Genomic DNA, 113783 nt, shown 5'->3' with positions numbered 1-113783 from the left:
AATTTAAAATGGGTACTTGGTAAAGGTTGGCAGGGTCGAACACTAGGCAGGACCAAATAGAACAAATATCTATGTATTTATGTATGCATGTACATAATACATGAACAAAGAGGTTTTCTTTATTAATAATTTTCTTATCGCGAGATGAATCAAATGATGAAAGCCTTTTTCATTGTATTTTTATGCGAATGAAAAATTCTACACTGCATTTTTATTACATTTGTAAAAGTGGAATATGATGGCGAAATCTTGTAAATATACCTACATTATTTTTCTCGTATCTGCTTTTACAGTTTCACTTATCTAATATTATTGACGGTGCAGTCAATTTATACGATTATATAAATTATTAATTTTTGTCCAATTTCAACAATACGATAACTACATATGAGACTGAAATAATTACATACATAAGCAGTTGTATCGTACATATTTGTAAATACATCCATCCATATGTATAAGCATATGAATAAGGTGTGATATTTAAAAAAAAAAGTAAAATTATTAACGGTATAAATATTCGACGTATCGCAAAGTCAAAATCTTTCACAATTTGAAATTAACAGATGTGAAATCAAATGGAAGGCTGACTGAACCTTTATCGTTCATATATGTATGCTCAGTAGGTGGGGGTAGTCGTAGACGGGGTGTTGTGGAATATATAATACACACATGTCTACCTATATATGGTGTTTTAAGGGTAGTGGGTGTTTCAGGTGATTCGTATGCAGAGTGATTGCTCCTCCGCCTACGAAGTTCGATATCTTTCAGGGTTCGTCACATTTGGCATAGGTACCGAGGTTCATCATCGCTTATTTTCTCGTCTTATAAATAATCAAATAAAATTATTCGTTTGTGATTAATATTTTTAAATAAATTCATGTTTATATTCTTCATTCGATGGATTATCTATTACTGATTGAAAAAAATTTCGTACTACCTAAATATTTTGAAATAGATTATGAAATGAATCAATTTGTAATATGGATGCGAATGCTTTTTTTATGAAGAAAATTAATAAATATTCTCCAAATAGATTCCTTTAAGCTACCGAGCTGAGTATTTAAAGTTCAAAGGGTACTTCGGTATCCCAGGAGAGACTTGTGCCCGTTAATGCCAAGGAAGGATTAGATACCCTTTCGAATCCATTCAATTATCAAAAATGGATATACCTTCACAGTGCGCAAACTATATAGCTTTTTCAGTTCGGAAAAATAATTTAAAAGATATTTCATTGAATTAAAATTTAAATACACTTAAAATATAAAGTAATATGAAAATGATAAACATTACTATACAATACTGGAAAATATTTTCTAGGCATTTATTTTCAATAAAACACTTTTTTGCATTTAAAAATGAATTATTTAAATCTACCCAAGATGCCGTGATATTCTTACAAAAAAAAGGAATCTTGCCAGCAAGGATGCTGTATGCAAGAAAACATGAAATGAGTCTCTAATTGTCTTGTCGAAAGAAATTTAACATCCGATATGTAAATTGGTTCGTTTAAAGTCATCTACCATTTGTTTCTTATATTATTAGGCCAAAAAATTAAATCCGATCAAATTATACACGGAGGAATTAGGCATTACCAAGAACCCAACTATCGACTGGAAATCTGCGTCGAGAATTACAACAAGCGAACAAAACAGAGATAGGAGCCAAAAAATCAATCGACGAAAGCTTGTTTACAAAGAGAAATAACAGTACTGGGAGAGTACTTCCTCAACGAATTATAATTTCATTTAATATTGAATATTATATAATAAACTACTGAATTATGGTTACATTTACGTAGATTTATTTATGTAATTATCGGAACAATCAGTTTTTTTTCAATAAAACATATATATTTTGCTTAAAAGATAATGGGAAAGTTATTATTTACCATATTATTTCTTCAAGAAAATCTTCATCATTCCTTTTCATTTTGTATTGACTTCATTTTGGAAAAATAAGTTGTTAAATAGTGAAAGACTGATGAAATATTTCATATATTGCTATCATGTAGTATTTTTTTTCATAATTATATACATATGTGTATGCGTGTTCATTTGTATAATAAATTTTATATGAAAAATATTTTTTTATTATCCGTACTATTTTAATGCTTTATTGAATTTTATGATTGTGTTAAATGTATTTTTGTTTGTGTATATACATATATGTTTTGTTTGTGTCATCTCTAATTTCTATAGTTATTATTTTGTTTCTTTTCTATTAGATTTTTGACCATTGTGGTGAAAAGAAAATATTATATAGACTTAAAATAAAATAAATAAGAGAAAAGAGAGAATATAAAATATAAACTTAAAAAAGGAGGAATTACAAAAACCCATTTATTTTAAGGAAACTATCAAATTTATTTTAAAAAAGGTTCAAGTTACATACTATAAGCTACCATGAAAATGTAATAATTTTTGGCGCAACATCAATTTTACATTTTCAAATGGTAATTACTTATTTTTGTCAATTTTAAAAAGAAACCCATTTGTTTAAAGCTTTAATATCTATAAATATAAAACGCTTACTCTATTCACACGTTTGTACAGACGTTACACCGATGATGCGCATGTTTATATGTACATGTATGTATGTATATGTGTCATAACGACTGACATTTATTAAGTGCACGAATGCGTGCACTTGGTTACTATTTTTTTTCGTATATGCAATTATCGTAAGGGGCTTTTTTCAGTTTGCAATTATTCGCGGATTTTTCGTGTGGGTTTTTATATCATATTGATTGATATTGGAATCGATGGTTTCTACGGACATGTAGCAATGCAAAAGTGGCGTGACGGTATGTTTCATTTCGGTCAGATAAAGAGATTACATTTGACGGGGTAAGTGGGAAGCTGCGAGAGGTGGGGAGGTGGGGTTGGGGTATGGGGTATGGGGAGATCGTAGGACGAGGTGTATGTGTGTCGTTGGGAGGGCTGGGGTTGTTGGGGGTGGGATGGGGGTGCTGCAGTCGCGGCGACGTCACGGCGGCAGGCGCGGACTTGTTGGGGTTGTCTCCCTCGCACTTGTTGGGGTTGGTTAGTGGGCGATAGGGACAAACATAGGCCGGGTCACCCGACCTCGCCGTAAATTAAATCTATCGCTACAACCGTCAGGATCCGTCGCACACAGGGCGTGTTCCGAAATACTCCGTGCTGCACTATTTTATTTATTTACATTTGTAAATTAATTACGTACGTAAGTTGGAATGGGTATGGAAACTATTCGGAGAGCGTAGGAATATATTTAAATATTTATTTCGTTGGTCCAAGTGCAATGTTGGACTTTTTACGCAAGTATTCTCCAATTGGAATGTCTGTCTAATTAGAAGCAAATGGAATATAATGACATAGTACATAGTTTTCTCTTTGTTACATTTTCGACCATTGTGGCGCTTTAGGAATTCATGTAATGCCACAATTGTTCAAACTAAAAAAAAAAAACAGGTTATAATCTTCATCATTCACAATGCACAAGCGAGTTCTGTTCTTACTACTCGTTACATACGTCCTGTTTTGGCCGGGATAGTCCCGTTTTTTGTGTGCTTTGCGATTGTCCTGTCATTTTTCGTAACATTGTTTTTTTTTCCTATTTCGCCCGTCCACTGATGCATAGAAGAATTTTTAAAAATTAATACATCAACATTTGTTACGAAAAATTACTTTATCGGAAATATAGTTGACCTCTTCGTTTACTTGCCAAAGAGTAATGATAAGTCAATAAAGATAAATACATTTTTTTTGATTTTCGATATTCTTTTTATTTCCATATTTTCCTTGTTTTTCCAAATCAATTAGTTTCCCAAAGATACATATTATTTTAAAGTAATATTTAATTATTTTGTTACATAATTCATATTACATATTTCTGAAATAAAAGTACGCTCTGTGCTATTATTTTCATCATAATTATTTTTAAATAATTGTTATAATATTATACTATATTTAATTTTTTAATTTGTTTCATTTTCTTTTTAAAAGCACATTCTGGTAAAAATTGTCTTACTAAAAATATTTCAGTTGCACATAATATTTGCAATTAAAAGCAACCGAGGATGTCTTTTTGAAAATTTTGTAGTTATTTTATTTGTTAATTTTACACATTTCAGAAAAAAAACATCAGCCTGCGGCGCATGAACGTGGAATATTATATTATTTTTTTATCATACATTTACTTGTAAATGAGTAAATGACCAAAATATCATTTGACACGAAAAATATTAGATAATAGGAAACAGGCGAAAATACGTGTTAGCCCCAAGCTTCACCAAGAACCTTAAAGATTCCCAGATAAGACCCAGGACAGATGATCCTGGCAATGCCGTATTAGAATAGCCTATTCCAAGTTCATAAATAGAATAAATCGATTTTTTCGTCTGGCAATATTTTCTATCCAGGGGTAAAGTTTTATGCCGATGCATAGAACTTTAGAATGAATTGTTAATATTTTTCCGAAAAGTCTCCAGAATGATGATTGGTGTGCTAAAATGGCATATTTAGCAGAATTTTTTATTACTTAAATAACGTTAATACAAGCATTCAAGTAAAAAACGAATAATTTTTAACATCTACTGAAAAATTGACAGGATTTCGGAATAACTTTGGAAACATCGAATAATAGAGAAAAATAAAGTTATGTTTCCTCCACTTAACGAAAACATTGCTGAGAGAATTATTACTTCTGTAACAGAACATTGAACTTTATCGGAAGAAAATATTGCACATTGTTTTCCTTCCTTAAATACGACTGCATACGAAATCCATTTGCTACGATTAATACATTGAGTTTTGGATTTTCGTACCCAGAAGAAGAATAATTGGTCTCCTTGTCGACAGATCGTATTCTAAAAATTCAATTTTCCAAAATGACTATTGAGGAATTTTGGATTTCTGTCCAAGAGGAATATCCAGGTCTCTATACGAGGGCACTAAAAATTTTGTTTTCAGCATCATATTTATGTGGGCTCGGTTTATCAACAATAACCAATATAATAAAAACTAAAAAAATAGTTAGACTTACGAATTTAGACGAAGAATTGAGGGCAGCTATATCAAATATTTTTTAAATCTGCAAAATCCGACAAGCTTAGGTAGCACATTAACTAAATTCCATTTTTTTAAGGGTTATTTTATATACAGTTTTTGTATGTATATATGTATACCTTTATATATGTATATCTTTTCTTTAATTATTTTTTTCTTTAACTGTTGGGTAATTCGTTTAATTTGTAATAAATATTTTTTTTGACCGTTTAATTCTGGTGCACCGCCTTTTTTCTCATGATCTAAAGTGCACCGTGACTTCGAAAAGGTAAAGAACCACTGATCTATAACAATAGAATTGGAGAAAAAAAAAATGAATAGTTTAATACACATCGACTGTTTATTATATTACCTTGACGCAGTCAAATTCACAGATATTTCTAAATTACTATGTACATATATAAATATGATTCAAAAGAATATTCAATTGAATAGTAGGATATTTATAATTATGATCGATAAATGTGTTGTAAACTACACGTATGCAGGTTTACATTGCAGTTACATTCATATGTAATTTGATTTCGGCGAATTGAAATATATCGGGTGTGTATACATACATATGGTCATACACATAGATCCAATATATGTATGTGTGTTGTTATATCTACATACACTTCCATGTGTACATAGATATTATATTATGTGCATTTGCAAATATTGTAAATTCCATTACGTAAATCTGACTTTTACAAAGCGAATGTTTTTTTTTTTGACAAATGCATATTCACATCAGTCATGTATATATAAATACACATGAACAAATGTCCATATGCAATATATGAGTAGGATATGAATGCATTTTTAATTCCCAGTAGAGCTTTTCAGTTCGCGTCAAATTAAAATGCAGCCATGCGACCGCTGCACCTCGGTTACAATTTTGCGGCTTAGTCATTAATTAAAACGCATACAATTAAAATAGAATCAATCAAACTATCGAAATTTTCCACTAGGGTGTATAATCGCAATCGAGTGCAACTCGGGATGTAATCACAATCAGTCCGTATAATAAAATAAAATAGGGACGCATTGTAGGTGAATTTTTCATATGATTTATTAAAAGAAATTTTATTTTTTATGTTTTTCCACTTTACTCGTTTCACTTCGGGGTGTTATGTAAAAGCTTTGAATACGTTTCGTCCTCCGGAGTTATTGCTAACTCTTGATTTGCGCTCTTTGTTGCCCGCCCTTCTAAAGCTCCGCCCCTTAAAAGGAAAATCAAACGTTTTTATTACGTATGCGTGTAAGTATACACATATGTATGTATAAATGTAGCTTTTCATATACTTACGTTTATCGGGGAATATTCAACCTACATACATCCATACATGCCACACACATATAACAATAATATTTTTTTCAATTCATATTATATACATATATGTACGTAAATTTTAAATAATGTGTAAAAGGTTGAGATTATATGATATATACATATATAATACTTTAATACCTTAAGAAAATCAAATGTGTGGCATGATATGATGAATGATAACTAAGATTTTATTTTATGTTTGTTAATTCTGTTGTCATGCTAATTATGTAATTATACGTATACATACAAAACTTTGTTTGAAAATTGTAGCTCCCAGTTTTTTGAAATGTCTATAATGAACGCATTATTTTTTTAATTCTATAATAAGGTGGATATATAGACAGATCATAAATATGGTCACATTTGTTTTCAATCTGTAACAATTTTTTGTCTTAATTCTATTGATTTGTGAAAATCATTATCGTTTTTGCAACCTAAATGCCTAATACTTATAATAATAACACTTCTCAATGTATATAATTAAGTTTAGAAACGAGTCTCAATAGTAAAAATATTTAATACTAGTTGTTCTACCCGGCTTCGCTCAGTATTTGTAGTATAAACAGCTTAAACATGGCGAATCTAATAGTAAATATTCATTTGTTTTTTTATTGAATTTATTTGAATCGAAAAAAAATATACTCAACCAATCGAATCGTCATAAAAACTGACTTTTCGATTTCCAACCAACTATAGTTACAAACATACAAAGTCTCTTTCGAAATTATATATTAGATGTATTATATATTATTCCAGAATCCAGCGGCTCCCCCGGCGCTCTTCGCCCCTAGCACCCCCCAGGTCTTCGCCCCCGGTGCCACTCGGGCCTTCGCCTCAGGCACCCCCTGTCCCCCGTCCCCCGTTCCCATGTCGTCATGGAAATTTTGACTTGTTTTCGAAGTTCCAAACATTTTCCAACCAATAATATTTACTAACATACAAATTCTCTTTAGAAATTATATATTAGATTTGAAGTAATTTCAAATTAAAGTTGAGAAAAAGCCAATTTTATACGCATTTTAACGAAGAACAAAAGGCAGAATTTGGTTGCTGGATGGAGAACGATATTATTACCATATTTGAAAGGTTATTTTTTCAGATTTGGCAAACATAATCAAAAGTCCACGCATATGAATGAAAATGGAATCTAATCAACTAATTGTCTAATCGTTTTTTTCTAAATCGTAAAGTAGCTACACACGTGTCTGCACGCTTGACAAGCATGCATGATTAATTATTTTGTACAAACATGCTTGAGTATTAATTCTGGTACTAGGGATCCTCTGCATGCTTGTCAAGTATGTAGTTGTAAAGTTGTGTAACTACCCTAAAGGCACTGAAAGGAACGGAACGGCACGTCTTCGTGGCTTCCAGCCAAGTTCACTGTTAGTTAGCAAGACCTTATTATTATTATATTTTGACAAATTTCTCCTACATTTCTTCAAACATAGGAAAAGCCGTGATCGATCACTGTCAAACCTATGTCAATGCAAGGATAAAATATCACCGAAAACACTCCAAGGGATGATTTTTGGGACTGCGAATACTTGGGAATGGTTATGGCTGCTTGCGTTTTTTGGAATCGAATAGAAGTCAGTTTCTATGACGACAATTCAATTGGTTGAATATTTTATTTTTTTCGATTCAAATAAATTTAATAAAAAAACCAATGAATATTTACTATTATATTCGCCATGTTTAAACTGTTTGTCTGAATTGATTTATCTGAATATAGCACTAGAGAATAACCTAGCAATAAATTAACCGTATAGAATTTAAAATGAAATAAAAGAAGGGAAAACATACATGTTCTATGGAAGTGTTGTAACTTATAAATAACCTGCCAGATGAAATTAGAAATATAAATAATACTGATAAATTTCTGCCCTCGGCGCCCCCCGTCCGCCGTCCCCATGTCGTCATAGAAACTTTCCCAAAAACTCCCAACCAACATAACATATTTTCTTACATACTTACATACATACAAACAGTGGTGTAGTGGTAAATAAAAAAGTACCAGGGTGGTGTTCAATTTTTACGACCCCCCCGCCCCCCGGCTTTTTTCGTTATCCTAATATACTAGTAGTACAAATATTTATAAAAAAAATCAAATGCTAATTAACATGAAAAGTCAATCAAAATGGTCCGAGTAAGTTATTATTTTTTGCAATATAGTATTATACAGTTCTGATTATTCGATTTCGGCATCATTCAAAGTGTCTATAATTGTTCATTTTTGCCCAACCATCCGAAATTATATGCCAACCAGGCAGATGTCGGAGTATTTCATCAGGTAAAAGTCGATTTAATTCAGGGCACGGCAATACTAGAGTACTCGAAAAGAGCAACCAATGACAGGAAGGAGCGGGTCGACCGAGCCTAGAGCAGAGCATCGTAACCTGTGCACCGCGGTAATATGTGTTCCCCGAACAGCACTTCGGCCTAATGCGTGCGAGTGAGATCGCGTGTGAGGGAGGAAACCGACGTTAGTTAGTGTTTTGTCCCTATGCATATACGGCGACTGAAGTACGTATGTACATATGTACGTAGCTGACAAACTCTACGAGTCGTAAATAGGGATCCCAATTGAATATTCGAATTATTCGTCTGATTTTTGAGCCATTCGTTATTCGAATATTTCATCAACTATTCGAATAGTATTCGTGTATATATTTTGTTTTAAAATAAATACACAAAATCTATATGAAAAGAGTGATGACAAAGAAGCCGACGATTGTGAAGAAAATTAAATATGTAATGGGGATAATTGTGATGAAATGAAGATAATGAGGAAGATGAAATGTCTACATTTGAAGAAACGGATTTTTATTCATTAAATACAGAAATGTTTGAAGAAAATCACTTTTCGATCGATATAATAATATCTGCGAAATTTTAGAAAACATCAGAAAAATAATACGAATATTTAAGAAGTCACCGGCAAAATATAAATTTTTAGAAGAAATCATAATAATCATAAATTTTGATTAGCTCTCTTCCATTTGGGCCTTACAGGGATGTTTTGTATTTGTAGTTGTTTCTTACGTATTTATTGGAACTGGCTTTAGGTGCAAGGCATTCCTTATGCTATATTTTTTATTTGATATTTTTACTTTATCTGTTATTATTAAATGATATTCTTTATGTTTATGTATGGATGTATTTATGTTTATGTTCAAATGTATTTTTTTATGTATAATTGATTAGTATATTATTTTCGTTATGTATTAATTTATGTTTAATTGTTATTTTGTTTTTTTTTTACCATTGTGGCGCTTTAGGAATTCCTGTTATGCCACAATGGTCTGTTTAGAATAAATAAATAATGAAAAAAGAAAATTGAAATTATTATTGGATGTAAAAACGAGGTGGAATTCAATGGTAACTATGATATGTAAGACGATTTATTCAAGTTTACGAATGTGTAAACATAGCACTAAAATAATATAATTTCAATACTGTTTCTAAGAATGAAATTTATATTTTGAAAATTTTAATTGATGTTCTCACTCCCGTTGAAACCGCAATCAAAGAATTAAGCAAACATAGTGCACCTTTAATAACATCAGAAGGAATTTATAAATCTTACATTTTATGTGTATGTTTTTTTGAATTTTCTTAAAATTATGTTTTATTAATTGTAATATATTACATATATAAATAAAATGTAATTTATGCTTAGTACATATGTCATTACTTTTTTTTTAAATTTTCGAATATATTCGAATATTCGAATACCTCTTGATTTACTATTCGATATTCGAAAAAAAAAAGTTTAAAAAATAATAGTGGTAAAAAATGTGTGCCGCGAATATTCAAAGGTTTTCGATGCTCTGGCCTAGAGGGTCCGCCCGGTCGAGAATTCCGACTTTTACCCGGAATACAGTCCATCAGTAAATTGAAACCGATACGATATTAAATTCGAACACATGGATAGATTAGAGAGTGTGCGTAGATTTTGCGTAATATTCGGCGATGTGTGTTATAGCGCGCAAAAAATCATTACGACCCCCCTCACCGGGTGAAATCCCCTTTAATCCTGCCCATGTCGCGATTTTCGCTCAGCGCAAAGCCAGTCGCCAGAGATCGGACGGGGGGTGAGCGCGACATTCACCCTTAGCCGAGGGGCCCCACGGCTCGTTTTCCGCGGCCAGGGCGCAGCGCTAGGTAGGCGTGGCGACCCCCACCACGATGAGTGGGGGCGGAGCGCCGGCTCAGCCGTCAGACGTCAGCGAGACGCCGTCAGACGCTCGGCGACAATTTGGGGGTGAGCTGCCGCCACCGGAAGTACACAGCGCATGACAACGACACCACACAACCGTGTGGGACCTGTAGATTCTCAAATGTAAGTACACACGTACTCTTCGATTTTTAACTTCATGACTATACATACCTTTCAAAATTGATTGTGATCATTTTTCAAAAATTGTTTTATTTTTTTTTAATTTTATATTTTTTTTATTATTATAAAAGATTTTCGGAATTATTTTAGGCACTGACACAAAATTTGTAACTTTTGAAGCCAAAATTATAAAAGTTTACATTTTTTTATTGATTGATTTTGATTTTTAAATGCTTTTTATTATTACGAAATTATGTTAACAATACGTCTTATATCTATTTTAATAACTGATAATTTTCTATTTTACAATTTTAATTTAATTTTGTTAGTATTATATTATTCTAATGTCAATGTACATAATTAATAATGTACATAATGTCTTATTTCTTTAGTTATTATTTTGTTTCTTTTCTTTTCTGTTATATTTTTGACGATTGTGGCATTAGGAATTCCTGTAATGCTACAATGGTCCAAACTTTAAATAAATAATATTGACCGAATGCGATGTGTCCTGATGGATTGATTTTGTAATAATTGGAATTGGTAGATATTGTAAATATTAATCGTGTATGCAGTACGTTTTAACATAATGCTTACATATGTTGGGATTATTATTTTAATTTCTAAATACAAAAAGAAAATTTACTTTTATTAATCTTGATTTTTGATTTTAAAATGCTTTTTATTGTTACGAAATCTTATATCTATTTTAATAGCTACTGATCTACTGGTCATTTTCTATTTTACAATTTTAATTTAATTTTGTTAGTATTATATTATTCTAATATCAATGTACATATTAATAATGTACACAATGTACATAATGTCTTATTTCTTTAGTTATTATTTTGTTTCTTTTCTTTTCTGTTATATTTTTGACGATTGTGGCATTAGGAATTCCTGTAATGCTACAATGGTCCAAACTTTAAATAAATAATATTGACCGAATGCGATGTGTACTGATGGATTGATTTTGTAAAAATTGGAATTGGTAGATATTGTAAATATTAATCGTGTATGCAGTACGTTTTAACATAATGCTTACATATGTTGTGATTATTATTTTAATTTCTAAATACAAAAAGAAAATTTACTTTTATTAATCTTGATTTTTGATTTTAAAATGCTTTTTATTGTTACGAAATCTTATATCTATTTTAATAGCTACTGATCTACTGATAATTTTCTATTTTACAATTTCAATTTAATTTTGTTAGTATTATATTATTCTAATATCAATGTACATATTAATAATGTACACAATGTACATAATGTCTAATTTCTTTAGTTATTATTTTGTTTATTTTCTTTTCTGTTATATTTTTGACGATTGTAGCGCATTGGGAATTCCTGTAATGCTACAATGGTCCAAACTTTAAATAAATAAATAAATAATATTGACCGAATGCGATGTGTCCTGATAGATTGATCGTGTAAAAATTGGAATTGGTAGATATTAATCGTGTATGCAGTACGTTTTAACATAACGCTTACTTATGTATGTTGGGATTATTACTTATGTTAGGGTTATTATTTTAATTTCTAAATACAAAAAGAAAATTTACTTTTATTAATCTTGATTTTTGATTTTTAAATGCTTTTTATTATTACGAAATTATGTTCACAATACATCTTATATCTATTTTATAGGTACTGATCTGCCGATCATTTTCTATTTTACAATTTTAATTTAATTTTGTTAGTAATCATAGTGTTATATTATTTTAATGTCAATGTATGTACAGCATAAAAGGAAAAAAAGCTCAAAAACCTATTTACAATTCTTATAAATGCTCATAATTAGAACCCGGATAACCAAGGTGCCGTATATTGTTCAAATGTTGTAAATGTATTGTTAAAAGTTTGCCGAATCTTTTTTACAAAGCATTTACAACAATTGAACACTAAGCGGCACCTTGGCTATCCGTACTCTACTCATAATACATCTAATACATAATATTAATTAAAGAATCTCTTAAGTCGCTGACCTAAAGCAGATTGTGTTTAGATGATCTGTGTTCATACCTGAAGGGTATCAATTTTAAATTAGAATTTTAATATAAATATTTTAACATTCTTTATATAACCTCATGGCCTGGCATGGGGGGGACAGCCATGTTTCTAGCCCAGGGTAGGGTTGTAAGTGTCAAGGACAGAAAAAGAGAACATTTAACAAAAAATGTTTACTTTTTACAAATTTCTTTATAATTGTGCTGGTTATTCTTAAAATGAAATAAGTCATCTAAGCTAGCAAAAATGCCATTATTTTACAAGGTAATCGTAAAATTCCAACAGTACAGGAAAGATTACATCTAAATATAAGCAGTGGTGTCACCCTAATGGTTTCCATGGGTTTCCGGAAACCCGTTGTTAAAAATCAAAAGTTTCCGGAAACCCGTTATTTCATCTAAAAATTCATTTTAATCTTTATCAAAAATTATACAAATCTTGAAAATTTAATGAACTTTAATGTAATCGTGACTTGGTCGAAATAAAATGTACATATTGTATATATGTATTTTCAAAATAAATTTTTTGAAAAAAAATTGTAAACCCGTTGTTCAAAATTAGGGTAATACCACTGCATATAAGGCTCAGAATCATAATGTATACATATATTTTTATGTAAGTAGTATCGAAATAATTTTTAAAACAAATTTACGCAAAAGTCCAACTATCTCAATCGAAATATTATACGACTTATTCCAATTTTATAATAACCGGAACATACATATGTACATAGTTAAGAATATGAAAAGTGCGTTTTAAAATTTATTGTTGAATTTAATCATCTTCATTCTTACTCCCAATTTCATCATCTTTGTTGCTACACTTATGATGTACACTCACGTTAAAATAATATAAGAAAATAAATAGTAACGTAGAAAATGATCAGTAGATCCTATTATAACAGACCTAAGGTGTATTGTAAACATATGTAATCTACGGTTCGGTGATTTTTCCGAAAAAAACGATCTCGCGCACGTCACTAAAGTCTCGATCACGGAACATTTGGCACCCAAAAACTCCACCAATCGAAATTTTGTACTAACGAGAACTCGAATGCTAGATATTCCGTATTCGCGATTTTTGTGGTTACGATCGTCGTCCGCGGGATAGCAATTTGCGCAATAATCCGTTTACCGTGTATGAGCCGTTATATTTGAATGTGGCATAAGTCCACTTTTCTTCACTTCAAATATTTTGAAAGCATTAATTATAATTTTTTGCGTTTAACAATATTTAAAAATACTGGTGGCCTGTAATACGTTTAATCTGCATTTGAGACAGTCTGGACATATTGATTTAAAAGTGACAACAATTTGTGAATTAAGTCAAACGGAAATTGTGTTTCTGGAACTAAAAATTGGACTTCCACCACTTAATATAACAAATATAACGGCTCAATTATAAACAATAAATAAAAAAAAATAGAGAAATGTTTGAGATGAGACAGATGATAGTTGCTCAAAGCAGAGATGAATGAAAGCGTATGAGAGAGTATTCATCCAGGTGAATGACTATGATATGATGATCCATTAATTTTATCGTGATTTTTTTTGCTTTATTTTTTTGTTACGGTTTGGAAAGTATTAGGTAGAGGTGAATTTATAATAATTTTTAAAAGATGTAAAAATATTGTTTTTAATCAAAAGCAGATTTACGAGGTTTAAAAGTTTGGTGGCGATATCATTCAGTCAATTTGATTTGAAATTTGAAATTTAAATTCTGCAATTTCCAATTTATTTAAAGGCCATAAAAGTTTATTAAATTACATAAGTTTTAATTTTTATTGGATTTTTGTGCCTTCGGATCATAATCTTTTGAAAAATTCTGCATAAATGTAATTTTTTATAAATATTTTGAAGTTTTTCCTATTGTCAAGACATAGTTTTTTTTTAATTTTTTAGTATGTACTATGCAACAATATTATTGATTGTATTCATACATTTAGTTTGAAATATTATTGAGGCTGTCTTCATTTTTTGTTTTCATTTTTTAAATTCTTTTATTGTTCACGAATTCCATACATATGTTAATCGTACATGTCAAGTCTATTCTAATATCTACTGATCCAATGATCATGGTTAATATTTATAGTATTGTCTTATTTTAATGTAAGTGTATACAGCATAATGGGAAAGAAAAAATAAAAATCTATTTAATCATTTATATGTAAATAGAACTATATTTATATTGTTATTGTTTTGAATTTTGCCTTTTGTTTTTCTTATTTTAAAGTATCGTTTGTTTACAGACCCTTTTCGGTGTCAGGTCTGCCATAGTGTGAATCTATTTTAAATTTGTTGTTTTGAAAGGTTTTTCTGAACAGATATTGAAAATGTTGTCGATAGTTGAAATAAAATATAGGTATGTTCAAATTTACAGTAAAAACGAGATTTATATTGATTGAAGTAATCAAAAGCCTTTCATTACTTTTACATACATATATTTTTCGATCTAGTATCATTTGTTTGAATTTCCGTTCTAGTTATTTTGAATGTATATTTTTTCGGTAAAATAATTTAATGTTTGAGACATCGTATTATCCAACATTGTTCGACAAAGATGATATACATGTGTATATATATTAGAATTTTTATTGAATATTATATGAAGCAAATGCTAAATTTTATTTGTTTATTTAAGTTTTCCTATGTACTCGATATGATTTTCATTGTGGATTTGTTTTATTGCAGTGAAAATCAACAAATAAAAAGCATCGAATAATTTTAATGAGATCATAAATCAAGCTATGATATTCAAAATACTCAGTTGATAAAATTATAAATCATTAAGTAGTAATGGAAGTCGCTCAAGCCCCAATGCAACTTACACAAGATAGTCAAGACCGCTGTCAAGGTATGTGAAATTAATTATATTGAACTATAGTTTTGATTTTAAAGTAAGAATATTGTTTATTTTTATCATAAATATGTTGTTGCGTTGTAATATTTGCTTGTATTTTTTATTTTATTAAAAATGCGTTATGTACTGGTGGAAATCCGTCGGGAAAATTTATCGCGCAACTATTACACTTTTCTCTTGAGCCTATCATTTTTCACACCAAAATTGACCCGCACGCTTGTCCATATGCCAACGTCTAAGTAAATATAATATAAAATATATAGAGCTGCCGCATTTGAAATGCACCCCGGAAAAGCAGTGTTGTTTTCGAGGAGATTTTCCGGTCCAGAAGTGCCCGGCGTGTGCACCAAATCGCCGGCCGACGCGTCCTGCATAGAAAAATGTGAAAAGCATTACGAATAAAGCCACTCTTATTCACTTTGTGAATTTTTCTTTTGTGAAAAATATGTTTTGCGCTCTTTGTTTTTTCGCTGTTGAAAAAAATTATATTTCATGCACGATTTTAATGCATTTTGTTTTTTTTTTATTTTTATCTCACTTGAGCAAACAAGTTATTCGAATGTTAAATTGTTTTAAGAGAATGGTGAAAATTTATATATGTACATACATACGTATGTATGTATGTACATCGAATGTAGCTAAACTTTGAAATCGAATACATATACATATACATTTATACACATATGTAAATGTATTATTTGTATGTATGTACATGCATATAAATATATTTATACATTTTCATTTTATTATGTACATATATATCTAAGTATGTATATATATATATATATATATATATATATATATATATATATATATATATATATATATATATATATATATATATATATATATATATGTACGTATGTATACATACATATATATCATCCATATAAAATAAATTGTAGGCTCGTACCTGAATCATAAAAAAATATCTCCGTTTCGTATTATTTTGAACAAGAGAAATACATTTACATTTGGCAACGGTCGATTAATTACTATGCAGAGTCCCGACTAATGCCGAACGAAAACGTCGTTGACTTTTTTATTTATATTCCCAAGGCAGCCCTGGGCGGCCTTTGGGGACAGGAAATTAATCAGGGATGGATTAAGGGCCTTTCCCGACGGAGAGTCAAAAGAAAAAGTATTAGAGATCCGTACAAGGGGTCACGGCATTTTTCTTACTATCGCATTTCAGCAGAACCAACGACCCGAATCCCGAAAAATATATATTTTCTGAACAGTATATTTTTTTAATCAAATATAATAATATATATAACATATCAAGTATCATTATTATTATTAATCGTGTGACTTAAATCATTTAGAATTTAAAGCTTAACTTTACGAATGAATGTTTTCGCCTATTTCATTTATTTACAACAATTTAAAATACTAACTTATTGATTTAGATTGTAAAGTTTTTGTTTAATATTCTTTCATACTTTGATTTACTACGCACATTAATAAAATAAAAAATCTTGGAGAATAAATTGATTAGAAACACAATTTATCGTAATAGATTCCAAGGCTTTTACATCTCCATTTACATACGAGCTGTTTATATTTGAAATTAGCGTTCAATAATTCATTTTTCTTCAATATCTCGCAAAACTTTAAATATAATATTTTGCGTTGTGAAATATTAAACAGTAGGTACTAGTGGCCTATAATAAATCCATTCTGCCTTTCCGAGATTTTGAACATGTCGAATTGATGATCGAATTGTTATCACTGCTTTATAACAATTTGGGAATTAAGTCAAATTGAAATATTGTTTTTGGAACTGAAAATTGGACTTCCGCCACTTTCAAATATAACGGCTCATATGTTTGTATATTTTATTATATTTTCACTATATGTAGACTAATATCAGGATTAGGAGAATATCGAAATATAATCAAATCCAACAATTACATGAGTGGCTTTTTGTTTGTTTTTCTCGGAATTGGTGAACACCAAAGGAGGATCGAACATTGTTACAATAATAATTAGTAAAGAGTTCATTATATCGATATCTTTGGAAAGTTGGAATATTTTATTTTGAAATTTCAAAAATCCAATGAATTTTCACTCTTGTTCGAAGATAAGAGATTCAAAATCGCATTAACCATTGATAGTTTCAACTTGATTTGATTATACCAAACTTTATTTTCGAGTGTTTGTGATTGGCTATCAACCCTGTACAAGATATTTTCCCGCATAGAATGAACAGGGGTTGCAGTAATAGCATTCTTATAACAAAGTAATGAAATCAATTCAACCGCTACAAGGGAGAGGGATGCGCTCGAGAAGCGACAAACCAAACCGCCAACAGACACATAATATTTACAAATCCATATTTGAGTATACCATATTTGAAATATAAAAATAAAATATAAACCCGAAATGAAACTCTTTTGTCGTCACTTCAGATGACCTGTGTCGAGATTATTTCGGCGACGCGCGGCTTTTCGACAACTGACGGGGAGGGTGGGGGAGGTTTTATCGATTTTGGCGCGTACGCGACTCACGGGTCGTTATATTCAAATCTGGGCTTGGATCGGCACATTACCAGTAAGATGTCATACCCCGAGAATGGGCTTTCAAAAGAGAGCTTTGGTAAGCTAAGCAGAGCTTTTGCCCCCCACCCCCCCACCCACCAATCCGCCGACCCCGAGAGTTCCTCGGCCGATTAGTATTCCGTCAGCGACGTTACTTTAGCCCGAGGGGGGTGCCCAACTCTGTATATAGCCCGAGCGAGACTCGAGCCTCACTATTGAATTATTCGGTCACATTTATTGCTCACATTGTAGAAATGATGCTTCAGCTGAAATTTCCCGCACGCCTGAAACAATTTGCCATCGGAAAGTGAGCGGTTTGACACGTGTACGCACGTCTTACATTGTAACGTGTGCACTCTCAAACACTAGTAGATACATATATGTATACATAAAAGTAACTATCGGAGTCATGTGTCACTTTAGTTCTATGAGAATTTTCGGTTGCATGTGTGATGAAATATTTACACAAACGTGGGTGAAAAATTGTCTGAATAATTACCAAAATACCAAGTGGGATGCATTGATATAGAACAACTATGCTATTCTACATATATCTATGGTTGGATTTCTAAATGGATCTTATCACATATTTATGCATTGTGTGGTTTGTCACATGCTAAGACCGACTTATAGTTTCGATATTAGAAGGGTCAAGCCATGGTATGTTTGTCGCATATGGCGACTTTCACCAGCTGAGGATTTCGGTGTGGTATACTTTAAGGATGCTGTAAGGATAGGTTTAAATCAATTCGTCGTGGTTACAGTCAGTCAAGTCTGTTGGGTCGTAAATTAACTGGTTCAATTAAAATATGGTAATTGAAGTTTGACAAAATCTGTATTTGGGTGTCTTCAAGCCCTTTCGAAAATCTTCGGTTATAATGTAATTTTTTTTTCATTTTATTAATGGATTTGAATGACCATAATATGTTCCCCATATATTCGTATGTTGACATTTTAATTTAGGCTTACTTTAATATCAGCCGAATTGATAAATTTAAAGTTATGAGTATGTTAAGTGTCATTTTTTTTAAATCGTCTGATGTGATAATGTAAAAATAGATAATCGGGATGAATATTTTACTGGGACCAAATTTTGCATGAATTTTTTCAACGAAAAATAAAATAAAATTGGGGAATTCTTATACTATATATTTATATGTAAATATTATGCCGAATGCTGTTGGAATATTTTAAAATGAGTCGATAAAAATCAGTATTTAAACCGACGATCTTTCAATCTTTGAGAAAACTTCACATTCTGAGGCTACATTGAGGTGATATTTTTATTTTATCTATCTTAAATAGATGAAATGTTGTGATTGAAAATTTGACCTTATTTTTATTGTTATAAGAATAGGCGTTAAAAGAGTGGATTTTTATTTAAATGAAAAGAAAATCTGGGTATAAAACGCGTGTGTGTACGTATTCCGCAATCAGATCGTAGAATTAGGGCGCAAAGTGCGAACCGGTAATCTGGTGATTCGATTTATTTAATTGTCACCTCACCCAACCCTGCACAATTCGATGCGACAACCCCACCCTTAACCTCCCACGCACACTACACACCCCGTACCCCCAGATTTATAGGTGGAATGAGGGTGTTGTGCGTGTGCGTGCACTTAATTTGCGATAAAATTGTAAATATGTACGTATGTATTATTCAAGCGAGCCACTTTGATCGTTAGCTAACGAGGCTTTTGACGGAGTCATATTGTGGTTGGGAGTCAAATAATTTCGGAGAAAATAAAATAATTTCAATAGATTTTATTTAGATGTTTTCTTGAATTTTAAATGCTTTTTATTATTACTAAGTTATGTTCACAATGCATATTATATCTATTTAAATAGCTACTGATTTAATTACATTTTCTATTTTACAATTTTATTTTATTTTTGTTAGTAATTTTAAGTATTATATTATTCTAATGTTATTATACAGCATAATAAGAAGAGCTCAAAAACCTATTTACAATATTTATACGTTTAGATATTGATACAATTTTCAAGTACATTTACGTCGTAAATTATTCAATTTTCTGTTCATTGAATTTGAATTACAACAATAAAAGCAATGTTTCTTCATATCGACCAAATTGGCTTGTCACTTTTTAGTAACATTAGTGTTTTAACCCGGCTTCGCTCGGTATTTGTAATATAAACCGCTTAAACATGACCAATCTAATAGTAAACATTTTATTTGAATATTCATTTGTTTTTTTTTTTTATTAAATTGAACGTCATGGAATCTACGACCCAAACAACCAAACATACATGCATACATATGTATATACAAAATCTCTTTCGATATTATATATTAGATTTTACGAAAACTTGATTTTTTACCTCATAATAATGAACATTTTACAGTCCATTAAGTGAATTGTCCTGAAATACGCTTCAGAGGTTTGTGTTACGTTTTTGAATAGGATGTACATAATGTAAAATTGAAAGAAATTGAAAATTGGAATTTCATACAAAATTATCTCGGTAACTTGTTTACCTGAATAAATTTAGCAAATAAAATTTTAAACGGAAATAGTCAATACTGGTACAGTCGGATACAGAAAATATATTTTTTAATGCTTTTAATTGTTCATTATGTTCACAATACATCTTAGATATATTTTTTATATATTTTAACAACTACTGATCCAGTGGTCATTATATATTTTACACATTATTTTTCTTGTTAGTATTTATAGTATGTATGTATTATGTCGGTCTCCGTGACGAGACAGAATGTTAAATGACAGAAAACGCAAACATCGGAAGGCAAAGATCGAAAATCGAAAGATCTTAAGTCGAAAGATCAAAAAAAAAAAAATGATGCATGGTAAACGGTACATACTCACTTAATTTGCGCGAGCAGGATACAACAGGAACAAGAGTAACATGTTTTTCCTCCCCTATTGTGCGCGCGCACATTAATACGGGAGGAAAAGCCTGTTCCTCTCGTTCCTGTTGTATCCTGATCGCGCAAATTTAGTGAGTATGTACCGTTTACCATGCATCATTTTTTTTTGATCATTCGACTTAAGATCTTTCGATTTTCGATCTTTGCCTTCCGATATTTGTGTTTTCTGCAATTTAACATTCAGTCTCGTCACGTAGTCTATTATTATGTACCTATATTATCATCTTATTTTAATGTAAGTGTAGGTATACAGCATAATATGTAAAAGCTCAAAAATCTATGAAAAGACTAAATGATTTGCCTCCCATCTCTTCGGACTGTTAAATTTAATAAATTATAATTTTTATTATTTATCAATACTTATTTATATATGTATGTACATAGTAATAGAGTGATATGTGTATGTTGTTAGATGGTCACAGTTCGCCACCGGAAGATTGCTACTCGGCGGGTGGGTCACCCCCGTCGATGGGGGCGTGCGGACTGGGAGGATTGGGGGCCATGGGCGGCATGGGGGCCGTGGGGGTCATGGGGGGCATGGGCGGGGTGGGTGGAATGCCCGGCATGGGGGGCCAACTCGTCAGGGCCGTGCGATCACCGCCCGCCCACTGGCGGGTCCATCACGAGACCTCAGTTAAAAAGACCAACGCTCTAGGTAAATATCACATCAAACCCCCCCGAAATCGATTTTCCAACAACGTATACAATTTTCCGATCAATTTCCCAGGTCTGGTGTGCGTCGTATGCGGTGATACAAGTTCCGGTAAACACTACGGCATATTAGCGTGCAACGGATGCAGCGGATTTTTCAAACGATCCGTCAGAAGAAAGTTGATATACAGGTATGTCTTATATTGAATTACATACATATGCTCGAATATCTGAACGACCAAACATCGCACTGCAAAGGGGGCTGAAGTTACATATGTACATGCATATAAAATTTTACGTCAATTAATTTACTTTTATACTCATATTAATAAAGTCATTTTCAAATTTCAAATATTTATTTAAATTTGTTAATGAATCGTACGGGCAACAGTTTGACTAAAATGAGTTTTTAGTCAAAAGTCGAAACCTATTTGAATTTCCCTTTTGAATCTGAAAAGAACATTTATCAAAATGAAATTCATACATAAAATAAACTTGTCTTAAATTGACAGATATTGCTTAAATTGACAAATATTGCATAAACAAATCGTTTAAAAGTATATATCATTCTCCCATTCCTCGCGGCCTCCGTTTCTTAAATTCACTGGATGGTGCCATTGACATTTGTCACGTTTCTCTTCATTCTCTGCACCACTTCCTAAGTTATGGAGGTCGTGACCATTTAGAAAGGTTGAGTTAGTGTTTTTAATTATGATTTCATGTTTTATTTAGTTATCTTTTCCTTATTTAATTTGTATATTTGTATATATAATTTGTTTATTTAACTTGAATTTTTTCCTTTTGTACTTCTCAATCTTTTTAGCACACTCGTCGCTTTGGAGCAATCTGTTAGACGAGTGTGCTTGATTAATTGATTTTGTAAAATAAAATAAAAATAAAATAAAATAAAATCATGTGTATTTATATGTATGTATATACATATGTAGGTATAATATAAATCCGACGACTCTGTAATATTATTATATTATGGGTTGGGGGGTACTGAAACGCGGCGTGTTCTATAATGCGGAAACAAAAGCTCAAGGATTGGAGTATTCGCGCTAAATCTGATGATAGAGTTAGAAGGTCTGATATATTGGTTTGCACGCAAGACTGGACTATATGCCAGCGAACACATAATCTGGTCTTTGTGGACTTAATCCTATTGGTTGCGTGGCGGCGGTCAGGCCCCAAAGTTCTGCAAAGCTCAACATCAACGAAAATTCGGAGTGGTGTACTGCTTAATTTATTTCGAAATAAATATATATTATAAATTATTATGTATTATCTAACGTTGTATGAAGTAATTGTTAATAATATTAGAATCCTAGATTATACTGTAAACAATATACAATGTACATATTACAATTTAACAAACAATTTGGTTGGCAACATGCCGTCAACATTTTTCTCTCTTTTTTGTCGTACGTTAAAATGTGTCGTAGGAAAGTCATTCGTTTGACCACTCATTTCAATGTAGGGCTCGAAATGGAAATTGTAACGAACCGGAAAGGTACAAAATACGAACTCTATTGCCATAAATTGTTTTACGTGTGTAACAAATGTGCCGTAGGTGAAATTTTGCGTACATGAAAATAATAATAGACACAGTGTAATTCACTGGTGTAAGACATTGTTTGACGGTAGAGAGGTCGTGGGTTCAAATCCCGGCCGGTACGCCGCTGGTGAGATCTGGATTGCTAATTACTAGAGGTAGGATAGTCACAGTGCTATCCATTGTTCCATTGTTGTAAATCCTTTGTAAAAAAGGTTCGGCAAACCTTTAACAATGCATTTACTACCTTTGAACAATACACGGCCCCCTCAGGCTCCGGTGACTACTAATTACACTGTTCGACAAATGACGACTTTTTTTGGTTCAGAGACGAGATATGACTTTTCTTATGTGAACACGAATCTGGTAATAAAAAAATGTTGATTGGCTCGAGATTCGGAGATATATGTGTTTTATAAATCGCGCGATTTTTCTATATCTTGGTGTTGTTCGGTTGATGTCTCAAAATCTGTCAATTTCCTGTTCAAAATGAATATTGGAATCTATAGTCGAGTATTTTATCTTCCATTTGCAGTACTTTTCAGCTTTCAAATCTCTCTAAGTAGTCATCCAGTTCAAATCAAAAGTCAAAAGTACGTATTTTCACTTGGGATTTTTTCCCACTGTTATTACTATTTTATATTGAGTATTTTCTATTGAAACATGTTTATTGAGATAGTGTTCTGATCACACTATTTTTTGTTTTCGTTTAAAAGGGTTAATTGGAAGTGTGCTAAACTTTAAATCGGTAAAATTGCGAGTTTAACTTACATTACAATGTTTGAACATAGATGTCGTGTAAAAATAAAAATGAGTGTATAGCTGTATAAATAAATAATCCTTTAAAATTTAAAAATATAAATCTTCAGCGTGTAGTTAATCTGAAACTGAAACTTTAGTTTTCAGTTTTTGAAACTACTAAATCTGAAACTTTAGTTTCGTGATTTTTGCTAGCGTGATCTTTGTTTTTACCCTCTTCAAATCAAGTCACTACAGATACCATTACAAATATTTATATTGTTTTGATAACATGTGCTGTATTAAGGTCTATTTATATTAGCACATCATGTAAGCAGTACGAGAAATATTCTTTGTTACATTTTATGGAGACACATCTTATGTGGCGTAGACGTAACAGTAGTAGCCGACAAAGTATATTCATACTATACAGCATTACAAGTTACCGTAACGTATCAAGCAAAACTATTTTCTTTGACCTCTATGAAAATATATGAATATTTTAGAAAACCTCAATATTGTGACAATATGACAGTGATTATCGCCGCGCTATGTATTGTATATGTGTATTTGTAAATCAATTTTGTCTTGCACTCGGTTAAACAAGTCTGAACGTGCCGAAACGAGCACTGCTATATAGTATAAATAGAAGCTGTTGGTTACGTGAGCAGCTGTGCTGTGGATTGCTGAATATGAATATACTAGTGAATAGCCCGATGAAATATCATCGCATGGGTATAAAATTATTATATACCCGTATAAAACTAAAAAAAAAAATCCGGAACCGGAACCGTTATTTTCGTGGACTCTCATAGATAGTTTTCAATTCTTTATTTGTAATAATTTTCATTTCTTAAAGTTAACGTTAACAAAATGTAATATTTTCCGATTATACACAAACGGTCATTGACCTCGTAACGTTGAATATTATTATTACACATAACAAATTACGTGCATATACATATGATGTGTATTTACAACACGTATTCTGGGCGAGGATATGGCATGCGACGCGAGCTCGTGAGGGCCATTGCGTTTGGATCGGAGGGTCCGAGGTTCGATTCCCGGCGCCCGCGGTGAATGAAATCAATTTTTTTCTCGAATATCGTCAAAATATAAATAATTTAAATTATAATTATAATTTAATTGAAAATAAATACATAAAAAAATGGTTCAAAACCTCGCTAAATGAAATTATTAAAATTACGTATTTTTATATGGCGAGAAGGAATATTTCAATTAATGTTTAAAAAAAAAAGCGAAATGAAAAATTGGATTTGGCGTGATGTCCGAGACCATTAGCTCAATTTAGACCCATATTCAGGCTATTTGGGGTGATCGGTTCGAGTCGCGACAAAGTCGTCTCGTCGAAAAATGAATTAATCGATTTTTATCGATTCGTTCATTATGTTCGGCGAGAGTTAGGACACACACACACACACACACACCCACACACACACAGATTACCGTCTTTATATATATGATGATGTACATACCTATAAGGGGCTAGTACATTTTCCTCTTTTACTCATATGAAAAATGAAAAACATCGTACGATAATGAATATATTCGAAAAATATAATAAACTAGCCCCGATGTTATATTAATTTGGGTATATAATTTGAAGGTCAATTTCAATACCGCGTATATTTCATACTCTTTATTTTTGTTAATAACAGTGCCTAGTGATCGTTACTAGGTTGAGAATGTGAATGGGTAGGCGAATAATTTTAAAGTGTACGTACTCGAAAATAATTTGTCTTTTATATGGATAATGCAATTTGGCGCCCTCGTAAAATGTAGGAGGATGAAGGTGGAGCAAATTGATTTAGTCCTTAATAGGGCAGGTCGCGCTTTGTTGCCATTCGCGCGTCCCTTCGTCGGAGCAGATGATCCCTTAACGATTGCACGCTGGAAATTGAAAGTGGTTGACCCGTCATACAAAGTAATAAAAAATCAGCAACAAGACAGTCATGTAATAGGTTGTTTTTAAAGTTAGTCACTTCTGATTAAAATCCGTAATATTGAATTTTCCTTATCTGAGTAACGACCGGTGTCATGCGATGTGGTTGACTTTAAGAGAAAAGTCGTTATATTCGTATAATATATGTACGTATGTATGTATGTATTACAGAATGGATGGCACTTGTTCAAACACAATCAAGAATGCACACTACCATGATGCGTCTCGTATATAGATTTCTTTCATTCGAGCGTTTTACATCATCCGTTTCGATGGTGAAATCATCATATGTTCAAACGTTTGTTCGATGTAATTATAGGTATTGTGAAGAGGTTGTGGAGCATGCGAACGACGTTTTCAGCTTCGAAAATATTGACAATGCCTAATATTGACCGAATGCGATGTGTACTGATAGATTGATCGTGTAAAAATTGGAATTGGTAGATAGTGTAAATATAATCGTGTATGAAGTACGTTTTAAGATAACGCTTACTTATGTTGGGATTATTATTTTAATTTCTAAATACAAAAAGAAAATTTACTTTTATTAATCTTGATTTTTGATTTTTAAATGCTTTTTATTATTACTAAATAATTTTCACAATACATATTTAGAGAGTCTATTTTAATAGCTACTGATCTACTGATCATTTTCTATTTTACAATTTTGTTAGTAATCATAGTATTATATTATTCTAATGTTAATATGTACAGTGTAATAGGAAAAAAAGCTCAAAAACCTATTCACAATTCTTATAAATACTCATAATACATCTAATACATAATATTAATTAAATGATTAATTGATGACCTAAAGCAGATAGTGTTTAGGTAATCTGTGTTTATACCTGAAGGGTATAGGCATTTTGTTGTAATGTTAGTATAGTTATTAGTGATTCTGGCATAGAATCTACTGGTTAGTTTGTTAGTAATGTCTCTATCACACGGAATATTATTTATGGCATGCCGTTTTTTCAAGTTAGTATATATGGGTGTATTACAAATTATTTTTAGGGATTTATTTTGTATTATTTGGAGCTTGGAAAGGTTAGTATTCGAGGCGTTATTTTATTAATATGCACCTATAATATGTCAAATCTACAGACCTCTTTCTAAATGGATTTTTGAACTTTGAATTGCACCTTAATAATTTTGACACTAATTTAATTTAAATGTTTATATTTTGCAATTAAAAATATTGCTTGCCTGTAATTCAGTTATTATTTCAGATACTGAAACACTTTGTGTTGATTCTGCTTATCATACATACATACATTATACGACCGTCCGTCTTTATGATCTTTATGTGTCAATAATTAAACGTATCAAACAGTCTATTTGTGGCAAATTTGCACACTTCTGTATATATGTATATGTAATATTAATCGTCTGCTTCGTCTGTTGACTTCGTCACATCTCACCGGTGGTGGTTACGGGTGTCTTTTGGGCTTTGCCATGTGGTATTGCGTTCTTCAAACATCTAAGCACAGAAAACACTACTGTTTTGGATAAATACATACGCCCACACACACACGCACACAAAATGACAAACGCGTATCTGTAACAATGAAACACTTGACCAAACACCAGGAGTACGTTTGACACCATCACCACCATAAGCACACACCTTCAAATACGAGGAAACACATGTATAATTTTTCAGATAAACGATTATAATTAATTGTCACATTCTCTGCGATGTAATCACCAAGTTTGATTAATTTATTTAAGGTAAATATGTCGGCTGCGCAATCCCCAGCCGGTTGATGATTTGTCGTTCGGATCGTCTCATCTTTGGTCCCGACGGCTCCACGTTCGCGAAACGTGTTTGTACAACGCAAGAGTTTGACTTGTGTTTCTAACGTTGATGAATTATGATCACTTATCACCTATACTTAATATATAAATATCTATGTATATATAATTCGTCAATATCAAGTGCTGATGTGTCACATTTCTCCACAGCGAAAAACGATGTGGCGTAATAATATCTATTTTTCAATTAAAAATGAAAAATAGATATTAAAAAAATGAACTCTGTGTATTGCATCGGGGCTTTGAACTCCATGTATTGTTACTGTCACTTGCGCCATCCAAATAATGGTAGTTTTACGCAAACTTGTGCATCTGTTTTTTTTCTATTCTCATATTGTATCATTGTAGATAGTTTATAAACATAAAATAGTCATTGAATCGTTTGAAATGTTTCTGTTATATTTTTTATTTATTATGATTGGAGAAAATTTACAACAGATTGTTGCATTTGTTGGATTAGGGTAAAAATAATTTCGCACATTTGTGATTAAGAGTCCTCAGCATCATGCAGGGAATTCGTCAAGAGTCCCTAAATGTGAGAGCACAATGAGTGCGGGATTTAAGCTCTCGTTCCCCGTCAAACGATCGACTGTATTATAATGAAATGTATATTAAATTATTTTTAAACCGAGGGTGTATCAATTGGATCTGCCGTGCCTAATGGTATTTAATTTTAAGTCGAGAATTGAAATTTTGTCGCTGAATAGATTAGCGATTTATCCAGATGACATTCGTCTTCTTACAGAAAGGCATTATATTTTGACTTGTAATAAACTATCAATACAACAAAAGATATTAGTCACGATTAGTGCTTATTAGAAGCTCAAAACTTTATCCGTTTTTGGGCATTTGATCAATCGTAAGGTGTAATCGATGTTGAAATATTATTTTTTATTAAAATACGAGAATAGATGAGATGAGATAGAGTGCACATGGGTACACCGTTTGACCGCGATTGCAGGCAGAGTGCACCCGGGGGCGCAAGTGTTTGCATTGATGCAGCAACTTGTCCTTCTGTCGGGGATATTGCTCTTGTATTGTTATGTTAAGTGGGGATTTCGAATGTTAAAGCCGTAGTGCGAGGGATCAAAAAATGCTCAGCAGATTGAAAACCATTTTGTTTGCTCACTGCGCCGTTTAATTATTCGAGAAAAGTTGTGCAATATATTTTCGACATACAAAATATTGCAAATGTTGTCTAATGTAATATGTAGTACATATGTATGTAGATACATAGATATCTATATCATCTTATTTAATTATTATCTTTAAATATCACACAAATATGCATATAATATATTATACATACATATATATGGACTTCTAATTAAAAAAATCAAATGTTTGCTGTTTGTGCTTATCAAACATAGTATGACTAGCTTTTTATCGCTTTTAAATATTGTAAATAGCTCAAAAATTCTATTCTTTACTGTAAAATGTGTAAATAGTAGACTTAGTTTTTGTGTTTAGTTTTTGTATATAGTTTGAAATTAAGGTTTGTATTTACCATTAAATGGAAATCGAACCGAATTTAAAAAAAAAAATACTAATAAATTTTTGATTAAATAGAATAAAACAGCTCTTCTGTACTTTTTGTGCAGTGTAATAATGCTTTGAGATCAAAATGTGATTTTTAAAAGTATTTCATTTTTATTTTTATTTTTATTTATTTAAATAGGCACACATACAGAATAAAATATAAAAATAAAGTTGTATAATGAGACAAAAAATAATAATAAACATAAATAAAAATATAATATTCCATTTACAGTGAGCACCACATGGTGATATAAAAAAGTAAAATTACAAAAACATCAAGATTTAAAAAAAAAAAGAAAAGAAACAGATAAAGTAAAAAAGAAAGACAATAAGGGTGAAGAAGCAAATCAACCACATATTATTTTCTTCACCTTTGTCCTAAAAATACTAAAAGAGTCACTAAAGAGGTCAGGAAAATCATCTAAGCTATCGTAAATACGGCATATACGAACGATTGCACTATTGAAAGAAGTGTTGCTTTGACAAATTGGTGGATAAAAAAGATTTGTGCATGTGGTGAATCGGGAATTAACGTTAAAATTAATCTCACTTAAAACAGATGTGTCAAGAATACCATTAGCAATCTTATATAAAATTAACAAATCAGAAACCCTTCTGCGCTGAGACAAACTTGCAATATGGAAAAAAGAAAGTCTGTCATTATAAGATGGTAACGGTTTTTTAAGACCAGTCTTAAAAAACTGTTACGATGGTATTTAATAACTGTTGATATTGTATTGGTACATAGATACATAATATGTAGTTTTAATTGTGGTATTTAATTTTTAAAGTCGTCAGATGTCTCTGCTTCACTCTGTATTATGATAATTTTATTCGTGTACATTGCGCAATGTAATCAATTGAAATAACATTTTATTATAGAAGTGGCCAAATGGTTTCCGTACTGTGCCTTTATATTGAAATAAACCCACTCCTATTGGGAAGCTTAGTGGGTCTTAGGCGTCTGTTTGATTGACGACTTTATAATCCTGGCAACCTGCTCTGCGAGCACAGGGATCATGGACAAATGTCATATTTATTTACATTTGATTGTAAGTGGAGTTTGGTTACACCGGGGGTCTCCGACAACAAACTCCCTCGCGAGCAAAACAAACTTGGGGTCGCCGACATTCCGCACAAACTAATTTCCATTTAATTATCAATACGCGTTCATTCGCTTCGAAGACTTTTAGTCACGATACTTGAATCACTCTCGCGATGTCTAATATAATTTGTTACGTAGAATTGGAGACACGCGCGTCTGTTTGTTTGTTTCCTTCTTTCTTTCTTTATAAATGAAAAGGGGGTTTTTGACTCAAGATTTGCATTGTTCGTCATCTTACATATGTGTGTACTTTATCGAATGTGGTTGTGTGTCACTAATAAAACGTGTGTGTATGTTTGCGCAGATGTCAAGCAGGAACCGGCAGGTGCGTGGTGGACAAAGCCCACAGAAATCAATGCCAGGCTTGCCGACTCAAAAAATGTCTGTCCATGGGAATGAACAAAGACGGTAAGTGAAACAAATTTGTCATTAATTTATTTCGGTGACCAAAAACTTCGCGCTGTTTTCCCAGGATGAAATAAAATAGCTCAAAAAAATACTGGAACTGGAACGCGAAGTTTTTGGTGGAAATAAAAACACCAGAATTTCCATATTACAAAGATTTATTAATTTCATCGTCGTCACCATTGTCTTGTATGTATATTGTTTTGTTAACATCATTGGAATTAGCAGTAGTTTCGTTTGTTCACCGGACTTCATATAAAATTTCATACATTTTTAGCATAACTTGAGCCAAATTCTGCTAACTAACTATAAATTATCAGGTTATCAATTATAATTTTTGTCTATTCAAGAGAGATAATCTCAAATTAATAACGATTTAAAAAATATTGGGCGATGTATCACAGCTACAACTACTATACAAATTATACCTTTACGAATTGACGTAATTATTAACTCATTGTGGACCACCCGAAGTTTACGCAAACTCGCAATGAGTGTCCGTGTATTTTTCGTAAAGTAACGGTAACAGTAATATGTAAATTAAATATAGCTCCTAAAACCTGTCCATCAATTAAATAAATAATTGGAGTACAACTTCATTACAGTAGTCTTCGACCGCATGAATTGTTAGACCAGTATTTCTGTCTTGGGGATTGCTGTATAAACTTAATATACATTTCAATATATTTTCACGTATGTATATGCGTTTGAATGAAAAATTCAATTTGAGAAATATGTTTGTATGCTTTGCGAGAAAAAAATCAATCAATTTAAATATTTAAGGATTTTAAATCATTTCTGAATTTTATTATTTTGGAATATTATCGATCAAGTCCTTGGAAAATGTCTAAATAATACTTTTTGTATTAAGTTTGGAGGCTATAAAAACACATGTTGTGTTGACGGCATTTGAATTAAGTTTTACTAAAAACACAGCGTATGTGCACAGCCGATAGTGAGTTAATATAGAATTGTCTTGATAGCTTTCATTTTTAAAATTTGACAACCGATAATGTTTTTACTTGTCTTTTTACCTTTTTATCATACTGAAAATGCACAAATTTGCAAACAGATTTCTGACATAAATTTCCGAAATGCCAAATTTGTAGCTTTTGTGCTATTTCTTGTATATATTGATGGGGAAAAAATAAAAATAAACCTTTCTTTTTGTTTCTACCGAGGTTTTGTTCACTTTTGAACCATTTTGCAGGATTCATAATCGTGCTCGTGCAATTCTTTGGTCACCTAATACAAGTGTGCATCGTCGATGCACAAAGATGCGTCGATCGGTTTAATTAATTATCGGTGACTACAAGCGGAGGCAAAACTAATACCCATTATACATCCGATTCCACTCCTCCATTCCTTTTCAAATCACGCGACTATGAATTAACAAACGCGATAATGACGGCGGTTTTGGTGTGGCTGCGGGGCGCCCGGGGCGATCGTCCCTGCGCGCGTTGCGACCGCACGCCTCTGCTCTGCTAATTGGACCGCGGCCGCAGGCGGAAGCCGCTCCAAAAGGAGACTTCCTAAATGGCCCTTCCGACAAAGGGATCCCTCAAAGACGATTGGGTAATTCGGAGTCACACCGTCTATCCTCGAAGCCGCAGTCTCTATCCCCGGCGAACATTTGCTTTGGCAAATTGTGCGAATCGTCGTTTATTTTCAATATTTCAATCTGACGTTTTTCCATCGGGAAAGCTGCGATCGTCGATCGAATTCTTTGTGAGTAGCCTTGCAGAGCTCGGCGGGCTGTTGACTGGTTTCAAAGCTGAATGACTTTAAATTATTCTGAATCATAATACTTATCGTTGATTATATATTTGCATATACTTTTTGTGAATTTCACTGTATGTACATACATAAGTAAAGGTTTGTTGAACTTTTCAAAATAATTCAAATTAAAAGATTGCATCTTGAAAAGTATCAAGAGCTTTTCTTATTACTAAAATTTACATACATAATTTTTAAGGAAGAATATCACCAATTTTTTTATCCGAATCAATAATTCATACATATGTACATAAATGCTTTGCCTTTAATTTGACATTATCAAATTTGGTATATTATCTCATGGCACTTTAACTTGATAAATGTTTTCGAATTACATATGTCTGTTATTTGCTAATAAATGTTGGTGCAGGTCTGATATGCACCTTCGAGAATTTTTCACTGAAATATTTACTCACATTCGACCCAAAACGAATCGTTTAGAAAGGCTAAATGAATCAAAACAGTGGGGCGTCGCGTAGGGTGTCCATACCACCGTGGTCCCGCAGGGACTACTCCGAGGGCCACGTGTCGACTCGACCAATTACCCCTCCGGTACCATGGGAAGCCCTCAAGAACACTATGCATGGGCGTGTCAACTTTTCCAATGCAAGTTTTAGCAGCAATTTTTCAGCTTTAAGCCGTTTAGCATAACATAATTGTGTCGACGCTTGCCGTCAAAGGGTTATTTTATAATACGGTCATTAACGCAACTCTCGACAATGGATTATCAATACCCATAGAAAACAGTATCATAGTTCAAGCTTACAAGACGTAATATTTTATACACATTTTTCATGAATTCGTAGGAATACTATGTACATACATATGTACCTACATATGTAAATACATATGTACATATTCCGAATGTAAATATGTAAATATGTACCTACATGTATGGACATTCGGAATTAGAATGAATTCAATTTATAGATTTTTTTTTAGATTTTCTTGAACGAACATTAACTTATTAATGATTTGATTGAGTTCATGCCATGTTGTTTAATTTTGAATATTGGTTTCGCAACGCGATATTGTATTTGTGGGTTTTTTTAAAAAAGAGACTCGAACCCCCCTTGCCGAGATTTACAGAGCGCGCGTGTATACTTTCATTAAATTATAAAAATGTATGCATATTAACTGTTGTAGGGTGCATTTATACCATAACCATTTAGCGACGGGTCGCATTATGCCATAAATGCTACATACAAGTCACCCTTTGGGGATTAGGACGACTCACCCCTCCGGTCGAAGCAATCACTTCAGCGCAAAAACCTACCCTAATCGCACTTATGCCAAATCGCCAATAGAAATATAATCTTTGCGACTATTCTTCTCTTAGCATTATATTTATCGTGTAAGTTGCTTGCAATGAAAGAACTTTAGTGGAGTATCTAAAGTTAGAAAACTCATACATATTTTAATCGTATAAAAACAGCATATGCGGATGAGGCCTTTTCCTTTTCCTAAACGGAAGCATTTGTTTAAGAAACTGAAAATTTGATTGAAAAAATGGGATGTTTCAAATATAAAATTTAAAAATATATTATTTTGCATGCTATTTTAAGTGTGTGCTTTTTTTGCAATAAGTTTTTTTGTAATAGTTTTTTCCTTTCCTTTTGGAGGAGATAGATTGAAATTGTAAAATGACAATTATTATATTTTGCAAGGTTGGTTACTGTTTGTGTGACTGGTTTGAACCATATAGTCATATAAAATAGTATTATTATGATAAAAGATGACGATTGTAGTATTATAATATTATAGAAATACCAGAAGCTTTAGAAATTGTCGAAATGAAGCGTCTTATTTAATACATAATACATTTAAACATTGAATTGCGCTACAGTTTTCATGGTATATGTATAGGTATATACATATAGGTATGTACATTGAACTGAAATCCGATGTATTTGTTTGTTATATATGAAAGCTTTTGAATGCTGAATAAAACTATAAATATGAATTTGCTCAATACGATTGATACTAAATAATTATGTATTTAAATTTCCAATGGTATTGAACAGATTTATATTGACATTATTATTATTAAAAATATATAAATTGATATTATATGCATGTATGTATGTATAAGTAATTAAAATTATTACGATGCAGCGTTGTTAAATTTGAAAGAGCAGATTTTCGCACACGTGAAAATTGGAAACTACATTTAACCCTTTGCACGCGGCCTCGCAGCGGGCACGGCGTATGCAAAGCGGCTCTTCCCCCCGAGCGACAAGATAATGGTTCCAATTAACCGGCGATGGCACGCGCGCCTCACTTTTTTTGTACATTTCCGCCACATCCCCTTTTCGCTTTTTGAAAACCACTGTCACGTTTCGCGCGGTTCGATTCCCGGCGGCGAGCCGTCATTATCCCAAAAGCGACGCCTAATTGGTTTAATATGCATAAACCGCTCGCGGTCGGCTAGGTGTTAACTAATGGCCGCCGGCTGCTAAATGCGTCTACAAGGGTAAAATTCGTCATATTCAAATCCGAATTATATTACATCAACGGTCCCTAATCTCGGGGTCGCAGCCGTCACTTTAAGAGCGTTTCAGTACCGGGCGATTTAATGCTAAAAAGCTTTTTTTTAATCAAAGTATCTGAATGATCTGACAAGTGCATTTGTGTAAATTGAATTTGTGTGTTTAATTGTGTGAACTTCCATGCCAGTTTGTAAATTATTTTCCTTTGATAATTTTTGGCGGCTCAGGACCACTTCGCAACCTATTGAAGAATTTCGGTCCAGAATCGCAACCTAAGAGACGCTCGTCGAAAGGTATCCTTATGTTTCACTTGTTTATGCACTCGATTTTTCAACGGGTTTTTTTTGTTTTTGTTTTTACGTTGGATTATTTTTAATTTAACGCCTTGACATTGTTTCGTTTGCTCGCGTTGTCCCCGATTAATCCAATTAATCCAATTTGGTCGTAGACCGTTGCGGGCGACGAGTCCTCGGGGGTAGGGCCTCTGCAGTGTAAAATAGTCCAGGTTGGCCTGAATACGAAACGAGCGCGATATAAACCCGACTTTATTGCTTACGCCTCTTTGTATTATTCTTACTTGATTTGAATACAAAAATTTTAATGCACAGTTAAGTAAAATTTACAATATGTACATATGTATATGTATAATACATACATATATACACTGTAGAATGTTTACTATAATTTAATTTCGATTTTTTTTAATCTAGTAGGTATTATTTTTTTTATGAAGAAAGTATCAGAAAGTTGAAGAATATTTTGTTTAGAAGAATTTTTTTATGTATAAATTTTGGAAGGTTGCGCTTTACAACAAAATTTTAACGAGTAGTGAAAGATGGCGTGAAGATACCCCTGTTCCAGTAGTGCTTTGTCACCTCAACTTTTTAACTCTCCCTTTGTCTTTGTGACGGCTTTGTTTATGTTTCACTCCAACGCGTTCGCAACGCCTTTTAAGGCTTTGCAAATTTTCCACGGAAAAATTGTTTTTCATTTTTGTGTATACAAGCGGAGCCAACGTGAGGATTTACTTTTTAACTGTGCGAAAAGCGGACACGCTTTTCCAACCACGTATCCATTTTTCATTCGAATATATTGTTTATAAAAATAATTTTCACTCGTACCATGCAGAAATTTGAATATCATTATTTACAGCGAACGAAAATCGCTGCAATTTAATGTTATGCGAATTTATTTATGTATGTATGTATGTATGTATTTTCGTCGATATTATTTTTTCGTCGTATCATTTATTTATTTTTTGTATTATTTTTTTCTTTCAACTTTCGAACAATTGTCAAATCTCTCGTACACATTCGCGAAACGGCAAAATGTTCAAAGTTTTTCATTTATCTCTTTTTGGCGGCACACTTTCAAGAAAATACAATTTGAGCGCGACGTCGTAATATATACAATCGTGTAATTTGTCAACATTTCGCACGAGTTGAGAATCACTTTGGTTCGGGCACATCTGCCCTCTTTGCCGTTTTCTTTTGTCGTCGTTTCGCCTTTTGTAGTCCCATCTTCCACCCGCCCACCCACTCGCCCTTCCCAACCACTCACCCGCACCGAGCTCCCGTTCTTCCCATCCTCTCATCTCTCATCCTTTTCCTTTTCGTCTTCCACCCTCCGTCCGCTGACTCCGCCTTCTACCCTCCGTCCCTCCCTAGAAACACTTTGACGATAAAATAATAATATCAACCTATAACATCCGGCCGTGCCGTGAAAAGAGGCAAGGGTCTTCCCGAAAGAACAAGGGGAAAATATAGCGGGACACAAATTAACATTACGTCATAAAGGTTATATTATATCACGCTTAAAATAAATCTGCGTTCTTACCATATCGCTGGGAAAAATACGCTAATCTATATTTTCGTCGATTTTACAAATAGAAATTCATTGCTAATTACCCCGTCTCAATGTTTTAAAAGTATTGTACGACGGATTAATTTATAAACGTTATTTTTTGATAATCAACTCGTACTCCAATTTATTACTCAGATTAGTCAATGAACGCTTTTATGCGTTCAACATTAAAAAATAACTAAACAATTACTATTTTCAAAATAAAAATAGATTTCATAATTGTTTTAGAAAAGTAAGTTGCCACAAATACGTATTTACAGTATATTTTACTTAAACCTTCTATGTATGTTTTTAAAGACATGTTAGTGTTTATAAGGAATGATTATAATATACATACAACATATGTATGTCACGTTTTTTTGTATACTTACTGATACAGTAACCATTATCTGTTTTTAGTATTATGTATAATTTTTATTTTATTTTAAACTCGGTGTATCAAGGCGAAATATATGTAAGCTTCATTTACAATTTTATCAAATGTTCATAGTATTTTTTTTATATTATTTAAAAATTCATATAAGTGTGCGATAGCTTTTTTGTTTCTATAATAATAATAATGAAGAGCAGATTTTAGTTTTATCACTAAACAATTCGAAATTTTTCACGTTTTTAACATTCAGCTGAACCTTATTCATTTACCTAAATGTTATTTTCGGTATTTAATAAAACTTTTCACTTGAACAGAAAGTTCAAACGTGCTTTATGAATTATGCATTCATTAATCAAGGGGATGCTATTACATATATATTTATCAAACTATATATGTATATATATATTAATGTATGTACATATGTATATACTTAAAGTTTTGAGCAAGTATAATACGTACATATGTGCATGTATGTACATATATACAACCAGTATAAAAATATTTACCGTATTTTCAGCAGCAACGAACGAAATTACCATAATCCGCGGTAGCTGTTTTCCGACGCCGATGCCGCCTCAGATTTAAACTTAAACTTTTGTTATTGCCGACCTGCATAATATAAAGAGCCATTTGTCGTTACGGTTTTCCCGTGTAATATGAAAACACATCAAAAACTTTCCCGACCGGTTAGAGAAAGAAACATAAATTTTATCACCCCTCCAGCTTTAGCCAATACATTGAAACTTTTTGCTCAAGCGCGGTCTCATGTCAAAGTGTGTGGCGAGAGAGCCCTTTTATTCGACGCATAAAAATATTATTACTTATTGTTACACCTTCGGAATTCGTATGAGGACATAAATTATCGACGATCGTACTGCGCGGCTTTATTTTCGTAAAACAAACGAGAAATCACATGTACATATTCACACGTATGTATTTAAACGATTGAATTATGCGTATAAAATCTTTACTTAATAAATAATATGAATTATTGTTTATATTTTATAACAGTTGTTCCAGAAGTGGTTAATTAAAGCTACTGTAGTAACTCTCTTCAAGGAGGATTTGTTATAAATCCATATTGAGTTTGTTCTTTATTGGTCTTATCTCATTTAAGTTTTGTTTTATATACTATTTAATTTATTTAGATGTATTTTTTCCCAAATAAATCAACCAACATGATATTTTTTGCCTTACTTGGATATACCAAATTCATGGGGTTGCGGCATAAAATTACTTTTGTGTGTTTGATTCCACTTAATAAAATTACATCCATTTATTTAAATAATCAATGTTGGATATTTAATGTTGTCAAAGCAACATTAAATATCCATTCCGAGATAGTATTTGATTATGACTTTTCAAGCTATTGGGTTTACAATATGTTGTTGCATTATTTAAGGACGATATATTTTTCCCAAATATAAGATACGCATTATTAAAATATTTCAATCAGTATATGTAGTACTAGATGTTATTTAAATAAACGATCCAGAATACTCGGATTTTAGCTTTATTTTTTAATCAATCATTCATACTCGTCATTACAGATCACTCCAATGCGACGAGTGTATTATACTGATCAATAATATAATATAATACATAATTATTTAGATACATTTATATTTTAAATTAAAAACGACATCTATAATCAAACATTGTGCAGAATCACTGTAAACATTATACAGGCAAATATAATCAACATCCACAGATCTATGGAGAAATTCGTAGCATTTATAGAAATCAGCGAAAATTAAGATGCTGAATAACTCAATTTTTTCGCGAGATAGGACAGTGTTGCCAAATTGTAGTTTCAATGAAAATCAGATAAATTGGCAAACTCTGATAGGAAACGATCGACCTGGGGGTCACATATTCAAGGTCTGGCCAGTAGCAACCAGTGGGAATATAATACTTTCGAACCCGTGACCACTTTGTTCGAAAGTATTATATTCTAACCACTAGTCTATGCTACTGGTTGATAGATGTATGTATGTATGTAGTTGGGGCAGAATATGGTACCTAATCTAGTTTGACATGTGTTTTGGAACAAAGAGTAAAGTGTCTTTGTTGAAATAGTGCAGGTGGCTCCCACAGTTTGAGGGTTTATGCGTGGCACAGGAAAAAAGATGGCGTCTCGTGGAATGGTAGGGCTCCCAACGGCGGCGCCACTAAATGGGAATTAAACGACCAAAGTGAATCTGCGCATTTATATGGAGTTGTAGAGGCGCGGATCAATCCGCCACACCTGCTCTCTTACACACACATACACTCGCCCCCACACGTAGGTATACAATGTGAGTATTGCTGAACCGGAAATGGAAGCTGTGTAGGTGTGCTAGAATGCGCTTTTCCGTGTTAGGGTCCATCCGATAGATATTGTGTGGCAAACGCTCCACACAATTTGCATATATTGAAACATTGCTTTTTGACTATACAGACATATGTATGTACGCACTATAAATGGCAGATATGGACATTGTTTCATATGTACATATATTCAATTTGAAAACGACAATTTTCCACCACCGCTGGACGAAAGCTTATACAATCACCTTCCTATTTTCATCTGCTAGCAATTAGTCTGTTTGCATGTATTACCTATTGCCACTTTGAACATGAACAAGTTTATTTAAAAGGGTTTAGTGCTTAAATTTATCATTAATTTCAACAATGTCCTATACTCAGAGATGACGATAGGGGGGAGGGTAGAAGGGACAACTTCTAGGTGCCCGTGCTATTTGAAGGACTGCAATTCTGTAGAAAATCATAACAAGAATATATGAAAAAAAAAACTTATTAAAAACCGACGAAAAAAATGAATGTATCCTCACTGGGTATTCTATATTGAAATCTTTGTATGTATGTATGTAATTTTCGAAAGGCTTTTTTACATAAAAATGAACTCACTTTTAAAAAATTTAATATATTTATTGTGCATTTTTTTTTTTGCCTGCAGTGCATGATTTTTTTTCATCATTATTTAACACGTCGAAAAAGGGGAATGTTCTATTTTCGAAACCCCCCTCCCCCACAAAAAGACCCCTAATTATTATATCCCAGGGCCCGGGGTTTGTTCTCCACTGTCCTGTCCTGCCTAAACTGTAAATAATAACTGAGTTGCTTATCAATTGACCAATAGGAAGATTGCATCCTGTATCTACATACATATGTAAGATACGTCAATAATGAAGCTAGAGATTATACAAAGCCAATCTCTTAACATGCTTACATATTTTAAGATTCTTTTGTCGAGATACAATACAATTTCGAGATCACTTTATCCTTATAAGTAATATTAATAGTCCATTATCTAATAATATAAATATTTAAGTGCTTAAAAGACGTTATGAATACTACAAGGATCTTCCAACCAATTGTACTATGTTATAAACAAAAGTCTCATCTGTTGGCAGACAAATTGCTAGTCTGTGAAAAACCGCTTCGATGTAAAAACCTCTTCGTGCATGCCCACCTGTCCCTACTCTTTTATAACGCTCTAGTGGAACCATTCTAACGAAAATCACTACTGTAAATGTCAATTATTTTATGTATGTTTGTTGCAAATGCATGTTCATCATTTAAATATCGCAACACCTCGATGTTTAAGCTTTCTACTAATGGTACGAATCTAAATCGTACTGGCCGAGTATTTAAAGTGTGCAAAATTAATTCACCACTACCACTAGTAGGTGCATGCTATATGTATGTATATAGCCGAGTGCAAAAGTAAAGTACGCGCAATCGAGCAGCATAAGTAGGTGTGTGGCGGGTTAAAGCTGAAACTACACGGCGCGGGGCCAGAGCTGGCTTCGGGATCAGCGCGACACTGATTAATGTGTTTTAAATCCGGGTTTAATCCGTACCCGCTCCGACCTGCACTTCACGGGCTTAGGCTCCGGGCCGGATTACCCCCAACCCCCAATTTCATCCACCCACACCACCCACCACCCCCTTTATACCTACCGATCTATTATTCAAAACGAACGCGGCCGTATCACTGGCGTAGCCCCGCCCGCGACCCAACCCTGTACGATCTGCGCTCGCGCCATCCCTAATTACATACATATCGTCGCGTTGTCGCATCATTGTACATTTTTTATTAAATTTATTAAAAATAAAAAAAAACATCCATCGCTGACGTGAAAATGCTAGATTTCACCATCTTACATACTTACATACATGTGTATGTGGAGACGCGCTATGGAATCTGGCGTAGTGGGTGCATATGTTTGATGCACTTTCGATTTAAAGTAGGATTCGGCAGAGGTTGAGTGTAAAGTGAAGCGATGCGACAGCAATGTAATCGACAAACTGTTCTGCTACTTGGGATATTGCTGAGCATTCGCCCGAACAGTATTTAGTGAATGAACTATGTATATAGTAGGTCGAGCTTGTAGATGCCTATTCGAACCGTCTACACCAGTGGTTGCCACGCGGGCTTTTACCGAGCGTAGTTTATTTTTCCAGTGTTATCCTATTGGCCTATTTTTTATCTATGAATACATAGATGCAGTGGACAAGGGCTTTCAATACATATGATATGTATTTTAGTAAAATAAATAAACAAGGACTATGTATTGTAATACAAATGTTCGTCCTTCCGAAATAAACACTTCGGCAGAAAACTATTCAGCTCCTTTGAGAGTATTATTTTGAAATGAAATGAACATCCCCGCTGGCTTTTAAATAATGTCTTGCTTACAGTGAAAATATTTAGTTAACAGTAATTTCATACAATAATAGTCTCACTGAACGGGCATAGCAGTTATGTATATACCTTAAGTATTCATTGCAGCTTTTTCTTTTCAAAAGATGCGAGAACAATATAAATTTCTTGAAAATATCAATATCAATTTCAATTTCAATTTTAGTATTCGTCCTTTATTAGTCGAAAACAAAATTATAAACTACACCTGAAAAAATATACATTCGTATATTCGAACGTGCTCATCTACACATTCGGATTCGGGTAGTTCGTCACATAATGGAGAGTTTACCAATGCTGCTTCACTTTTTATAATGAACTTCGAGTACATAGGTTTACCAGTAAAGATTGGGTAAATCCAATGAAATTTTACCTAAGCTGATTGTATACGTTATATAGTGATAGTTTAAAAACGGTCCAATTATTTATTTTTTATACATTTTTACCATTGGTGTTATGAAAGGTTGCCCTAACGTGACACCTATAGCAGAACAACATAATTTTACAATGTACATTTTTAAGCATATTTTAACAAATTATTTTAACATATTTGACAAATCTGCGAGAAATTTAGGGGTGGGGGAGGATACCGATTTTTATTGGATCTGTCACAACAATTAAGCTAGATAAATTGGCAAATTCTAACAGAAGACTGTCGGTCTGGGTTTCAAATTTGAGAAGCAGTTTATAGTAAAATGGGATATCTACATAGATCCTAGCTAACTAAATTTAATAAAAATGTACATACATATGTATATAGAATTCTTGGTATATTAAACCGAATTAAATCCTACATACATATATTTAAGCTCCAATATGAATTACACATACAATACAAAAATTAGAGCGAAGTTTTTTTTTGAAAAAATAAACCAGGCGTCTAACAAAAGTCACATACGATCAAGATCTGAGCGTTGGGTATGACCACGTCATAGGTAAGTTAAGTTGGCGGGTAGGTGGGTAGATGGGTAGGCAGGTTTCTCCTTTAAATTGTTTCTACATCCACTTCTTCCATATACTTCGGCGGCGTATTCCCCAAGGGAAGGAATAAGGCGTGAAGCATCACCGCTTGGTGCTTAGGCCGTGCTTTTCCGTCCCCTAATTTGAATACATTTACATAGGCCAGATCCTGCTGGCTCACAATTCCATCGCCTCCCCATACTAAATATGTATGTATATAGTGTACACAATGGATGTGTATGTACGTGCAGACGATGCTTTTCCAATGATGCTCAAAATTTTTCATTTCCCATTTAACGATTGATATTTTTGAAACATGGTTTTTACTTGACGATGTTGTACGAATGTAGACAAGAATTCTTGCAATCAATTCTTGACCTACATACATGCGAGCATTAATACATTTTATCAAAATTTTAATACACCCCTTCTTTCCTCCCCAAAGTTATGTATGAAGTCATTGAATTGTTAGCGAGAGTTAATAGAAGCTACATATGTTGGATAAATGGTGATCGTTTACTTGGTCCGCATAATCGTATATTTACTGTATAATTTTCTAGTATAGTTTTCTATTATTTTTATGATACGAGGAAAACACAATAGATGGTAAATTTTAATTGGGAATTTTCATACTAGAAAATGATATGGGAAAATTCTACATTGTGCGGTAAGTTTGGGAAACGGAGGAGTTTGTGCTCGGCGACATTTTGCACGGGATCATGGAGTTTATTTGCAAATTCTAACCAGTCAAGGGAAATAAGTTTTAAGTGCATATTCACATCTCACGTCGATTATTAAATTTGTACTTCGGCCGTGATTGGATTGGGATGTTTAGTATGCGTCGCTCGTAAACTGACAAAATCCAACTGGGATTTTTCAAAAACTTTCAAAATAAGCACCCTGCAATTTTATGGCTCACATATAAACACATACATACGTATATGTATAAGATATTTTATAAAATATTCCGCCAGTTGCATTTCACTTCTGTGTGGCTCGTAACATCCCGACGTTTTATACGCGTAGTATTTCTTTTATCTTGTTATCTCTTGAAATCCATTCCTTTTCCTTGCGAGATCCCGCTGCTCCCTTTTTTGCCCTTGTACTTCTGAGTTTTTCCCATTATATTTTACGCTTTTATGAATTATATTCAATGGAGTTTGCTTAGCTGCGGGGCTGCATTTTGAAACAATCCAATTTGAATAAGATTTTTCCGCATGCTCAGTTTATCTTTGTGTTTCACGGAGGGGGGGAAACGCAAATTTGTAATTATTATATATTCATGCAAAAAATGAAAATATAATAGTATAAATATATGCTCTGTGGAACCAAAATCGTAATATGTTTTGTATAAACAATGCAAATACATATGTAGTTTGAAAATAAATATTGAATGTGAAATTATGGTATTGACGTGCGCAGATATTGAATGTGATTCATAGTGGTGTTTCTTTTTGCGCGAACAAACGAAATGTCAGTTTGATATGTTTACGCGAAATTTCAATCACAATACTTTTTATCAGATAGGTGAAATACGCGAAAGAAATATATTTCCATGAGGCGATCGCAGAATGCGAATGTCGCTAGCATTTTCTTTGATCGAATACGATTTTATCATCTCTTCCGTTTCCGTTCTGAATATTTTTATGTATATGTAGCATAAAAATGTTATATGTAAAATTCAACCGTATCCTTTGCTTTGGAATTTATATATTCGAATGATGTTTTACTGACGCAATATCATTTGTGATCACCCTATTTTCCTACTTCTATATATATATTATACATAATGTTAGAGCAAAACGTATAGATAAAATATAGATGGTGGCACATAGATATATGTGCGGTGGGTAGATGAACCAATATTTTACGGTGGCAATACTCAGAAATGGATGGGAATAAATTGGAGACAAAAGAAAATGGCTTTTGTGGGAAACATTACGATGTTCAACGTCTCTTTTATCTCATTCCCTTTATTTCGCGTTGGATCGTAAACCCACGCACGGGATACGAGACAATTTTCCTTTTATTTGTTATATATTATACATTTCTATACCTACCAACCTAAAATACTAAATGTTAACCCGTATACGTTTTATCGCTCACGTGTGCTTTCATACATATAATAAAATATACAATTATAATTAATCATTATTATTATGTATATTATTACGATAATTCAACGCAACAGCAATGCATCTCGTTCACTTCCTTTAATTACTTAATATATAACGAAAGTATTCTTTTTTCATCATTATTCATAGGGATCAATCAAACACAATGACAGTATTTTTTGTCAGTTTGTTCTATATATTATAGATAAATATTTTATTTTTATTTGTATTTATTTTAACATTGTACTGAAGTACTGACAGTATTATTTAAGGCAATTTACTAACATTGATTAGATCAATCAATCATAGAGACATCCATGGAAAAATTTTCAGCATCAGCAAAATCGAGATGCTGATGAACTCGCAAGAAATAGGACAGGGTTGCCAATTTGTTGGAACCGTTTCAATGAAATCAGATAAATTTGATTGGCAAACATTGATAAAAAAACAATCGACCAACAATTGGAGTCACAAACCCAAGGTATGGCCAGCAGCACAAAACCAGGGATAGAACCCGTGACCATACAATAGAAATCATTACATGCTAAGCACTGATCTATGCTTCTGGTTAATATACTATATCATCGTATATTTATACGTATATCATCGTAACCATTCAACAATTCAACCCTCTGCTTAAAATATCTATTGATGGCTATTTACCTACCAATGATTTTATTTTACTTGTTCCATTTGTGAATGCAAATTATAATTTTTGATGTATGTACAAATCATACGAATTTTTTTGCTACATAAAATAATTTCTGGGAATTTATATTATAAGCTCTTTATAAAATACATAAAAAATTAAAATACCTTCATAAGATTCCCACATAATTGTTAAATTTATAATTATATACATACATATGTACATATGCATAGTAGAGGACGAACATATATGTATGTATAGTATATTAGTACAAAGTAGATAGTCATTTTGTGTATAAAATAATGGGAAAATTAAATGTCATATTATTGCCATATTGTAGTATGTATAAATTCCTTGAAAATTTTTCGTATTTTTTATGTCTATAGACCATTTACACATAAAGTACATACATTTAATACTGACACGCTATATTTAAATTTAATAATCGATCAAATTTTGTACATGCATGTATGTATGTACATATATATTTTTGAGGTCTGCAGATATGGTAACCCTAATTTTATTATACCAAACAACACGTTGAATCTTGAGAGGGTGCTTTTTCCAATCAATCAGGAAAGAACACGGGAGCAATAAATGGTCTCTTTTTCAATTTTAATACGAGGCAAACAGAGTCACGTGTCGCTTTTTAGAAATAAAGGTGGATGTTGCTCATCAACCTATGGTGGGCATTGTGTCCGATCCGACATTGCGTCAAATGCATTCGCTCCCTCGTCAAAACCGCCCCGCCCTGATTATCTCCAATGGGGTCATACACCGTGAAATATTAACGCAGAAATATTAACTCAGGTAAATATGTCGACGACAACAACGCCAGTGTTATGACAGACACGTCAAAAGCACGCGAAATTGTACCTTCTGTCATATAGCCGGGAGCTGAATAGGCACGTCGCGCCACGCGTCATACGATTGATGTTGGTTTTTGGGATTTTTTTTTGTTATACCGGGGTTGTGTAATCAGATGATTTTTATTTGTTTTGCAGCTGTGCAGAACGAACGTCAGCCGAGAAACACAGCGACCATCCGACCGGAAGCTCTGCGGGACATGGGGCAAGAGAGAGCTTTGAGGGAGGCTGCTGTGGCTGTCGGTGTCTTCGGGTAATTATCAATTTTTTTATGTCATTAACACTTTTAAGTATGTGAGTACTGAAGTACGAGCCGATGAAATTGTCGCACTCGAAAAATCGCTTCTTATATGAATGAAAATTCAATTTAAAATATTTCGATAATTATTTCAATGCGGTTTTTAAGCACATTGTGTGTCGGAATTAGATTTTTTCATTAAAATGCGTGTAAAAGTATGTATTTGTTTTCAACCTTTATTTAAATGTGTTTCAAAACATCAAAAGTATTCATAGCTATTGAAATTCTTTCACCAACTACCTTAATTGTGTTAAGTAGTGGGAATAATCAGTGCTTATCTGTTGTTGTGAAAATGATTTTTAATGCATCATCATTTTTGCAAATGCTGAGTAAACATTACAACCTACTACTTATTGCATTTAGTTAGTAGAGTAATGAAAATCTAAATCTTAAGCTTTGATATATAAAATATTCGAGTATTATTATTTTAAAGACTTCGTTTTCATTTTATATAAATGCAGATTAGTTTGCAAAATTGCTTAATGCAAAAAGTATCTAAATTTAAAAAGCAGTACATAGTACGATGGATTAACTTTCTACATGCCGAAAATTTCATTGGGATTTTTTTTAAATTTTCCTATGAATTAAAATATCTGAATTATTTAAATATTATATCTCTATTGATTTGAAAAATTCAGTTTTCTGTTGAAATTATATTGTCTTAACATAATCTGATTCTCATAGGTCATGAAGTTTCATATATACGTTGTTTTGAATTTGATTTTCACGTATTTTGATTGAATTTTTGAGTGTGATGATTTCGTGGTGCGTATTTATTGTGTGCGATGATTTTTCACTACATTTCGTGTGATATGGTCTGTTTTCATAATGCAAGAAAAACGCCAATCGATCCGCATTTTTCCAACTACTGGATTTCCACGACGGATCCCTTTCGCGCGTTGAACTTCAAGTACGTCAATTTTGCAATTTTCTTGTGTGATGGATAGTTGATGAATATGTTTGTTTTGCGAAATCTAAGTGCCATTTCCCGCCTCGTGTCCTCCCCCTACTCTCCCCCCCAGGTCGAATTTTCTCTCGCCGAGTTATTGATTGGCGGCAGTGCAACCTGCTCCTCCCCAGGGAAACATATTTCTGGTTAAACGGACGCGCGCTCAGTCTGCTGGATTAGTTTCAACCATCAATTCCATTAAAGGTTGGATGATCAAACGTGCTTTGTCGTTTTACGCCTCAGCCGATTATATTTACATGAACACCGACACTTGTTCGTATGTGATAATATGTCTACAAAATAATATTAAACCTAGTATTTAGAAATAAAATGGATACTAATAAATTTTTGATTTTAAATAAATGTTATTTGTATTAATATTTTTTGAAAGTTTTTATCTGTACAAATGCTTTTTTCCATTTAAGAACATATATCAGAAACGTAAATACTAGTCCAAAAAATATTCACCCATTGTCTTTAACCGTAGAGTTTGATACAGTATATCTTTGGATTTCTTATGGAAACAAAATTACTATAGATTCGTTCATTTTATTATTGTCGTCGTTGCTTTGTACATATACATATGTATGTATTTTCTTTGTGAACTGATTGATCGTCACCAAGCAACTACAAAATTAGTACCTATTGTTACTAAGCTTCATTCTTTTTATAATTAAAAATATAAATATTTATTATTTTACATACGTATATAGCGATTTTAAAGGCTCCAGTTTTTCTTCAAATATACGTACATAGTTTTACGCAAGAAAAAGTAAAAAATATTGAATGCAAAAAAATGTACAATCTTTAGCGTATTATCTGAATTGAGTTATATTTGAAAATGGTTGAAGTCTGGTTTTCAGTTCCAAAAATACTATTTCTGTTTGGCTTGATTCACGAATTGTTATCACTTACCTTAATTCGATATGTCCAGAATCTCAGAAAAGCGGAAAAAACGTATTACAGGCCACCAGTATTTTTAAATATTGTAAAACTCAAAACATTAAATTTAATACTTTGCGAGATATTTCTCTAAATGAAGAAAAGTAGAGTTACGTCAATTTCAAATATCTCGGCTCATATGTACCTATATACCTAAAATTTTAATTCAATCGAAGTCGTCAGTAGGGAAATATTTTATTCAATTTGTGGGCTCGACATGAGCAAATATACATAAGCTCTTTATTTTAGGTATAATATATTATATGTAAGGTTGGTATATTGTAATATTCGTGTTGTCTCGTTGTGTCAAAGCAAATTTAGGATTGTAAATTTGCTTTGGCAGCAAATCAAACGGTGCGTTAATTTTTTCGTCAAATCCTATTATACGGTATATATTGTGGACTATGATCCATAATTATGGATGACAGATTGGGATCAAAGCTGAGGGCTTCAGTTTGTGACAAAGGCCCACTTCCACCTGACTCGGTGTGTTACCGAGGCACTCAACCGGCCACAAAGACCTGTCGGGTGAAAGAGCAATGTTGTTTACCTTATAATGTGGCTACAATGGAACCCAAACCCGATCTGAAACATTTATTTTTGTCTGATTTGACGCCGGCGAGGAAAAAGGCGTTCAAAAGAGACGGACGCCATGCGAAATTCGTTCGAAAGGAAAACGAAAGAGGTTGCCGTCGGAAAATTCACTATAAATATACGCGATGATGCATAGGGAAAATTTAGACGAAAGGCCAACTCAAATAGATCATCGCGCCAGAATATTTTAATTGAGTCGAGCTTAATTTTAGGACGACATATGGGTTAAATTGTTTTTTCATCCCCCTTTTTCTATGTGTGTGGTTGGGGATTACATGGCAACGGATAAACTTCAAATACGTGGGACAAATTCAATATCATTTACGAATTCAAGTAGGCGTGTGATAAACCATCAACAATAAACATGAAAGCGATCATATCGACATGCTCGTACTATGCCTTGCCAAATCGACCAATCTTATTTACGGTGATTTCAAATCATTATCAATGAAAAACCTACGTATATTAGCATCCATGTATATAAGCTTTGGATTTTTTAGTATAATATTAAAATTAAAATATTAACTATCATATATATTTTGAAAAAATCAAAAAGTATTGTTTTTTAGATAAATGGTTCAACCTGAATAAATATTCTTTTGATATTTCAGACCTCCAGTTTCGTTAGCACTACTGTCTCCAGGACGCTATGGACCTTTGGTTACTGGTGGACTAGAAGCTTCTTCACCTTCTGGAGCAAATTCTCGTGCACCTTTACCAGTTCCACCACCGCCGCCACCACCTTCTTCGTCTCCATTGTCCAGTCGTAGTCGTTCTCCGAGCAAGCTCGACACCGGCGATGACGGTAATTCCAATCTACAATTTGTCACTTCAATCCTTAATTTCTTAACTCTTCGAAACGAGAAGACTGTCGGGGTATTTGCGCGCTAAGCGTGCAAATGCGCCGACGATAGCCCGCGCGCTGGCTTACGGAAGGAGATGGTGATGTGTTATGAATAAGGGATTAAGCCAAACACCTGAGTTTCGTGGATTAGGGGACTTTGGGACGCGGAGCAAGCTTAAGGTCCTAATTGCTCCCACGGGACTGCCGGGATGCGGACCCGACTGCTGCGATATCAAGTAGCGAGACTGTTTCATCCTTGTTTTCCCCGAGGTTTATGACTACGTTTCCAATCCACCCCCCACACGCAATTTGAATAAAACGTTCATTAGATGTCAGCGGATAAATTCACATGTGCGATTTTTAAATTTCAGACGATAGCATAGATGTGGACGTAACAAATCCGGACGAAAATGGACCATGGAGAGAGCAGGGGAGCTTAGGACCGGGACCACTTTTGGGTCCTTTGCAAGGATCAAATCTAGCCCAAGAAGCCGCTCATGAAACTTCAGCGCGTTTACTTTTCATGGCAGTGAAGTGGGCTAAAAATTTACCGTCATTCGCAAGCTTAGCGTTTAGAGATCAGGTAATTTCTCACAACATTTTAATTGGATACGTTTAATTTTTATATATGGTAAAATAAACATAAATTTTAATTTGCAGGTGATTTTATTAGAAGAAGCGTGGGCGGAATTATTTTTATTGAATGCAATACAATGGTGTATGCCTTTGGAGGCTGGAGGAGCTCCATTGTTTTCGTGTGGTCAAGATGGAAATCAATCAGGAACTGGTCAAACAGGACAACCGAGTCATTCGCGTGATCTGCGAATTTTGCAAGACACATTGGCTCGCTATAAAGCCGTGCTCGTAGATCCTGCAGAATTTGCTTGTATGAAGGCGATTGTCTTATTTAGATCTGGTAAGTATCATATTTTTTTGTATATCATTTTACATTCATGAAATTATTCGTATAATACAATTTAATTGAACGGTTTTGCAGAGACTCGCGGTTTGAAGGAGCCTTTGCAAATTGAACATCTTCAAGATCAAGCCCAGGTGATGTTGCTGCAACATGCTAGAGCTTTGGCCCCTGGAAGACCAGCTCGTTTCGGTAGACTGTTACTGCTTTTACCACTGCTAAGAACCGTTCCAGCAGTTCGTTTGGAGCGATTGTTCTTTTCTCGTACGATAGGGGCGACCCCCATGGAAAAGGTATTGTGTGACATGTACAAAAACTAAATGTAAACTTACAAAACGTGGAAAATTTTGAAGAAAAGGTATTAAATTACGAGTTGACTGCGTGAAAAACTATGTAGTAATAAATTGATTCAAATATATATTAATATATATATATATATATATATATATATATATATATATATATATATATATATATATATATATATATATATATATATATATATATATATATATATATATATATATATATATATATATATATATACATATATGTATATTTTACAGTGAAAGCATATTTCAAGTGAAAATATATTTTCACCAATTCAAACAGTGAAAATGTATCAAACATTTCACTCAATAAATTCAGCCCTAAAAACCCAATATTAAATGAATAGGGCCAACCATTACTTAACCTAACCTATCCTAACCCTTAAATAATACCAACCCTAACAATCTAATCTTAAATGAATAAAACCAACCCTGAAAATGTAACTGGTTATGATTTCACTGAAACGTTAGTGAAAATATATTTTCACTTGAAATATAATTTCACTGTGAAATATACATACATACATATATGGTTTAAGATATTGACCTAATTAACTATATTATATTATAAGTGAAATATTTTAATCATTATCATCATGTTTTCTATCGTGTTAAAAGTAATCAATCTGAATCACATACGTACGATTAATTGATTTCAAAGTTTAACAATCCGTTTTGAGCTAATTGTATTATTTAAAATTATAAATGTTTTACGTTTTATTTTACAATGAACAACTATATTTTGGATAAGTCGTTTCAATTTCTAGTCAATTTCTTTGAATCAAATTTTATTGTATTACACTTGACTGTCATTTATCATGCTTTCAATGTAAAATAATAATACGATCGATTAATATTTTAATGCACCTACTCATTTAATATGATATATTATAATATAAATTACATTACATATAATAAAGATTATTGTAAAATAATTTACTGTTAAAAGTCTATGTGGAGACTAAATTAAAAAAAATGTTGTTTTCTTTCAGAATTAACATTTTTAATTTTATGTATGTATGTATACATAGTTGTAAATCTGTTTTGATTAAAAATTATTGAATAATTGTGGAAGCATCTGACGACGAAAACTAAAACTATAAACTTATAATAGAATCGAAATAAATATTAAGGTTTGTGTCCAAGATACCGAAACAAAATAATGTACAAACATGACGGCAGATTGGACATCATAAAATTGTTTCAATGTGTATGTATTTATGTAAATAACTATGCTTAAAAAAATAATATTTAATATTGTTGTGAAATAGAACATTAATTAAAAACTTGTAAAAATATATCGGTGTAATATGTATTATACTAAAATTATTATTATTATTTGTGGATGTGATTACTATAAATAAGAGGAATTTATGCTTGTCGTATGTAATAAATAAATAATTTTAAGATATACATGTGATATTATATAATATTCAGTCATTTCTGTATTCATTTTAAATGTATAAATGATTTTTTATACAATTATTTATTATGTTAAAAAGTCAAAGATCTGTAAATAAAATAATTGTGTGTAAAATGCATTTTCACACTACGATCCCAACTGATTGATTATAAATCATAAACTACATACAAATTACTACAGAGTACCCATATTTACATAGTTTTGCGTACCAAATAAATCACAAATAAGATAAAAGCAAAAAATACACACGTGAAAATTTTGTTTTTTTTTTAAATCTTATATACACATATACTGTTTTCATCTCAATAAGGCGCATTTTAAATATTCTTTTGGGCAGATTCTAAATGTATTGAAAACAAGTATTATATATATGTACATATGTATGTATATTGGAACTATGAATGTACACGCATATGTATCTGACGAATTATCTTATTGTAAACTGTATTGAGTATATTTACAGTGACATTTTTCTAGCGAAGAATCAAGAATACCTCTTTTACTATTAAGAATCGTAATATAAAATACGCCTTCATGAAATAAAACAGTGTATAAATACCTACAAAATTTAAAATATGAAATGCTAGCATTTTGAAATGAATTTTGATGAATGGTTAATTTTCTATATAAATTTCGTTGACAGAAATTTCTTTAATGTATAATCTTTTTATAAATTAAGTAACCTCCTCCCCCACCTCTACCACCTCCTTGATAATAATTAGCTCATTAGACAAAATCCTGGATGCATACTGATGAAAAGGCAAATTATTATGATTCTAATGGACTTTCAATTTAAAAAGTACCTACCAGAGAAATTTTATAATAATAGAATCGCCCTTTCGAAAACATTTTTTGTTTCAATAACAAGCGTCCGTTTCCGTAACTATGCAATATAGAATCACATATTACTACAGAATTAAAATTCTTTTTGATAATTAAATATACGTGTTTTATTTTGATTAAGATTTATTTACAATTTATTAATTTATTTAACTTAAATTAACGTGTAATGTATAGATTCAACAAAAATATGTATAATATAAAATTAACGATGTTTATATTAATTAAACTTAAATAATTGGTTATTAATATAATTGATTATTCGGCGCCAACAAGAAAAATGTTTTTACATTCATTTAAAAATAATTTTTACATTTCTTAGGTGCCACCCCTGAAAAAAATGTCGAATGACCGCCATGACACTTGTCTGTCGAACTGTCGAACTACGATGTGAATTGAATAATATGTTACTTAAATGATCAATTTACTTATAAAAATGTATCCCATGTTGTTTATTGTGTGTTTTTGAATACATCGTGCAATTTTCAACGATGCACTTGCCCATCTTGCGAGTAATATAAAGTTTTTATCAGTCGTATTTGAGCACCAAGCGTCAAATACGACTGATACTAAAATTATTTAGGATTGTCTGTGGACAACCGTCACTTGACAAAAATATAACAAGGTCTGACCGCACTATGCGTCAACGAATGATCCGACACTTTACAACAGTGTGCGACAATATTAGGTAAACTGCACTTGAACGACAGCGATACGACACTACGCAGTAAATTATGTCAATCATTCGTTCGGCACCTCGGAGCAAGATGGACGAAACGGACGCTATTATAGTATCTCTGATATGCGAGGAAGAAGATCAGTCGAGAAAAACCAAAAGATTATGGCTACATGGTATTTCAAAGTCACGATATGAAGAAGGAGAATAATTGTCGCAAGGCAACCCCCACTCAACGACACTTGCGTCACGTCACGAACGACACCTTGCGTCAAAGTTGGTCGAATAGTCGTTCTACGTCATGCGACTGTCACGCAGTGCGTTATGTCTCATACAATTTCATACAAACAATATTTGGTGGCGTACTGTTGTGAAGTGTTGGATCGTTCGGTTGTCGCATAGTGCGGTCAGACCTTAAAGCCACTTATATTAATATTACATTTCTCTGGTACCTACATATTTACAAACGAGTCACTAGGCAACTATGTAAATATCATTTATCAATGTTGTACAACATTGTATTTCATCTATGGTTTTCGCTTTTCCACAGCACGACAATTCAGACGTGACGGAACGCATTCTGTGCAAAAAATGTGTAGTGAAATGCAAAATAGAGTTTCGATGAAAGTTGCATACCGCGAAAGGCCTTTTATACATCGATAGTCACAAAAGGATAATAAAAACGAAGCAAAACAAAACGAAAATCGAGCAAAGGTGGGTACGGAAGCGCACCGGTGTGGTTGATGGCCTGGTGACCCAGAATGCCTGGCTCGCGCCAGTGCTGAACTGTTATTGTGTTCCGAACGACCGGTGCGGAACAATTGCACTACCACTGCGAAAACTGACACCTCCAACATACATTTTCGCACAAAACCACCCACATAAATATGTACCTGCCTCCCATGAATCGCATCTCGATGTTGACGTCACGACTAAAGTGGCAGCGTGTCCTGATTATCCCGAATTCGAATCGATTTTCCGACCGGTCGAACGTGAGCCGACTTTCGAGTGATTCATACGATATCGTATTACGGTAGTTGCCTGCAAATTCATCATAATGATACATGTGCATTGTGAAGCTTTTAGTGGATCTAATTTTGAGCCGAATAACGAGCGTATTTTTTGCTTTGTTCGAATTGCGATGCTTCTGAGAAGTGTTTACTAAGTTTATTGCCGAGAAAGAAAGTGGTAGAATGCACATAGGATCGAATGACTCTAATAAGGAAAATTTGCTGTAAAAAATATGAATTTACGATGTGTTAATTCTGTTTGTTGGTTGTTTGAATAGACGAAGTTTAAAATAACGGAATTGATTATATACATACATAGATACATATAGCATCGAAGATATAGAAGTTTATGAATATTTTTTTGTACCACACAGTATGGTGGGGATAAAGCGTGGGCGAAAGTAGAACGCCAAAAAATATACATGAAATCTGACAAAATTCATTATTACTAAGGATAGTCTTTAAAAAAAATAAAATAGTAAGGATGGTATACATACATACATTTAAGAATCAAACTCAAATATATAATTTTGAGTTCGATCTTCAAAGATTTTTTTTGAAGAAAAAAAAACTAAATCCATAATCTTTAACATAAATATGTTTCTTTGCTATTTAGCAAACGCGTTAACTATCAGCTAATAACAAACTTTAATAGAAAAAAGACTGTAATTTTCACATAGTAATAATAATAAGAAGAGTAAAAAGTAGTTGTACAATCATATACATAGTGTGAAAGCTTTAAATGTGTATTAAAATTCATAGAAGATACCTTAAAACAATATTGAGTAATTATGTAATACATTTGTGCCCACATACATACATATATACCTACATACATAATATGTATGTGCCAAATTTACATTGATTTTTTGTGAACTGGATTTGAAATATGACATTGATCATGAGTTACATAATTATCATGAAAAATATTATATACTTGTACTATAAGCACTCGAAATCCGAATAAAATTAAAAAGATACAATTATAACGCATATTTTAATTATAAAGAGTATTATGAGTATTATGAATATGAAGAGTATTATGATAATGAATAGTATTATGAATTTGATAAGAGTATTGTGAATATGAAGAGTATAATGAATATGAAGAGTATTATGAATATGAAGAGTATTATGAATAATCAGTGGAATAAATTTTTTTTCAAATCTTCTTTTTGAGAATTTGCCATACAATGAAATGTTTTAGGTGGGAGCTTTTATCTGAATACTTTTGCATTCTGAGAAGTACATATGTATGTATAAGGGGCAATAATTAAGATACAGTGATGTCAATTTTGTATGGATACATCTCAATAATGGATGGTTAAAATAGGAAAATCCATAGAACAGAGTCTACTCAGTAGACAGTATGCAAATCATTTTAGCGGCTTTAAAGTACTGGAAAAATATAAAATATGAGGTAAGTAAAAATGAATGAAAACATGTTTGTAAATTTTTTCAGCACTGGTGAATGAATGCCTCTCCAACACGCTTCCTGTTTTGCGCAACTATCATATATCTCACCCCACACATTTTCCTAATTTCATCTACCCATTTTCCCTGCAGTCTTCCTTTTACTCTTTTGCATTCTCTCGGGTACCATTCTAGCACTTCTTTTGTCCACCTTTGTCCATTCTTCTCGCAACGTGGCCCGCCCATTGCCATTTCAATCTCTTTACTGTATCAACTATGTCCACTACCCTTGTCATACTTCTCACCAACGTTTTCCGCTTCCTGTCTTTCCTCGTTATACCGAGCATACAGCTTTCCAAACTTTTTTTAATGCATTGGCATAACGCATAGATCGACGATCTTTTTCTTCAGGTAGAATGGCATTTTTGATTTAAAAACAACATTCATTCCTCCAAATTCGTCTCTTCGTCTTTACTAACGGACAGGTCTATTATTTGACCTAAATATAAATAATTATTTACTACTTCCACTATTTTATCATCTAATGAAATGCTATCAGGCATGCAATAACTATTGAACATTATCTTGATCTTATCTACGTTAATTTTTTATCCTACTTTCCTACTTTCCCTGCCCAGCTGTGTTAGTCTGTTAAGTAGGTCAGCTGGATCGCAAGCTATTAAAACTACATATATCTATCGTCTGCCAACTGAAGGTGACTTAAGAAGCGATCGTTGATGCTTACTCCAGCAAAAACCTGGAATAGGATTGATATATGTACATATGTATGTATGATACGTATATATACACATAAATTTATCAGTAATATTTATATTTCTAATTTCATCTGGCAGGTTATTTATAAGTAACAAGACTTCCATATAACATGTATTTTTTTCCTTGTATCATTTCATTTTAAATTCTATACGGTTAATTTATTGCTCCCTCTAGTGCTATATTCAAATAAATCTAACCCTCTTATCAAATATAAATTGAAGTACCTAGGTAACATTTTCTTATATCTAACTAGTTGTTTTACTCGGCTTTGCTCAGTATTTGTAATATAAACAGCTTAAACATGGCGAATCTAATAGTAAATATTCATTTGTTTTTTTATTAAATTTATTTGAATCGAAAAAAATATAATATTCAACCAATTGAATTGTCATCATTAGAGCCCAGATAACCAAGGTGTCGTTTATTGTTCAAATGTTGTAAATGCATTGCTAAAGGTTTGCTATATAAACTTTTTTGTTTACGAATATATACATACTTATGTACATACAAAGTCTCTTTCGAAATTATATATTAGATATTTAATTTCGAAAGAGAGAAAGTTTGCAAGTATTTTTGGTTGGGAATCGAAAGCAAGTCAGTTGTCAGTTTCTATAACGACGATTCGATTGGTTGAATATTATTTTTTTTCGATTGAAATAAATTTAATAAAAAAACAAATGAATATTTACTATTAGATTCGCCATGTTTAAGCTGTTTATATTACAAATACTGAGCGAAGCCGGGTAAAACAACTAGTAACTTATAAATAAAAACCAACAGACATATTTTCATAGTATCGTTAGAGTTCATCCAATTCAATTCCTTTTACATGGATCTTATAGCTACTAGTATACCTATTTATAACTAAGACACTTGTTGGCAGAAATGTATAAGAAACAATAATATCGTATGGAGTAATAATGACATGAAGATACGCCTCTCACCCCTGGAGTTCTCGTACGTGCTTCATGCCGCACTTTTGAATGTGTTCTTACCATAAAATTTATATTTTTATTAACAGAAACGTATCACGTGATAAGTAGCGTGTAGCGTGAAAACTTAGCAGTAGCGTGTGCTGAAAAACTTATATTTTCGACTCGGCATGACGTCACATAGTTCCCTTGTATCCTGCTCGCGCACACGTAAGTCAAGCTGTGCCACAAAAATGGGTAGAATTTCACGGCACGCCACTGACGAGAAAGATTCCAGGAAAAAAGTTTGATTATAATGTTGTGCGAAATAAAAACAACGAATTTAAAGAAAGTGGTGTAAAAAAAAAAGACGCCGTTTTATATCTGATCGGAAGATTGGTTTGTAGTTTTTACCCAAGATTTACGAGTACACTTACCTAATTACGAATACCACAAGTCGAGCCCTACACCAAGGAATCCGTGATTTTGTCGACGACCAGTTGACCTAGATGTGGGTCCGCGGCCGGAACAAGGTCGTGTTGCGTCACAGGCCGTTTGCCGCCCGCGGCCCTCGCTTGAAACTGCTGCACCTTCTCATTGCGAACATAACGGTCACGGTGAGTCGGGCGCCTCCAAAAGTTACACCTCAAACTGAGCAAATCATACATTCCGATCGTATCAGCAATTGCAGAATCACTCAAAAGTCACTTTGATCATTTGTCACTCTTTCGTTGGAAGCCCTCACGCCCATCGATTGCCTCCCCCTTATAAACTATTGATCTAAATAAAAATGTATGTTCAAAACTTACACTGCCTTAGCCTAGGATATATTACAAAAATGAAAATATCACACATGCTATTTTTCAATGATTCATTTATGTATGTCATCGTGGGCACCATTGTCTTGTACATTTGCCATATTTAGGGCTACCAGGCGTCCCGGTATTCCGGGTTTGTCCCGGTTTCAAGCCTCTGGTCCCAGCGTACCGAAAGGACCTTTCGGGACAGCCAAATGTCCCGGTTTTCGATAGTTGCTTATTGACCTTTCATGGTTCAGAAATACAGACCCCCCCGCAGTTATAAAATTGCAAAAAAATGCACGAATCTCAATCTCACCGTAGATCACATCCATGGTTAAAAAAGCAAGAAAAACGAGACTGAGAAAATATTTTTTTTTTCAATCTTTTTTGGCAATATGTAATTAATTTCATTTAATATTAAAATAGCTAAATAAACTGGAAAAAAAGAAAGGAAACATTAGTTACTAAAAGGAAGGATCTTAAATGTAATTTGTTAAGTTTACGTTTTTTACAAAGTTTTTTATCATTCTTGTAACATCTGTGCCTGGAGGGGGGGGATACAATTAAAATGTCCCGGTTTGGATATCAATAAATCTGGCAGCCCTAGCTATATGTATGTTGAAAACATCATTTGAATTTACAACACTTTCAATTACTATGGTAATATATGGGACTACATTAAAATTAAACTTTGCCTGAAGAAAAATGTCTTTTGCCAATGATGTATGAATGTGAAACTTTGACATTGAACGCCAAGATGCTACGCTGTATGTTTGGCATAACGAGGAAACGCAGGAAGTGGAATATGTGGAAGTATGACAAGGGTTGTGGATATAGTGGATAGAGTTGAAATGCCAATGGGTGGGCCACGTGGCTAGAAGAATGGACGAAAGATGGATAAAAAAGTGCCAGAATGGTACCCAAGAGAATGCAAAATGTAGACGAAATTAGGGGAATGTGTGGGGTGAGATGGATGAGATTGCGTAAAACAAAGACGAGTGTGAGCGTTTTGGAGAGGCCTTCATCCAGAAGTGGATGGTGAATGGCTGTAGATGATGATGATGATCTAAAATTTCATACATGCTCTTATTACTGTATTACACGTATCTATATACCAGTGACGTGCCGTGAAAACCTGTTTTTGTCGCACAGCCTTACTTAATGTGTGCGCGAGTAGGATGCAAGGGAACTAGGTGACGTCATACCGAGTCCCCTTGTATCCTGCTTGCATACACGTAAGTAAGACTGTGCGGTAAAAACAGAGAGATTTCCACGGCACGCCACTGATGTGTACGTACATACATATACATACATATGTCTGACCACATTATCATATTGGGATAAGACACTGTGGTTTATGTTCATTAAGTTAAATGAATAAATTTAGGATTCATAAAGGCGACATTATGCAGTTGGCGTCTACCATAATTATGTACCTTCCGGATGGATGTATTTTTATGTAAAAAAATGAATTGATTCATTTTAAAGTAAATCATACTAAGTTTCAGTGTAATAGAATTAACGGTGTTTGAATTTTCTCCAAAACCACAGAAATTCATTCTAACATACACTAATTTTTTAAAAACCATGGAAACACGTGATCAGTGACCGACTATGATTTTAAACTAGTTAAAATCTTGAGGTCAATTTTTATATGATTACAAAACTTCATCTATTATAACTATGTGTTTAACATACATATGTATATAGAGTAAAAATGCACTTATATGCACATAAAATGTGCAGCATACTTTCATCTGAATTGTGAATTCCAATTCAAGTACAAACATTTAATACGGACTGTAAATATACAAACTCATTTATTTTCAAATTTAAGGATTAGTGTATGCTATGTCAGAAAATTTCAGATTTATATGTAACAATTTTAAAGGTGATATATTTTCGTATATGAATTCTAGCGAATAGACGAATGTACATAGTTCTACTTCAAGTGTAATAATATTCAAAGTCAATGTTAATTTAATACATGTGTATTAAAAACGAGGTCATGTGTAATGATTACGTCACGTATTATATGTATGTATGTATTGTGAAATTATGTATACAACTAGTTTGCACAAATATGTTTAACGGTATTTAAGCTCGTGCGCGAACATTTTTTAATCTAACGACTTAATTGCGCGCATTTATAGTACAAAAAAATGTTTTCATATTTAGCTGAAACTTCCGATTCACTCTCTTCAAAACATTCAGATTAGGATGAATATTCAAAACACAGAGGTGACTCAACTTTGTATTCCAATTTGCACTGAATTAGTGCTCTCTCTCTCTCTAGTGTTAATTTACCATGTTTTTAAAAATATGGGTAAATATTTTCAGGGCGTGATAGTTTTGTTATCGAGCTCGCAATTTTTTATTATAATACTAGTTGTTTTACCCGGCTTCGCTCAGTATTTGTAATATTAACAGCTTAAACATGGTGAATCAAATAGTAAATATTAATTTGTTTTTTATTCAATTTATTTGAATCGAAAAAAAAATCGACTCGTCGTAGAAATTTTGACTTGTTTACGAAGATCCCAACCAATGTTTCTTACATACAAAGTCTCTTTCGAAATTATATATTAGATATACACACATACTTCGAATGAAAAGTTATCTATAATATAAGATAAAAAGGACACATTTTAATTTCTTGCTGTATTCAATACGCAAGTTTAAAACCAATACGCACAGTAAGCACATATACGGGAAGTAGTAGTGCATTTAAACACATCGGACTTTCATACAAATGTGTACTGCTCTATCTATCCGTTCAGGTGTATGTAACTAAAATTTTTATTTAAAATTTATTTATGAATTAAAGTGGGTAGTTTCATAAATTTGGAATTTTTAAACTATCTTAGCCCTTTAAATTTCATAATGCTCTTGTCTTGCTTTTCAATTCATTTGAAATCTTTTATATCGAGTATAATATATGTATGTATATGTATATGTATGTACTGCAATTCCAAATCTTCCCAATGATCGTTTTTTTTTCCTTATAATCTAGGAGGAAAATTTATGATAGATACCTTTTTTTTTGTTTGAGGTTTTGAATTATTTTAGGTTGTTTGAATTAGGTTGTACATTTGATACAAGTGTTATTAGTATTATACATACAAATTATGTAAATACAAAATGGTCAAATTTGTAAATTTGCAGCATTTTATACAATTCAGCGAAATTCGAGATAGCTGAAAATTCGAGATTTGTGAGAAAATGGGTCAGGTTGCCAATTTGTTGGAACCATTTCAATGAAAATCAGATAAATTGGCAAAATCTGATAGAAAACGATTGACCTGAAGTCACAAATCCAAGGTCTGGCCAGCAGAATCCAGTGGGATGTGAAACCGGAAACCACTTAGTTCAAAGCATTATATGATAACTGCTATGTCTACATATGCTGCTGGTTATGTTAGTCGTAATTTATTGAATAAGATCCTATTCCAATGCTCTATCAGATCCCTCCGTAATCCTTCATTATTTCACATTAGTCCCTGCTCTACCAACTATTCCTGTAATTCCATTTTATTCTTAACAATATTACCCATTTTTTGCTTTAAATTTCTATTATTTGATCATTATTCTTAGTACATAAATATATGAAACCCGCTATATACATATTCAATGCTTTTTTTGTTTTTATTTTATTTAATTTTTTTTAGAAACTTTTTTGGTATCAATTTTGTGTTATGTACGTTGTCATGCTATTTGTCTCTGTTTTTGTTTTAAAAATAAATAAATAAATGAAATGGTGTACTAAATCATGCGAGTAGTACTAATTGGTATTATTAAATTTGATGCTAATGAATGAAATGAGCTGAGAAGGACTAGATTACAAAGCCATGATTTAATAATGATTTTTAAGTCTGCGAAATTTTACGTAAAAAAACTTCAGGTATACGATGTATGCAACAGTCGTTTCTATTCTACAACTTAATTGTGATTTTTTATTGGTAGTTATGAACTGAATGTTATTAATATTCAGTGGCTGCACCCCCAGAAAAATTACGAAAAAATCGCATTTAGATTTAGACAACTTGCATTTAGATTTAGAGTACGTTAAATATCTAATCATTTTTATTTTAATTATATTCATAAGTTGTAAATGTATACAAATGCGATTTTTTCGTGCTGCAGTGTAGCAGCTCCTATAGACGAACCGCCACTATTAATTACTGGATTTTTTTTTTAATTAACTTACAATTGGATTAATGCTGTTATATTATTGTACGGGCCCTCGATTCAGCTTCCCACCGACCGATCAAGAGATTCATACAGGTGTAGTAAGGTGGGCTTGTAAGGAGAAACACCTCGGCATTGACCGCCAGTGCTCAAACGCACTTCCTAACGGGCAGACCGGCCTGGGAAGCTACTCCTCAACTTCTGCATCAGACCATCATCAGCCACTTAACCGTCAACCATTCGACAGCTTCCACGACACGCGCATGATGGATCGTCATTCCGGGAAATAGTGAAATTACCAAGAAATGACAATAACATAAAACAAATCCAAATTTAATACGTTCAAACTGAACTGTGAAAGTGGTCGTTTCAGAACTATGTGTCATTGTTGATTTTTCATTATTGTTATTGTTGAACATTTATAGACATTTTTTTAAATCGTTTCCAAAATGAAGTCGAAAATATTATTGGTAAGAATGAATTTTTTTAATATTATCATTTTATTTTAATTTAAAACATACTTGATACGTAACTAATATGAAAACAAAAACAAAAGAAAACTCTATTTTCTTTTTCGTTTGTTGAATATGGCACTGTACAAAATGTCGCCTATTTAGTTGACATAAATTCCTTTCATCATCATTTCGTTGATACAACAACCGTTATTATAGCCTCAATATATTATATGACTTTAGCGTTGCCTTCAAATTTATATTCGCTTTATGTGTCACTGAGGTAGTTTTTAACTAACTGTTCTTTTTGAAATTTATAATGAATTGAATCAAGTGTGTGTGTACGTGTGTTGAGTAATTGAGTACGATGTTCTTATATGGACCATTAGTTCGAATGCATCTCACGCATAATCCATCATAACGTAATAACACATAAAACAAAACAAACAGTAGTAAAATATGCACAAAGGTGTAAGCTTACAATTCATTCGCATGATTATATTAAAATTACCATAATAAAATGAAACTTACCGTTGCATTACGCGAGTATGGAAATGGCGTAACGGGCAAAATCATTATGCCTAATCTTGAAAGGTCGCCATTCACCAGTTTGGGAAAAAACAAAGAAATGTTATACATTTCACGTTTGTGTAAAAAGTAAGTGGGTTAAATACAGATAATTCCGACGGTTAGCTTATTTCGAATGGTACACACGATGAGCTATTATTCCGTAATAAGCGCGAAGAAATGTGGAACGTAATGAGTATTTTTTCTTTCGTCGAAAGGAAAGTACATTATTTTAGAAGTTGTGTAATAGTACGCAACGTTATCGAAATATTTGTATCTCACCGTTATGTGATTACGATTGTTGACCGACCGGATTAAGCCGTACAAATAAGAGTACCTACCCAAAAATCCGGTTGGGAATCGAAAACAACCAGTCTGGAGCCGGTCATCGAGATGTGTACAATTGGGTTAAGGTCAGATCGAAAATAAAATTAATCGCCTCTAAGGTCGTTCTTGGTATGTGAAACTAATAAAGTAATACTTTAATTACAATCAAGTTCGTAAATCAAACTGAATTGTATGACGTGTATGGAAATGCGAACGTTTGTCGTTTGATTAAATGGTGCTTTTTTTTTGAAACTTTTCATGCAATGTCATTATTTATATGAACAGGAAAGCTCAATATGCAATGATATCATTATATTCATATCATCATCATCATTATTTACAGCCATTCACCATCTACTGCTGGATGAGACCTCTCCAACAAGCTTCCAATTGTGTCTGTTTTGCGTAACTCTCATTCATTTTACCATACACATTTTCCTAGTTTTGTCTGTCCATTTTCCTTGTGGTTTTCCTTTTACCCTTTTACATTCTCTCGGGTACTATTCTAGCACTTCTTTTGTTCATCTTTCGTCCATTTTAAACTAAATCGATTGAACATCGTCAATTTTTATGATCGTGTAAATCTTTGATTTCTACATATGTACCTAAATATTTACATACATACAAACGATACAATTTTGGGGTGCGTCTCGAATTTAATAATAAATTAAAAATAATATCGCTTTTTATACTATTAGGTATATAACTACAACCACTAGTTAACTAGTAAAAACAGCTGCTCACATTTCTATTTTTATTAAATCAATACTATTTTGCGAAATAAGGGGAAATCAATTACTTTTTATTTTATATTTCATATCTAACAGGTATGAAAAAGGCCTAACAGGTAAACCCCAATCAATACTCTTTCCTGGCCAATTACAAACATCAATAAACAATTTATTATGTGTATTCAGTATTACAGAGACAGTGTCGGTAGCGTTATTTTTATATTTAAGCAAATTAGAGATGCTAATGACTAGTAAATATAAATATACATTATATGTATGTACACGTTTTCAGAAATTTCACTAAGCAAGGTAAATGCAGTTATGTTAGCAAACATGTTCTAAATGAAATAAATTTACATAATTAATTCCTAAGTTAATTTAATATTAAACACATATTTAATGAAATTAAATAACTTCGTATTGATTACGAATTTACATGAAAAAATAATAAAAGGAATTAGAAGGCAATGGACACAGATATGAAAAAATAAAAAATAAATTCAATGCTGAAAAATTTCATTTTATCATTTATGATATTGATTTGAGTTGCATCATTTATCTACAGTTTAAAAGTTATAAAAAAAGTTCAACAAATTAGATTCAGAATATATTAAACTTAATATAAAGTTTTTCTCAATTTGATTCAACCTCAAATCAAAATATTTCTTTATAATATCACATACTTTCAGCTACTGGTTCTCCATTACAGATTGATAGACTTTCTCATTTATTTTGATTATACAGTTTTTTTTTTCAAAAACATCACATCGATATACCAAACAGTGACAGTTGGCTTATTGGAACACGCAGTGTATGTACGGATACGATTACACGCACACGTTCTCATATTAATTGATTTGCACGCTAGAAACCAACACATTAGAGATTAATAAAAAACAAAAACAGAAAATTGAATTGAATAAAAAATCACAGAGCAGATGGCGAATGTGTAAAAACCCGCTTGTACCGGTACTGGTCAGAGCGAGTCACATTGGAAGCGCAATGCCTACTACATACTACTACATGTTCTAGAAATTAGTGCGAGATAAACGCGAAGAGACGTTTCCACCTACCGGCAGGGTGTTGACCCTCAAAGTCGACGCTGTTCTCAGATTTGGTTACTAACGAGGAAAAATTAACGTCTTGCATTTTTTTTCCTTTGACCAAATTGACACAGTGTCGTATATTCGAGTGGGCGCGAGCATTAAAGGAACGGCACGAGATAGCGGGACCTCATTATCCATATAGTCGACCAAAGGAATGTCAAAATATGTGGATACCGTTTGATTGACTCTTTCTATTTACATACTATTTAAGACGCATGTATGTGGATTCGGACCAATTCCTAAAATTATAGTCGTAAATTCCAACAGACATCTTTTGGAAAATTTGACGCATCAACTCTGTAATAATAAGAATACCATTTTAATTGTTCGAATTTCAAACTATTTGGCTCAAGGCGTTAAACCTCTACATAAGCATAGAAAATTAAACCCATTTCTAAAATCGTGTTTTTGCTAAACGTATTGACGCTAACCCTCCATGGATTTAACCCTCGATCGGTATGTTAAAGTCCCAGTGTAAATTTCATTCGTTCATGAGTATACTAGTTTGTTCATACACGAACCAATCTGGAAAGCTATAATTATATACACAAAAGCAAAAAAAATGGCAAACGAACTAGTTAGTTCATGCACAAACTATTAAAAAGTATTCTCAATCGTTTATCCCATCCTCTATGTATGTACATATACATAGATATGCTTACTCTGGGTTGAAATATTTTTAACATTAGCGGAAACGGGATGCATGGCACGTTGTAATGCGGTTTTCATAGGATTTCCCCATTTCAAATACTTGTGCATGTTCATGAACAAAACGTTGAGAACACGACTGTAACAGACATACTAAGTGTAAAAGAAACGTTGTTAGTATGAAATGAAACGTCTCATTGTAAGACCCAAAAGGAATTGATCATGTTCTTGTAACTATGGAGATAAGCTATTTCGTCTTTTTATTTCTTATGGTACATATTATAAATATATCTATTTACAATTCGTTTGTCGATGAAAATGAGGTTTATATGAGCAAATAAGTATTGCACATATATGTATATATGTACGTACTCACAGTCTCGTACTATAATACTTTCCTATTAAGAAAAAAAGCTCAAGCTTTCACAATAGTTCAAGCTTCCATAATATCCAATGTAAATGTATGTATGTGGTGGTGGAATTAGAATATAAGTCACAAACCATTAGTGTTTGTCAACACATTATTCTTAATTAAATATAATATGAATTCAAATCGTTAAGATAGTTCGGAATATTATAATATGCATCCGAATGTATAAAGTGATGATTTTGAGAATACGGTCGTAAATGTCGTACTGGAGGAAAATCTTCGTTTTTCATACCAAAAAGGAGCGAATCAGGTTTAGCGGGCAGCTGTACTCGCTAAATTGAAATCAGAACATGCGATTACATCTGAAGCTGGTCGAGCTTCCGCCTCGTTCTCGTTAGAATCTCGTCTGTCGCACCGGTCATTTTGCAAAAGGGACACTTTGCATGTGCAAGTGCACCGAAGAACGGGAATGTCAACATTGTTTTCGCTTTAAAAGGATATCACGTCGACCACCCATCCATTTTAATACAACCTCTCGTCCGCCTCGACAGTCGGATTCCAGTATAATGAAGCTCAATTCAACCAGCAATTTTTATTTGTGACTTCAGAAGCTGCATAAATACCTTAGTTTTCATCCTGATCTCATAGAAAACATAGCTCAATGTGTAGAATAACCAACCTCATTGAAATATGTATAATATGTTGATTTTTGATCCATGAAGTTAGAGTGTAATTTTACTAATAAATGCTTATAAAATCATATGGTCCGGATTTAGAATATTTACTCGCATGATTACCAAATAGCGATTTCATGAATGATTATGGTATTTGAGCACGGTTTGTTTGGCATCGGGCTCAAACCGAAGTTGCGCATCGTCGACCATGATGTACCGTTTTTGAAATGACGCGCTATTGGGGACGTCCACATGACCGTGATGTGATGTTTTTACAAGCTATAATCTTCCAAATTTAATTTTAAACACTTCTTTTTTCCAGTGTTTAGCTTCCGCGTTGGCGATTGCTTTAGCGCAGGAGAGCGAAGGATCCTCGGAGACTCCTCCAGAGGGTTATTATGCGTTTGTTGAGTCACCTAGTGCCGTCCCTCCAAGGTACGTACAAATTGTCATTTTGAGCTACTTTTCTTACACGTGTGGGTATTTTACTGACTGGATTTTAATATTTCAGGGTAAGACCTCCTCCGTACAGACATGTACAATCTGATTGTCCCGGTCTATTAGAAAATCTAGGAGCATCACCTCACAATTTGTGTGGAGATCTAAATAAAGGTCTCATACCGAGAAATCCGATGGGCCAGGGTTCGACGGGAGAGCCTTATCCTTTGTATGTCCACCATTGAAAAACGTGAATTATTTATAATACAGGATATTACATTAATTATATATTTCATTTTAGTGATTTGATTCGAAAACAAACTTTGAAATTTTTATCAAAAACATTGCCTGTTCTTCGCGCCGATGACACACTTCCAAGAGTGGCTCAACTTCAAACAACGGCGGAAGAAGCATTAGATACGTTTGGACACAATGAGTATGCAAAGTTTTAACTGGCAAAATTTTGTTTATCTTTGATACATTCACTCACTGATATTGTTTCAGTATTAGTCCCTATCATGGAGAACGTGAAAAAAGAGAAGCACCTCTGCCAGATGGACCAGAGCACAGAGACATCGATGCAACTAGAGAAGGTCGTAAATTTTGCGATGGTGGTGGAGTGTAAGTACAGGGGAAATAAAACCAATGGTTTATTATCTCAACGTTACACTTAAATAATGTGCAAACTTAAATGTATAGATTTTGCATGCTGTATAAGGCTATAAACGGTGATAGTAGTAGCACGAGAGAACCCAGTTCTATTGCCGCTGAAAGAAGAGATGAACCAAATCAAACAGGTTCCGGTTCAACAACAGGAACTACTCCACCTAGATATGAAGGACCACCCACACCATGTCCAGCTAAGGTATGAAATGCGACACATTTTCTAACTCTAAACTTGTTTTTACTCTACTTCAATTTTAAAGGTGGAGTATGCGACACCAGTATTTGCTAAAAATTATCAAGGTGTTTGGAGATACGTAGTTCAAATTCCGTACGAGGGTTATTTCACGCAAACTATTGAAGTGACAAGGTATATTTAAACGTAAAACACATTTTTAATAAAAAAAAAAACCGAAAATTTTGTCAAATTTGAGACCATTTTCAGGTGTATGCAATCTCGATGTCATTACTTAGAAGGAGGCTGTTTGAGTTCACCTCGTTGGGCTTCTCTTTTAGTAGCTGAACTTCATTATCCGAGAGCAGTTTTGGCTGCTCCAAGTGGTGCTCCAGGTAGTGGCAAGCCGAGACCACCATTGTCATCATCAGCTACTACTCCACCACCGGTTCATGATTTCCAGGTATTAAAAATATTATAATAAACTACACGTACAAAACAATCAATATAAAAATAAAATAAATATTAAATCTCATTTAGGCTTATCAGCAGTATTTACAAAAACGGGCTGGTCTTCAAGCTGACGATACTCAAATAACTACAGATAAGCCTCCACATTGTGATGGTCACGATGAATTAGGTTGCTTCCAGGTAATAATTCTAATTTAATCGACTTGAAACGTTATTTAATAAAGAAATTGGATGTATTGGAAATATGTTTTCAGGTGAGACTTTATTATGATTGGTTCTTGGTTCCGGGTTCCTGTAAATGTTGGAGACCAGATTATTTTGCAAGATACGTTCGAAAGAAATCAGGAGGCGTAGACTTATAAACAAAATCTGAAATAATATTCAGCGTTAATATAAATTAAAATGTAATTCTGTTTATCGAATTTGAGTTTACGAAATCATAATAAATGCTCAAAATTTTGTAAATTCAATTACATGACATCGAGGAGCTGGTAATAATTTATTTTATGAATAATCAATAAGGAATATTTATAATTAGCACTGTATATATTATATTTTATTATTTTCGTAGTAACTTTAAAACCAAAACACCCCATAATTTTAATTTATTTATTTTTAATGATCAAACCAGAGAAATGTTATAATTTTGTTATTATGTTATATTATAATATTGTTTTAATGTTATTATAACATTTCTCTGGATCAAACCTATTCGTCGCGTTATATGACATACTATATTTATTCGGTATGTATAACTTGTAAGTAAATTGTACTGTTTAGCATTAAGACTGAATTGCAAAAGAAATTGTAGCTCTTGTTTAGTAATCTGTAAATTTTACTTTTATTTTAAGTTATTATTATTATTATTTTTGTATTTAATACATCACACGATTTCATATGTAGGCGATCATTAAATAAATTCATTACCATTTCCTCACAAATATTTAAGAGGTTGGACTCAATAATTTTCATTTGCGGTTTGGTAAGGAATGGTGTTCGAAGTAGAATACTAACTGTATGTAGGTATTTTACTTAAAAATGATATTTATTATATTGTATCAATAAAATAATATGTGTAAACATTTTGAATTTTATTTTTAAAAGCTTTGAATAAAAATTAAGCGTATTTTCTGTTATAAATTTAAAATAAGCAAATGAAAATAAAATAAAAATGAAAACTGGATGGACATATTGAAATTTAAATACTAAAACACTAATAAATAAATAATAATATGTGTTATTAATAGCTGAATTTTATTGAACTACATCTTCGGAATGCAATATATGTATAATCAAAAAAAAATGTTTGGACCTCTTGACTCTTTATATATTGAGTGGAAAAATAATGCGTAGGTTAAAAACGGCAAGAGCTATATCATCATTTACAGCCATTCACCATCCACTGTTGGATGAAAAAGTCTCCAACACGCTTCCAATTGTCTGTTTTGAGAAACTCTCATCCATATTTTTCTAATTTTATCCACCTATTTCCTTCGTGGCCTTATACGAACAAAACTTGTACGAATATAATAACAAAAGAAAAAAACTTCTATATATACTGTTTGCTACCAATGTTTCTTCTACGCAAATAGATGGCGCCAAGTCTCGTAGCATTTACCGCCATCTATTGAAAATATACTTAATTCATTTAGATAGTTTTTAACATTTTTTTCATATCATACAATTAAATATAAATATTAAATCTAATATATAATTTCGAAAGAGACATTGTATGTAAGTTTGTATGTATGTATGTAAGTATTTTTGGTTGAGACCTGCTGGGAAAGTTTCTATGGCGACGATTCGATTTTTTTTTCGATTCAAATAAATTTAATAAAAAAACAAATAAACATTTACTATTAGATTCGCCATGTTTAACCTTTCCCTTACGGTGCTAAAAAATTACGCGTGCAGCGGTGATGTCGACTCAGTCGTTCTAGAAATTCGTGATTTTAAAGTCTGATAAATATGAATATTTAACCATTTTTCCTTCTATTCATGACTATAGTAATAGTCCGTATCTATATAAATTAATATATATGTATCAATATTGGTAATATACTGCTAAAAACGATCTAAAAAGCATGAAATTGAAGACGCGTGAACGACAATCCCAGAAGGCCGCCCATCTCCAAATGAGGACGAACACTAGGCCCCCACTCCGCGACTCGCTGATCAGAAATCACGCCACATCCGCCAGAATTACGCGAAGATTCAAAACCTATGCGTAAAAATATATTCAATTTTTTCATCAAATAAAATAAAATATGTTTATTTGTACTTTTCATGTATTTATTTTCACAATAATAATTTTAATACACAAATACATAAATTGATAAAAAAAAATGAGAAGTAAACGTAAATAAAAAAAATACAATATTGGGCATAGCTAATTCCAAACTAAGTTCTCTAATAAATAATTTTCGTCGACTTCTGTTATTCGCCTTCCATTCTGGATATTTCTGCGCCCATAGCAAATATGCATTTAGCGCAGCTATATCCAGCATCTCCATAAAAACATTTTATCGCCGGTATCTACTGCACCTTTTGTTTTATTATAAAACATTATTATTTCCGGCTTCTTTTCTTCATGACTACTCACTTCACTGTCATGAAATTGAGTAGACAATAGCAAAACTGCTTTATTTTTTTTTGGCACATACGAAACTAATGTCTTGGTTGATGTAAAACCAAACAAGCTACTGTGTAAAAGTCTATGTTTCGATGGTAAAAATTCTTTAGGAATTTCCCGTTTATTTTTACGTAGGGTACCAGTTAGAGTTAGCCCTTTATCTAAAAGGTTATCAGCTAATGCCACCGAAGAAAAAAAGTTGTCCGTTGTTACACCTCTATTGGTGCCATATTGCGGTTGAACTTAATCCATCACTACACGATTCCCTTGATTTATCTCTCGGCAATTATTAACCATACCTGTATAAACCTGTATATTTAATATATATGCTGTTGAAGAGTCAGCCGATACCCACATTTTTATTCCATATCTACCGGGTTTCGACTTCATATACACGCGGAATGGGCAATTGCCTCTATAGGTAGCCAAACGTTCATCCACAGTAATGTTGCAACTTGGAGAATTATTACGTTTACATTCTTCTACAAATTTATTAAAAATTGTCCTGATAGGTTCTAATTTATCAGACGACACGTGTATTCTTTCTTGTCTGGTTTCTTTGTCGTCAAAACGAATTTGACTGAATATTGTGATGAACCTATCCCGAGACATAGATGCCGTAAAAAATGGTTGGCAAAAAGCGCTGTCATTAGTCCACAATTCATTTAAGCTTAATTTTCGGGTCCTATTTCTGCCAGACGCAAGCATTATTCCAATGAATGCAAGCAATTCTTCTGCCAATATCGGCTCGATAATTTTCGTGGATGTACGATGTAGCTGACGATTCGTTTGTTCACATATTTCTCTCACCATATTTGAATTTATAAACAAAGAGAACATTTCTCTAATAGTATTTACAGTAGTGCTACCATTTATAAGTCCTGAATTTTCGGTAACAATATTGCACTCTCTACGTCTTGAGGATGATGGTGGTAATGAATTCCATTGAAATCCATGATTCGATGTATACACTTCTTCGTCTTCATTTTCACTGGCCTCTAATTCCGAATCTGTATCTTCCATATCTTCAATAAAATCTTCCGTATCAGTAAAATTATCATTTATTTCAAAATCGAGATCGCTATCATATTCCTCTTCATTCATCAAATTTCTTTCAGCCATTTTTTTCAAATATTAAAATTGTCTTTGAAAATATAAATATAATATACAACGTAGCATAGCAAATTAAAAAAAAAATAACATTAAATAATTATTACCGTATTTACAATATAATAATCAAGAAACACAAATAAAGTGCTGGTCCACACGGTACAAAAAAGCTCCGAAACGAAAAAAACAACACGCGCGCACCGAGAACGGGACACGACTGAAGGAAAAAACGTAATAACACACACTGCATTTGCGCATTATGCCCGATTCTTCGATAAAATATTTTTTTCTGTTGCGTCAGATAAATACGTGTATATTATAATAATTCTATCTAATACATTAATGTATTGCTGAGGAATACCCAAAATATGAACTCTGTATTTAGTATATTTAAAGAGATATTCATACAATTAGAGTAAATGTCGACTATGTTTCTATCACCGGTAAGGAAAGGTTAAGCTGTTTAAAACCCACACATTTATTTTAATTTTTTTTTATTTAATAACTTAATATCCCACCACCAATTCGACGATATTTCATCGGATATATGGGGGATGAACGAATGAGACGACTGGGCATGTTGATGCACGTGTTTATTATATGACAGCTAAAGGCAGAGTGAGTAGTGGCTCTCCGAACCCAACCGAGTTGGTCCCCACTCGCAGGAAGGCAACCAAACTCGACCATGTCGTATAAGCGAGCCGCCACAGATACAACACTAGTTAAAAAATTAAATATGTATTTTCCTCTTGGTATTTAATTTAATTAAAATCCAGTTGTATTTTATAATATGGAAAATAATACAGTCGTTTTTCAATCTGGTGACATTACTGAGTATATTTCAGGCCTTCAATGATGTTCTTGTTTACTAATAACTGAGCAATTAATCAATTAACCGTCAATTGGCGTTTACATATTACTGTAGTATTTCCCCGTGTAAAGAAAAGGCCACCATTTTAAATATATTTAATATTGTTCATTAATATGGTTATGAATAAAATACAATTCAAAGAAGATGTGCAGTGAAAATGTTTAGGTTGGAGAATACAAATATTCAACGGTGAAATATGACAAGTGGGTATGGCCGTGCACGGTGTCGTGTTGAGGTCGCGAGTGGTTGACAGCTGTGTGGCTCGCGGTGAAGCAAAGGAGGTAGAGGCATAGGTAGTGGTAAAGAGCTTCAGAGGCAGAGATAGAGGCAAAGGCGGAGGCGTCGGGCGATGGTGGGTGATGGCGTGGGTGCAGCAGCGAGTGCGCGCGGAGGGACGAGACGCCAGGAACCTGGTCGCCTTCCACGTGCAGCTGCAGTTGCCTTCTACCACCACCAACACCAACAACACCAACACCAACGCACCCGGTATGGTACACCCCCATCCGTCACTTCTATTTCCACGCCCAACTGTAAATTCAAATTTTTATATTTGCGCTCCACAATAACAATGGCTGCATTCATTTGTTTTTTTTTTCTCTTTTTTTTTCTTTCTTATTATCATTTTTCCATTGCGTTTCTGATGATATGCCTGCTGAAGCTGTTGATATGCCGTTTCAATACCATTACAAATGCTAAAATCTTTCTTAAATACTAATAAGAAAACAATTATAAAATAAATTTCGGCTTAAAAACCTAGGTATACAAAAAACTACCATGTAAATTTGCCATTTTGAATTTTTGTCTATAAATGTTTCTTTGTTTATATTATGCTTCGAATTTCCTTAAAACAGGCCTATGTATGTATAATTGTTTTGCAAAATGAAATCCATTTCTTACTTTTTTTTGCACAATGTAAAAATTGTAAAGTTCGTAGCGTACTATTTCGAAATTTAATGAGTCTGCTTTAATATTATACAAAAGAATTTGGAGGCTCGCTTCGTTTTGCAAAACCACATCTAAATATGAAGTACAAATATAAATGTCCTTTTTTCTAAACAGTTGATATCTATTTGGTGGTACATATTTCCAAATTTCAACTACACCTACTAATAATAATTACTATGATATTGTGTAATATAATACAAAAAATTGGTTAATGCATTAAGTATTCCAATATATATTACATTTAAGTTGTTTTTTTTTGATTTTTAAATGCTTTTTATTAATACGAAATTATGTTCACAATACATCTTATATCTATTGTAATAGCTACTGATCTACTGATCATTTTCTATTTTACAATTTTAATTTAATTTTGTTAGTAATCATAGTATTATATTATTCTAATGTTAATGTACAGCATAATAGGAAAAATAGCTCAAAAAGCTCTTTATAGGCTTTTCATTGTTCACATATTGTGTTTACAGTACATTTCAAGTATATTTTAATAGCTACTAATCCAGTGATCATTATCTATTTTACACACTATTTTTCTTCTTCCTATTTATAATATCTTATTTTAATATTAATATTTTAGAATATTAGAAAAAAAATGCTTAAAACCCTATATGTTTACATCAAATTTTACCATAAAGAGAATGTAAGGAAGTCAATAAATGCTTTCAAGGTCTAATGTTTATGTTTAACATACAATGTAAAAATCATTGATTACGTTTCCACTTGAATCTTTTTCAGTATATAAATCAATTGAAATTTAGATGTATGTATGTATTAAATTTTACAATGTTGTATTTTAAATTGTGTAACATGTGTATGTATGAGTTAAAATGAAAATTAAACTCATCACAATAGTTTGTTTACGGATTTTATTGTGGATGAGTGTGGGTGTGGACTTGTTTGACTACAAGCTTACTCACACTCTAAAAATGTCCATGTGCACATTTTCAACACCATGGCAATTTGAATACATACGTGGGATGACATCTGTGGTTTTTAAGGTTGTGCAATTTTATAGTAAGTCAGTTTTACTGTAGTGTATCAAATATTCGTGTGGGTTCGCATTAGTAATCATAATATTACTACACAAGTTCTAAATTCTATGAAAATGTCCCATTTTGCGTGTAAAATATGTGTCATACATAGTTGAAAAATTGAATATATGGTTTAATCTTTCATGTTACAGATGATAAAATTTCGCGAAAACCGCCACGTCCGCCATTTATATCAACGGTGATGTCGGATACTCATTCATCTACTTCTGAAGCGATGAAGAAACAACAACCGCCAAATTGTGCTCGGGTCAGGTCTGCTTCTACTGGCCGAGACAAAAGATCAGAACTTCAAGCTCGCTACTGGGGGCTTTTGTTCGGAAATTTGCAAAGAGCCGTAAAGTTTTTTTCTTCTACAATTAAATAAATCTTGTGACATTTTTTTGTAACTAATAAATTCTACCATTTTCTTTAGGTTGGAGAAATATACAGCACTGTAGAAGCTCACGAGAGTGTATCGGAATGTCAAGAAGCAATCCTTGTCCTGGAAAATTATACCAGAGATTTTAAATCTCTCTGTGAATGGTTTAGATTAAAATGGGAATACGATAACACTCCGGTACCACAGAGGCCTTTAAGTTTAGCTTGGGAAATCCGTAAAACTAGTCCTGCAAAAGCAACCGAACTTAAAAGAAATCGATCAAATAAAAGTTCGCCATCTGTTTCTGGAAAGAATAGCCCTTGTCTATCTGGAAAGAACAGTCCATGTCCTTCTCTGGGTAAAATCAGTCCAAGCGTTTCATTTCATAAAATCAGTCCAAGTTCCAGTACTGGCAAGGTCAGTCCCAGAACTCCAGTTGGATGTTTGAGTCCAAAAAATAAAAATGATGGTGCAGCTTTCTTTAGCAATAAATTAGATAAGTTAGAAAATATTCAACATAACAGCACTGTAGAATCTCAACTTGATAATGATGTAATCTCTGTAAATAATATTGATAATGATTATAGTGAAATGGTTGAGATTGCACCAAAAAGTACTGAATTTCAAGACTTTCCCACTATTTCACAAGGTATGAAACCTAGTTTTGTAAATGATAACGAAAAAACGGCAGCAAACCTTGAAGATATAATCGAAGACCCTTGTACTAAATTAGAAAAAGCCGAGGAATTGAAATCATTGCCTGAAGTAGAAATTGGAAGAGCTACTGAATTTCCTTCCTTACCTGCTCCCCAGAAAGCTGTCGTTATAAGAAAAAATGGATCTAAAAATACCACTGAAAATTCAGAAAATAAAGACGTTAACCATGAAGCTGTTTCAAAATTAAGCGTTCTGAGCAGTAATGTCATTAAAAAATGTAAAAAGGAAGTGAAACCTGAATTGTCTGCTCATGCCCAGCATACTACTAATATATTAGATAATTTGGAAAACGAATACTTGAAAAGCATGAACACAAAAAGTATGTCAATTTGTAATAATGAAACGAAAAAAGAAGATAATGTTGATGTTACATCAAAAACTGAAGATCAAACTGTAAATGTTGATGATATCAAACCCATTGATAAAGATCAAAATAATCAGAAAGCCTCCAACACTACCCAAAATGATGCACCATCTGATATTGCAAAAGAATCAATCAAGAATATTGAAACCAAAACTGCTTTAGAAAAACAAAAATCAGATCAAAGCATAGCTGTTTCCAACGTGAAACCTGCATATTCGCAAGCTGCTTCCAAACCAAAAATTTTATCTTTAACAAAAAATGTACAAGATACCAAAGGTAACCTATCTAATAAAAATATTAATTCTGTCACTGTAGCTTCTAAAACACCAAGTACACAATATAATAGGAATATAACCCGACAAGTAATATCATCCAATAGAATGTCTAGAAGTAAAACTATTGCAGATATCAAACAAGGTCCCTGCCGGAAAGCTGAAATCGCGAACAAACAGATATCCAAACAAATTGTTAACAATCGCAACGCAGGCAGCTATCCTTTTAACTTAACAGTTAGTAGAGGCAAAACTGATACTATTTGTAATAAAGGAACCTCTCAAGTGAACAGGGATTCTATTAAATTAAATAAAACGCCTTTAAATACCCAACGACCGAATACTCTTAGTGTTAAAAAGGACGATATCATTAAACCTTTTAACAGTAATTTGAATAAAAGCATCAAAACAACATACACTAAACCTATTTCAAAAATCGAATCAAGAGCACCGTCAAAACTATTATCTACGGTATTTCAAAGTTCCGATGCCATGTATAGTTCTTCTGAAACTATTGTTAACTCCAGACTGGAATTATCCCATGTCGAATCAAATGAAAGCATAAAAACTCTCTGTGCAGATAGTGACCCATCTGCATACAGCGATACTTTCGCCGGGTCTGTCGAAGTTTTAAACGTTACCGATGATAATGACCTTATAGATACCAAAGGAGGAAACGATGGCTGGCTCACAGTTAAATCTAGAAGATTGGGAAAGAATAGTCAAGCTAAAAAGTTTGGTTCACATTGGTCGAATAGGTATAATCAACCGTCAGCTACAGCTAGTTTACCTACGCTTAATATGATTGAGTCACCCAAGGAAGGTCTTTCTAAAATAAAGGATTTTTCTAAACTTGAAATAAGCATTGATTCAGCACCAGTTGAAAAAGATAAGGCGAACACCAAAGATCTGAAAATGAAAAAGCCTGAAGTTCAAAAGCAAAAGAAAGAAAAAAAGGTGGAATATTCCAAAAAGAATAATCAGCAGTTGAACACTCAGATAATAAGACAAAAATCTGATGTGACAGGATTAAAGCAAAAGAAATATAAAGAAAATCAAAAACAGTCATGTGATAAGAATGATTTAATTCGTTCAGATACAAATGAAAATAACAATAAAAGCAATTTTGAGGAGGCGAAAAATATTAAAGACAAAGTTTACTATACAAATAAAATTAAAAAATTCAAGAAACGGCTTACAAAAATGCATTTTTCCTTTGAGGATTTAAACGCTACCGATATTGCGATTGACTCGGATATAACCGACATCACAGAAAATAAATTGAATTTCTTAAAAAATACAATTTGGCTATCGCATGGAAAACCCAAGAATACTTTACACCTTTCGTTGGACAGTTTAAATAGTGACAGTTACACTTCAGTGTCGTTAGATTTTTCAATGAGCAAAAATGATATTTTCAATGCAAGCGAAATATCTATCGATATTGATAATATGAATCCGCATTCGGATAAAAGTTCTAAGGGCTTAATTACCGATCATAGTACTTCAAAGGAAAACATAAATGATAATTTGGATTCTGATGCTAATGAGATTGAAATGATGACTAATCAAATTGAAGAAAATGAACGGAAAATGGACTTGGCGCTTGATTGGAAATCTGAAGAAGATCAACGGAAGCTATCGGAGGAAGAAGAACTTCTAAATCAGCAAATTCAAGAGCTGCAGCAGAATTCAGATATAGATATTGACACTGAAACTGACGATACGGAAGTAAGTATTGTATTTCAAATGTTTCAATTTATGTATATATGTATTATATATGAAAACTTTTGTATTATTGATAACAATAATTTTAATTTTTAGACTGATGGTGAAGTTATATGTGAGGAAGATGAAGATTCTATAGACGATTTTGTTAAGTATTCGAGCAATAAATTGCACTCTAAATCTAAAGAACGGCATTTGTTGATAAGTGGTGATATAACCGACGATGAAATGTCACTGGAGGATCGCTATGAATCTATTTTAGCTAAAATGAGTTGGGTGGAGAGGATGGATATTTTAGCAACGTTAGAATCTTTAGTCGCTAGATATCCAGGTCAGTAAATATTGATCTAGAATATGTACATTTTTAAATTTATTTTGTACTGATTTCGATTTTTAAATAGGTCGAGCACAACAATTACATGCAAAGCTTTCACATAGTATGAGACGTAGAGGCAGCTTACAAGAAACTTTGAAAAGGTTTTAATTTTTTATATCTTATGTATAAAGATATTATAATATGTAACTATATTTGAAATTTAAATGTTCATTTTAGATATCAAGCTAAACAAGCAAGAGCTGAACAACATAGGAATGCATTGCATAAAGAAAAAAGTAATAAGTTGCAACAACTGCTTGCAAGAGTTGAAGATGTGAAGGTAATACTTGAACTTAAACATACTCTTTTTACCATTTACTGTATTACGAAACATGTATTTTTATAATAAAATGTGAGCACAAGTTTGTTTTAGTTAATTTTCTTATTTTATTTCAGGCTGCTAAATTACAGTTAATCGAAGAAAAGCGACTTAGGATGGAACAAAGAATGCAAAAAGCAAAAGAAAATAGAGACCAAAGACTTAAGGTTGGTAAAATATATCAAGAATATTAACTAAAAAAAAAATGCATGCGTTTTAATTATACTAGGGTTTTAATATTTTTTTATATGTATAGGATATTGTTCGCAAAGCTCATGACGAGGAAGAAAAATTGAAAGAGATAGCATTTATCAAACAACTTGAAGATCAATTCAAAAAGGATGATTTTCTAGCGCAGTGTCATGAACAAACGTGCAGACTTATAGAAGTTCGTGCTGATAGAATGAGACGATTGGTAAAATTTGTTATTTTTATTCATTATATTATATTTTACCATTATAAATGTACTTTTTTTATTGTATACTCTTTTTTTTTGTGTAATAGGAAGAAAAAGCAGCTAAAGAAGCAGCCGTCGAAGAACGAAAAAAAGCCTTGGAAACTGAAAGGATTTTAAAATTAGATAAATTGAGAGAAAGTAGAAAGCAAAGGGAAGAAAGAATTGGTAGGCAACAACTCCAAAAAGAAAAAGAAAGAGCACAATTAGCTGAAGAAAAGGTTCTATCATAATATTTTAAAATTTATTTTGTATATAACTTGTTTACGAATATTCTTAATTTGTGGTTTTATCTTCCAATTAAGGCAAGAGGAAGATCGGAAAGATTGTCAGCATTACAAGCGGCACAAGCTGCCACCGCTCAAGAACTTCGCAGACGTATATTATTAAAACAACGGGAAACTGCTCGGAGACATCAACAAACAATATCGCTAATCAAACAACGTGCATTGGAATTATCCACACAAAGACCTGAAAATTCGGCAGCTATTAACGAGAATGATTCAGTTTCTAAACAAAAGGTAATTAATTAAGCGACTAGATATGCTGAAAAATATAGACTGAATCATTTTTGTATAGTTTTATCAACTTCATTTACATAGGTAATTAAATTTATTTATTTCATACTGTTACAGGGAAATCGTGAACAAAAGTTACAAAGCGATTATAATAAAATAAATAAAACTAGTCATACACCTCAGTCATCAGATACATCATCTATGAAACATAACGAATCGAAAGAAAAAACTGAAAATAATGGTAATTATCGATTCGTTCAATCAAATCAAGTATATTATTTTTGGTTAGAAGTAATTTTATCATGTAATTGTGACTTTATAGAAAATTATAACAATAATCTTTTAGTAATAAAAGAGAAGTTAAAATCACAGAAACGGCGCATGAAGAAAATAAAACAAAGACTGACATCCAAGTAAGTATCAGATAAAAACAATAAAAAAGTTGTATAACATATGTTTTGATTAAAATAAAACTTAGTTTGTCAAATTTCAAACATTCTATATGTAAATTACATCAGAATATGCGTTTTTTAGGGGGCAAGAGTATGAAGAAAATTATGAATTTCCCACAACTGATGCTTTCTCAACTAAAAGTAAAATTAGCCGATCCATCAATCAAATATCGAATATAGTCCAAAGGCACAGCACTCAAAGTCATAACGTTAATGGTAAAATCGAATCAAATAAGAGTAAATTGATAGAGACGCAAAAAAATGCTTCTGTTCATTCGTCCTTGAGTGATTTAAGTAGAAATAGTAGTTGCAAAAGTGATGGTTTTGTTTCAATTGGAAATGGAAATGTTAACCAACTAGATAGATTTCTTGGTGAACTGACTAGAATTATGGAAAAACAAGTATGATGACTTTCTCGTTCATTTTTCTTTAGCATTTATCGCACATCATCGTGATTCAATTTAAATTTCTTATATTGCAGATAAATCCAAATGAAAAATTAGTTTGGCAGAAAATGAATGGTTTTCATATCCTTAGTGAAATTTTATCTATTGCAATTAACGAGAAAGAAAATTGTTCCGACATTACAACTAAGTTCGTATGACTTATGAAATAAATCCATCCTTAGTTGTATACATTTTATTTTATTTATATTTTATCTATTTTTCAGGACTCTTATTACCGTTGGCAACTTGTTTCGAATGGCGTGTCATAATTGTCCCCAAAATTGCGATTACGTTTTGCTTTCTAATAAAATTGTTACCCCGTTAGATTTACTCCTTCAAAGACTACAGGTTAGTATTCATTATCTATAAATTTACGATTTTTTTTTTAAATACATGTGTATTGTTAGTATGTTTCTACTTGGAATATAAATCTGCCAAATGAGGGATGAATTCACATTCACCCTATCTCTGATTCATTCGTCAGATTGTCAAGGGTTGGCTTCCGTTTGCATTCGATTTTATAACCGTGGCGTGATAAAAATTTGTAGTGCGGAAAGGATTGATTTGGTAGTTTCAATTTTCTCGAAATGAATTGAAAAAACTTTTTTTTTCAATAAGGCACCTTCAATCATTTTGTTCAATTTCGATCCATAAAACTTAAGTATAAGTACATATGTCTTTCAGACGATGTTGTAAAATGAGATCGAAAACTGTACTATATTTTTGGGGTGCTTTGATTATTTTGTTGATAATAGATAATGTAGTGTTCTGGTATCGTCGCTTACATACAATTTAACATTGACTATTAAAGCGTACATTACTGCAATCATTTATATTTCGGAATGGATGATTTTGAGAGTTATGCAAATATTGCTTAAGTGCTGCGATAATGGAATATAAACAAGATCTATGAACACTGTTACATATTAAGTGTTTTATCGAAAATATCAGATTTCTACTAATTGGTGCATTCGGCTAAATTAAATCACAAACGTGTACATACATACATACATACGATACGATACTTACTTTCGTAACCATATTTTCGGATATGATTCACGAAACGTTAATGTAATTTTTTTTAACATTATAATAGGTCGTCTCATCTACAAGCACATCTTGCGCATTGGCAACATCACTTCAGAAACTTATATCTACAACGTTTCGATATTCATCGTCATCTGTAGCGTCGAGGCTTCAAGATATCGTCAGGTGAGTTTTTTTTTTTTTTGAAACATTTCTGCATATTGCACTTGCTTTCTATTGTGAAGTTCACTATTGATTGCTCCGTAAGAGTTTAATAATAACTCTCGAAGTTCGATTGCCGATTTTTCGCTCGATTGCCTTTTGTCTAACCACCCTTTTAAAGTGTGCCTTTTTGTTTTTACACACTCAAACAGTCTAGATGGAAAGTGTTGTAAAGTAATTGTAACCGGGTGAAAATTCACATATGGCGTTCTTCATTTTTATTAAAGTAATTGGATGTTGTTTCGAATCGATTTTATCCTGTTTTCGGTTCGGTTTATATGTATGGTCGAAGTGATATTGAAGTTTGTATCTTGTCATACGGTTCTCGTTACTGGCGACCCACCCTCGTTTTTACAAGTTAAAAAATGCATGCGTAAACAGAGTACAGAGATTACTGTGTTTGTATTTAATTATGTGCCCACATTACGGGGAGACGACTCTATCCAATAACGTTTTGAAGTGCTTTGACGTTTGATCCACTCGTGCGCATCTGTCGCAAAAAGCTCTGCCGCTATCTATTGTCTATCCTCGTGCGTGACAGACGATCCTTTTACACAAACAACCCTGAAAATGTTTCCTGCATTTTTTTCTACACTTGGAAAAGCACTCGTAATTATATTATTACCCTTATTTGGAATTTTTCCGAAGCGTTGATATGTGCTTTTCGACGTTTACCTACATACGTATGTCTGTATGCTCGTTTGTCGTCTAGCCGCATATTATCTATTAGCGTGTATCCAATTTGGTCGCCGCCATTAAAAGCTATCTCTGTTGGCTATCTCTGTACGTACAAGTAATCCATATGTCGCCAAATAACTGCGACTGTCAATCCGCCCCTCTGTTTAAACGATTTGTATTATGTGGAATCACGGTGAGTCTCATCCGCCCCAATAATCGCAAATATGACTCTTCCAAGTGACCATCGCGCCGTCTATGTATGTAGATATTTTCGAGTGCCGTTTTATCTATGATAAAGCTCACCCAGTCCATTGCCTTATATTCATTTTGACTTTTTGAAAGCTTTTTATAAGTTTCACCTACTGTGTACGTGGCGCAATATTTGTGAGCTGATTTTGAACCACTTCCGCTGTTTCGATTGCTTTGATATTTTACCGACATGCAGAGTTTAGCTCTAAAGTTAGCGAATATCTCCGGAATAACGCTAGAAGAATTTAATCATTAACGAAATCGTCAAAATTTCACCGAGTTGACTGTCAGATCGACGTGATGTCAGCTGGCTATCAGATGCTCGCCGCCCCTACTTAAATTTAAAGTTCACATACTGTTATAACTAGTCTTCGGCTCTGGAGCGTGCTTTTGGAACAAAAAATGGGAGCTTAAGGGCTATTTTCCAGGAAAGAGGGCAAACTACAAAGCTAGAGAGCAAAAAAAAAGGTTCACCCTAAAAATGAACAATGGTGCGTAGGGTCGCGCCGAAGCTTAGTTATAACAGTACATTTTTTCACATTTTCTCATATAATCATTATATGTATTAAAAGCTTTCGCACTTTCTCATATACGTTTTTAATTCACTTATTAAAAGTATTTGACCATTTTTACCCAAGTTTTATTTTTATATGCACTTGAAAGCTAAAAAGTACTACAAATGAAAGATAAAATATCAGACTATAGATTGCAATATTCATTTTGAACAGGAAATTGACAGATTTTGAGACATCGACCGAATAACACCAAGATATAGAAAAATCGCGCGATTTAAAAAACACATATATCTCCGAATATCGAGCCAATCAACATTTTTTATTAGACCAGATTCGTGTTCACTGGGCATAGATCTATAAGAAAAGTCATATCTCGTCTCTGAACCAAAAAAAGTCATCATTTGTCGAACAGTGTTATTTAATATTGTAGATGATGTCCCATATACATAGGGTTGCCATAATTGTCAAGCATTGATACGGGACATTTAAGTGCTACATAAATAAAACATGGAAAAGTAGGTAGGTAATAGTTTATTTTAAAAAATTAGTCTTTTTTAGCCCAATCGTATTTTAACGATGATTTAACTTTTTTTAATTAAATCGTTTTCCTCTTTTACATGATGATGAAATTGGGCGCAAGTCATTTTAAAATTATACTGGCAAACCAAAATTGCCTCAACTATCTCAACTGCCAGCTTATTTCTTTCATCCGACCATTGTGTTGACATCAGGGAAAATATTCTCTCCACATTGGCATTGTGGGCTGGAATGGCAAATATATACTCACATAGTTTTATTAAACATGACTTCTGTTCAATACGCTTGGTATCTCTAAAAAAACTTCTGCCATTTCTCTTTCATACTCAGTTTCAGCGATGTCTCACAATTTTCGTTGGTATTATTTTTATTTAAATAATCTTTTAAATATACGAACTGGTTGAAAAGAAGCTCATTGTTTCCAACATCGATGTTCCTTACTTACAAATATTCAACGGTTCGTTCTATTTCCCCCCATTCAGGAACTTGCTTGAGAGTCATCCAATCGAAAGCATTAAATTTTTTGAATAATTGGGACCACTTATCAATGTATTCCACAGCAGTGTTAAAGAAATCGACAGTCTGTTTTTGGAGAAAAGTTTAGGGAGAAAACGTGACAAATACGGGACAAATTGTAATACGGGACCGAGTAGTGAAATACGGGACGTATGGCAACCCTACATATACACCCTTATGCGCGTTAAGTTTACGCGCCGCGTTTTTCACGCGACGTTTTATTCGCGTTGGAATTTGGGATAATTAAAAAGTAAGAAGAGGTATGTAAAAAACGAAGAAGCTGGAAAAAAATAATAACTCTTTTATCGGATCACGTATGCAATATAATAATAAAACAACTCATTAAATAAAAAAAAAATTATACTAGTTTGTTTATCGACAAATACTTTGTTTGCGATGCTGATTCTGGTGACAGGTCAGCTAATTAGTTCATTGGTCCAGCAGTATACGCAAGACGTCTATTCAATCATTGCGGCGTGTTTTATTCCCTGTATCCTTTGTCACTAGACGTTATACATATGTATGTACATATATTTTCGAATTGGTTTGTAGAAAGGTTTCACTTGTATGTCGCGACCGTTGGGATGGACGATTTTTCTCGTTGCACAATCTTTTACCTGCAGCAATCAGGAGGATTCAAATGAATCGTACGAAATCGTGCTTGCGTGTCCGATCTCTTATAGCATGTTTGTATGTATAGGTATGTATGTACGCACGTCCTGTGCCCCTCGTAGTACATACAATAAACCTTGTCACGTGCGATTTAACTGCCCGGCACCGAACCGTCATATATCTTAATCCTCGATAAAGCAGAATTACGACTAAAAGTGCCCCACCTACTACTGCTCGCTATACTAGCCTTTGTTTCACCCACACTACGTACAAATACTCAATAATGCATTACGCTACCGATTACTGCACGGCTCCCCCGGTGCACCCAGAAAGCGATCGGAAATGTGCATACACGCACAATCGCTGCTCTCGATTCAATAAACCAATCAGATACGTCTTCAGATTCAAACTGGTCACTGTCGATAAACAATTGTTCAAATTTTTAAATGATTGTGATAAAAATGATTTTGTTGTTCCTGAGTAAGTATATCGAGCACATATATAAGTTATATACTTTTAATATTTTCCCATGATGCCACTTTCAGTTTGCTCCTGAACGACGTCTATGGTAAATTTATAGAGCATATTTTTTTTAAATCATATTCAAATATTTGCCAGCAGCATGGCTCAGTGGTTGCGTTGATACTAAGCAACGAGAGTTCGCTAGGTTCGATCCCGTGAGCTGACCGCAAATGAAAATAATTTATTCTGAGTATAATATTTAATGCTGCTGGTCAGACTTGAATATATGTTTGTGACTCCAAGTCGATCGTTTCCTTGGGTATAGTGGTTTCTGCCAATTTGATGAGGAAGCTCTTCAACAATGAAATAGGATCAATTGGCAAACTCCGATAGGAAACGATCGACCTGCAGTCACAAATAACCAAGTCTGACCAGCAGCACTTTAGAAATACTCGGAATAAATTCTGTTCAATCGTGGTCAACCCACGGGATCGAATCCGGCATATCTCGGTGGCTAGCATTAACGCAACCACCAAGCTTTGCTAATGGCTATTTGATTCAGAAGCAAAGTTAGAACGGTGTATGTAGTTTAAAGATTTGTCTGCTTCAATATGCGTCAAAAACGTATGGAATGTTTAAATATGCACGTGCATATAAAGTTTGCGCTGTATACTCGTTAAAAAGTTCGATCTTTTTTTTTTAATTTCATTGCACTATCGTTTAGTGGCATTGTACGCATTTCGCTATTACGGGATTTTCTCCGGTTGCAGTTGCGAAGCTCTGGCGCTCCGTTTCAGGGTGCGTCGTTCCACCCCTCTTCTGATTTTTATTTAATTCAATAATCATGAGCCGTTCCACCCCAGTTCGAGGGTGACTCGCCCAGATGCTCCATATATTTTAAGCCCGTTGGATGCAAAGTGCCCCCGATTGAAATGTTTCCTTTGACATCTGTACAATTATTTTATTTCACTTCGAACCGCACCCCCCTGCCCACTGACGTCCGTCAAACAGTCGAAAAATATTCGAATATTATATTTTCCCCGAAGGATAGTCGCGCCTGGGCAGAGCGTGTTTAATTTTATATCTGTATTATTATTATCATTGAAGTTTTTTTAGCGATGGGTTGCCGCAGGGGAGGATATTATGGTTTCGCCCCCCGGTGCGCGGTACATCGCCATTTAATTGTTCGTACTGAGATGATATGATTATCGGGGGCTCATCGCGACATGTGATCCACTTGTCAGCTGTCGGGTGCAATATCTACACAAACAAAACCCCCACAAACACCCCTCTGCAAATGGGTTGTGAAAAATAACCATTCGCTAATAATTCACTTCGACGGTTTGCGACTTTCTTTGCAAGGAATGTTCATCGTTAGGTTTGCTACCAATGTAAAGATGAATAAATCTGCAGCATTCCTTTGCTTTTTAGGCGTATCAATTTACTCTAAACATCAATGACATCAGTGAAAATGAGCATTCATGTAGAGATTTGTCAGCAGACAAATGTTTCGTATGGTCTCTAACTACGATATTTGCCGTAACTATATTACATATACAGTAGGCATTTTGGTATCGTTGTCGTTTAATAGCTTACCAAAAAAAAAAATCCTACTTATTTTTTAAATAATGAATTGTGATTACAATATCTGGTTCAGTTTTTATTCATATTTCGATAGACAGCGACGGAAGCAAATAAGATCACCCGACGGATTGTATTAGGTTGTAAACAAAAGCCTTATCTGTTGGCAGTTGCTGGTTTCTGATATAAATGCATATCGCCACGACAGATTGATTCCTGTTTTGTCTGCATACAAATCTCTACGTGGCTGCCCACTTTATATAAGATGGTTGCACCTTTTTTGTCAAAACAAAAAAACCTAACCTAACCAAAGTTAGGTTTATTTTACTTATTGAAAGGAACTCTAAATAGGATAATATGCCATTTTTCCCCTCAAAGATGCTTATAAACAAATACTACGCTGGCGATGTTCAAGAACTACTGACCTGAAAAGTGATTGTTTTTTTTTTAATGACAAAATAATATATACCACATGAGCGATGCGCTTTTAATGCCCCTCGTTTTATTTCATTTTTTTCCACGCGAGAGCAACCCCTCCTCTTAACCACCCCAAGATCATTGCATAAACGGGTCGGTCACACTTGCGCAATGTTTATGTTCGATGACGCATCCGCCTCCGTGTCACGAATTTTATTACTATGGGAGTGAACAACGGTCCTTCAATTCAATTACATATTACATTGTCGATATTCACACGCTTTTGAGAACGGACAAGTACATCTGTCCCCGAGAAATATAAAAAGCTAAAAAATTGCTAATCTGGTACCTTTGACCACAGCTTGTTTAGTGGTCATGTCGAAATATTCCAAGAATTGCGGGAATTCTTGAACCCGGAGCCGCGACGTCGCGACCTCCCTCTCTTATCGGGTCCACATGAGTGTTTTATATTCCGGTTCGGGCCATTCTTCAATCTTATTGTTGTCCACGTTATTATTCCACTATCTGTGCTCCCCTCTCGGACTCGTGTGATATCTAAAATCCGTCATCCGCGCTCCTTTAAAATATACGCAACATAAACAAAAGATAAGTCCTAGTGTGTGTGTACCTTTGCTATGAATCTTATTGTATGCTAGGCGAATCTTTATTGTCGCGTTATATATGTATAATATTTATCAACGCACTGAATGGATTTTATTTATTAAGGTTTTAGTATCGCTTTATGCCATTGGTGAGTAATTAAATGAATTGTATTTACCTTCATCGACGATGACTGAATGATATACATGTAATCAAACATTTGCACGAAAAACTATTTATTAATTATGCATAAATTCTGGTCAAAAATTGGTCCATTTTAGCCGTCAATAAACGAATAAAACCACTTGTAGTGATTTAGAGGTTTTAAAAATTACACAGAATTTGCTTCAATTTGGGAGAAAATTTCGAATGTGTCACAACTTTTTGATCTGTACAATTCATGAACGTCCTTTAAAATTTATTTATTTTTCTTAAATTTCGCTATCGTTATCAATTTTATATTCATAACATCTGTTTCAAATGAGTTCTTTTAATGGTCGTGTTCGAAATAATTCATGTTTTGGCAAAATTTATGGGTTTCATTTGACATTAAAATTAATACTATCCGAAAGATTTACTTACATATGTACATACTTTAGAAGTCACCTGAATTAATCGGAGAGTATACGTTTCAATATGATTTTATTAAAGTTTAGCAACATCGTATACATTTTTGATTTCGATTATTGATAATTGTGTTCATTTGATCGAATATGGGTGTAGAAAATACAACCTTATGTATTTTTATTTTATTTTATTTTATTTTATTAATTGAAAAATCAACAGACAGGATGTACAGAGATAGGTATAAAAAAACAAAAAGTAAATAAATAATATATGTAACATCCGAGTCCAATAATAGATTTTTACAAAAATGAAAAAGATAAATATAAGGAAAACAAATTAAAAAGTAAAGAATAAAGGCATGACAAAATATGTAGTACATTGCATAATTAAACTATAGTATTAAAATAATTGGAAAAGGTTATAAGATAGAATATAAGAAGAAATTGAAATTTACAAATATAAAAAACAAATGAAAAAGGTAAATACAAAATAAACAAATGAAAAGGAAAAGAATGAAAGCTATAATATGATTAAATAGCACATTACATAACTAAACTAAAGTATAAAAATAATGGAAATATTGGAAAAATAGAATAGAAGAAAAAATGAATCAATCGGTCAAGATTCTCTTGATGTTAGACCTGAATTGATGTAGGGAAATACCAAACAGATCAACCTCATTCAGCTCTCCGTTAAACATACGATAAACGCGCTGCAGATAAAAATATTTTTGGGAATTAGTATTGAAAGGATCAAGTGAAAAGAGTGCAACGCGTCTAGAGTATCGAACTGGGATTCTGAAATTAACCTATAGTATGTAAATACATATAGTCTGCTTTTTGTAATAAAGAGATTTAGATTTATTAGAAGAGCATTTTGGTCCATTTTTCGACTCTTTCAATCAACTGAAGCATCAACTTAATTTATTTCACTCCCTGTTGATAACATAAACATACCATAAATTTGCCTACAGTGACACTAATATGTATATATAGTTTTGGCGACTCGTTTGTATATACTTACAGATTGAACAATTTTTTGTACTTAAATATGTAGTTATATTATCATGATAGCTTGAAACCAGTAGAATCGTCTGATTAGTTGTAAATTTATATACAAAAGTGTCAGTGAACGTTACGTGTAAACAAAGTGTAATGACGAACGTATAAACCGCAGTGTTATCTCCTTGTAGTATTGGACTCGGTTGTGAGGGCGCCTGCCCGCCGCGGGACCCCCGACTATCTCTGTAATGAGGACGATTTTTGGTTGTCGAAATGCGAGGCAAAAACAAAAAAAAAAGTCTAAAAAGAAAAGCGTTTCGGAAAAAAAGCCACTCTTATGAGGGTCACACAATTAGCCCGTGTGCTTTATCTGCCTAACGGCGTAACCGCTCTGGAATTTCTGCGGTGATTAATAAATACGTGTGTGCGGTTGGTTGCCGGCATAGGCGATACTTTATCTGATCCGAAAGCCTATAAAAACTCGCTCGCTCTTCGTATGTATGTATGTATATTTGTGTCTGTGTTTTGATTTTTTTTTATCATCCTTTTTTATGTGGACAAACTATCGAGAGATTAAAAACGTATATAAAAACCGTGGAGGCGCCATCGGAAAAACTCGATCGTCTCTGCGTTGAATTTCACTACCGACCTCGAATTTTGTTTGTGTACAATGTACATAAGTAGTATGTCTGCGATTGATTTTGTCATCGGCGATGTTTCACTTGCATCTGTTCATTGTATAATTTATTTGGTGGGTAGTATTTGAACACTTTCTAACAACCCCCCTTCTAAATCTCTGTGCAAACAAGTCGACGATGTCGCAAAACTCGAGGAGTTTCGTTGCCATTCAATGACGCGTGCGAATCTTCCATGCCAGACACACTTGTTCAAATATTGTATAGCGTTCGTACTGGGTGTAAGTAGTGTCCTTTTAGAATTTGCTATTTAATAGTTCTCGGCAACCTGCGGATGCAGAGCCGTGTGAAGCTCTTTATGTGAAAACATGCTCAATATATCTATCGAAAAAAAAACAAAATAATTGAAAAAATATACTTCCAGGTATGTTATTATGTGAATAAATTAGAGCAATCTTTTTAGGATTGTGTGTCAAGTTCTCAATAAATAAAGCTATTTTAATGATTTCAAATTAAATTTTTTATACTTTCATACAGTTCGTGCTGAAGGAGCTTTTCTTTGAAAATTTGATCACTACTTATGTACCTCATATTCTTATGATAGCAAAACTGTCAATCCACAAAATAATGACAGTATTTTTTAATATCTATGGAATTTTATCACTAGGCTTTATTTTTTCTTGTTTTGCCAGTGAAGACGTATGGGTGCGAAACTTGGGCGTCGAAACGCCAGAATTCTGCATTAGGTTCAGTGCACTCATAAAAGTATAGAACGCTGTATGCTCGGCTTAACAATGAGAGATAAAAAACGGAATACATGGCTTAGAAGTTAGACAAAGGTGATTGATGTAATGGTGATAGTAAAGAGATTGAAATGGAAATGGGTGGGTCACGTGGCTTAGAAGAACGGACGATAGGTGGACGAAAAAAGTGCTCGGATGGTATTCGAGAGAATTTAAAAAGTTCAAAGAAGGCTGCAGGAGATATGGGTGAATAAAATCTGAAAAAATATAGGATGAAATGGATGAGAGTGGCCCAAAACAGAGACGAGTGGAAGCAAGTTGGAGAGACCTTCATCCAGCAGTGGTTGGCGAATTCTTGTGAATAATGGATAATTAATATGTGTAAGTGGGGTATATTTGGACTTCAATCTCCAGTATTTCTGCTAGTTTTTCCTAAATTTTGTTTTGAAGTTCTAAAGAGTTTCTAATCTCTGGCTCTCTTATAATTTATAACGTGTAACATTGTTGAAATCCATTCTTATCTCAAGTTCGGGAGAATTATGCTGATTCCGCGACAATTTTCCAAATCGTCTCGAAAAAAGAAAATTAACATACTAGCCCCGCTTTGATTGAATTTTACGCGTATTTTTTTTACATATATTTGCAATTCAAATGTCATTCTCGCGTGCGAGAATACACTCGTTTTATTTCGATCCGATATGTACCCCATCAAATATACAAAACGAAACAAATTTACGCACAGACTTATCCACATAATATAATATTTCGAGAGAATAACGTTAGTTGGACACCATATAAATAAACATATAATACGGCGAGGCGTTTTATCAAAATTTAAATTTACGTATACGTGTATTGTATAAGCCTTATCATTTAGCGTACATAAATTATGTATGTACTGTTTACGGTGGCCTTATACTATATTATGGGAGGTGCCGTATATATTAACGTCTAGCAGTCGAGATTGCTTAAACGGAATCGCACATTTATTGCAAATATTGTAATTCAGACGGTTTGCAATAAATTTTCGTTTTAAAACTGTACAGGGGGAGACAGGCATTTTGATGAATATGTATGAAGTGTGTTGATTTGCAAATTATAATTTGCCAAATCCTTGCCGGGCAAGTGAACCTCTCTCTCTCCGTATGTATCATACATATGTATGTATGTATGTATGTACATTGGTATATGTTTTTGATCCGCTAAGTGCCGTGTGAGTCTCGACACGTGCTTTCGGTGTCGCAGTTCGACGCCTGCAATACGAAATTCAACAATTGGGGTGCGAAAAACCCCGTGTCTACGAATACAGATTTTAGATTTCGTCTCCGAGTTTATTTTTTTTTTTTGTGTGCGAGTGCGCTCGCCCAATCGGCGAAATGTGTAATGTTCTATTATGCGTAATATGTGTAGACTCGCTTGCTTAGAATGCGTTTAATTAAAACACAATATGGGAATTAATTCTGCATTGTTTGGTTTGACACCCTTGTTTAATTTCTGTAGATTTTCGTACCGACTCACCCTTGCGCGGTTTGAAATAACAATGCCTTGTTAACGATTGTTATTGAATGGTCGTTTCGATTATATTGTAGTTATCTCGTCCTGTTTGGGATTAGTGCAGGTCGGAACTGTCCGATTTTACATATCGCCGGCTAAGAAGACCATTTAGAAAGCGATTTATTGCGCAATTTTCATAGCGAGCGATGCTATGGATTTTTAACGAATTGATCCTTCGAGAGATTCATCGTTGATTGAACAAAAATGATTTTGTCAAATGCAATTTTGAAATTGGATTGATAGAACTTCCATTGTTGAATATATTGGGGTGACCTGTAAAGACACTGTGGTATACTTGTATATTAAAATAAATAAATAAATATTGTCTTGATAGTTAGCAGACAGGTTGCCTGTCATCACAATAAGTAACCGAATGCCTTAGAATTTGTTGCACGATAAATCGAAAGAAAAACTGCAAGGTCAATAGGTTCTTTCTTTGCTTAGGATCCTTGTCCCATTTATTATTTTCATGCTGTGGGAAGTCCTCTAAAAAATTGAGAAACCACATCTCTAAGGTGGCCGGCCATATTTAAGAAATACAAATACGGGAAATTTTCGGCGGGAAGATATTTTCTCATTTTATAATGAAACGGCACATCTTGGAAATCAAATATATTTTAATGAACCGTTTCCATTTCTGTACTCTCTTTGTTTTATTTTATTGATTTTTTTTTTCATTATATAATTTTTTTTTCTTCTACCTTATTAATGAAAAATTAGTCCATTTACCATCATATGGTGCTTTTATCCTCTTTGATTGGTCGTCTTCTGTTTGTTTAGTGATATATGTACCTACTGTTTTAGACCAAAATATTAACTGACGAAGTCATTTTAATTTATTTCTATTCCTAAGTCAGATATATACTAAACGGTTTGTTGATCTCCTTCATACATAGTATGGTTGTTTTCCCAATATCATCTAATTAAAAACTTTAATTTGTTTAAAAGTTCACATCAGTTCCTCAAATATGTCAAGCAAATTTCATAGTAATCTATAACTTCATCAAAAACATTTTCTTTTGCTTTTCTGAAATACACATTCCTGATATATGTAAATACACACATTTTTTGCTTCAGTGTTGCAAAGTTAAAAATATATTTTCAAATATATTAATATAGTTTTTTACCAACAATAACTTGAATACGGGATATTTAATTGTCCCGATGACCTTTATCGGACAGTGGGATAAGTTGTTAGAAAACGGAATATTTAATTTATATACGGGACGTTTGGCTATCCTACACATCTACCACAAGATTATCTAATGAATTAAATGAATTAAATGTAATATTAATTATCTAATGAATTAAATGTAATATTTATAATATATGTACATACATATGCCGATCATATTAATCGTGCATGTAATTGCAGAAGATTAATCGGTGCACACTCGCAACGGGAGTGATTCGAGAATGCCGGCTATTTATAATGCGAGTTATTTAATAGACCACAGGCGTCCCCGCTTACTTGGGGCCATCTGGACCCCCCGTCTTGCGGTGATCCAGAGGGATTCCGCTAAAACATGTCAATTATCCGGGACGGACGGACAAAAGCCCATGACCTCCCGCACTGTTTGCACAGCAACCCCGGCGCGAATAAACAAAACCGATCGCGATTCTGTCAAAACCTACCCTCCCGTTTGCGGATCCGCGGGGGGGGAGGGGGGAGCGTCCATAAACAAATTTTTTTCCAAATCGACTATTGTCTATATTAAAATCCTTGTAAATATTTATATTTTTCGCGGTTGTTTGAGTGATTGTTTTACGCGATGCGAAATCGCCCTCTGTTGCGTAGGTACATTCGTGGGGAGAGATGCTCTTGAATTTTCAATTAACGACGGATTTTCTTTTTTGTTCATTTTTGTCGAACGTTGTTTTTTGATTATGCAATAACCTCGCCTTAAGTCCTTAACAAAACAACCGAGCTAGTCTCCGTCTTCCAATCAGCTATCAATCTTGAGGACAAACACGGTCGTGATGTATTGCTTCAACCCTTCTCCTTGATTGTTTGTCGACGTAATGAAATTTCGCCGATACTTTCCTATTGGAAAAATTTAAGTGAACACACATTCACGCCCACTTGTCGTGTTTTACGTTTACGTAACGAAATTGGTATATATTCAATGAAATTATTTAAAAAATGATAATAATGCTTCTATTATCCATAGCTTGCATGCTTATGTGTAGACAGACCCCCTGGGAAAACACGAAAAACCTTTTGTGGGTTGTGGCCCCAACAGGATTGAATATCAAACCTCGCCGTTTTACATTCGTATGACGGTACACTGTTTTTATTTTTTAAGTGCGTATGTAAGTGCGTAATATAATATTTATTATTAGATTATTTTAATTCGGTGTATTTCAATCTGTATTGTGTAGTTATATTTATGTAATGTAAGATAATTGTATAAATTAAAATTTGTTAAGTCGTTCAAATTTGATATGATCGCTTTTCCCGTTCGGTAAGCCCCAGCCCGAGATTTTCTTATTAAATTCAGATTAAGTTTGCGCCTTGGAAATTGCTGTTTGTCTTTCATAATCCGGAAAGTTTGCCATCGATTTCGTCCCTCTTATGCGTTGATAATCGAATTTCATTCAAACAATATTATATCTATAATATATGAAATATTTGTTATTATTTCTTTCTGAAAATTCTTTGTTTATTTTAATTTTGTTCATCTTAATTTTTAGCTTGATTTTTTTATAACTTTTTTTTAGTATTTTTTGATAGTGACAATTTTTGTTCAAAATATAAAAACGGATTTAATAGTCCTTAATACATTAGGTATCTTAAATTTCGAACAGAATTTGAATTGCTGACCCATTGAGTTACGATGTGCTTTAAAAATGTATGATGTTTTGAATATAAAGTTGATTTTGTTGCTAGGACTTTTGTAATTTCGAGATGTACTTCATTTATAAAACATTATGATGTAAGCCAAATTTCCCTTTGTTCATTTTCGTCCCTAATATATTTACCTTTGCTGACTTCAAATTTGACGGCACACACGTACAAAGCAGCCCGTTTACACAGTGAAATTTAATCTTTCTCTCTTCGTTCTTCTTTTGCGGCAAATTGAATTTGTGGAGAGACGGAGAGCTTTTCTCTTCTTTCTTCGCCGGTCGCCGTATATGCGTTGTAATGTAATTTTCCTTTTTGCTCGTACCCTGAAATAATTCTAATAAACGTAGACATGTTCCCAGTTTTCATCGTGAATTTTAAAATTAAATTATTCCATTACGCGAAATATGAACTCTACTGATTTTATTTCACTTCGCTGTAAAGTATCTTTGCGAAAAATTTTATAATATTATCATATTTTTTTCTTCTTCCTTTAGTTATCTCACAGGAAGTGGCTTCGTTGATCTAATTTCACAGTGTTGTAGTTCAGCGGAGGAGCCTGACGCCCCGGGGACTTGCGAATTTCTGGAATCATCTTTAGACCTTTTAGCTACGCTCACAGATAAGTGTGCTAAATATTCACAGGTATATATCATTGTTACACATCATCGAAAATTTTAGATGATATCTACATATATATTATTGAAATTATAGGGAGAAAGTTGTGCAAAGTTGGGCAGTTCTCTACGTAATACAGAAATGTGCGGCAGTGTTCGAGCTGTATGCTGTGCCCTAGCTGGAGCTGGACCTGACACCCTTGACCCTCCCGCTTTAAGGCTGGCTCTTGCCGCTCTGGCCCTCATGACTTCAGCTGCCGAAGCTGATCTAACTTCATATCAAGTAAGAGAATGTGTATATTTTATTGTTTAATTCACTTGCATTAGAAAACAGTGCTTACTAAGAGCTGTATTCTCCTATTGGAAAGCAAGGAATATTTACCTATGGGCTAAAAGTTTTCCTTTTAAAATACAAGCTAAAGTTGAGTTATATTTGGATGAACCGTATAGTTTTGTCATTTATGTAAATACTATCATTAAATTTTTGTAAAAATATATGTAAAAATATCATGTGGGTTAGTTCCATTAGACCAAACAACATCCATGTGTATCTATAATGTTCAATATGTAACTTAAATATTAGCTATTCTTGGATTTATTTGTATAATATAGATACCCTATATTCAAACGTTTGCCTCTCTTTTGCTACGTTCATATAATTGTTTGCCGAGGCCAGAGACCAAAACCAAACAAATTAATAAGGTAATGATGTTTGGTCTGGCCTATCCCACAGGGAATAGGCATCCTATCCAAACGAGTAAATATGTATGTATATGTATGTATACATATATATGTAGATGTTGTACAGCTTTGAAAATAATGCACGCATTATATGTATTATATGTAAGTATATATAATTTACAAACGGTGTTTTTACCCGATTGTGTGTTGATAATGCCTATCTAAACACAAAGCGAGACGTGTAGTCGTATATTTCCGATCGTAATTGAAGTTGCTTCTCAGTAGGTATAAAGATATCTTAATTAGCAATTAAAACCGAGACTTGTTCCGCGATATTGAGATATATCTACCCTTCCTCGTTTCGTGTTTGCCAGTGGCCCTGCTGTTTGCCAGGGGTTGTATCATGTCTATTTATATTTGATTAGCATTATCTCGCCACCCTTCCAATTGTGGCCGCGTTATAAAACCAACAAACGCCACAAATATATCGACAAATGAGCACTGTCCTTCGCATTCTAATCTTGGGGGTTTTTTTCACTATGTTTTTAATCATCTCCTTTGTGTGCGTCCGAATATATGTAAATAATAGTATTGAAGCGTGCACGGTTCGCTTCGAATGCAATTATGAGAACGGTGGTTAATTGTCAAGGGATGCATTCCATCAAAGTCAATAGAAATTTTCACGATTTGATTATTTGTTTTTTGGGGGTGTATTTTTTATTAGGAAACGATCGACTTGGAGTCAATCCAATAATCCAAGTCTGACCAGCAGTCACTACAGAAATACTTGCGAATACATTATCTTTCAATCAAAGTCAATACAGGGACCTCTAGGTAGATAACATTAAATTAAATGCAACCACCGAGATATACTGCTATATATTTTATGTAATCATCATCAGTTATATATACATACGTATCGCGTTTTAAGAGTGCAAAAATGATTTTTCAATAAGTAAAAGGGAGTGAATATAAAAATCATAAATTTTCCCATTTCATTTCAGCCATCAGTGTTTTAATTAAATTTGTGAGTTCTTTGAGGATTTCTTTTTTACTAGTGTTTTGCTCGTTGACATTTCAATGGGTGACCATGGAAAGGAATAGTGATTTTAAATTGAAGTTAAAACTTATAACTTTTATTTTGAAAGCAATAACAATACTATATTTATTTTTCAATTTAGCCAAATTGTGAAGACACCACTTTTGCTTTCTAAGAATGCGAACTAAAACTTTTCACGTTTGAATTTATTTCATTTTAGGCGATTTTATTTCCTCATATCCAAATAGAATAATTATATAATAAAAAACTCGTCTAAGACAGGGTTTCCCAAACTTTTTATACAATGGAACACTTTACAAAACCCGGAAATTTTAACGGAACACTTATTATCGATTTCATAAATATAGTAAACAAAGCTTTTAACGACTTATGTAGATGATTTTTAGTCCTTTAATCGCAAGCCTTCGTGATATCAGGCACAATAAAGGTGAGTTCAATTCTTATATGTGGGATAGCGTCGAGTTTGTTCTTGCACTTTGACCGTTGCAGCATAATAAGAAAATTCTGCTTCGCATAAATAGGATGTACATATGTAGAAAATGGAAGTAAGACAAAAAAAATAGCTTGTTTTGCCATATTGGGATATTCTTCTGACAAACTCGCTCAGAAATCATTTAACGCATTTAAAATTCATCTACTTCAAAACTACTGGCTTTTCATCTACTTTAAAATTTAAGTCATTCATCTAAGGCAGGAAAATAATCAAAATTATTAGATTCAACTGATAAAATCCAAAATTTTTTCCACAATTTTTATTTCCGTATCCAATTCAAACTCTCCGCCTATATGTGATTAGATTCTTGACTTAATAAACATCAGTGGAGATTGACCATCACTCGCCTTTCAATTTGAGGTAGAAGTGGTTTAAATGTGTTGCAGCCTATAAAATCATAGCAAAATTTTCGCGGAACGCCTATTCAGGTTGCGTGGAACACCAGTGTTCCGCGGAACATAGTTTGGGAAACCCCGGTCTAAGAACTACCTATTACAAAACATGCATTCAAGCGAGTCCAATTTAGCCAATAGTAATTGACAATTCAATTTAGCCAAATTGATAAGTCGCTACTTTTACTTTCTTAGGAACCGAATCTTTTTGCATTTTTATTCTTCAGACCCAAACAGACAATCAAAAGTTACAATAATTACATCTAAAAAAACTTCCAAATGAAAGTTCCACCTGAAAACTACATACCTACTTAAAACACACACATCCAAGCGAGTCCACGAAAGTCGGTTTTTTTCTATTTTATTTCTCAGCCTCGAAGAGTCTCCGTAGGAAGTTTCAAGGTTAGTCATGGTGGTGAATTCGCACTCTCATACACACAAACATATGTATGTACATACCGACAACGTGTGCGTCTCGCCAATGGTGTTTGGTGTAAATTTGCGCATGCGCGTGCTTCGGCTCCGGCGACCGCCCAGCGGCGCGCGCACCCACACTTCCGTCGATAACACCACCACCACCGACGCATCGGGGAGAACGGACTCGTTGCGACACTATCGATCGCCAAAATGAACACCCATACACCCCCACGAGTGCATCCTTACACACTTCAGATTCGCGCTGCTTTCAGCAGGTTGCCCCACCGGCCGATGCCGACGGACCTCGCCAGACAAAGGAGTATCGATCTTGCCTCGGATGACTTTTCAAAGTTGTAAAATCTTTACTTCTTGGGGTAGTTTGCATTGAATCGCTTAAAAAACGTACGATCTGGTTAGGTATTCTAGTTGGAGTTGCCGTTTATGCTAACGTGATTGCGTTAATGCTAACCACCGAGAAGTTCCCGAGTACAAGCCCTGGGTTGAGTTTGCCAATTCATCTCATTTCATTGTTGAAATGGTTCCTCATAAAATTGGCAAAAACCATCCTACCCACTATGTCGCCACTATTTGAATATGATTTAACCCTTTGAGTTCTGACTTTTTTCTATTGAAAGCCCGCCACGCTGAACATTTCGCCAACATTTCCAACTAGAATTATTTTAAAATCCAATAGAAAGCAGGTATAAAAATTGTAGCTAATCTGAACAAACCCTAGATCACTACCCTCTAGGTAACTATCGGCGAAGATTTCGAGTTTTGTAAAGGTTTAGACTCTCTTATTATATCTTGCAACTATATAAAATAAGCAAAATAAGTCTATTAATGAATATATTTATTTTTCCAAAACTAGTTCTTCAGTGTTGTTAAAATGTAATGCTCACAATCTAAATGCCAAACCACAATCTAATATATACTCGGCAGCTAGGGATTTCCATTGGGAAATTCTGCTATGGTTATAAATTCAAAAACTCCGGTGTAAATCAGTCTTTATAAACGTTGACAAATGAATGACATGAATTACACGATCCATGTTCAATGCATTTTTTTTTCAATGCTACTTGGAAAGGCTTAGCGGGTAGTATTCTTGTTTACTTTTTATATACATGCTCAAAATACAATGCATATCGGCGTTTTTCAGGCTTATGAACTTGTTGGCAAAATGCCGATTGGCGTTGGTCAGCATTCAAAGGGTTAACACAGATTCATTCGTCGTCACTGATAAAAAAGTTATATCGTTCAATTGACGCATCGTTAACTGTTTATGCATCCCGAGTGAGTGTACAAACATATGTATGTTTATCCCCAATTCTTTCGTTTCTTGAAATTCTACATGGTTTGATTATGTTTGTTTCATTGATGCCCTATCAATGCTATCTCCAATCGTAGGTATAACTACGTATTTTGACGTCTTATTTCAGATACATTGTATCTGATATAAGACATCAAAATATGTTACAATCTTAACTCATTATGGACCGTCCGAATTTTCCGATAACTATGAGAGTCCGCGTTTTTTCCGCAAAATAACGGTAAAAGTTATAGGTTTTGTAAATTAAACTCGTAAAACTTTCTATCAATTAAATTACAAATTGGATTAAGGCTTCTTTAAAGTTGTCTTCGACCATATGAATACTCATATCAGTATTTCGCAAACTGTGGTGATTGTTGTATTCTATCTTTTAGATCATTTGAATGAAAAATTCAATTTGAGAAATATGTATTCTACGTGATATAAAACCAGTCTAATTCAATATCTGGGGATTTGAAATATTTTATATTTTGGAATATTATCCAATTCCGCGGAAAAAAGTCAAGCTTTTGAACCATAGAAATATATATATAATATTTATCATTTTGGATACATACATACATACATATATGCTGATATGATATATATTAATGGAAGTTTTAAACTAAATCTTTTAGATTTATTTACTTTATTTTTTGTATGAAATTTGGTGGATTTAAAAACGCACACGCTATATTGACGGCATTTCAATGAAATTTTATTAAAAACACGGCGTATGTGTTTACGGCTCATAGTGAGTTAATAACTCGCGATCCAGCTGACTTGACAGACTAACATACATAGCTAATCAGGGAAAGTACGACTAAAAATGAATGAAAATTATACTAAATTGATGTAAAATAGATTTTTATGCCTTATATTAGATAATAAGATAATATAAGTAGTAAGCAATTATTTGAAACCATGCCAAATCATTGATATGCGCAATCAAGACGAAATTTGAATTACATAAGTGCATTAGGGGAATGCCATATTGCTTGAAGAAAAATATATCTTGCAGCCCAATGCACTCAAAGAACGTGGAACGCTGTATGCTCGGCCTAATAAAGAGATGCAGGAGACGGAATACGCGAGTAAGAAGTATGACAAGGGTAGTTGAGCTAGTGGAGATATTTAAATGACAGTGAATGGGAAAAGTGGACTAAATAAGTGCTCTAATAGTATCCGAGTGAATGTAAACGGGTACAAGGAAGGCCACAAGGTACCATTTAAAATGCAAAAGGGAGATGAGTGGATGAAATTAGAAAAAAAATGTGGAGTGCGATGGAGTTGTTAAAACAGAGAAGAGTGAAAGCGTGTTAGAGATATCTTTACTCAGCGGTCAATGGCTGTACATAGATGATGATGATAAACCAATATTTAGTTTCATTTATTACGGAATTTACAGGATTTTTCTCATAATTTGGCACAATATTATGTAACTGACTAATTACACTGTTCGACAAATGACGACTTTTTTTTTGGTTTAGAGACGAGATATGACTTTTGTTATAGATCTATGCCCAGTGAACACGAATCTGGTAATAAAAAATGTTGATTGGCTCGAGATTCGGAGATATGTGTTTTTTAAATCGCGCGATTTTTCTATGTCTGGGTGTTGTTCGGTCGATGTCTCAAAATCTGTCAATTTCCTGTTCAAAATGAATATTGGAATCTATAGTCGGGTATTTTATCTTTCATTTGTAGTACTTTTCAGCTTTCAAATCTTTCTAAGTAGTCGTCCATTTCAAATCAAAAGTCAAAAGTACGTATTTTCATTTGGGATTTTTTCCCACTGTTTTATACTATAAAACAGTGGGAAAAAATACTATTTTATATTTAGTATTTCTATTGAAAGATGTTTAATGGGAGAGTGTTCTGGCCATATTATTTTTTGTTTTCGTTTAAAAGGGTTAATTGGAAATGTGCTGAATTTTAAATCGGTATAATTACGAGCTAAAAGCTCGTACTAGTATTTACTCGTATTTACACGAATCTGAATTGAATTATAGGGATAATATATTAAATTGTCTTTATATGAGAATTAAATAAAATTCCACTTAGAAAAATCATATTTCGACTATTCTTGTGGATTAATAACAAACTTTCGTTTATTTTATCGAGGTAAGCCTGTTATCATTAGAATTTTCCGTCTGCTTTTAAAGGTTATTATTATTTTATTTTTTTAAGTCTATAAAATAATTGTAATAGCTATTTTTGATGTATAAATAGCGTTTGAGAAGCTTTCGAATTGAAATCTAAATAGATCTTTCGTTAGAATTGAAATATACCTACAAAACCATCCTTAAATCGGCCTTGGGTAAACTTTTTATTGGACTTTTACGAAATTTTTACGAGCTGATAATTACCTCTAACAAACTAAAATTACACTAGGCGTATGTAGGTATGTAGATATTTAATTGAAATTTCCACAAGACTTACATATTTAATTATTACCTTTGCAGCCTATACTAAAAGTATTACAATACTAGACTTATAATGAACCCTCTCATTTTATTACATGTACGTTTAATTTTATCGTTGTATGTATGTATTATATATATATATATATAATTGTCCTCGCACGTAGAATTTCCGGCAATGGCAGGACTAAAAGCAGTCTGCGCCATGTTTCCACGAACTGATAATTAATTTAAACTTCAAAATGCCTCAATTTTTCTTAGGAAATTTGCTACAAAGCTCAAAAACCATCCTCGGTTCAAAGACTAACTCGATTTTGTGTCGCGTCCGGCGACTTAATCAAATATCCGGACCGACTCGCCCTTTCGTAGACTTTCCCCCGTGTTTGAAGTTTGTAAAAAAAAAATAAACCAACCTACTACGCCCACAGAGAAGTTTCCCCTCTTTTGTGGAAAATCGCGTTTTCCGAACCATCCGTGAATGGACTAATTTTAGAAAATTGAACCGATCGGGGGAGTAAAAGTTACCCGAGTGCCTGAATTTATGTTTTTTTTTTTTTGCAGGAGGGTCTATCTGGAGGGACGTCTCTGCAATTTCGTCATATGGTTTCCCGACTTTTACGCCATGCTTCGAAGTCAACGAATTCTGGAAGTGGCACTGGAAATAACTACACCACGCAAGCTGACGATGGTTTGCTGCACGCTTTATTGCCCGCCATTGGTTATTTCGCTTTAAACAATGAAGAAAATCAGGTGTGTATTTATTTGTTGTAAATGTTGACTAATGTTTCCTAAATAATAAAAAAAACATGGGAACATCGATTGTCCCTTTTTTCCCCACATCCCGGAAATGTTAAAGAAGTCGGTGTTCGCTATTTGACCTGCATCCTAAACACCTGTATTTAGTGAGCTAATTTATGTGTGAAATTTTTCCAAAATTTTATTAATTGCGGTCATCAATAAAATAGCCATACGAAGTTCGAATTTAGAAAAATGCTATAAATTACTTTTATATTTAATCTTCAACGACGGTGTCTTATCTTGATGTGTCTGTTGTTATTTTTTTATATGATAAAAAGTTGGTTTTAATTTAAACTTTTGCGTAAAATTTTACGCAACGTGCGTTTCAAGCGAATAATTGCACGCTTGATAATTATTTTCATGTATGTATGTACATACGTATTTATTTCGTTGCCCAACTTTGTATGAATTCTGGTTTTAACTTTAATTAAATGTGTCGTCGTTTCTCTAAGTGAGCCTCTAAAAAAAGTGACAAGCCTTTTTACTTAAAATGTAAATTGAAGTGCGAAACAACATTATCCTTTTAATGAAAATGTCTGTACGCAATTGTGACGTCTTTCTGTCCGTCCGTTCCCACGGCACAGGTGCATCGGACACGTGCACTCAAAATGCTCTTTCCCAATTGAAACCGACTCCATTTGCCTTTGGCATTGACTCAGCAGCTCCGAACCTTTTTCAGTCAATGCTCTAACTTTTGCAGACTTAAATCAATTAACTGATGGAATGTGTTTTTCTTCTTGTTGTAAAATACGTGTATAAATGCATCTTTTGTTGCATATATGTAAGTATCATGTGCGGGTTGACATTAAGAATCCTCACCCGCATCCTTAAGTTGTCTCATTGTCATGTAATAAGTCGATAAATCATTTGTCGTTTTTTTATTTACTATGCAATTTCGCACTGCCGTACAAAAAAATACGATACGAATGCTACAATATTTATATTAGAATTTAATCATCTTTATAAGAATGTATGAACTTTAATTACAACTACATATAATCTTTCAATTAACGTTCAAAATATACCCGTATTATGCACTTCTAAAGAAGTAGTACTGCTGTCAGCTGTTATATTTAACTTTATGTCTATAAAGTTCACGCTGTAATTATCCGTTGCAACCCCCATATGCATACCACTATGCAATTTTCTTATTTTTTACGTTAATTATTATCGGCGTAACGTCGATCTGGAAATCGGTTGTCTCCTGACAGCATTTTCCTCTTTAAAGATTTTTTTTATTTGACACAGTTCCACAAAAGTAACAAGCATACGAACCGATATCCCTTTCAAAATCATTGGTCTTTCAAACAATGGAAAATCACCGAAAAAGATTCTTACCCAAAGACAATTCAACAATTTTACTAGACGATTTTTGAACCCTTTTGGTAAATTAGTCACGGCTTCTTTTTTTAATTTATTTTATAAGTAACCTTTGATAAGTTTTTAGTTAAATTTTATTTTACCATACTACTACCATTAAGGGGTTTCAATGGGTATGATGATTTTGCCAATTTCGTTTCGATTCGTTTCTACAATGGCATCAGATAATTCGGCAAACTTTCGACTTGGAGTCACAAATATCTAAGTCTGACCAGCAGTACTGCATAAATACTCCGAATAAATTCTCTTCAATCGAATACATTTGGAACACCGGTTGATCGGTTAGATTTTTTCGTTAAATTATAAACTTTTACAAACAAATAAGCGCAAGAAAATTGTAATCACTATAAAACAAAAATAAATAAATTGAAAAGCCTTCTAATAACGTTATTTGAGAAATTCGAAAATAGGGAATAGGGAATAGGGAAGTTTGTAAGAAACTAGAAAGAGTGTCTTGTCACTACAACAATAGTAAAGATATCAAAAATTGATATTTTAGATCATTCGTGTTTTTCATTAATCCGGTTCCGTAATCCACAGCATTAGCCCGGATAATCGAGAGTACACTGTATTTATATAGTTCATGATAAGATACCAAATCCCCACACTTATTACTGAAAATACGATCTTTAGATAGATCGATTTCGATTTTCATTTTTGTTACGTGTAAAATCGAAGGGAAAGATGACTACCTTACATACATAACATACATACGTCCATTATACGAATTAGCGATCCTTTGATGAGGAGAGTGATTTCTTTTTTTTTTTATCTAATAGCGAGTTGGTATTTATTTCGTCGTTATGTCACACTCGTCCATGTCGTATTTGTGGGGCGTATAACTTGACCGCTTGTAGTGATCAGTCTAATCAGTTGGAACAGGAACACGAGTCCACCGGTCTTTGGTTCCCACGGCCAACAGCCGCGTTTTCTCCTACCTGCATTCGTCGCTTTTGCACCTGCTGACCACAGTGCATCACACGTACTTTTAAATTATTCAATATCTATCGGTTAATTAAGTCCTTATCATTACTAACCTCACTAAACATTTTCACATATATAACTCATTTTTTTGTGTCGTTGAATTCGATACGAATTCAAATTGGTGTACATTTCGTTCGCACTTTAAGGTGTCCATTGTTATTAAAATTTGCAAGACACACCTGTCTTATAAATTGCACTCGCTTTTGCCCGCATATAATCTTAACGACTGACTTGTCTTTCAAATATAATTCAACTGGATGGAACCCTCATGTTTCACCGGTGTTGTTTGTTTGTTTTTTTTATATATGTACATACATATATATTATTTTTATGTCCGAGATCGTATGCAACGTTTTGCAATATGTAATAAACTAGACCGTTATATTATAATGTCATCGTCGTTAAATATTATATCAGAATTCTAATTCTTTCTCTCATGCTAATCTCCGTCGATCAATCAACTCGAAATGCCACTGCATTCACATGACTTACAAATTGACTATACAGTTCAGAATGTATTGTATAATTTTTATTTTTGATTAATTAATTTTCGCAAAAATTGTTGTATTTTTATTTTGAGAGGTAGGTATAGATGTACATACATATGTGTATTTTGTACGTATGTTCTATGTATGGAATTTTGTTTTGTGAAGGCGTTATCGTGTGTTGGTGGCGCTTATACGAGATCGGTCGACTTATGGGAACGTGTTGAACTTTCAGTTCGACAATGAACGTAATGTGATTAAATGTAAACAAGAATGATGATGGCGACCGATAACGCCGATATGTCATTCACGTATGTATAAGCCCGCCTTTTGTGTTTGCACAACGTAATGGAAAACTCCCCATCGGTGGACGTCAATGGGTCAAATTCGTTTTCAATCATTTTCCGTTTTGAAGGTTTGACACTTATGAAAATTTTGAAAAACCGCTGTTGGTAATTATCACGCTTGAAATTTTCAAATACAATTTGTCTATTGATCATGTGTCAAAATTGTTTACATAGACAATACTAAAGTATGGACGGTTCTAGAATTGATATTGATTAATATACATAAATATGTATTTACATATGTACCTACTACATTAGACTATGGAATTTAAAAAATTCATCCATGATTTTTCTTTTTTTGATAAATCTATTTTTGCATTAGTATGCAGACAAGGTCCTCGTTTAGATATATACATATGCACTTTCAGGAAATATATCAAATTCTGGGGAACGACCTCTAGATTCACCTTACATCTTATTGGTATAATTTTGAAACATTATATCGAGTATCGAGATTCGAGACATATTATTATTTACTTAACTTTACTTACATATCATCGGTATAGTGACAGAAAACGTCAAGTCAAAAATGGGATGTTTTAAATTTTTTATTAAATTTGATTTTTTTTAAATTTGTTATTGAATGTTTTAAGTCAAAAAGGAATAATGATTTCATTCATAAAAAAGCAGAGCTGTAGAGTCGGTTCAAAATTTACTGACTGCAATGTGAACGGTTTTAGTAAGATAGACTTTTCTTGGCAAATTATAAAATTATTAGTAATAAAAACAGTAACGATTTTCAAAATATAAAAAAAATCACTAAAAATTGACGTGTAACAGAGCGCGACGATACGACACATCATTGCTTGCGTCGTATCGTCGAGTCGAAAATTTCCATATGCGCATGTGCTATTTCGTTAGTACGCATGTCGTGCGGTTTTTCTTGATACGTTACGGTGACATATACTACTGTATAGTATGAATATATTATTAGAATAGAGTCGGCTACTGTTGTTACGTCTACGCCACGTAACATCAATGCGTCCATATAAATGTGCCAAATAATTATTTTCGTACTGCTGGTTACGTGCAATTGCCGGTGCGTGCTGTGCTAATATGAATCGACCTTAATTCCAAATGTTGCAGACTACTACGTCAAAAAATTGTACGTTTGTCAAGTAGTGAAATTTTCTAGAGATTTTTTTTATCTGTTTATCGTCTAGAGTGGGAATGGACTATGATTTTTAGTGGTACCAATTTTGTATGCAATCGCTTTTTTCGTCTGAAATCTAACCCACGACCCCTCAACCGATAAACAATTTCTTTTGAGTTGCGAGTCTGTTCGAATTATTTTTTTAATTGAATTTAAATTTACCAGAATTTGCTGACTTCCGGTTCTCCTCCTTGCGTGGTGCAACAGCTAGCTGCATTACCGCTCCGTTACTTCAGTCGTGCCGAGCACGCTCGCATGCTACTCCCTGCACTTTTGGCGTGCTGCACGCGCAGCGAACCCGCGCGGAACCTCCTTCACCAAGAAGTATCACAGCAGGTAAGGTCACAACCGTAAGGTAACAACATTATCCATACATTTTCACATATCATACATCCCCGAATCATATCCGACACGATCCCACCCGCAAACGATATTCATGTATGTATTCTTCTGGGGGTAAATTGGCGCTAATGTTGACCCTTTTAGTGACACCTCTTCTCCTAGCGTTTTATGGTAAAAGCCACCTGCCGTCAAAGGCGCCAGGTATGTGGAATTGTCCCCTAAAAGCTTCAGACCCACAACCCATACATGGTCTGTGGAGCTTTATTGGATTACCGCTATAAGAACAAATGGATAAGCGCAAGGTCGGTGTTAAACGCTAACACATTCACATTATATATTACCTATGTATGTATAATATGCGATTCGTTCTAGATCTGTGCTCGCCCTGAATCGAATCAATTTCAATTACTTCAAGAAAGATTAAAGTCATCAGTCAAACTACAGTAAACGGTGTGATAATCACGTTAGTTTCCTCGCAAGCTCTGTTTTATGTTGTGAGATCAGGTGCTGTTCAGTCGAAAATTGTCGTTTACGAAATAGTAATCGGAGTATGCGTCTGGAGTCCCGTCCTTGTTTTTTTTTTCATTAATTATTTATACAGATTTTACCCTCATCTCTAATCCGAGAAAGGTGTGGGGTTAGCGTCGACAAGTGACGCTGAACATTTCCCAAAATAATGAACACTTCATCAAAATATATAATTTCTCCCGAAATCATTATTTGTGTGCTTATTTTTTTATTATTTTTAGTTGCTGGAAGATTTCAAGAACTCTGATGATGGCAGAAAATCTCGTCTCGTGTCGCTAATTATGACACAATGATTTAAATTTTCATCTATACATATGCATGTATACCTTATTATTATCTATGTATGTATACTTATCTGATTTTTTTTTTGCTCTTTTGTCTCGAAAAATATGTATTTGAAATGATCATAGTAGAAATTGACTAATTCAATTCGTAACAATAATATTTATCAATCATATTTTGAATTGATTGTTGAAAATTAAGTTAGTCGATTAATCGAAGGCATTAAAAAACTTTTTACAATTTTTGGAACCATTTAATGTACCAATTATTTTAGATTTATATTTATGTAGATGGAATATTTTTGTGATATCAATAATATAATAGTTGATTATTCATCTTCAATACTTTGATTATTGAAGTATTTAATTATTCTACATAATACTTATTATTCCAATCCATTTAAAGTATTAATATTTCATATATAAAAATTTATCCAAATATAAATGGTATGTACTATATTTTCATTATAATTTTGAAATTGTTTTTGACTCTTACAAATATCTCATATCTTAAAATAATCTCAAAAAATATGATACATGAAATTTGGACTTCTTTATAAATGTAATTCTCATAATCTGGATTGCTGCATTCTAATTTTACTCATATGAATGTGATATAATCGTATAAGATAAAGAATATTTTTCTACCCTCCTTATAATCTACCTATCTATTAAAACTTGTACTTACAATTAATTTTTTTTTTTTAATTTTGTCAATTACGAACATCCTTTATTTTACATATATTTAATATTTATTGGTGGATCCAATCGCTTCATTTGTCTTGCTTTAATATATATGTATAGATATGTAGGTATATAAATTACTTGTTGTCTTATTCAGATCTGTATATTGTTTTATTTATTTAAGAGATTTATTAATGCTTTAACTAATTTAGTTAATTCCATTAGAAGTTTTTCTTGAAAGTTTAGAGTGCCAAATGCGTTGACTTAAAAATGGCGATACCTTAATTTAATTTTTATACTGTAAAAATTGCTATTGCAATTTGTAAAAAAAAATAACGCTACAAGTTTTGAATTTCACTCTGATTGGTTGAAAATGCTTTCTTCCATAAAGTATTTATTTATTTTTTTCAATGTTAGGGTTGACAATTATAAACCCATTTATACATCATTTGGAAAATTATATATCTTCAGTCTCTTGATGACTTTAACAAAAATGTATATTTAGTTGTTTTTCATTCTGCAAAATTTGATTTTAAAATTGTATTTCGCATTCCTACATGTGATTGTTGAACGTATGTTTTGATATTAAGTGACTAGTCCATTTATTTTTAATTTAAGCTAACTGAAGTATTTATGTTTGTTTAAATAAATATTTTTTTATTTATGTAACAAAATTTATATTATATTTACATACGTATGGTTGTATCAAAGTATTTTTATTTTTAGATTGAGTAACGGATTACCAAACCAACTTGATTTGTATATTGTTTTTGATGTCTTTCTCCGTGAATTATTAACAAATATTCGATAAACTCTCATATTTTTGAGATAGTATACCATGGTCTTATGAAATAAACCATATATAAATAATCACTTTGTTTTTTTATCCTTTTAGATCTTAAGCTTTAAATACATCACCCCTTCCGCATATTATATTACTTCACATATGTACGTTGGATTCATGATATCAAACAGTTGCTGAATGAATGGATAGACTATAAATAAGTATTGTATGAGTAAAAGCATATTACGACAACAACTATGGTGGTCCGAAATATACTATATGTATATATTTTGAAGAAACATGAACCGGCGTGTGTGCTTGTTTACGTTTGCCTGTCTGTTTTGCGTGTCACTTTGACGTTTCGATGTCATTTTCGGTCAAAAATTGTCATTGAATATGTTTATAAATCTCGTATTACATATGTGTATTTGCCGCTTGCCAGATTGTCAGTCAAAAATTCCGTCGTTTCCTTAATATTGTTTCATACGTTTTCGATCATTTCGATTATTCGTGTGATGCAAGAAATACATTTATTTCAACTTCCCTCCTCGTCAATGAGTCGGCACAAAATAGTGAACCCCTCGGCATCTTTATTCAAAAAGCCCATTAGTTCCATAAGAAAATTCACATTTCTTTTTTTCTTTCGTTTTCAACCCCGATGGGCACAAAAAGTCAAGCGGAAATGGTTTTCGCGGTTCATCGGATGCCCATTCTCATATTTTAAAGGCTATTTCCTTTCGATCAAACAGTTCAAATTTACATATAAATTTTATACCGCGTCATACGACATCATTTGCATTATTATATTCTTCACAGTGATATATTGATGATTTTGAATGAATACTAAATTTCTTTTATTTTTTTGCAGTTCTTCGAAATTCGATTTGAATAAGTCTACTATCAAGCTTGAAGACTTTTTTGTATTAAATTTGAATGAAAAAATCGACTAATAATATAACTTCAGGTACTTACATTTTCGATAAAATATATTTTTATTTTCGATAAAAGATATACATACATAGGTATGTAAGTATTTAATTTCGATAAAAAATATTTTTACTTTCGATAAAAAATATTTTTACTTCGAATAAAAAAAAAATATTTAAG

The 113783-nt window shown here is 33.1% G+C and overlaps 3 protein-coding genes across 4 annotated transcripts; all 3 read left to right on the top strand.

Annotated features, from left to right (window-relative positions):
* Positions 1–10607: 10607 nt before the first annotated feature.
* Hr51 (photoreceptor-specific nuclear hormone receptor 51) lies at positions 10608–51481 on the top strand. 2 transcript variants are annotated; one of them, XM_077439672.1, is made up of 11 exons: positions 10608–10708; positions 15406–15568; positions 21441–21683; positions 21756–21870; positions 30699–30802; positions 46736–46850; positions 47731–47805; positions 49992–50185; positions 50596–50807; positions 50885–51140; positions 51222–51481. In XM_077439672.1, the coding sequence occupies exons 2-11, from the start codon at positions 15511–15513 to the stop codon at positions 51458–51460; spliced, it is 1611 nt and encodes a 536-aa protein (XP_077295798.1). In that variant the 5' UTR covers positions 10608–10708; positions 15406–15510; the 3' UTR covers positions 51461–51481. The 2 variants fall into 2 exon arrangements, with proteins under 2 accessions (XP_077295798.1, XP_077295799.1); XM_077439673.1 differs by lacking the exon at positions 47731–47805 and having other exon boundaries at positions 51222–51472.
* Positions 51482–63605: 12124 nt separating this feature from the next.
* On the top strand, positions 63606–71207 carry spz6 (Spaetzle domain-containing protein 6). Its single transcript, XM_077439781.1, has 10 exons — positions 63606–63977; positions 68705–68817; positions 68894–69049; positions 69122–69256; positions 69325–69441; positions 69520–69685; positions 69747–69853; positions 69929–70121; positions 70199–70309; positions 70384–71207. The coding sequence occupies exons 1-10, from the start codon at positions 63957–63959 to the stop codon at positions 70489–70491; spliced, it is 1227 nt and encodes a 408-aa protein (XP_077295907.1). The 5' UTR covers positions 63606–63956; the 3' UTR covers positions 70492–71207.
* Positions 71208–74953: 3746 nt separating this feature from the next.
* Positions 74954–112756, top strand: ssp3 (SCAPER domain-containing protein short spindle 3). The gene is made up of 21 exons (XM_077440270.1): positions 74954–75228; positions 76886–77088; positions 77167–80196; positions 80290–80524; positions 80595–80670; positions 80747–80849; positions 80966–81055; positions 81145–81303; positions 81393–81563; positions 81648–81863; positions 81978–82101; positions 82183–82273; positions 82395–82713; positions 82794–82906; positions 82983–83106; positions 83855–83970; positions 98016–98163; positions 98233–98418; positions 105472–105660; positions 110223–110393; positions 111149–112756. The coding sequence occupies exons 1-21, from the start codon at positions 75102–75104 to the stop codon at positions 111218–111220; spliced, it is 6063 nt and encodes a 2020-aa protein (XP_077296396.1). The 5' UTR covers positions 74954–75101; the 3' UTR covers positions 111221–112756.
* Positions 112757–113783: the final 1027 nt, after the last annotated feature.

The sequence above is a fragment of the Arctopsyche grandis genome, chromosome 10 (assembly GCF_051622035.1).
Source record: "Arctopsyche grandis isolate Sample6627 chromosome 10, ASM5162203v2, whole genome shotgun sequence".
Lineage (NCBI taxonomy): Eukaryota > Metazoa > Arthropoda > Insecta > Trichoptera > Hydropsychidae > Arctopsyche > Arctopsyche grandis.
Note: the sequence above shows the minus strand (reverse complement) of the source record. Positions and strands in the feature narration are given on the sequence as shown.

What these genes read in the sequence shown, in the direction of transcription:
- Hr51 (XM_077439672.1), top strand. Translation starts at nt 15,511, where the DNA reads ATGGAAGTCGCTCAAGCCCCAATGCAACTTACACAAGATAGTCAAGAC. An exon ending in TAGTCAAGACCGCTGTCAAG is followed by an intron (nt 15,569 to 21,440) that starts GTATGTGAAATT and finishes GTATGTTGTTAG; the next exon opens with ATGGTCACAGTTCGCCACCG. An exon ending in CATGGGAATGAACAAAGACG is followed by an intron (nt 30,803 to 46,735) that starts GTAAGTGAAACA and finishes TTTGTTTTGCAG; the next exon opens with CTGTGCAGAACGAACGTCAG.
- spz6 (XM_077439781.1), top strand. Translation starts at nt 63,957, where the DNA reads ATGAAGTCGAAAATATTATTG. An exon ending in TGAAGTCGAAAATATTATTG is followed by an intron (nt 63,978 to 68,704) that starts GTAAGAATGAAT and finishes TCTTTTTTCCAG; the next exon opens with TGTTTAGCTTCCGCGTTGGC. An exon ending in CCTAGTGCCGTCCCTCCAAG is followed by an intron (nt 68,818 to 68,893) that starts GTACGTACAAAT and finishes TTAATATTTCAG; the next exon opens with GGTAAGACCTCCTCCGTACA.
- ssp3 (XM_077440270.1), top strand. Translation starts at nt 75,102, where the DNA reads ATGGCGTGGGTGCAGCAGCGAGTGCGCGCGGAGGGACGAGACGCCAGG. An exon ending in TTTAGTCGCTAGATATCCAG is followed by an intron (nt 80,525 to 80,594) that starts GTCAGTAAATAT and finishes ATTTTTAAATAG; the next exon opens with GTCGAGCACAACAATTACAT. An exon ending in TAAACAATGAAGAAAATCAG is followed by an intron (nt 105,661 to 110,222) that starts GTGTGTATTTAT and finishes TAAATTTACCAG; the next exon opens with AATTTGCTGACTTCCGGTTC.